General features: G+C 37.3%; 8 protein-coding genes across 23 annotated transcripts; 3 read left to right on the top strand and 5 right to left on the bottom strand.

Annotated features, from left to right (window-relative positions):
• Positions 1-3,111: 3,111 nt before the first annotated feature.
• Positions 3,112-5,004, bottom strand: LOC143861254 (embryo-specific protein ATS3B-like). Its single transcript, XM_077372198.1, has 3 exons — positions 4,836-5,004; positions 4,644-4,751; positions 3,112-3,514 (listed from the first exon to the last, which is right to left on the bottom strand). Exons 1-3 carry the CDS (start codon positions 4,950-4,952, stop codon positions 3,218-3,220), a joined length of 522 nt encoding a protein of 173 aa, XP_077228313.1. The 5' UTR covers positions 4,953-5,004; the 3' UTR covers positions 3,112-3,217.
• A 6,698-nt stretch (positions 5,005-11,702) lies between these two features.
• On the top strand, positions 11,703-16,247 carry LOC143861256 (uncharacterized). Of its 2 annotated transcripts, none has more exons than XM_077372200.1 (4): positions 11,703-11,815; positions 13,120-13,244; positions 15,036-15,299; positions 15,966-16,247. In XM_077372200.1, the coding sequence occupies exons 1-4, from the start codon at positions 11,798-11,800 to the stop codon at positions 16,024-16,026; spliced, it is 468 nt and encodes a 155-aa protein (XP_077228315.1). In that variant the 5' UTR covers positions 11,703-11,797; the 3' UTR covers positions 16,027-16,247. The 2 variants fall into 2 exon arrangements, with proteins under 2 accessions (XP_077228315.1, XP_077228316.1); XM_077372201.1 differs by lacking the exon at positions 15,966-16,247 and adding an exon at positions 15,835-15,903.
• A 16-nt stretch (positions 16,248-16,263) lies between these two features.
• On the bottom strand, positions 16,264-114,031 carry LOC143861245 (ALBINO3-like protein 2, chloroplastic). Of its 15 annotated transcripts, none has more exons than XM_077372175.1 (16): positions 113,865-114,031; positions 39,512-39,915; positions 39,161-39,267; positions 36,476-36,603; positions 34,723-34,794; positions 31,845-31,946; positions 30,540-30,599; positions 29,491-29,556; positions 28,650-28,745; positions 25,790-25,903; positions 25,423-25,536; positions 25,273-25,328; positions 17,348-17,465; positions 17,103-17,171; positions 16,839-16,948; positions 16,264-16,733 (listed from the first exon to the last, which is right to left on the bottom strand). In XM_077372175.1, the coding sequence occupies exons 1-16, from the start codon at positions 113,874-113,876 to the stop codon at positions 16,619-16,621; spliced, it is 1,743 nt and encodes a 580-aa protein (XP_077228290.1). In that variant the 5' UTR covers positions 113,877-114,031; the 3' UTR covers positions 16,264-16,618. The 15 variants fall into 15 exon arrangements, 14 of the variants coding, with proteins under 14 accessions (XP_077228290.1, XP_077228289.1, XP_077228294.1 ...); XM_077372174.1 differs by lacking the exon at positions 113,865-114,031 and having other exon boundaries at positions 16,264-16,476; positions 16,577-16,733; positions 39,512-40,003; XM_077372179.1 differs by lacking the exon at positions 113,865-114,031 and having other exon boundaries at positions 28,650-28,697; positions 39,512-40,003.
• Positions 58,306-61,391, bottom strand: LOC143861244 (rust resistance kinase Lr10-like). Its single transcript, XM_077372173.1, has 3 exons — positions 60,555-61,391; positions 59,621-59,650; positions 58,306-59,540 (listed from the first exon to the last, which is right to left on the bottom strand). The coding sequence occupies exons 1-3, from the start codon at positions 61,276-61,278 to the stop codon at positions 58,417-58,419; spliced, it is 1,878 nt and encodes a 625-aa protein (XP_077228288.1). The 5' UTR covers positions 61,279-61,391; the 3' UTR covers positions 58,306-58,416.
• On the bottom strand, positions 66,672-70,890 carry LOC143861242 (rust resistance kinase Lr10-like). The gene is made up of 3 exons (XM_077372172.1): positions 69,715-70,890; positions 68,090-68,119; positions 66,672-68,009 (listed from the first exon to the last, which is right to left on the bottom strand). The coding sequence occupies exons 1-3, from the start codon at positions 70,451-70,453 to the stop codon at positions 66,886-66,888; spliced, it is 1,893 nt and encodes a 630-aa protein (XP_077228287.1). The 5' UTR covers positions 70,454-70,890; the 3' UTR covers positions 66,672-66,885.
• LOC143861241 (LEAF RUST 10 DISEASE-RESISTANCE LOCUS RECEPTOR-LIKE PROTEIN KINASE-like 2.1) lies at positions 72,188-77,678 on the top strand. The gene is made up of 5 exons (XM_077372171.1): positions 72,188-73,033; positions 75,750-75,782; positions 75,895-75,915; positions 76,063-76,161; positions 76,290-77,678. Exons 1-5 carry the CDS (start codon positions 72,337-72,339, stop codon positions 77,453-77,455), a joined length of 2,016 nt encoding a protein of 671 aa, XP_077228286.1. The 5' UTR covers positions 72,188-72,336; the 3' UTR covers positions 77,456-77,678.
• On the bottom strand, positions 80,146-104,669 carry LOC143861252 (ALBINO3-like protein 3, mitochondrial). Its single transcript, XM_077372195.1, has 9 exons — positions 104,572-104,669; positions 88,695-88,796; positions 87,387-87,446; positions 86,372-86,419; positions 83,448-83,561; positions 83,080-83,193; positions 82,930-82,985; positions 82,123-82,210; positions 80,146-81,559 (listed from the first exon to the last, which is right to left on the bottom strand). Exons 1-9 carry the CDS (start codon positions 104,644-104,646, stop codon positions 81,527-81,529), a joined length of 690 nt encoding a protein of 229 aa, XP_077228310.1. The 5' UTR covers positions 104,647-104,669; the 3' UTR covers positions 80,146-81,526.
• On the top strand, positions 96,386-99,290 carry LOC143861249 (potassium transporter 5-like). The gene is made up of 4 exons (XM_077372193.1): positions 96,386-96,611; positions 97,301-97,523; positions 98,254-98,502; positions 98,873-99,290. The coding sequence occupies exons 1-4, from the start codon at positions 96,438-96,440 to the stop codon at positions 98,935-98,937; spliced, it is 711 nt and encodes a 236-aa protein (XP_077228308.1). The 5' UTR covers positions 96,386-96,437; the 3' UTR covers positions 98,938-99,290.
• Positions 114,032-124,914: the final 10,883 nt, after the last annotated feature.

The raw sequence follows: 124,914 nt of genomic DNA on the forward strand, positions 1-124,914 counted from the left end.
ACTCGAGATCCCAAATCATGTACACGATCTTTTTCTTGGTTTTTATATGTCTAGATTAATGCAAGGTTTCGTCGTATAATTATTATTTTTTATATTTTTTACTGGGTGTTAACTTTATTTTGTTGCTGAGTTCCACATTTTTAGCTTTTCTTGGCTTCCAATTTCTGATAAGAGCTCAGGGTTTTGTATACAATGTTCCTTAATTGTTGTGCTTGTTATCCTTTTTCATTTTTACTGCTCTATCTACCGAGTATTCAAAGAGTTAAATTCTCTTGCTTAATTTCTCATCCTGATTTGCAGGTGTGTGAGGTTTCTTAGCTTTAGATACGGTGAGTTGTTGATGTCTTAGTTTCTGGCATAACCTGGCATAACCTGGTTTCTTCATGATCTCTTTATTTCTAATCTTTGTTTTGATTTGATCGGTCATTTTTGCACCTTTTTTGGTCTTTGCTTCTTTAAGTTTTCCAATTAGTTTCTGTTGACTGTTTAGTGTTTTTGTACCCAAATTCCTGGGCGATCTCATGTTTTCTATGTTTTGTTGTTTAAAATTTCCATTTGATCTTGTTTAGGTGAGGTTCTTTTGAGTATTTACTATTATGTGCTCCAATGTTCCTATGTGGAAGTGTGAATAGAGGCCAAGAGCTACAATCGTAAGCGTCACAACCGGTGACCTATACCCTTTCTTATCTAAACTATATGGTAATTGAACTTTGAAACACTAAATAAAACTGTATGAACGTCTAGAAAGTAGCAAAGGAATTTTATCTTTCCTCTCAACTACTGCAATGGTTCGATCTAGTTATAGGTACCATCCATTATTAACCTTGCCTGTGTTTGTTCATCTGATTTTTCTAACGGTAGCCTGGTTGGTTGTTTATGCCTTGAATTTACTATATATTGGTTTGAATATATATGCGTTTTTTCTTTTAGTTTTGCTTGTGCTCTCTTGTTACGTGCGTGATGAAGCACTTGTCTAAGGTATATACTAGGAATGTTTCCTTTTTGCATTAGGATGGTTGTGCCCTTATATGGTGTAAGCCCTTATGATCCTGTATTTTTCAAAAAGCACTGTACGGACCCCACTATAGGATGATCCAAACTGTCCATGTGATGGGCCATAACATAAATAGGTTGTGCCCGAAAAATCATTTCTATAGGATGATCCCAACTCTCTGATCTATAGAGGAACTGCATATTATGGAAACCTCTATAGATCGGATGGCTGGGATATTCCTATAGAAATGATTTTTGAGGCGCAACCTATTTAGGTTGTGTTCCATCACGTGGACGGTTTGGATCATCCTATGATGTGGTCCGTATGGTACTTTTTGAATAATAGGGGACTATAAGGGCTTACACCATATAAAATCTCTCCTTTTTTAATGTTTCTCTTAAGCAGTAGAATTCTTTCCTTTTTAATGTTTTCCTTTAGCCATAGAATTGTTTCCTTTTTACTTGATCTTCAGCATAGTAGTTTAGGGTTTGATTTATTTTTCTATATCATCTTGCTTTTGTAATTCAAGATGGAAATAATATTGTTATTCTAGGTTGCATTCATGCAGAGGGACTCTCTCCTGAAGTGAGCATGGTTTTAGATTTCGACCGAAATCTTAAATTTTGGATTTCGGTGGAGACCGACACCAAAATCGACCAAAACCGAAACGGTTATTTATTGACCCAAAAAAACTGTTTTATATATATATTAATTTAATATTTTACCGAAATTTGACCGAAATTTAATATTAATTTAATAAGAGGGACCTAACAAATCTCCCCTTCACACCTTCGTAATCTTAGGTTCTGATTTTTTTGGCCTTTTTCCACTTAAATGGCAAAATTATCCTCCCATTCCATGTGGCATGAAGGATTTGTTCGTTGTACTCTCGGTCTCCTTAGCAGGCCACAGCTACGGTTTGTTTGATGTGTTCGATCCCTACTTGGGAAATGTTATCAGCACTACTGTATTTTGATGATGACACTCCTCACTTTATTAAAAGTAAACTATGGCTCCAAACTGTTCATTAGATGGACAACAGCCTACATAGGTTGTGCCCCAATAATTATTTCCATTTGTTGATCCTATCCCTCCTATCTATAAAGGGTTAGGATCAACCCTCTAACATTCAGATCGGAGGGTTAGGGTCAACCTATGAAAATGATTTTTGAGGCACAACCGATTTAGGCAGTAGCCCATCTAATGGACAGTTTGGATCATCCTACGGTGAGGGCCATACCGTACTTTTAATAAAGTGAGGAGTGCTATATTAGTGCTTAAGATTTCCCTGTTTTTTTTTGGTTTCCGGGTGATTGCGCGCATCCGTAGGGAAATAGTCCTACCCCCGATGGGGGTGGGGACACCCATCGTTACCAAAAAAAAAAAGATTTCCCTTTTTTTTATTAAAGGCCTACAAGACTGTACACTAAAAGTTTAACGGTTTGGATCATTCTACAAATGCCTCCCACCTGGCTCTATTTTAATTAAGGCCCTGTTTGGATTGCAAGAAATAATTTTCTGGAAAAGTTTGGAAAGGAAAATGTTTCTAAAATTTCCTACCTTCTTTTCCACTGGAAAAGCGATAAGTTGTACCAATTCTATTCAATTTTTACGTAGGGTGGAAAGAGATGGAAAAGAAACCATTTTGGGTTGGGTTGGGTTGCTCTGTTGGGATTAATCTCAGCCTTAGATGGCCTTTACAATAACCTATGGCTAGGATCAAAAGTGAAAAAGTAGCCCGACTGTTTGTTAAATCCAATTACATGATGGATTGGAAGTGGAAAAAGCGAACTAGATTTTACGGGAAATCGTGTGGAGAGGATTGGAAGTGGAAAAAGTTTTGGGAGATGATATTTTCACCCCCTCTGCAGTACGCATTCGCCCCCTAATACGTAGAGGAGTGAAAATATCATTGCCCAAAGTTTTTATCAAAAACATAATGTATTTCTAAAGGCAAAGGGTGTTTTTGGAAACACGCTTTCTCAACATTGAAAGGTTTCCCATAACATGCTCGGGAAAGCGATGCCTCGTTTATTGGCTTAATGGTTTTTGTTTTTAATACATAAAACTCCCACCATGATAGCATTCCAGAGTAAAAACAAAAGAAAGAGACAAGAGAAAGATAACACTGATCTCACCTAAGATCTTATTATAAAGGAGTCCATGTCCCATAGACATATCCCGACAAAGTATTAACATAAGAAGTTACACAAATCCCCTACACTACATATCTATGATTAGACCATTACCATTAGCATGATCAAACTCAGAAGAAACTTGATTGCAGAGATTAAACCCATACCAAACCCCATATGGAATGAATGTGCCATAGTTAAATGTGATTGCTTTCGAACTTGGCTTGCTTATCTTGACTGACTCCGGTTTCCAACCGTCTGATCCTTGCCTGTATAGATACAGATAACATATACTATAGGTACAAGGTCCATATATCTGAAACGTATCAGTAGAACATCGCTCAAAAGTCCCTGAGGATGGATCGTCAAGCCTTGGGGCGTATACCTGATAGAAATTTAGGGAAAATTTAAGGATCATTTTGTAAAGTTTTAGAAGAAAATCTAAATCTTAACTCCCCATAATTATTGATTTTACTATATATGAAGAGTTCCCTCTAAAGTTTCGCCCGCTATTAAATCCGTTGTCGCTCAAATATCTTATAATTTTATAGAAATTTAAGCAGGGAAATAATATCAGCACAACCATGTTTTAATAGTGGCACGCTCCAGCTTGCCTTTTCTTTTTTAATTAGCTTGCCTTTGATCTTTACTTAACACGAAAAGACGTACAAGAATTGTGAACCACGGGGGACACACTTTTGAAAAATTGTTATAGAGGGACGAAATGGGGGTTATCAACTCTCTAAAAGGGGGCTATCAACCCTCTGAATGGGGTTATCAAGCTCTCAAAAAGGGGTTATCAACCCTCCTTAACAATTTTTCAAAATTGTGTCCCCCGTTCACAATTCTTTGTATTTTGGTGTCTCCCATTGGCAAATTTTCCTTTCCCTTTTAACTTACAGGGCATGTTTGGCAACCACGAAGAATTATTCCATGGAATATTCGTTGGCCCAATTGTGAGATAGGATCTGAGATGAGGAATGAGAGGAGAGGCATGAAAGAAAAGGACTGGCCTAAGCATGTAAAAATAAAATCCCTAAAAAATAAATAGTGAAAAAAAAATACGCACGCTCTCTCAAGACTCTCTCATCCGTGGCAATCTCTCATAGCTGACGCCACTAATACTCCATGGAATATGTTTTCATGGCTCCCAAACATGGTAAAAGAAAATCCGAAATTTAACATCCCCTCTTCTGGATTTCGCTATGATGGGTTCCTTCTAAAATTTCATTCTCTCATATTTTGTATAATTTTATGGAAATTGAAGGATAGTTGTCGAAATTCCAAAAACATTTAAAGTGAAAACAAAGAACCCTCTTCGCCCTACATCCGTTTTTGTATTTTTCAACCACCCTTTTTATCTAGAATTCTGATTTGATCTGTAAGTTGTGTGGACAAATGAAATGTCTCCAAATTAAAAGAGATGGGTGGAAATACAAAACCCAGTGGGTTGGAAATCTATTTCCCAAACAACAGTAATTGATTGAAAAAGAAGAAGAAGAAGGATTGTATACCTCATTGTTATAGGCATCTCCGAATGCGAGGCTAATCGCGTCTCTTGTGATCGATATTGAAGAACAACTGGTCTTTATGCGCACTGTATACGAACATTCACTTGCGCTCTGCAAAATACATAAAAACATGAAAGTGAGATCTTTTGGGTTTTCAATGTTTTGCTTGTGAAGTTTCTTTTTTTTTTAACATACCTGGGCGTCTTGGATCTTGAAAGACCTCAACTCTTGGGGATGTGGATTTGTAGAATCGGCTGCTGTAAAGAGGAAGAGGGCGAGGGTAAAAAGGGTAGACAACAGATTTCCGACCATTTTTCTCTGCTTCAGAGAGAGAGGCCCTGTTCTCTTCCTAGGTCATCACATATAAGGAGTTCCTCTTTATTCTATAGGGTTAAATCGGTAATTTCCTAAGGCGACGACCATTCGGTTCCTCTTGTTTGTCAAAAAAAAGTATTGTACGTGCCACACCGAAGATCCAAACCGTCCTCCATTTGAGTAAATAGGTTGTGACCCAAAAATCATCTCGATGGGATAATCCCAACCCTCTGATCTGTAAAGGAATTTGCATATTATGGAACCTTCTATAGATCGGAGGGTTGCGATCATCCTATGGAAATGATTTTTGGGCCACAATCTATTTACCTTGTGGCTGATCAAATGGATGGTTTGGATCATCTATGGTGTAGCCTTTAAAGTAGTTTTACATTGTGGCCCATCAAATGGTTGGTTTGGATCATCCTATGGGGTAGCCCATAAAATAATGGACTATATGAGCTTACACCATATAAAATTAGGGGTGCAACTTAGGTCGGGCGGGTTGGGTTTTCCAAAACCATACCCTACAGGAGAATTAATTTGGGTATGGTCGAGTCTAATTTTTTACTGGAAAACCCAAGATTTGTATACCCGACCCTACCCAAGATAGTTTCTCGGGTTGGGCCGGGTCGGGTTTTCATTTTTTAGCGTAGGATAGTGACTAATTTTAAAGATTGTAGAAAAAAAGAATCAAATCTTCACACCAAAAATTTCTAAATTTATGTCATCAAGTGTATAAATTTAAGTAGGACACTATATTTTCACATAATGGACATGATCACCTCAATGAAAACAATAATATCAATATATTGGAAAATAATTTACTATATTATTCAGGAGATATTTAAGGGAAAATTCTCAAAAAAATGTGATTTTTATTTGAAAATCTCAAAAAAGGGTGAAGTTGGCTAATTTCTCAAAAAGGGGTGAAACGCAACCCAAGGAATGTTTTAGCACCAAAATGCCCTTGTGTTGGTTTTCCCCCCAAAAAAGTAAGCAACGGATCCTAATGCATTTCACCTAACATTTTGACTTTTTTACCTTCTTCTTCCCCACGCCAAAATAAAACTCCACTGTCTAGGAAATGTTGTAAAAATCCATTTAAATTTCACTGCAGAGAGGTGAAAGTCCCCTTTCCTAAAATCAAGATTTTATAGGATCTCTTTATTTTTCTTTGGGTATGAAATCTAAGCTTCTCTTCTAGGTCTATTGTGTTACATTTGCATAGTTTTACCATGTTCCTTACAATGCTATGGTGTATTGTCATGATCTTGTGTATTTGTTAAGGATTTGTTATGGTTTTGTTAGGCATTTGTTATTGTCATCATCTTCTTTACAATGTTATTGTGTATTGTCATAATCTCTCTATCTCTCTATTGCCCTCTATGTTTCTATTTAAAGTAAACCTGGATGAAAATCATGTCTATACAATTACAATCACTATTTAAATGTATAGAATCAATATTTTGTTCTCGGAACCACTATTGATAACTGGGAACCAATATTTAAACACTCAGAAGCACCAATTATACCTAAGAACTACTATTTACCACAATGTAGTGGTTCTGAGGTATAAGTAGGGGTTCCAAGGTATAGATAGTGGTGCTAGAGTAGAAATATTGCTTCACACAATCTAATTGTATTTCAGAAGGTGTCAAAGTTGCAATGAATGAACAATGGGTTAAATAGTTGTCTAAACAGTCATTTCTTATGGTGGTTCATAGTTTAGATAGCATTAATACTTGTTTCGAGAGTTTAAATTGTGAGATTGAAAAGTTATGAAGTCAAAACCACTACAAAAAGTGAGAATGACTGTATTTATAGGGTTTTAAACACTCAGAAGCACTCATTATACTTAGGAACCATTATTTATCACTATGTAGTGGTTCTGAGGTATAAATAGTGATTCCAGAGTAGAAATATTGCTTCACACAATCTAATAGTATTTCATTGGGTGTCAATCTTACAATGAATTATGTAGTGGTTCTTAGGAACCACTATTTACTATTAGGTAGTGGTTCTAAGGTATAAATAGTGGATCCACGGTATAAATAGTAGTTCCAAGGTTTAAATATTGCTTCACACAATCTAATAGTATTTCATTGGACATGAAAGTTGTCATGAATTTATGTACAGTTGTAAAATATTAACTTAAACCCTCAGATGTTATGGTGGAGGGGGGGTGAGTGGAGGGATTTAGGATTTGGGGAGGAATCGTATGGTTGTAATGGGGGGGCAGGTGTGGAAGTGGTTTCCACAAACGACGTTTGGTTTTAAAAAAAAGATCGCAAAAAATCGGTTGACCTTTACATATGTTTTAAAGCAATTTTTTTTTTTTGCATTCTTCTTTCCCATGATGATAATAACAAATGCCTAGAAAATATATAACAAATCCCTAGCAAATAAATAAGATGATGGCAATACACCATAACATTGTAAGGAACATGTTAAACCTATGCAAAATGTATCACAAATGGACCTACGTGAGAAGCTTTGGTTTGATAGCCAAAGAAAAATAAAGAGATCTAATAAAATCAAGATTTAAGGAGAGGGAAGTTTCACCTCTCTGCAATGGATTTTCAATGGATATTTACAACAGAGAATGGAGTTTCATTTTGGCATGGGAAAAAGAAGGTAAAAAAGTAAAAATGTTAGGTGAAATGCATTGGGATCCGTTGCTTACTTTCTTGGAGGGAAAACCAACAGAAGGGCATTTTTGTCCTCAAACACTCATTGGGATGCGTTTGACCCATTTTTGAGAAATTAGCCAACTCCACCCTTTTTTTGAGAATTTCAGATAAAAAACACAATTTTTTGAGAATTTTAAGAACAATAAAAGAAAAGTAACATCTCAGGTTCAGTAAAATTATAAGTGTTCCAATCAAACGAAAAAACAATGACTAAAGAATAAAAAAATGTCCACCAAATATAATCTACAAATTAAATGCCCTTGATCAGATGAAGTTGGCATCTGAAATCGACACCTCAACCAACCATCAATGTATGCCTCGTGAAAAACATGCGAACACGGCATGCTCTTAACCTTCACCCCTTTTAAAAACCGGTCGAAACAAACCACGCCGGAATCCTTCTCATCATAGACCTTCGTCTCTAATCACTCGATCGAAGATCTCGTTGCGGGAATGGTCAAAACAAACCACGCCACTAAGTTTCGAAATTTCCACCTGTGTCCAGAAGAAAAATTTGACCAAAATACCCTTGTGTAATTAGTTTGGGATATTTCATTTATTGCTTTGAGAATACATTATTGTGTGAAAATAGAGATGGGACCGATGATCTAATGGAGAATTTATATGATGGGTGGCCGTGAAAACACATGAAGTCTTGGAAAACAGGTATGGCCCACTTTTTTTTGATGATCCAAACCGTTCATCTGTTTGGCCACAACGTAGATAGGTTGTGCCCCAAAAATCATTTCCATAGGATGATCCTAACCCTCTGATCTGTAGAAGATTCCATAAATGGCTTTTGGAAATCTCCATATTCAGATCAGTTCAGATTGGAGGGTTAGGATCATCCAATGGAAATGATTTTTGGGGCACAACCTATTTATGTTGTGCCCAAACAGATGAACGGTTTGGATCATAAAAAAAAGTGGGCCATACCTATTTTCCAAGACTTCACGTGTTTTCACCGCCACCCATCATATAAATTCTCGATCTAATGTATCCTTTTGTTAGGCCATTCTACAAAAATCCTCCCCATTCGGATTATCATCCCAGCAGGCATTTTTTTGGTGCCAATTTCTGCGTTGAATCAGGACCTTGCCGCCTTAATAATCCATTTAATGGGTACACAATTAAAAAATAATATCCTATTGAATACCAAATTTTGGCTGATTTCGGTTGACATTTCAGGGAAATGGCTATATAATTAAAAAAGTTTGACATTTTTGGGTTGAATTTCTCAAAATTTCAGATGAAATTATAAACCCGAAATTTCAAAATTTCAGCCAAAATCTGGTACTGTTTCGGGTATTGGCAGACCGAAATCCGAAATCCAAAATTTAAAACCATGCGATCAAGTACACTGCCAAAAATCAGCTTATTCCGTCTTTAGTAAATGGCTGAGATTAATTTCAGTCATTTACGTGCTGATTTTAGTACGCACAGTGGCCCAAAGGTCCTCTGTCCAAACCTCCCCGATAGCAAAAATCCACATGCAATGGTCAAACCAAAAGATGGGCCACATGTACCACGTGTAGGCCAAACCCAAAAGAGGGGCCACACATGAGAGGGGAGTCTTAAAGAGCTAAAGCTTTTGGAATAACTGGTTGTTTCACAAAAACAGCCTTGCGATTAATATCTCTCTGATTGATTATGTCTTTTTTGTTGTGGTTTTTTGTGGCAGCGAACCAAAGGTAGTGACGTTGAAGACGGTGGGAGTGGATCCGAGCAAACCATGACCGCCATCAACTTCGAGTTTGATATGGGCACCCTTATTTCAAGTTAGTGTCCTCCTTTCTGTATATATAGATGTTGTTAGTTCTTAAGAGGAGATGCTGTGTATGGAATGTACAGTTTGTTTGGTTTTGTTGGTAGTGTGAAAGATTACACATAGTAGCATTTTGGAAATTCGAGTTTGGACTCTAGTTGTAGATAGGGAAGCTTACCTCTTAAGACCGTGGTTGTAAAAGAGGTCCTCGCTATCCTATTGGAGTTGAGTTGACCCAACTTCTATATTTTTCTTGTTACTCTCACTCACACCCTCTTAATTCTCTTCATCTCCTGCCCATCTTCAACAATGGCCTCACAAAAATGTGATGAAATAGTTGCCAAACATGGTCTCATTAAGTTGGTAACCAACTGCAAAACTCAAATCTAATTCCCTTTAATATTTTAAATACACTACCTAACTTAGAAAACAGGTTGGGTGTGGATCTACTAGGACTCTAGCTCTCTTTCGTTGCAATTTCTAACTTTAGTAAAAAAAAAATTTTATTAACAAAATTTAGCTGGACTAGGAATTTCATTTCCAATAAAACCTCTTTTAGCAACGAAATTCTATTTGCTTCAAGACTTTATTAAGAGAGAATATATTTTCACACCCCCTTCCCCTTCTGCATTACATGCACGCTCCCCTTTTAATTTGATTTGATGTGAAAAGTGGGCAACTTTATGTCAAATCACGTTTTAAGGGAGCGTGCAAGTAATGTAGGGGGTGAAAATATCATCACCCTTTATTAATCATGAGACTTAACTAATCAAAGGCTTACGAATGAAGGTGTTTTCATTAGAATTTGGCTTAATTGTGGTCTGTTAACTTACCAACTTCTCTAAAAGCTTAAGCTGTTGGAGAAAGACGTTATTTATCTTTTTATACTTTAACACACCCCCGCACGTGTAGCCCCACTTTGCAAACACGTGGCACATGTGGTCCCACTATGGATTGACCATCGCATGTGAATTTTTGCTATCCGGGAGCTTAAGCTGTTGGAGTGTTATTTATCTTTTATACCATGTTAACTTACCAACTTCTCCAAAAGCTTAAGCTGTTGGAGCGTTATTTATCTTTTATACTTTAACATGGTCACCATTCGCATCTACAGAATTGATTAGGCACATATAGGTACAACTGGGTTCTAATTAGTTTATGTTAGGGATAAGCCTAACATCGCCTCATTTAGCATTTTCCGTAAAAGAGTAGGAGTGCCATTATCAGAAAAATGAGTACAAAATACCATTTTTAAAACATTATAAATCTTCTTAGAGGTAACAATAAAAGAAGGCTACTGATATTGGCACTACCATGTTTTAAACATTGTACAAACATATCTTCACTTTTCAAGGAAAAGACAAGCTGATTTAGTGCAAGTGTGCAACTATAAAAACATGGCAGTGCCAATATCATTAGCCTAAAAGAAACACCACTGAAATAAGGGATTTGCTAGCTAGGGACCATTGCAAAAGGTATTTTGCAGATGGCTCGTAACATGTCAGAGCAGGCACCTTGTGAATGATTACAAATTCTGCTGAAAAGTAAGCCTATGTGGCCGGTCTTAATTAATAACCTCGCCTGCCGTCCCCGTTATTAATTAATTAAAAAAGGGAAATGATTTCTGCGCTCATGTGTTTTGATAAATACGTGCTCCACTTGTTTGTCGTATAGTATTTGAAGGGTTGTCAGAGGATATTACGGTTCTCAAAAAGCTCTTAAAACCCTTTAAATACTACACAACAAACAAATGAGGGCATGTTTATCAAAACATTGGAGCGCTGAAATCATTTCCCAAATTCTCAGATTTTTCAAATTGAATGCAAGTGGCTGAGACGGTTTCAAACCCTACTAAAAGGGAGTTTTCTGTTAGAACGAAAAACCAATGAACGTGGCTGAGACGGTTTCAAACCACCAAATAAACTACACCATCCCGCAACTGAGACTAACATTCCCAATTATATAGGGCGATGATAAATTCGCACCCCTTCAAAGGAGGGTAATGGCAGCCTTTTTAACGTCAATTCATGTTAAAGGTGTGCGAATTATCCTACAGAGGGTGCGAATTTATCATTGCCCGTTATATAAAGAAGAGATTTAGGGACTGCCCACGTAGTATGGTGGCCCTAGGTTGCATGTCTTTTCATCAAACGCGTCTGATACTAACTTTTCTTCATTTTACTCCTAGAAAGCCTTCAATTTGTAGGAGCGCTTCTTACTGCCTCTGTGTGGCCTCAGAGTTCGCCACGTGTTTCTCCACTTGGAGCTCCTCCTACGTAGCCTGGAAATATATGCTTTTCTCCTTCTTTGGTTTTCAGTTTTTATAACTTATTCTACTGCTCCATTTTTTACAACTTCAAGTTCCAGTCGATTACAGGGTTTCAATCATGGCTTTTAGACCGATGGTGAGTAATCACTTGCCATTGATTATAGTCCGGACGGTTTGGATCGTCTCGTAGATTGGGCCTAACAGTTCATTTCGAAAAAATACTGGATTATAAGGCCACACACCGTATAAAATCTCTATTCATATACTGTATTTACGTAGATGATATAGCCACCCTTTTTGGGATTTCTAATCTTTCTTCTATGAGATTTTTTATGGTGGTATTTGATCCAACGAGTTTTTATATGGTGTAAGCCCTTATAGTCCCGTATTTTTCAAAATGTACTGTACTGACCTCACTATAGGATGATCCGTACCGTCTATGTGATGGGTCACAACGTAAATAAGTTGTGCACAAAATCATTTCCATAGGATGATCCCAGCCCTCCAATCTATAGAGGAACTGCATATTATGAATACCTCTATAGATCGGACGGCTACTATCATCCTATGGAAATGACTTTTTGCGCACAACCTATTTATGTTGTGTTCCATGCGATGGACGGTTTGGATCATCCTATGATGTGGTCCGTACTGTGCTTCTCAAAAAAAGAAAAGAAAAGGGGGAGTATATGGGCTTACACTATATAAAATCTCTGATCCAACAGGAGCACACCTTTTAAGATGTTGCTACTGGATCAAGGGCAGTAATTCTATCGTACCACCGATACTGATCTACATATAAGCATTCACAATAGAATTTCTATTCTTTTATTACCTTGTATAAGTGTCTTTACAAGAATTTATATGGTGGACGGCCATGCATGCACATATAGTCCAAAAAAAAAAAAGTAAAGTGGGGGCCCAACTTGTTTGGGTGATCCAAACCATTCATTTGTTGGGCCACGACGTATAGTGCGCCCAGAAATACTTCTCGATGATCCTAAACCTCTGGTTTGTGGTGGTTTAAAATAGACAGCACAATATAAAAACCCTCAGTATCATAGAGTTAGGATTATCCTATGGAGAAGATTTTCTGGGCACACTATATCTACGCCGGCCCAACAAGTGAATGGTTTTGGATCACCTGAACAAGGTGGGTCCCACTTAAACTCTCGTTATGATCGTTTCAAGGCCTACTAGTAGCAGGGCCCAACAAGTTAACAGTTTGGATCATCTTACAAATCGAACCCACTTGTATTTTTTTACCCTAGTAGCGTATATCTTAAGAAAATTGTGTGGAATTAGCGCAATTCTCTATAGCTGATCTAAATTACATACAGGGGGTGTATCTATCATAAGAAGGGGGGGTGGGGGGTTACCAATATCAACTCTCTTTACATTATATGATTTACATTCAAATTGACTGAAAATTTTGATCAGAGTTATTTGAGAGCGATGGTGAACCGGGCCGGAGGGAACCGGTGTTTTGCGACCTCCTCCACACCCAAAGTGAAGTCTTTTGAATCGGCTTCTCACGAGACTCTCGACCCTAACAACAAGCGGAGGTCAGTTATCTTTAATTGCCTTCTAATTTGTGCAAATTATGAAAATGACACCCAAGTAAGGAAATTCAAAGCACATGTTTGTTGCCTCTTGATTTACATATTTTCTTGATTCACTAGCAACAAAGGTTCATAAAATCAATAAGATAATTATTTTAGGATATATGAGGGTCGATTTATCACTCCCCTTATTTTAATGATATATTTGGAGGGTGTGAAAGGTACATGCATTGTAAGTGTATATAAATAATACATTAAAACTCTTGTCAAAATTTTATATGTTCCTGTCTTATCCACCAAAATGTTATATGATAAGTTTATAGAACACATTTTTTCGGTGGAAACTTGAAAACATGTCAGTTTGATTTAGAAATTTAGGTAATTTTTTTATAAAATTAAAGGATTATAATAAATATAAAAACACAAGCAAATGATAGAAATTTAAGAAATAGAAGAGAATTATTTATTTTATTTTAAAAAAATTAATTTTATATTATAATAATAAATAAAGTTTTAAATTAATAAAAAAATAAAAAAAATAAAATTTATAAAAGAGGAAAGTGTTCCTAAGCTCTAGCTTATCTAAGCTATAGCTCAAAAACACATATGGCACCACATTTTTCGGGGGATCCATAGCATTCATTTTGAAAGCTCTTCCATGGATAGGGTGTGTACCAAAAAATCAGCCCTATAGGATCATCCTAACCCAATCAAAGGTTGAGTGGAAAATGGACAGACACTTGTTTTTGCCCATTTTTTCCCTCAACAAACAGCAGGGTTAGGATGATCCTATAGGGATGATTTATGGTACACACCCTATCCATGGAAGGGCCTTCCAAATGAATGCTTTGGATCCCCAAAAAATGTGGGGCCACATGTGTTTTTGAGCTATAGCTTAGGAAAACTTTCCTCTTTTAAAAAATAGTACAACTCATATTTTTTTTGTTTGTTTGTTTGTTTCATTTTATAATATTATATTTGATTTTTATATTTTTATTATAAGATAAAAACATTAAACTTTAAAATAATTAACAAAATAAAGGAGTATGTAGAGTAGTAATGTCTTGTTGTGCAAAAACTTGTACTATTTGTTTTCACTAATCTTTTTATTTTTTTAAATTTTGATAAAATCTTAAAATAAATTATTAATATTATTTTTGTTTGTCATTCAATTCAATATATTGTGTGAAATACTATACTAGTATGTGCTTTGTAATTATCTTTATATAAATTATATGCAAAATATTGTGTGTATGCATTGTATATAAGAGATTTTATATGGTGCCCGAACGTGAAGTCACCACCCTTGATATATTTGATCCAACAGCGGCCCACTTTTTAAGAGACTGCGGTTGGATCAAATATCAAGGGCGGTACTTTTGTCGTACCCTCTGCACCGGACTTCACACTGGAGCACCATAAAATCCCTCTGTATGGGAATATTTAAATGAATTATATGTGAAATGTGTAAATGGGAATGCACTAACATTTTCTAAAGTTTCATCATACATGCTCATCAGTTCCTATGTTTCTATATATTTTTATGATTTTTGGGCAATCTTACCAAAAATTTTAATAGAAATCAATGTGCTTAAATTTCCATGGTAACTGAAGCATGTACTGAATCAAAGCTAATTGAGTCCGATACGGATATCCCAATAGTTTCTTTGATCAGTGTGAGGACTAGATATCCTAAGGTTAGGATTAGTTGTGGGTGGGTCCCACCCTGTTGTTATGTGGACCCTCTAGATTTCTACCGTACAAATGCTCAGTGGTCTTAATCTTTTTCATCAGATTCATGAAAGCCGAATTCGCTCCGGTGGCTGTGGCATTGGGGTTGGTTGTGGTGGCAATATCACTTGCGATCCACACAGGTAAGCAAAAAATTATGCACTTGCCAGGGGTCTATGTCAAGAAGAAGAATAGGGAGACGATCCCAGAGGTGGTGGACCCCGATGACATGGCAATCGAGGGTGAAAAGTACGTCAACAAGTCCATCTTGAGGAAGGTGGCCCACATCCAGGACAAATCTCCAATGGTATCCAACCCCACCGACAGGTAAAAAAATTAAAATACAAAAAGGAATTGATCTAGGGAGACGGTAAATTCACACCCCCTGTAGGATAATTCGCACCACTGTACCATGAATTGGCGTCAAAATGGAGAGCATGTGGCAGACTTTAACACTTTTTGACGTCAATTCACATTATATGGGTGTGAATTATCCTATAAGGGGTGCGAATATATCATCGCCCTTGATCTATTTGCACCCCTCTTTGCTTTAGTACACTTTCCTAATTAGCTGTTACAGCTGTACAAATCCTTGGAAGAGAAGTCTGTTTGGATGCATGTTAAGTAGAAGGAAAGTAGAAGGACATCATTTCTCAAGTAAAAGGAAAGTAGAAATGACATCATTTTCAAAGTAAAGCAAAGTGGAAGTAAAAACTCTTATTTACTTTCACTTTCATCTTGATTTGGGAGCAAACTCAAAAGGTGATTATTTATTTAGAAAATCTACTACAGACAAGTAAAATGAAATAGGGATATTACTTTCCTTTCCTAGTGACATGCTATTTCCGTTGCACCCAACCAGACTCAAGGCTACCCAGTCCAATCATAGAAAGTGTCAATGAAAGCAAGGAGTGACAATATCAAAGCAAGGGTATGAAAATACTATTTTTTTTTCTTCTAATACTCAATTTATACTGAATGTTTTTGTTGCAGTTGCAGCGAACTAGAAGTGGTGACATTGAAAACCGTGGGAGTGGATACGAGCAGACATTGATTTCCCGGAACGTCGAATTTGATCTGGGCACCCCTTTTCCAAGTGACAATTCGTTTTTCTCTATTTTTTTTTAATGCAAGGAGGCTTTAGTTGGCTAGAGATGAAACTTCCAACTAAGGACCTATTCATTAAACCTTTCCAAACATCATTGTTGTAATAAGCATATTCTTCTCTATTTCCTTTCTTTTTGAATTATATTTTTTCTCTATTTTCTTATATAATTTTTTCCCAAAAATATACAAGAAAATGGTTGTAATCAATATCAATATTAAAATAACAATTAAAACACAGGTATGATAGCAATTTTGACAAAAATCTAGTTGAAAAAATGTGCCACATTATGCACATGATAATCTGGTTTTTTTTCTTTTCTGACAAGCTCTACAAATAAAGAATATCAAAACCTTAATGCCGCTCTGCCGATGACCCCAATGTGCCTCGATCTTGTACCTAAATGAATGTGTGAATTGTCGATGTTAAAATGCCATTTTCCTTCACCAAAATGCTCCATATGTAACGAGAAAACAATCACTAATACAGTCAACCGAACCTCAAAGAAATATCAGGAACACCGATGATTCATCAACATCTACTAATCCACTTCTCTTTCACATTCTTCTATGTACTTGTTAACAGCAGGGTCATAAGCTGCTGCTATGCGCAGATACTTCAAAGCTTCAGTCTTTTGACCGTCGTTAAATAAGGTGCTGGACATTAGTTTTTGTTCATTTAATCAATTGCGTCATTGAGAAAAAATATACTAGGTATGTACAGTTGTAATATTTCGACATTGAGTAATCCAATATGCATACCTTGCTAACATTATCAACCCCGAAAAATAGCAGACTTTGTCCTTAGGATCCTCTGGCTCCTTTAATTGGGCTATTCTTCTCAGGTGTTGTATTCCTTCTGAATTCCTTCCCTAGAAAAAAGTATATTTTGCAGAAAAAATCAATAAGAACATGATTTTAAAGCCAAGTTCATTTAAAACAGTTTAAGAAACTAATTACTTAATCTATTCAACACTATTGGCGATTGCAAAGTAAATAAAGATGAAAATATATTATGAATTTCACCTGAGAGACAAGTGAGACACCAGCCCCATATAATGCCATAACCAAATGGCTAACCTCTTCGTCCTTAATCTGTTGGCCAGCAAGGAAGAGCACATCAGATGTCATAAATAATAACTCGTGATAATGAGAACCAGTAAAAATTAATTGGCCACCTATGTTCCTGCTACGGATCAGATGACTATTCTAACCACTTGTATGAAAAAATTAAAGGGAAACCTTGAATTTGACACCAAAGAAATTTACACCTTAGAAATAGCACGTTCAAAATATTCAGTGGCCTCCATCGCAGATCCTTTTGATAGTAGAAAGAGACCTAAAGCAATCAAAGCTTTATCCATTTCAGGATCCTTCTCAGACGCCAGTCTGTATCAAAAGATTTTGACTGAATTAAGAATTCAGAAGAGACAAGAATAAAGATGGAAAGAACTTCACATTATCTTTCTACAAAAAAATATGTAACCAGAGCTCCATCCGTGTAAAACAGAAGTGCCAGCTGATTTCTATGATGTAGCTAAAGATTGCAAACCATGAGCTGGACTTTAAAAAGAGACTGCTTGCCAATATTTCGCATTGTATATTAAAGAGAACTCAATTATTCTAGCCAGAAAAATTGTATTCGAGTCGTCAAAATGCAGCCCACTCTCCTCTCCCCCAACTACCAAGGAAAGCAAAAATGGGTATTGCTTAGGCAGCATTTGTTCTGGATTCTCAGAAATGATTCTGAGTCCAAACCACATTCTCGGCCACAATCCACCAAAATGGGTGTTTGGTTTGCTCAATTTAAAGCCACATTTTTGCAGAGAATGTGATTTACATAAATTTTTACTCTTCCGAGAATCAACAAAATCTAGTGATTCTGGATTCTGAAAATGCAGTTTGAGTATTTCAGTGTGCATGTGAACAGTAATCCCATAAAAAATGGACGCCCTTACCCCTTATTATTACAACATTTGACATATGCATTTGAAAGTTAATGATAAATCCAGTGAAGAACAAAGAAAATTACATAATGTTACGAAGGACGCCTTCTCTAGCTAAAGTATCACAATTTCATTGGCTTCCCTCAAAACATGCGTAAATGAAATATCTCTCATTTACAAATATCAAAGATCATATTAACTACATGAACTATCCTCCATAGACCCGGACTCTGAAAAAGGGTTTGTGTGGATAGTGGCTACTTGTAATTTCCCCCTTATTTCGCTTTAGTACATTATATCACCCTAGCATGCTATTCACGTTACGAATGGAGATACATTTGCATGTTTTGGGTTCATTATCCTATTCTTCTCTCCATATTGTTGCAGATTTTATACACTATCCGAGCTTAGTTGAATCTTGATCTATTCATCCTCTTCTCTTCTAAAAGGTAAGCATCACACTCTTAAAAAGAAAATAAAAAAAACCCTGATTTTCATCTCCTCTCTAATCAAATACGTCAAATCCAAACCTCATCCTTTTTCTCTAATTCCAAAACCCTAAATATGCATTTCTCCCTTTCAAACAATCTACACTTTGAAAACCCTAATACATTGCTCCCCTCTTCTTCAAAAACCTAAATACTCAGTTCTTTACAAAAAATCTAAATCTCTAACCATCTTCTTTTTTGTAAAATCTAAGTAGCTCCTCTTTCCTTTGCAAATTCTAAACCTCCAAATCGTCCATTTGTAGTCCCAAAACCCCAACCCCTCACTTCGTAATCCCAAAACCCCATCTAGTCCCTTCACTAGAAATTCCTCCGTAAATATTGTTTCCCCACTTTGTGATAAACCTAGGATTCACAAGTCAGGTATGGGAACTTTGGAGTATTAATATGATTTTTAGTTCAATATGAGCATCCAATAATACGAACTTAATCAATCCAAGTAGGTTCCATACATTAGATCCATGAAAGAAAAGCAAACTAACTAATAAAAGAATCAAATATTAAATAACTGCAACATAATTAACAGATCAAAAAAGGTGGTTGAGCCTGTAGTTCAGTTGGTAAAGACAATGTTCTTTGACTCTGATGTCGGGGGTTGATCCCAGCTTACCTATCAACAAAAAATTACCTGATCAAAAAATAAATCGAACAAAACGATTAGAACAACACCTATAGGCGGCTAAGTGAATGGTAATAGGGTGAATGGATCGGGCCAGCGTGGTGATGTTAGCAAGGGTTATAAAAATGGTTGGGTGAAGTGGGTGTAAGTAGAAGGGAAAGATTTGAAGGAATAAAGGGGAAGGGAATCAATGGCGATAGGGAAATATGAAAGATATTAAAAAGAGAATAGGGAGGATAAATGTACATGACTGGCACATTGGGGGTCTCGTGCCTTGGTCATTCAACAAGAGAGAGAGAGAGAGAGAGAGAGAGAGAGAGAGAGAGAGAGAGAGAGAGAGAGGGGAAGCACCTATTGTCCGATGAGAAATTCGAAACGAAAAAAGAAAGAAATGAGCAAAGGAAGGAGGGGAAGAATAAGGGAGAAAGAGAAGGGGAGAGCTCTTTCTTTTCGTCTTTTATAATTAAGGATAAAGGGGGAGAGGAGATGGATTTTAAGTGGTGGCCCATCAAGGTTAGTTGGGTATTAAAATAGGAAAGACTTTGGGTTTTAAAAGGGGTCCTGTAGCCCATGGCTGTAAAGTGGAATTAGGTAAGGAGACTTTAAGGTCATAAGTAATAGGCCATAGATAGAGGAGTAAGGGAAGTGGGCCATGGTAGTGATGTGGACATCCTTCACATCTAGGACCAATCAAATATATGCAAAAAAAAACTAAAATAAAATGCCTGAATAAAATAAAACAAACTAATCCTAGGTTAAATCACATCATTTTGTGGCACAAATTCCAATCTAATCTCCCCCCCCCCCCCAACCCTATTTCCTTCGTTAGAAAATTCTTCCCATCCCATCTATTCTCTAAAATAGAATAGACCTATTTCTTATATGATGGTTTCATCTTGTATATTCTTCAAGTCCTCCTCTACTTCATTCCTATTCTTTCCCAATTTGTCACTATAAAGGTTACTCAGGACAATTGACAATTAGCTACTTTGGAAGGGTCGGATCATTATCATTGCTTACTCATGACAATTGACAATATCCATGTGAAGGACATACCAAGAACCTAAATGGGAGAAAAATCTGGAGCAAGAATCTTGGATGTCAGGGATTGGCTTAACATTGTTTGAATCAATTCCACTCTTCTCTAGAGGTTATTGCAGAAGTTCTACGCACCACCTCTATAAAAGAACTCTTCAAAGGGTCTAGACCAAGGAAGCAGGATTCTTCCCTGGGAGCTTTCGATTCCCGCTCTGGCAACCTTGGTCTAGACGACTACAACACATAGTAGCATGAAGCTAGTATCTTCCAACTTTAGGCTGAAATCCAAAAATGCCACAAAGGTAGCCTCACCATAGATGAGTTTTTGCTGATTTTTTTTTTTTTTTTGAACGGTTTATTTTGCTTTTCTTTCATGGATCTAATGTATGGAACCTACTTGGATTGATTAAGTTCGTATTATTGGATGAACTGAAAATAAAGAACATTTTTTTTATCAGTCTGCTTCAATCAGACCACCTCTTGTCAAACATTATAAAGTTCGTTACACTTTAATTCCACCGGAAAATGATTACAAGGTTTTCAAGGGTTCACTTGTCACATTGAAGGAGTATGTAACTGTTAAAGTGAAAGGAAAAAGACAAGTACTTGCAGCAGACAAGCCAAGTTGTGGAGTTAGGCATACAAAAGAAAGGAAGAAGATGGAAAGGGAGAAAAAGAGGAGGAAATTAGTGAGGTTTGAAGTACGACCCACGCCCTTTATAAACACTAACATTCAAATTACAGTGATGTCATTAGGGAACCTATTATGATCGTACAGGTGGTCGTGGCCAAGGTAGACCCTCAATCTAAGGTTATCATCTTCGACCTACAAAAGGGGTGCCTCAACATGACCACTTACATATGCCACCACACTCTGGTTAAGTTTTGTTGGTCCTCCACAAAGCTTTGGATCACTCAAATTGCATTCATTGTTCTGCCATCATCCATGGGATCTTACCACATGATTCAAAGTATCAACAATTCCCAACAACTAATGCATCAGATGAGATATCCAACTGTCATCTCCATCAGAAGTTCTTCAAGTGAATGATTCAGGTGCCAAGCATCATCTAATTGGTGATTCATGTAGAACGTGCCAAGATCACACGTTCTTTCCATATTGTCTTGGAAGACGTGTGATCTTTGCCGAACACCTATGTTAGCAGTGCTTTCATTCCAGCATCTCTCTCTCTCTCTCTATATATATATATATATATATATATGAGAAAACTGTTGGTGCGCTTAAGCGCACCAAAATATAGTGCGCTGAAGTGTTTAGTGATGTTTCTTATTGGTGCGTTTAGGGTGGGCCCAACATAAAACGAGAAACCCCATTTCGTATGTGAAAAAACCCAACGCATACTGTTTCGAGAAAACCTTCTCTCTTCCAAAAAAAAACCCAAAATGCTACTCTAGGGTTTGTACTCTGACAAAAGCCCTTCTTCCCTCCGACGGATTTCCTCCTTCGCCGACGGCATCCCTCATCCCAGGTTAGTACCATTTTAATTTTTTCTTTCCTTCAAACCTTTTTTTTTTCTCTTTCCTTCCATACAAGAAGAGAAGGAGAAAATTTGATTTTTTGATGAAATATTCATGAAAAAATTGAGGAAGGAGATGATGGTGAAATCAGATGGGGTTTTCTTGTGTGGGTTTCTTGGGTTTTTTTCTGTTTTGGGTTTTCATGGTAGAGGAAGGAGATGATGGTGTTTTCAGAAGGGGTTTTTCGTTTTACACATGTTTTTTTATTGATTTTTTAGGTGAAATATCCATGAAAAATCTGATTTCATATGTGAAGAAACCCAAAAGTGAATTTTGTACATAAGAATGGAGTTTTATCTAGGGTTGCTTCCTTTGGGATCTGTTGCTAATTTTAGAAATTCAGGTTCTTGTTTTTTCTCCTCCGTCCAGGTTAGTCCCATTTTTTTGTTTTTTTTTTCCTTCAAACCCAGAATAGAAATGAGGGTTAAGATCATCCTATGGATATGATTTATGGGTCACAACCTATTTACATTGTGGCTGAACAAATGGACGGTATGGATCATCTACAGTGAGCCACCCATCATATAATTTCTTATTTTTTTCCCTTCCATTTAGCAGGAGAAATGGTAGACGAAGAGTTTCTCTAATTTTATCTCTCCAAGAGTCTCTCTAACGTTTCTGCTACAGAGAGCCCTTTGTCAAGTTTGCAGAAGAATTTTCACACAGAAAAACCCTATTTTTCTGTGTGAAAATTCCACATTTTACCCAAAAAACCAGCTGTCTTATGGTTATTTATAATGCGGGTACATTCTTATTTGTCTCTTCTTTCAATTACTAGGAAAATGGAACCAACCTCTTCGCAATCGTGTGGGTTACGTATCGAGGATAATGACTGTGCACAGTTTGGTTTTGTTGATGATGCTTTCTCGCAAGCCTCCGGGTTAGGTATTGAAGAAGTTGACGCTCATGGTCTTATTGTGGTTGATGATGGGGGTGGTGATGGGGTTAATCTGATTGACGATAATATAGAATGGCCAGATACTGATATGAATGACGAAGATGAGGGTGGTAGTACGCCCAATAAGGCTGCTAGTGAGAATAGCAGTGTGAATAAGCCGTTTCTGAACCAAGTGTTTGATGATTTGGATGTCTGCCTTTGAATTCTACAATTCTTATGCACCGGCTACTGGTTTTGGATTACGGAAATCCAGTACAAATAGTTCTAAAAAAACAAATAATGTGAACTCAAGGAAATTTGTGTGTGATAGAGAAGGGATGAAAAAGTATAAGGCAAGGAAAGTGGATGATGGTAAGGAAATGAGCGAAAGACGAGCTGTCAGATTGAATTGCAAAGCTAAGATGATCATAAAACTAAGAGATGGGAAGTGGGTAGTGACCACCTTTGATGACATTCATTCTCATATTCTGACCTCCCCACTTAAGAGGCAAATGCACCGTTTCCATAATAGATTCAGTAAGAGTGATAGTGTTAAGACGTTGATTGACTGTCTCGATGAGACTCAGATGTCGGCTACGAGGATTGCAAAGGCCATTAATTCAACAAACGATGGAATAACAGGTGTGGTAACACCTGATCAAGTTGCTTCCCATTTGAGAAAAAAAAGAGTGAACAATATAGGCCAAGAAGCTGTCTTAATGGCCAACCATCTCCAAAACAAGCGATCAGAAGACCCGAATTTCTTTTTCTCGATAGAGTTGGATACGGATGGGACCTTCCGGTCTATGTTCTGGGCTGATGCTAAGGCTAGAGATGCTTACATGACACTCAGCGATGTCATTGTATTTGATGTCACTTACAAAACCAATAGGTTATCTCTGCAATTTGCACCATTTACGGGAGTGAACCATCATAGACAGTCGACCCTATTCGGATGTGTCCTGTTAGCTGATAAGATAGAGGAAACCTTCAGTTGGTTATTTGAACAGTGGTTGACATGCATGCATGGTAAAGCACCTGATGCAATAATAACTTATATGGATCCGGCCATGAAAAATGCAATTGGAAGAGTTTTTCTAGTCACCCGTCATAGATTTTTGCTTACAACCAACCCACAATCTGTTTGATCAAATGCCTATAAGAAGATCTTTGTATTTAACCTAAGTTCAATCACAAAAGGGAAAAGTTTAATCAAGACCCGAGAAGTGTACAGAAGTAATATATTTCGATGACATAACCAAAAACTCTATTGAGGCAATCAAAAGGAAGAAAATAAGTAAAATAAAATAAGGAGAAAAAACAAGAACCTGAATTTCTAAAATTAGCAACAGATCCCAAAGGAAGCAACCCTAGATAAAACTCCATTTTTAAGTACAAAATTCATTTTTGGGTTTTTTCACATACGAAATCAGATTTTTCATGGATATTTCACCTAAAAAATTAATAAAAAATGTGTAAAATGAAAAACCCCTTTCTGAAAACACCATCATCTCCTTCTTCTACCATGAAAACCCAAAACAGAAAAAAACCCAAGAAAACCACACAAGAAAACCCCATCTGATTTCACCATCATCTCCTTCCTCAAGTTTTCATGGATATTTCATCAAAAAATCAGATTTTCTCCTTCTCTTCTTGTATGGAAGGAAAGAGAAAAAAAAAGGTTTGAAGGGAAGAAAAAATTAAAATGGTACTAACCTGGGATGAGGGACGCCGTCGGCGAAGGAGGGAATCCGTCGGAGGGCTTTCGTCGGAGGGAAGAAGGGCTTTCGTCGGAGTACAAACCCTAGAGTAGCGTTTTGGGTTTTTTCACATACGAAATGGGGTTTCTCGTTTTATGTTGGGCCCACCCTAAATGCACCAATAAGAAACATCACTAACACTTCAGCGCACTATATTTTGGTGCGCTTAAGCGCACCGACAGATTTCTCTCTCTCTCTGTCTCTCTCTCTCTCTCTCTCTATATATATATATATATATATATATATATATATATATATATATATATATATATATATGGAATGACAAGTAATCGTGTAGATCACAAACAAAGAAACAATAAATTATTGAAAATATAATTTTATACAATAAACAATATAGTGAACTTCCTAAAACATAAGACCAAAGTTTTAAATCTCGGTTTCGGTTTCGGTACGAAATTTCGGACGAAATCTTGTAAAAATTTCACCGACATTTCGATGAAATTTCGGAAATTTCCGAAACGTTTCACCGAATTTTGTACTTCACCGAAACGTTTCACCGAAATTTCCGAAACGTTTCACCGCCGAAATTTCACCGAAATTTTACCGAAACGAAACGTTTCGGCCGAAATTTCCCAAACGTTTCGGCGAAGTTTGGTACTTTTCCGACTTACAGTGAATTTCGTATCGGTTTCCACCGAAACCGAAATATTTTGGCCGAAATTTAAAACCATGCATAAGACAAATTCTGCTATGCATTTCTTCTCTAAACATTTGTAGTATATTTTCCTGTTCAACAATGCATTTGTGAGTCATTTAGTATAATATTTGCTCATTTAGCATAATAGAAAAGTGCTTTTACAAGTCTAAGCAGCCGGTGGAACAATGCATTTGTAAGTCATGTATTTGTATGAGTTTTAAGCAACGGGTGGAAGTGAGAGAAATCATGTTACCGTAGCAAGGGAAGTGCCTCATCTTGATGTCCCATATCCAAGTGTTGAAGAGCGACCTGTAGAAAGTATCAGAAACAGATGAAAGTGGTATTTTACAATTTTATTTAGAATTCATGCTATAGAGAGTGCATTTTCATCTTCTTTACTCACAGCAAGGAGCTCATCAGGTGGAAGATTTTCTGTAGGAGCTTTATGCTCCAATGGAAGAGATGTTGCAGGCAGCCCCAACTTTTGAAGATTATAAGGATGCTTGAGAGATAGTGGCTACAAAATCCATTTCTTGAAAAAGTAATGAAAACAGTATTTGTGGAAAATCACAATTTTTATTTATGCCCCATTTGTTTGAGATTATGATAACCGATGGTGAGCCCCCAGACCGATTATTGGACTCAAAATTACATTAATTTTGAGTCCAATAATCAGTTTTGGGGCTCACCATCGGTTTCCATAATCTCAAACGAAAGGGCCTCAGCATTTTCACATGATAGATGATGGATTTTGATTTTTTACTACTCACATGAAGTGGCTTAGCAGGGAGAAGATTTTCTGTAGACATTTTATGCTCCTGTGGAACATTTCTTGCAGGTAACCCCAACTGCTTAAGAATGTAAGGATGCTTGAGAGACAGTTGCTGCAAAATCCATTGTGAGAAAATGTAGTTAGAAAAGGCTTTTAAATTTGGCGAAGCATCGTAGGAACTTCAATAAGCGTCGAGCAAAACATATGCGTAAGGCAGTAACCCAAGAGGAAATGACGCATAGATATCCTAATGGGTACATCATTGTAATCAAGGTTTTAAATGTCGATTTCGGCCGAAATCATGTAAAAATTTGACAAAAATTTCGGTTTTCTTAAAATTTCCACCGAAACAGTACAAAATTTCAGTGGAGATTTCAGCCATTTCGGTGGAAATTTTGGTAATTTCGGTGGAAATCTTTTACATTTCGGTAGAACTTTTGTAAATAAGGGTGAAAAACGAAATAACCGAAATTTCAGATTTCGGTGAAATTTTGGGGATTTCATGTAAAAATCCGATTCAATGTAATTTCGGTTTTGGTCCAAACCGAAACTGAAATATTTCGGCCGAAATTTAAAACTATGATTGTAATTCCATACTTGGACAGAAAACATGGAGGAAGCACAAATCGATCAAGGTGTATCAAAGCAACACATGTCAGCTTATATAAGCAGAGCTCACAAACATGGGGGGGGGGGGCACATTATTTGGATGGACCGAAACCGAAATATTTCAGCCGAAATTTCGGATTTCGGCTGAAATTTAAAACTATGATTGTAATTCCATACTTGCACAGAAAACATGGAGGAAGCACAAATCGATCAAGGTGCATCAAAGCAACACATGCTATGTTATGGCTCATGGGGTGCAGATATCAAAATATTTTTTGTGCACATCAGCCATAGAATCACCTAATTTGTGATGGTGTGCAAATTTTGGACATGTATGTGTTGCGAAGGGAACTCGATGTAATGATCATAACACTTTATGCTCCACTGTGGTTTTATTGTCTTATAGATGAGATTAAGTTATGGCTGAAGATATCATGGGCTTGGCCTACTATGGAGAGGTACACTTTGGCCAAATGGGAAACACCAAGTCATCATTGAATGAAGGTGAGTAAATGAGCTTGAGCAATTAAAGATGTCATTAAAACCATAGATTTTCAAACATTGCAATGACAGCATTCCAGACAACAAATAACAAACCAGAATACTAGAATAGAAGCCCCCATTACTTCCGGAGAATGTAATGGGGGCTGGGGATGGGTAGTGTCTACTGTTGGTTTTGTATCCCTCTGAAGTAATGTTCGCAGGCTGTTTGGGTCGTGCTCCGGCTGGGGACATCTTGCCACCTGCTCGGTTTTTATTTCATTAATAAATGTCATCATTCAAAAAGGGAAAAAAAGAAAATAGAAGCCATCTAAAAAAAAGCAATATATTGATTACAAATTAAAACAATCCTCTAGTGCCTTGTTTGAGAAGTTGAGCAGTATCGCTTTGAGGCTTGGATTTCAGATGAGTAACCCAACTTACCATATGAAAGGAGAAGAAAGAAATGTATCACAGTGTTGTTTGTGTGGACAATAATTGTGCAAGAAGGAAATGACTATCTCCATTCAGGAGGTGAAACACCCCTTGGGAATGGTTTTTGATAAAAATAAAAATAAAAGGACCATGAACCCTTAGATATTCTTTTGGCATTCATGTTGCCAAATCTCAAAGATGAATATCATTTGCATTTGAAGCATGCTCTTTTAACTTTTAGAAGAAACGGGTGAACTTGGATCAGAGCAGCTTGATGCACAATTGAACTAAACCACCATCTTACGCCAAAAGATGGAGAGCACTTGGAAGACCAAAGATAGTATCAGAAGCTTGTTGTAAAATTGATCAATCATAATATCAAGGCTAAAGCATGCTTGCAATTAGTGCATTCTCCCCAAACTACTCAAAGGTGTTCTAAAAAATTCCAAGATACTTGGCATTCTTACTCACCTCATGGTCATCCATGTATTTTAGCATTCCCTCAAGTGTCGATAGAACAGGATCTCCTGGTATAGAGGTTATGCTAGAGGGTAATATCTCTTTCTAGCTGGTAACCATTTTAAATGGAAAACTAAGAAGGGAAGTGAAGCGGTGCAGTAAGTGTCAAGGCTGAGCATAAAGCCATGGAATAAACTACAGAGAAGATGATGTGTTTGAAGAATCTGTTAAGGAAGATTAGGATTGCAATTCAAGTTCTTACATGTATGCATTGGCAACAATTAGCCAACCAAAGATATATTCCAGTTCAGTTTAATGTGAAAACAATCCACCAAAAAAATGAGAACAAAGCATGTAGAAGTTGACTGTCATTAATGTTCAAGAAAAAGTAACAAATAAAGAGAAGACAACTACATCCATCAAGTCAAAATTTCAATTCACTGTAATGTTCAAGAAGACTACTGGAGACAACAAATTGTGTATACTGAAGCAAGCTAGGAATGATTAATATCCATGTTCCATCTTGAGGAAGAGTTTCAGATACTGGGACAATTTTTTACATTTTTCATGTTTATTTATTTTCTTCCCTGTTTTATCTAATAAGTCTACTAATCAGCCATGCTACTTGTTTTTTGGGACATCATATTCTCATCAAGGAGGATTGCCTCATTGTCATCCACTAGGCAAGGAAAAAGTCAAGCCCTTTAAGATACTTCTTCCAATACTAGATGACAACTTAACTTCTAGTCAAAAGTCATGCTGGCTTCACTCACTCAAATACATTGGGACATACAGCGATAGAAAATGAATTCATAAAAGGGGGTACAACTAGCATCACGCATGATGCAGGTCTTCCCATGATTCTTTTATCTCACCATTGAAGTTTTGACTTGAAGCATATAAGCCAAAGTGTGAGAACAAACCTGAACCACATTCAATGAACTGTTTGTCAGCCAATAGACTAAACTCCCCTGAAAAAAAAAAGAATCAAGCATGTAAGTCTGTGGTCATACCCTTGGGGAAAAGAATTCCATGATGTTTGGATGAATCAGTAGCTTGAGAACAACAAAAAATAAGCTACTAACGCCATGCAAAACATATGAACCAAACCTTTAGTATTTTTATATTTCATCGTAAAAGTAACTTTTCCAGGGGTCTTTATCATTCATCTAATGCATCATCACCATCATCAAATATGTTTGCAAACAATTGAATAAATCCATTCAAGATTTTCCTTAATAAACTTTCCACAATATGTGTGGAAAGCAATGAAGCTGAAAGAAAACAGCAAAAGAAATGCAGGTAAGCATGGACAATTGGAACAAATCTCAAGGGACAAAGTACTAAGCCCTGAAATTGAACCTTAAGCAGACTAGCTATTTCATAATCACCAGGGATGATGAGTATAAGATATGAATGAAAACAGATGCATGCACTATGCAGGTTATATCGTAAAATGTTCACAACATCTATTTATCCATTTTTCTTTTTCTGTTTTTTTTAAAGGAGTATCCAACTTTGAAACCGAGCATTGCAAGTTTCCAACTCACTCGACACGCACATGACAAGGCTAAAAAGTTATCAGTGGATTTCTTTTGAGGGGCTTCATAAACTTGCTTATTGACTACACAGAAGAAAAACTTGAATAGAAGGCATGTGATCCAAAAGAATATGGTCTAACATTCGATAAACATGGAGAAGAAAGGGTTCACCAACCTGGGGAACACAAAACCCAATAAGAAAAATAGGGATGGTCAGGACATCCAAGTATAGCTTGTAGTACTGCAACAGAAATTACAAGTCATTTGAGTTGCGCACAAATTTTTAAGTGTAGAGAAAAAGTATATGCATAAAAAATTAAAAATAAAAGAAAGCATATAAGAAATGGGATCCACTGCTGAATTTCTGATTGGGATCTAGACAGGAAGCTAATTCAATGATTCATTCATAAAAGCGTAAAGGGAATGATAAACTCTATGATTTGTGGAGACGGACACGGGTGTCGCATGCCGACACGGATACGGAGTGTCAGACACGACGAACCCCCAAAATTTAGAAACGAGGACATGGCTAAAATAGAAAGTATATATATGATACAACAGTAAATATTAGATTAAAAAACAGAAAAAAAGTTTATAATAAAAAAAGAGTAAATAATAAAAGAGGTAAACACAATATGCAATAATAAAACAAAATGTCACACTTGACACGGCACAAAAACATGTCCACACACCCACATTAAAGTCTAACACTTATCGCAGTACATTGAAAAGTGTCCAAAGGAGTGTCGACACGGGTGGACACGTGTGTCGTGTCGGACACGGCTGGACACGTGTGTCAGCAATAAATTAGAATTGTTGGCTAAATCATAGGATAAACTGAAGGGCGCCCTTTCAAAATTCAGCAGCAAGGGCACCCCCATTTGATCCACATCATCAAGGTGCATTTATCATTCCTTTCCTTCTATGTTTTTCAGCGCCATTATAAATGCACTTTGGTGACATGGATCCAATGGGTCGCCCTTGTGGCTGATTCTTGCAAGGTTACCCTTCACTTTAACATTCCTCAAAGCATAAATCCACTATTTACAGGAACCTTAATTTAAACAAGGGATTTGCCAAGAAATTTTGTGGAAAGGAATTTCACGGCTGACTTTTGCATGAGAGACGCAAAAGTCAGCCGCAAAATGCCTTTTCGCAAAATGCCCTAGCAAAATGCCTTTAAACAATAGCAAGATCAGATTTATTAAAAGAATTAACACTCACTCTTGCTAATAAGCCAATCACTCCAGGAAAGCTTCCAAGTGAAGTATTCCTGAAAGAAATCTAGAGACAATAAAATTATGTTAAGCCATGTCTTCTCTAAGTGAAAATATCAAAGTGAATATAAATCAAATTACAATTCAAGACATCTTTCAAGTCTTGAGATGAATTAAACCAGTAAACATCAATAAAAACAAGATCGATATCATGCCACTACCATCAGTAGAATAGCAATCACTGAGAAAAGAAAACACAGATGTCATCAACATACTTTCTACATGCTCATCAGGTCAAAGGAGATGATGGTGGGGGTCTTGAATTAATCCAGGAAAAAGAACATATGACTAGAAAATTAGAATTGTGTTTTTTGTAAGGAAGTTGAAGGCTATGATTTCACGGACTTGGTAGCTACAAAGTTATTTCTGAGACAGAGATGGAGATGAGGTGGTGGCAACATAAAATGCCTAGAACAACTACTCTGTATATTTTAAATTTAGTCGGTAATTATCAACAATTGAAGTTTCCTCTCTCCAGTATAGCCTAGTATAATTAGTGAAGAAAAAGTTACGAAACTAGATTATCACATTTTATGATGTAACTGAAGAGAAATTTTACAACAAAGCAACCATAAATCTTGTTGGCTACACATGCCGAGAAATTCCCATAACACATAAATACCATGTACACTAGCCGAGAAATTCCCAAGAAGGGGAGTTATGAATATGTTTAGACGATAAACATGCTACTTTGAGTGTATAAATAACATTTCTCCTTAAAACAAACTTCTTTGGTGATCGTTTCAACTTTCAACTGCCAAAGGGAAAAGTTCAAAATAAAGGGGGGTGTATTAATCAAAAGAAGTTGTGTATATATCAGTTGCCTTGAAATATAGAAAGAAACTAATGTTCAAAAGAATATAAAGAACATAGAAATTCCCATATCAAATTGGTACATATCATTTATCGAGGTAACCTGTATGTTTTCCAATTTAAATGGCTTGATATGCATTCTAAATTGTATGAAGTCCAGAAAAAGAACATGGTGTCAGATCACATAAAACATAAATACCATGTATAATATCTTGCATATCCGTGTATATACGAATGTATGATATATAAAAACTGCAAATTTTCAAAGGTCATAATGTCACTACATATGAATTTTATTTGCCATGCCAAGATTGTTTAGTGGTGAGCACAGGTATCCAATCCAATATATACCGACACAATATGGCAATATTTTTGAAGGGTCGATAAAACATAGCTCAAGTTCAACTTTAAGGAAAAAAAGAGGTGAATACATAAATACCTGAACATTCATGAAATGCAGGCAAGCGATCAATATTGGAAAAATAGGACCTAAGACACCATGTGGGAATTCAGTTAAGTTTTGGAACCACAACATGCCACCCTGAAACAAAATTATTAGCAAGCCCGTAAAAATAAAGGGAGACAAAGCAATTAACTATTTTCCAATGCCAAGGTAACATATTCCTGACAGTTCCAAAGAGTTCAAAATGCTGTATTGTATGCTTCTCCTTCCAGAAAAGTATAGCAATACACACCATAATTCAGATTCTTGGGGAGAACAGAAGATGTGTATGCTTTCATTCCCTAGAAAATATATATTTATTACACTCAATTCTGGCAACGGAGCATTAGCAGACATTAGCAGTATATTTGTTCATAACATGTGCATGATCATTTCCATAAGTTTTCTAGTGTTATTAATTTTCCTACCAACCCCTGCAGTGTCCAAGATGATTTAGACCCACAATACAAAAGATGAAGCGGAGACAAGAGTGGAACAAGAACAGAGCAATATTTCAAAACACAAACTCAAAAAAGAAGCTACCCATATTATTTATGAGTTGATTTGGACAAGTAAAACTGGTCAATAAAAACCCTAATAGTGACAAAAGATAAAAAAATAAGTAAATTAAGAAATAAGGCACACATATATGTAGCCTCAAGGCACTTTTCTTTTAGCCATGATGAAATGAATGATGAATGATGGATGAACAAAGATTTTGAAAGTTTCTTCTCATGTGTGGATGTGATGTCTACTCCGTGTCAAGGTGAGATGCCTTAATCTTCGCTAAGCTGTGAGACCTTGTGTTCTGGTTAGTGAGATTCAAACCCTGCTACCTATCTCTTTCATGTTTCTTTTTATTTTGGTGGGTGGGTGGGGTTCATAAACCACCATTCTGGGAACTCCAAACCTCCATTAATCACACTCAAAACCTCTCCTGCATTATTTTCCAACTATCTTCTCAACAAAACCCCTGAAATAATCATTATAAAAAGTTTCCCTACCTTAGAAACAACATTCAAATCCATTCATACCCTATACCCTTTTTGTTTTGTCCGAAAACTAATTTTACACTTACCGGCATATCTCTGCAACTTCCCGACATACGTCTTCATCCCTTCAAACCTATCCTAAACCGAGTAGAAATATTTCTCCAATCATAAATAATTTTAGGAACCAAAACCCTGATTTCACCCATCCTCTTCAGTTTTCACCCATAACGTCCATTAAATAGATCCGTCCTACATTAAATTTGATATTAGAGCAAAGTAATAGTCCTTCATTCCATCGTCCTACAACCGATTTGGTATCAGAGTGAAGTATTAGTCATGCTTCTGGTCGTCCTGCATCAAGTTTGGTATCAGAGCAAAATACTAGTTCTTTCTTCGATCGTCCAGCATCAGATTTGGTATTAGAGTGAAATATTAGTTCTTCCTTCGATCGTCCTGCATCAATCATCCAATAAAATAAAGAGTGCTTCTCCTTTTTTATTTAGATCATTCTAATGTCTCGGGTCCTTCACTTATTACTTGTTTGTTTGGCCCGTACTTCTGCGTCATCTTCGTGGATGATTTCACTCAATTCACTTGGATTTTCTTTCTTAAACAAAGGCATGATGCCTTCTTTCGCTTCCATTGTACTCGCTGAACATTATAGCAGTCGTGTTAAACACCTGATAATCGGGTGGCAAATAAGACCTAAGTCCAATTATTCGCATGGCATAAGATAACAGTTGTCTTGGCCGCACAGTTAGTCTCATAATGAAGTTGTAAAGACAAAGCATCGACTTATTGTTGAGGCCAAGGTTTTAAGTTTCGGTTTCAGTCGGCACGGAAACATAAACATTTCGATTTCGGTGGAAATCTTGTAAAATCACAGAAATATATGGAAACATGTGAAAATGATGAAATTTTACGATGAAACTTTGGGAAATGTTAGAATAAGCACAAATACACACTTAGAAACCTTTACATAAGCAAGAAAGCCATCCATAATGGCTTAATCACATCGAACAACTAGTGACTTGCGTTGTTGGACATGTCTAGAACAGTAAAGTCAATAAAGAAGTGTCATTAAAAGAAAAGTCAATAAAGAAGTACAATGCAATGAAACATAAGAAACTACAATGACCGGTCTCCCCTCTAAGGAACCAACTCTATGTCAATATCGCATAGAGTTATGAGGTACTATTGGCTCCATGCCGATCTGACATCTCATGCATAAGATACGGTTACTTCGCTGTGCAGTTCAATGATGTACATTAATGAAATGAAATGCAAGTCATAACATCTTTCCTTTTTTTGTTGTTCCAACCATTTCAGTCTAATTTCAAGAATTTCAATCGTAAATTTAGGAATTTCGACAGAAATAATGATGTGGAAGACATTTCACATAAGCAGATACACCCTTATAAAACACTTATAAAACAGGAATTTCAATCGAGAACTAGAATAAGCACAAATACACACTTAAAAATAATCACATAAGCAAGGCAACGATCCATAATAGTTTAATAACACGAAACACTTCGTGACATGTGATATCACGCAAGTCTAATAATCTAATACATCCTATATTTCACATGAAATTTATGCATAACACATACATCACATTTTACATGCAATTCATATAAATATAATTATATAAAACATGTTGATATAGTGTACTACTAATGCAAAAATGATTTTGGCTTCAGTATGAGTTTCGATTTTGGTATCGTTTCAATGGGGATGGAAACAAAAACATTCAGTTCGTTATCTATTGGTTTCGGTGAAAATTTAAAACCATGTAGATAAGTAAGCAACATACAAAGACAAATTTCCTTTGAAAATGATCTAAATTCTATACAAAATGATATACATGTTCTCTGACTTACAAAATCAAACCCAGGATGATGGTCTAGTGACATCCTCCGAATGCTTGCCATCCATAATATAAAGCATGGGACCTGTGAATGAATCACAAGACAGTAAATCCGGGCCATCAGTACCAACCAGATAAATTAGCTCAGAAGTAGATTGGAAAAGATTGAACAAAAATCGATATCCATAATTTTTTTTATAAATTTTCTATAAGATATGGATTTTTATCAAATGTAAGATATTATGAACATAAGGTGTGTTGGAATTTATCACGGGTTCGAGTCACGGAAACAGCCTCTCTGCAAAGCAAGGGTAAGGCTGCGTATATCTAGCCCTCCCCAGACCCCGCAATGGCAGGAGCCTCGTGCATTGGACCGCCCTTTAAGGTACGTTGGAATTTAATAAAAATTGACAAATAAAGATTAAATGAACATAAGATATGTTGGAATTCAATAGAAATTGACAAAATACAAATTAGGACTTATGCAGCGGGAAAGAAAAAAGATAACCATCATTGAAGTCTAGCACGAGCCCTACATAATAGGAAGAACAATAACTTCTAAAACTAGTAAAGACCTTAGAAGCACAAAGCGGGTGCGGGTGCGGGAGTGGAGGCGGGAGCGGGAGCGGGGGCGGGGAAGCATGGGGTCTAGAAGAGTCTAAGTTTGGGAGCGCCATGGGAGCGTCTATGTAATATTTTCTTTATATATCTTTCAAAACTCAAGTACATAAAAAATAATAGTTTCTAACCATTTTCATATGTATCTTTCAAAATTTAAGTACATCTAAAAGCTAATTTCTAACCATCTTCACCATCTTCATTTGTGTGCACTCGTTCCCTGTGCCTTCTGAAGATGCACAAGCCTTTGTACTTGCTCCAATAAAGTACTTTGAAGAGTTGGAGGAGTTTGATATAAGAAAGTTGGTGATGGTGGGACTTATAGAGTAATGGAAGCAGGATGGGAGCGTCATTAGAGCGGTTCCCGTCTCTCTGAGGTCGCGCTCCTTGGAAGCTCCTTCCTAATGAGGGTCGAATCGAGGTTCCGAGGTGGGAGCGGCACTCCGAGAGGAGGTTCCTGCTTCTAAGGTAAAGACTCAAATGTGTTATTTTGTACGATGGACCAGGATATTAAAAGGAGAGATTTTAGTATCTTTTGTATCAAAACACACTTTACACAACTAAAAAGTCCAAAGTGCTCGGAAAAATGAAAACAAATTTTACTATTTTTCAATCCAAAGATTTAGAATTTTTCAATCCAAAGATTCAAAGTAATGCCAAACAAGAAAAACATGCAATGGTAAGTAGATGAAGCAGACAATGTTTTCTGTAGATCAAGATCGGGATGGTTATGGGGTAGCGGATAAGTTAGCTAAAGATGGGGTATCCAGAGAAAGTTTGGAGTGTTTTGATTATCTCCCCCCTTGATATTTCTTTTGTTTTCTTTTTCGATCTTGTATTATCTGTATTGACCATCTCTGTCTCCTTTCGCTATTATTAATACTCTCTACCATTCAAAAAAAAAAAGAAAGATCGGGATGCTTATAGACTTCAGTGGTCATATACCCATATATTATTTATCTGATAGATCAATATCAACTGTTAAATTCATATTCATGTTGTATCCGTTTCTGCTCTGTACCCATGCCACATTGGAGCAGCATAGGTTCTAGATACACTAGTAATGATTGTGCTCAACTTTATGGAAATCTGGATACAGAAGGGCATGAAAGTAACATGTTTATCGAGAGGTAAGGGATGAGAATTACCTGGATACAGAAGGGCACAAATAGCCACAAATTTGAGGGACAGCCAATTGCCCGTCTTTCCTTTCGAAACAGCATGAACTGTTCTCGGAAACTCCTTCCTGAGAACGGTGGTGGAAATGGAGGAGGCACTTTAAGAAATGTGTATGAATGTTAGAACTTAGAAAATAATCAAAATATAATATAATTTGTTGGCTTAAACTAAAAAGAAAGACTTTCTTGTAGAAGAATAATTAATATTAGGAGGATCAATAATGATATATCAGGGCTTAAAACAAAGAAGAAACAAATCACAGAAACACGCAGTCATGAACCAATTCAGATGGTGGACACATGATCCAGATATCAATTATGCTAGAGCTTGGCATTTTTATTTGTTCCTCTAAAAAATAAACAAGAAAACAAATTCAATAAAACCGCTTGACTTAGCATTAAATTTAGCATTGACCAAAATGTAGCCCATCAGCACTTAAATAATTTGTCCAGGAAATAAATATAAGGTTGAAAATCGAAATTTCCCAGGTACTTGCTTAAAAAAAGAAGTCAGTTGAGTAGCTAAAATAGTATGGTATTGCATTGGTTAATGGAGAAAAACATACAAAATGATTCATAATAGCACGGTCTTCAAATCACTTTCCTTTTTAATTTTCATTTTCTTTGTTTTTTTTTTTTTGAATGGTAAAAATTAAAAATGCCAGCCAACTTGCCAAAGTAGGGTCCACTTCATCACAAGGGTACTACTCCTAAGAAAAATCAATTTCTACTCATAACTTGGTATCAAAGCCTTGCTTAATATAGAACTTGTATAGAATGTTATCTGTTTTCTTACCCCTAATAAAGCATCAAGAAATAAGTTAAAAAAAAGAAAGGGCGGGGGTATGAGGCTCCCGAAATTGCGGACTCTGGGGAGGGCTAGATGTGCGCGGCCTTACCCCTGCTTTGCAGAGAGGTGACTCGAACCCGTGACCACCAGGTCACAAAGAAATAAGTAAACAAATAAAAAAATTAAAAAGGCAAGCCAACTTGCCAAAGTAGGGACCACTTCATCGCAGGCTTGCCAAAGTAGGGTCCACTTCATCACAGGGGTACTACTCCTAAGAGGGACATTATTTGATCATGGCTCCTGTTAGCAACTAAATTCCCCAGCGCTAAAGTTAAAGGAAACATAATTGTAAAAATTTGACTCATACTGGACCTACAGAAGCATTGCCCTTTGAGTTGACTGAAAAAGAAACCCTACGAGCTTATCAAACTATGATCACATTATTAATGTCATCACAAATCAATGGGATAAAACATCTCGAAAATGGTAAAGATCAAAAGAACATGCTAAAATTCATGAAAATATAGAAGAAGAAAGTAGAAGATTTAAAATACGGATTTAATCTGAAAGAAAACTAAATCTAAAATGTTTTGATGATGTTTTGGGAACTATTAGGTTGTTGTTGAGGAGTCATCATATACTAGACTACTAGAACTAGTTAGTTTAGTGACTATTGGGTAGATTTCACTTCTCAAAAAAAATTGGGCTGTAGATTTAAAATATGGATTAAATCTGAAAGAAAAGTAAATCCAACATATTGAGTCTATTCTCACTGGTTCAGTTGATGTAGTTGATGTCACTGTTATTCAGTCTATTCTCATTGGTTCAGTTGATGTGTCACTTCGACCACCATCACAATCAATTAATAATAGTTCATGATCTGCTTCTCAGTCTAATAGGAGAAAGACTACGCTTCAAAGTGAGTATACTTTCTAAATTTATAGAATATATAGACTAGCTCAGGTTTTATCTTTTTAGTTCAACTTTTAATTTATCATAAGCAAATGTTTTGAACGTTAATATAGGTAAAGCCAGAGATAAGGTTGTAGAGGACGCACATCATGTTAGCATAGACGAGGAAGATGAGTATGATGATGGTGATTATGAGGAAACCGGATAGGATAAGTAGATCCATTACATAGATGAAGAGGATGTGGATAATGCATTTGAGGACGAAGACATACATTGTTGATGAGCTTGATTCCTTCTTTATGCACCTTTTCAAATTTTTTTCTTTTTGTTTGTGACCATGTCTTTCTGATGTGGAAAAGTAATGCATACTCATTAAGCTCCCTAATATGTATTATTTGGTTGGTATCTTGGTAAATATTTGCAAATTCAAGGGCACTGAACCATGAATGCACTCTATGGGTCTTTCATATGTTTGTAATGTCTATTAGATGGAATTCAAACCTTATTCTTTTAGTATTAGGATATTGATGGCGGGATGATGAAATCTTCTTGGAAATGAAGTGTATTTTTCTAGATTTTGTAGTAAATTTTTTATGTTTCCTCACTTTTTCTTAATTTAAAGGAGTGGCTCATGCATCAAGACTTATGCCTCACCTCACACCACTAATAAATGTGTGTGTGTGTGTGTGTGTGTGTGTGTGTGTGTGTGTGTGTGTGTGTGTGTGTGTGTTGGTGACTTTTATGCAGGCATGAACAATCCAAGTGCAGCGAGGAGTACCAAAAGATAATACAAGATAACAACTATTAACCCAGTTAGTAAAAGTGCAAACTTTAAACAAAATTCAGGATATATTTCCAAAAGCAATGCTATGTGCAAAAGGGAAAAAAAGGGCAGGGCAGAAATGACCTGCAAAACCTAAAATAAAGACTACTAAGACCACTGCTATGCTCACATTTTGGCATTAACTCTGACATTTTGCCCAGCTTCTTAAGTTGCAAAATAAGCACTGGAAGCAGTGTCATTCTGAGAGCAAAAGTCGAGGAAACGATTATCGCCCACCTACATAATGTCATTCAAAAAATCAGTGAACTTCTACAAATAATATAAAGAACAAAAAAAAATCAGTGAGATGATCTCGTCTGTTTCACTTCCTAACACAATCTATATACAATTTTTTTTAATTTAATCATTTATACTTAAACAACAAACGTGTTCTTTCGATTTTCAATAAATATAATCATACTGAATTTTTTTTAAAAAAATGTAAAAATCCCCATCAGAATTCAACATTTAAAAAACTTACCAAGGAAGACCAGTGAGATCATGGTACCCATCAAGCAAAATGATAACCGCACGAACTGGAGAATACCATCCGTACTCACCAAGCCCTTCCTCCACCGATTCCAATCCATCAAACCCTAGATTTAAGAGCTCCGAATCAGTCTCAGGGCTTTCGATTTGATTCCCGTTGTTGTTCTCCGTATTTCTACTCGATGCATACCACGAAAAGGATCTGAAGGTATTACAATTCGAAAACGCAAGGAAATTAGTTTCCGACGGAAAATAATTTCTCCCGCCGGATCTCAAATTGTGGTAAGAGTTTGTAATAGAGTGGACATTAGGGTTTAAATTAGGGTTAGAGAAAGTTCCGAATGAAATACAGGTTGAGAAAGGTCGAAGACGACGAAGGTTGTGATAGAGGAGTAATTGTCTTCCCATTGAAAAGTCAGGGTTTATGAGAGTTCTCTAAATATCGTAAGACGCTCATTCTCGTTCAAAAGGAAACAGAGAAAGTGAGGACGTTACAGACACACAGCTTTCTTTCAAGCATTTTTGCTATGACTCTGTGGTGATCACGACCGTTGATATAATGGGCCCTTCCTAAAAGACACTTATTGGCCCTACTTGTGCCTATGGTATTCGATCAGATCCGTTGATCTGAATGTCCAAACATTAGTCCCGTAAAATGCTGTTCAGAATATTGTGATCAGATAATCCTAGACCTTTAATCCATCAAAGTTGCATTTTGGGCATTTGTTTTAGATTTTGAAAACTAATTTTGATTCGAAAAACGATTATTGTCTCCCTACCGCCCCCCTCGATACTTGGTAGGCTAGTATTTATTCCGTGAAAAAGATTTCATGGTTGCCAAACATGGCCTTAGCATTGAATGTCTAATACAGGGTCTTCTTGAAATTCTCTATTCTACTGGTTTGTAGACATCCTTCTTCCTAGTTGGAAGTATAAGACTCCATAAGGATTGTTCCCATTGGCTTTTTGTTTAACTTAAGCTAGAAAAAACTCAATAGACAGAGAAAAGGGGGTTACAAAATGTAGAACACTCCCCTAGCCGCCCCTAGGCTTTTCCTTTGTCACTAGTTTTGTTGCGGCTCCGTGCACTTTGCCAGTTTTATCCATGGATGGAGCTCCCAACCTCTTTAGTCTATGTTTGCATCTCTCAATTCCTCAAGTTCATATAATTATTTCTTGTTCAATAAAATGAAGTTCAAGTTTAATAAAAAATTCTTTCACACAAACAATTTATAGAGCTTACATGGATTTTACAATCCAGGATTGTAAAACCCTGAGCTTACAAGCCTAAACCTGATTTTATATGTTAAAACCTGAATTTTACAATCTAGGATCATAAAATCTAGGCTGTAGCTTATAAAATCCAGGTTTTAGCTGATAAAATCCACGTATCCAAGTGTCCATATATGTGTTTTTTTATTCAATCTCAATCTTCCCTACATAAGCTTATAACAAAACTAGAAGGCTGTTAAAAGAGTCTTTTTGAAACAAGTACTGTTTTTATTTTTGGTAGGGGAATGATATAAACCACCCCCCCACCCCCCCCCAAACGTTATTCGTTTAGTTTTAAAGGCAAAGATAACAAAACTAGAAGGCTATTAAAAGAGTCTTTTTGATTTATTTTTGGTAGGGGAATGATATAATATCCCCCCCCCCCTAACGTTATTCGTTTAGTTTTAAAGGCAAAGAAAAACGTTAAAGGGGGTGGATTTATCCTCAAAGCAGTGAACCATTCTCACAGAAACCGTTAAGGAGGGGATTTTATCCGTGTTTAGGGTTGGGGGGATATCATTTACCTTTTGATATGGTCATTGTATGGATTGGACCCACCACTATATGTACTGTGATCAGCCAGATAAGTCTTGTCAATAATAGTAAGACTGAATACTGCCTCTAGTCCCACCCTCATTGGATGATCTTGAATCCTAGATCAATGGTGATAAAAGATGTTCTTTAAAATATCTTTTGACAATTGATTACTTAATTTGCACACCTCAATCTTGCGAATGAGATCTTGTGAATGATTAACTCACATTTGCAGATTTCATCTCTTTAAGCTAGCAATCATGCTTTGTAACAAAGGTGACTTTCTTCATAACAGAGTTAACTTCCTACAAATTGGATGATACTAAGTAATGTAATTGGCCGTGTTTGGATAGTCGGAATCAGAATCAGCATCCTATTCCTATTTTCTTATAAAGGAAAATTTCTGACGAAAATGCAAAGATTTCAAAATATTGTGAAGTAAGGGTAGAGTTTTCAAAATTATAGGAAAGGGGCTGTCAGGGTACGAAATTTTGTCTTTAGGACATATATACCCCTTGGTTTTTCCCACCCTTTTGAGAAGCTCTTTTCCCTATGCTATTTCACCTACCACCTTCTCTTTTTCTTTCTTCTTCCCAAATGGAGTTCCAACGTGAAATACCACCATTGTTGGATACCTTGGTAGGTTGAGAACGTGAATAACAGACAGTCGTTTGGGAAGAAAACACCATTTTCCCTATGCTATTTCACCTACCACCTTCTCTTTTTCTTTCTTCTTCCCAAATGAAGTTCCAACGTGAAATACCACCATTGTTGGAAACCTTGGTAGCTCATCCAACGTGAATAACAGACAGTCGTTTGGGAAGAAAACACCATTATTTCTTCTTGGTTGATAATCAAACTCCAAGTATGGCCATTCTCCTCTAGTTGAAAAGGGTTTACATATTCTTTTGTTTTCATGTTTTCATATTTTCATGATTTCTTGGGTTTTCATTTTTTTCATGTTATTTGTGAGGTTTTTTCATGTTCTCATGGTCTAGCAGCTTATTTGTTTGGATATTACCATGTTTATCTCTCTCTCTCTCTCTCTCTCTCTCTCTCTCTCTGTGTGTGTGTGTAGAGAGAAGCCTGATTGGATTCGTATGTATAGTTGGACTCTTGGAACCAATAGTTAGGCTTCAGAACCACAATTTAGTGGTTCCTCGGACGTTAAATAGTGGTTTCATTACTGTAAATTATGGTTCCCAAGTGGTTGGTATATTGTATGAGTACTTTATTAGTTGTGAAAGGGATCATGACTGTATCATTAGTGTTTGGAACATATTGGAACCATTACGTAGGCCTTGGAACCACAATTTAGTGGTTCCCTAATGGTTTCGGGGTGAAAAATGTGGTTCCGTAATGGTTTCGGGGCGAAAAATGTGGTTCCGTAATGGTTCCGCCTTAGAAAATGTGCTTCCATAGTGGTTTGGGCTTATAAAATGTGGTTCCCTACTGGTTCCGGGCTGAAAAATGTGGTTCCCTAATGGGTTCGAGGTATAAAATGTGGTTCCCTAATGGGGTGAAAACTGTGGTTCCCTAATGGTTTCGGGGTGAAAAATGTATTTTTGTAATGGTTCCGACGTAGAAAATGTGGTTCCGTACTGGTTTTGGCTTATAAAATGTGGTTCCCTAGTGGTTCCGGGGTGAAAACTGTGGTTCCCTAATGGTTTCGGGTGAAAAATGTAGTTCTGTAATGGTTCCGACGTACAATATGTGGTTCCGTACTGGTTTCGGCTTATAAAATGTGGTTCCCTAGTGGTTCGGGGGTGAAAATGTGGTTCCCTAATGGTTTCGGGGGAAAAATGTAGTAATGTAATGGTTCCGACATAGTAAATGTGGTTTCGTATTGGTTTCGGCTTACAAAATGTGGTTCCCTACTGGTTCCGTTGTGAAACATGTGGTTCCCTAATGGTTTCGGGGTGAAAAATGTGGTTCCCTAGTGGTCTCGGGTTGAAAAATGTGGTTCCCTAATGGTTTCGAGGTATAAAATGTGGTTCCGTAATGGTTTCGCCATAGAAAATGTGGTTCCGTAGTGGTTTCGACTTATAAAATGTGCTTCCCTAGTGGTTGCGGGGTGAAAAATGTGGTTCCGTAATGGTTTCGGGGTGAAAAATGTGTTTCCGTAATGGTTCCGAGTTAGAAAATGTGGTTCCGTAGTGATTTCGGCTTATAAAATGAGCATCCCTACTGGTTCCGGGTTGAAAAATGTGGTTCCCTAATGGTTTCGAGGTATAAAATGTGGTTCCGTAATGGTTCCGCCATAGCAAATGTGGTTCCGTAGTGGTTTCGGCTTATAAAATGTGCTTCCCTAGTGGTTACGGGGTGAAAAATGTGGTTCCCTAATGGTTTCGGGGTGAAAAATGTGTTTCCGTAATGGTTCCGAGTTAGAAAATGTGGTTCGGTAGTGGTTTCGGCTTATAAAATGAGCATCCCTACTGGTTCCGGGTTGAAAAATATGGTTCCCTAATGGTTTCGAGGTATAAAATGTGGTTCCGTAATGGTTCCGCCATAGCAAATGTGGTTCCCTAGTGGTTTCGGCTTATAAAATGTGCTTCCCTAGTGGTTCCGTTGTGAAAAATGTGGTTCCCTAATGGTTTCGGGGTGAAAAATGTGTTTCCGTAATGGTTCCGAGTTAGAAAATGTGGTTCCGTAGTGGTTTCGGCTTATAAAATGGGCATCCCTACTGGTTCCGGGTTGAAAAATGTGGTTCCCTAATGGTTTCGAGGTATAAAATGTGGTTCCGTAATGGTTCCACCATAGAAAATGTGGTTCCGTAGTGGTTTCGGCTTATAAAATGTGGTTCCCTAGTGGTTGCGGGGTGAAAATGTGGTTCCCTAATGGTTTCAGAGTGAAAAATGTGGTTCCGTGATGGTTCCGACTTAGAAAATGTGGTTCCGTAGTGGTTTCGGCTTATAAAATGGGCATCCCTACTGGTTCCGGGTTGAAAAATGTGGTTTCCTAATGGTTTCGAGGTATAAAATGTGGTTCCGTAACGGTTCCGCCATAGAAATTGTGGTTCCGTAGTGGTTTCGGCTTATAAAATGTGCTTCCCTAATGGTTTCGGGGTGAAAAATGTGGTTCCGTGATGGTTCCGACTTAGAAAATGTGGTTCCGTAGTGGTTTCGGCTTATAAAATGGGCATCCCAACTGGTTCCGGGTTGAAAAATGTGGTTCCCTAATGGTTTCGAGGTATAAAATGTGGTTCCGTAATGGTCCGCCATAGAAAATGTGGTTCCGTAGTGGTTTCGGCTTATAAAATGTGCTTCCCTAATGGTTTCGGGGTGAAAAATGTGGTTCCGTGATGGTTCCGACTTAGAAAATGTGGTTCCGTAGTGGTTTCGGCTTATAAAATGGGCATCCCAACTGGTTCCGGGTTGAAAAATGTGGTTCCCTAATGGTTTCGAGGTATAAAATGTGGTTCCGTAATGGTTCCGCCATAGAAAATGTGGTTCCATAGTGGTTGCGGGGTGAAAAATGTGGTTCCCTAATGGTTTCGGGGTGAAAAATGTGGTTCCGTGATGGTTCCGACTTAGAAAATGTGGTTCCGTAGTGCTTTCGGCTTATTAAATGTGGTTCCCTACGGGTTCCGTTGTGAAAAATGTGGTTCCCTAATGGTTCCGTTGTGAAAAATGTGGTTCCGTACTGGTTTCGGCTTATAAAATGTATTTCGAAAAGTGTAATAGTTATGTTTTGGTCCAATTAATATGATAAGTGTACTAATAATGGTTCTGATCGAAACAAGGTGTGCAAAAATTGAAATGGAAAATAGGGCTTCTTTTATGTTACACGTTGATGGGTACTTGAAGGATGAAGTATCATTCGAATATATTGGCGGGACGAAAATGTGTTTAACTGTGAATCGCCATATAAATTTTCTGGAATTTCAGTCTCTAATTCACCAAAGGATTGGGACCACTGGATGTCGCATGTCATTATCTATAAAATGTCGATATGTCATGGATCCATATCAAATCGTGTTATGCGACATTTGAAATGATCATGACCTAGGTATGGTGATGATGGTTTTTGAGAATAGCCTCTTTAATTCTATCAGCCTGTACATACGTAAAGAGTACAGAGTTGGAGAAATTATATCTGCACCCATGAAGAGGTAAAATATTAACTCAGCTGGACTTTGGCATTCTTTAAATTCTCATTCCATTAGAATATTATCTGATATGGAAATTTTCATTGCTCAGAAATGTAGTTCAGATAAATGAACATTATGAAGCTTCTACTCCAATCGAACCTGCTTTGAGTCCCAAAAATAATTCCGTTCGTGCAGTGTCAGCAACACCTATTGCAGCTGAAGCTCCGAGCAAACGAAGACGACATGGCGAAGGACATACCAACAATAGGTACTATCCGTGTATTGAATTGTGATTCCATTGATGAATTTATGATTCCATTATTGTTACTCTAATGTTGATCGGGTTGGCAGATATTCAGTAGACTTGGATGAAGATTATGAGGATCCAATTTTTAATGAGACAGAGGAAGATACAACTGAACATAAGAGCACTTCCATGTAATAAATTAAAGAAATTAAATTTAGTTGGGAGGTAATATTTTTGTCTCATTGAATTTCATTCTAACCTAGTCCTTTCCTTACCATACAGGCACGATGCACGGTTCAGTAGGGATTTTCATAGTGATATGCATGTTAATGATGCCATTTGCAAGGATGGTAATGAGGACTTTGATGAGGACAATGAGGACTTTGATGAGGACGATGACAGTCAAGGTGTAGAGCAGGATGGTGTACAAAACAAACAATTATTAAAGAATGATGTGATTACAGTTGATTCTGAAAGGGCTATAGACAAGATATAGTGCATAAAGCTCTATTTTTAAATCAGTACTAACGGAAATCCAACCTACCTAACTGGAGATCCGAAGAAGTTCAATGGGAACAACAAGTTACTTGAACTGTTTGTTTTGTACCATGATGTTAGTGAATTAAATTCAACTAGGCTATCCATATGGCATGCCTGAGTACCACCTGTAAGGTGAGAATGATGAATTATTAAACTCTTAATATTATTTATAGCCGATTTTTCAGTGGGGTGTGCAATTGCAAGGTGATCTTGATAGATGCACCTATGTGAGTGGAAGTTTGATCGCTTCCTATGAGAATTGGGCTGATAGAACCTATTTGAAACAGTTTTAAGATAAACAGTTTTAAGATAAATGGTTTCGAGGTATAAAATGTGGTTCCGTAATGGTTCCGCCATAGAAAATGTGGTTCCCTAGTGGTTTCGGCTTATAAAATGTGGTTCCCTAGTGGTTCCGGCTTATAAAATGTGGTTCCCTAGTGGTTGCGGGGTGAAAAATGTGGTTCCCTAATGGTTTCGGGGTGAAAAATGTGTTTCCGTAATGGTTCCGACGTAGAAAATGTGGTTCCGTAGTGGTTTCGGGTTATAAAATAGGCATCCTTCGGGGTTCCGGGGTGAAAAAGGTGGTTCAGTAATGGTTTCGGGGTGAAAAATGTGGTTCCGTAATGGTTCTGACGTAGAAAATGTGGTTCCGTAGTGGTTTCGGCTTATAAAATAGGCATCCTTCGGGGTTCCGGGGTGAAAAAGGTGGTTCGGTAATGCTTTCGGGGTGAAAAATGTGGCTCCGTAATGGTTCCAACGTAGAAAATGTGGTTCCGTAGTGGTTTCGGCTTATAAAATGTGGTTCCCTAGTGGTTCCGGGGTGAAAACTGTGGTTCCCTAATGGTTTCGGGGTGAAAAATGTGGTTTTGTAATGGTTCCGACGTAGAAAATGTGGTTCCGTAGTGGTTTCGGCTTATAAAATGTGGTTCCCTACTGGTTCCGTTGTGAAAAATGTGGTTCCCTAATGGTTTCGGGGTGAAAAATGTGGTTCCGTAATGGTTCCGTCATAGAAAATGTGGTTCCGTAGTAGTTTCGGCTTATAAAATGTGGTTCCCTAGTGGTTCCGGGTTGAAAAATGTGGTTCCCTAATGGTTTCGAGGTATAAAATGTGGTTCCGTAATGGTTCCGCCATAGAAAATGTGGTTCCGTAGTGGTTTCGGCTTATAAAATGTGATTCCCTAGTGGTTGCGGGGTGAAAAATGTGGTTCCCTAATGCTCTGTTTGGTTCTCTTATTCTGAGAGAAATAGCAGCGAATGTAATTCTAGTAATTCGCCCGAGTGTGTTTGGTAGGATATTTAAACAAAATGGGGTGTTTGGATTTCTGTCGCTTGTCGGTGACGTGGCAGCCTCAAAACTCGCCAGAGAAATTTCTCCAATTTGAAGGAAAAAGGGGAGAAATTCTCGGCAAATTTAATTTGGGAAATGTTATCAGCACTACTGTATTTTGATGAGGGTACTCTCACTTTATTAAATGTACGGTGTGGCCCACGTCGCAGGATGATCCAAACCGTCCATTAGATGGACCACAGCCTAAATAGATTATACCCCAAAAGTTATTTATATAGGTTGATCCTAACCCTCCGATCTATAGAGGGTTAGGATCAACCCTCTAGCATTCAGATCAGAGGGTTAGGATCAACCTATGGAAATGAATTTTTGGGGCACAACCTATTTAGGCTGTAGCCCATCTAATGGACAGTTTGGATCATCCGCGGGACATACCGTACTTTTCATAAAGCGAGAGTGCCCATCAAAACACAAATACGGTAATGTTTTAATTTTTCTGTAATTGTCATAAGTTTATAACTTTTCATGAGTAGTTTTTTTTTGGTAATTGTCATATTTTGTTTGTAATTTTCCTTCTCTATTACCATTTTTCGGTAATTTTTCATTTAAAACTTACCACTCCTATAGCAGGTCTAATAAACCGTAATGATTACTATTGTTTTTTCTACTTTTGGTAGCCACCTTTTCACCCATTTACTTCTTCAAATCTTTGCATCAGGACGGGCCACAGGCCGAGCAAGTGGAATCGGCGAAGGTGGCTAGCAAATTCCTGTAAAAAGTACGTGTGAAATGATGGGTCAGTAAAAGTAAAACTAAAGAGGGGTATTTCAGTCTTTTAAAATTCTGACAACCCCTCTTTTACAAATTCGGCAACTCTACCCTTACTTAACAATATAACTATAACTTTGCATTTTCATAACAAATTTTCCTCTTATAAAAGGATTTAGTAAAAATTAATTTTATGATCTTGAATTCTAAAATTAAAAAAAATCAATTAAAAAAAAATAGTAAAAAATTCGACTAGGGCAGAATCAGAATACCACTTATTGGGACAAAAAATATATTCATTTTTATGAACTAAATGCCAGAATCTAGTGGAATTGGAATAGGATACTGATTCCGACGTCTGATTCTGGCATCCAAATGCACCCAAGTGTCAAGCCACCTTTTTATGTAAGTATTCTCGTAGGCGCTAAAGAATACTATGAACGTAACAAGCTTGAGCTAGTATCTTATGGTTTATTTGGGAATGTAATCCAATTACATTTCAAGTGCAATTCATGTGTAAACTACAAATCTACAACTCCTTTTTCATATTTCAGTTTATACACAAATTGGACCCAGAAATAAGTTGGGGTTGATTAAACCTTAGGGCACGTTCAATTATGCTGAAAAAATTAAAGCAAAATTGTTATCATGAAAATCGGATTTCTGACATCTGTAAACCCTTTTCTAAGGGAAAAGTTATTATTTTTTTCCAAGAATTTTATGTGTTGGAGAACCTTGAAAAGAGATTATAACTATGTTTTGTTTTGGGAAATGATTTCATCGCTCCAATGTTTTGATAAACATGCGCTCACTTGTTTGTCGTGTAGTATTTAAAGGGTTTTAAGAGCTTTTTGAGAACCGTATTATCCTCTGACATCCCTTTAAATACTGCACGACAAACAAGTGGAGCACATGTTTATCAAAACACTGGGCGCAGAAATCATTTCCCTTTGTTTTTCATTGGAAAATTTTTTACATAGACAAAAGCTCGGAAAATTTTTACATACACAAAATAAATCTCTCTCTCTCTCTCTCTCTCTCTCTCTCACACACACACACACACACACACACACACATTCATTAATTATTTGATTAGATAATGCTGCATGCTTAACCCAATCTCGCTTCTTAATTATATAACTAGCAAATTCAAAGACTAATCAAATGAATATGTAATCAGTGAAAGGTCACTCATAAGCTTGGATTTCATATTAAGTATTAACAAAAATAGCAAGCGAAAGCATGATTCATGTAAAATTATGTGATGTCATAGCTAATCATTCATAGGTAAGAACAAATCCTTTAATACTAAAAGGGAAAATCCCTGAAAAATCGTCTTCTTCTTTCCTGCTATTGCCTTATGTGTCCCACCTTAATTTCCGTAAAACTCCCACTTATGTCCTTTTTCACTACTTCTTTTTCGTCATTTCCCCTTCTCATATGCCCTTGCACATGAGTTAAAAAAAGAGCCAGCTGTCTCCTTTTATGCCTTTTTTGTTCCGTAATTGTCATAGTTTTGACCGTAATTGTCATATTTTAGTACCTTCGTTCGGTATTTTCTTCGTAATTTTTCTGCTTTGCTTCCATGTTCCCGTAATTTTTCATTTAAAAGTTAGTACCCACACATGATTATTATTTATTGCTATTATGCATTGCTAGCCACCTTTGCACAAATCGCACTTCTACCAATCTTTGCAGCAAAGGATGGGCGACAAGCAGAAAAGTATGCTCAGCGAAGGTTGCTAGCAAATCCCTATACAAAAAAAAGGGAAATGTTATCCGCACTACTGTATTTTGATGAGGGCACTCTTCACTTTATTAAAAGTACAGTATGGCCATACGTCAAAAATCCATTTGACCTGCGGGCCGACCCGACCCTCATGGGGCGGGTGTGGGTCCAAGCCCAATGACCTGTAAAATTTTCCGCGTCACTTGGACCCGGCCCGCTTGACCCATTTCCCCATGATTTTAGAGGGAAATGATGTGATTATGAGAGTTTTTATATATAGTGTAAGTCCTTATAGTGAGTATTGTTTTTCAAAAAGTACTGCATTTGATGGGCCACAATGTAAGTAGGTTGAGTGCCAAAATTCATTTCCATACGATAATTACAACCCTCCAATCAATAAATGTTTCCTAAATATGCCGTTCCTCTATAGACTGCAGGGCTAGGATCATCGCATCGAAATGTGTTTTTTCAGAACATCCTATTTACGATGTGGCCCATCAATTGGACGGTTTGGATCATCCTATGGTGTAAGTTAAACAGTTCTTTTTTTTAATAGGGAGTGTAAGAAATATGTTTTTGGTTTGCAAGCTTTGTCACAAAATTCTTGTTACAATATATATGGTGTAAGCCCATGTAGTGAACTATTTTTTATTAAGCCGGTAGGGGTCCTCACAAAACCTCAACTTACCTATCAAAAATTGGAGTGAATATTTTACGGCCTACACCATAGGATGATCCAAACCATCCATTTGATCATTCCCAAAGGAGGATCGCATCCCTACAATCTATAGATAAATGACATATTTTGGAAACCCCGTAACTGTTGGGATCATCCTATGGAAATGATTTTTGGCATACAACCTATGGTGTAAGTCCGTACAATCAAGTATTTTTCAAAAGAATCGTACGCCCTGTATCATAGGATGATCCAAACCGTCCATTTAATGGGCCACAATATAAATTGATTGTTTCCACAAAATAATGTACATATGATAATTCCATCCCCTTCTTTTAGAAAAACTTCCTACTGTATCCTATTAACTGGGGGCATTTACGTCATTTTGATGCTAGAAGTTTGTCTGAATAAGAAATGATTTGAGGGTACAATCGTCAATTGCATACAAAAAGTACCGCCATATGGTACCTGTCTATGACAATTACGGAAAAAACTACGAAAAAGAGGTATAGACATATGACAATGACGAAAAAACTACGTTATATGACACATTCGAGACAAGTTACAAAATATTGACGGATGCCGAGCACCTGAAGAGGAACAACAATTATGGAAACCTCTATCGGTTGGAGGGCTACGATCAGCCTATGGAAATGATTTTACAAGCACAACCGATTGATGTTGTGTTCCATCACATGGACGATTTGGATCGACCTATAACCCTCTATAGATTGGAGGGTTAGGATCAACCTATGAAAATTATTTTTAGGGCACAACCTATTTAGGCAGTGACCTATCTAATGGACGGTTTGGATCATCCTATGGTACGGGCCATACCGTACATTTTAATAAAGTGAGGAGTGCGATCATCCAAATATGGTGAGTAGTGCCATTATAAAATATGGCAGTGAGGACATTAGCACTATATATAATTTGAAACCATCGTTGTTACTTGGATGTTCCCACGCGGGTCGGGTTCAACCCGAATTTGGGTTGGGTTGGGTTAAGATTTTTCGCAAATCGGGTTGGGTTGGGTTGGGAAAAATCAACCCGAATTGGAAATCGGGTTGGGTCGGGTTGGGGTGTCGGGCAACCCGACCCGACCTGAAACCCGAATTTGGGTTCCATATGAAGAAGTTCTGTATATGTATTTTTCTTTTTCAACATTGAAATAGTCTCCACAGTCTACAATGGACGGTTTGGATAATCTTATGGTGCGGGCTATACCGTACTTTAATCAAGTGAGGACTGCGGTCATCAAAAGATAGTAGTGCGGATAACATTTCCCTTTGTTAATTATTAGTCCCTGTTTGTTTTGGATTTTGAGAACCGATTGTGAGTTAAAAACTGATTATTGGTGACTCACTATTGGTTCCCAAAATCCAAAACAACTCGGCTTGAGTTGAGGTAGTTAACAATTGGTACCATATCAAATTGGGTCAACCTGACCCAACCCGACCCAACCCAGCCCGAATTGGAAATCGGGTTGGTTCGAGTTGAGGAAATTGCAAATCGGGTTGGGTTAGGTTGAACCCAGCCGGGTTGAACCCAGCCAGGTTGGACATCGTGTTGGGTCGTGTTGGGTTGGAAAAATAGGTTCCTTGGGTTGGGTCGGGTTGGCCTCAACCCGACCCAACCCGACCCGAGTTACACCCCTAACGATGACGAAAAAATTACTTTTCATTATTCACTATGTGAGGGTCAAATTACAAAAAGTTTGATATTACGAAAGACACTTTTTTTTCCAAACAACGAAAAAAACTGGTCATAAAAGTAATGGAATAGAGTAGGTCAGCCCTTACGAAACAACGAAAGACACTTAGGAACCAAGAGGATTGATCTTCCCTCTAAGAAGATCAATCACGTTAGACAATGTCTGAAACCATTTATAATCCCACATGCATACGATACCACAAAAAATAATTATTACTCACCACTTGACATTTCATAAGGGATGAACTACTCTATTCCATTACTTTTCATGGAGGAGTTAGAAGGACAAAAAAAATGAATTGCCAAAGTGCCCGTCGAATAGAAAATAGATTCCGAAGTTTTTGTACAAACTTCTTGTTTTACCTTAAAATTCACAACCATCTCTGCTATTCTGGACAAGTAGATTCAATCCCCTATAGTTGAAAGCTTTGAAGACTATGTGGCTCTCCACCTTGTGATTTGTTTTCTGTATTCGGACCATCTCGTCCCCTTTTATTTTGCAATAAAGTTGGCTACCATTTTAAAAAAAAATGAATTGCCAAAGTGCTCGTCGAATAGAAATGGATTCCAAAGTCTTTGTACAAACTTCTTGTTAATACGTTGAAATAAACAAATTGAAATAAACAACGAAAGACACTTTTTTTTCATGAAAAGGTCAAATTACTTTTTCTTATTCACTGTGCTTTTTTTAACCAAACTGATCATAAAAAACTTTTATCTTTTTACCTTTTCTTTCCACGCAAAATTGTACGTAAAACAAATTTTATGCCCATTTTTAAGGTTTGTAAAACAAATTTTATGCTCATTTTATTTTAACGCCCATTTTAGGGAGTCTGGCTTTTAGTCATTGGTCTTCTACCACTTCATCAATCAATTGATATGCAACTACGCATTTGTGGTACCTCATGCTCGGAGCATCTTCATCTTGCTTTTCTTTCTGTCTTCCTTTTCAGAAGTTGCCAAGTGGGCTCCATAGCGATTGTTATGTTAGCATAGTATGAATTAAAATTCATATGCAATATTATCTTGTTTGCTAAGACTCTTAGTTGCACGTGCAAATGCACGTGCCTTTTTTACTAGTAGGTTATAAAAATGAGTTTACTATTTGGGATATCCCATATAGCACATGCTTGTGAATTGTGATCATGGTTATTACTCTTGTGTGAGACCCCGTGAGGTGATCCACATGGTCATATTCTCATGGCACATGTTGCTCTATATGTAAGATTAAAGCCTACACAAAATTCGTTGAATTTGATAATATACAAGTGATATGCATGGGCCTAGAGATATCTTTTGTGTGTGTCTGGTGCGCGTGTAGTGCTAGCACGCATATGTGTGTTGGAGGGAGCGAGATTCCTTAGGCCTAGATGTCTCTCTTTCATCATTCTTTTTTCTGTCAACTTATACAATTAAGTTAGGGAAATGATATCAGCACAACTATGTTTTTAGAATTGCACAAACTCGGCTTGTCTTTCTTTTTCTAATTGGCTTGTCAGATGTTTTTTGGAAATGTAATAGCATATGACAACTCTTTAAATTATAAAAGACAAGAAGAGTTAGTGCAATTATAAAAATATAGTTGTGCTGATATCATTTCCCTTAAGTAAGAAACCTAACTCTTCCTCTTTCTCTATGATGATCGTACTAGGAACCGTATAATCAGAAGGGAGAGTCCCTTCTTCCTAAGTATTTAGGAAACAAGACACCTAACACAACAATTGGTTCAATGTAATTATTTGTCATGTTAATTAGGTATTTACTAGCTATAGAGAAATTTATGTTCATAAGATTTTAAATATCCTCCAGACATGGCATGACTAGGGCTGCAACTCGAGCCGGGTTTTACCCGACCCGCATCGACCCGACCCGAAAATAGCCTGGGTTGGGTTCAGGTTTCATGGGTTTCGGGTCGAGCTGGGTTGAGCATTCAAAAGCCCGCATGAATCTCGGGTCGAGCCGGGTTTGAAGGGGCCCGACCCGACCCGACCCGACCCGAGTTACATAAGTTATAGTATGTACATTTTTTTCTATTGTTAGTTAAAAGTTAAAAGTGAAAACCCACGCACCCACTGTTATTGTATGTGAGTGTAATTTCTGCTTCTATGAGTTGAGTTGATTCAAGTGTTTGATTCAGCATTGTTTGATTGTAATTACAACATTGTTTGATTACAACATTGTTTGATTCAAGTGTAATGTGAGTGTAATTACATCATTGTTTGATTCAAGTGTAATGTGAGTGTAATTTCTACTTCTATGAGTTGAGTTGCCTTGCCAAACAAGAATTTTCCTTAAAAAATTGCGTCAACGTGAAAAAACCGGACCCGACCCGAGATTTATCATGGGTAGGGCCGGGTTTGGGAATTGGGGTTTTCCGAAAAAAACCCGACCCGACCCGACCCGAGATATTTCTCGGGTAGGGTTGGGTTCTCCAAAACCCGACCAGCCCGACCCGAGTTGCAGCCCTAGGCATGACAACCCAACTTCGGATGGTTTCTAGAAATTGTGAAACACATTGAACGCACTTTGTCATATTTGGGTACTGAAGGTCCTATAATGTTTGTGAAGGTACACTGCCCGCACCAACCTTGTTAGTGTATCAAAGCTTGCATCCAACATACTTGAAGGATCAAGAAAAACTTTCTTTCCTCTAATAATGCTGGGAGTCAAATTTCACATCCAAAGAAGGAAAATATCAAAAGAAGTAACCTTGCAAATCACATATACACGTGATATCTTTTGTCAGTCGCCGAGTTGGAAATTCAAGGATTTGATCGGGATCCAAATGTCAACGATAAAAAGAAGGGCTGCAAATGTGAGAATTCCAAATCAAAATCTTCTCGGCATCCAAACGGGCCCTTATAGAAAAAGCAAGGAAAGAAAAAACCCCACTAAGACCTACAATTTTGGTTTTCAAGAAAACTAAAGTCCACATTTATCTGTTTTAGATTTCCAATGGGATTTTGCGCATATCTGTTTCATCTCTACTTCCTTTATCTACAACGGCCATGCTTCTCTTCTCTCTCTGCAATCCCTTTTTTGAGTGCTTCTCTTTTCGGAAACCTTGAATCCAAGTCCACAATACATGGCCCTGCCGCGAAAAATGCAAGCCTCCGAGCGAGTTAGTAAGGGTTCTAACTTTTATTGGTGTTACTTTAGATGAAAGATTAAGATTAATTGTTTAGGTAAGTAGTATTTATGGTTTCTATTTTTGAGTTTTGGCGTCTATATAATGTAACGATATGAGGAAGAAAGATTTAGATTTGAATAAAGAAGATTTTTGGAATATCTTTTGTGAAGAGCCTTAGTTCATTCACGTGGGTGAAGGAGCTTGGCTCCTTTCACATATTATATTGGAGCTTTTCTCCAAACCGTGGCATGGGCTTTCAAACCCCAATGAGTTATTTTAGTTGCTTCTTGTGTTGATCGATCTTTTATCTTAGTGTTGTTGTTTGATGCTTCCCTACACACAAAGGCCAAGCAAAACCTCTAAGCCATCTCAGCTTTTGCGCAATCAAACACATCCAGTAATCAAGAGCGCTACTCCTCTTCCATCGTGAAGCCGATACTCCCATCCATCAAGTGATGACAAATACTTTGACACCTGCAGCAGCTGTGACTGCAATTTTCAACGTTTTTAACACCTCCCTTATATCTTGAAGAGGGCAAATCATATGGACTTTCTCAATGAAGGGGAAAGGAAAGCGAGAAAGGTGTAAAAACAGGGAAAATCATAAACATTTTATGAAGAAAGCTGATGAATGGACTGCTCCGTTCAGAAACCGGAAGAGTATAACAACTTACGAACAATCCTAGCACCGTAATGCATCCTTTTAGTAAATCGCCCATAACCTTGCTAAATCATGTCCAAATCGCATGATCTTGGGCTCGGTAGATAGCTAATCGAAAACCTTTCTAAAGATACCAAAATCATGCCAAAAGACCAAGATTCCTACAAAATATGCAACAAATAAAATGACGAAAATAGAAAATAAAAAACTTATTCAACGCCACACATTCTTCATCACTTTGGGTGTCAAGTACGTGAAACTCCTTGTTTGATTGCCAATATAGCATTGAAATCCTTGAAGACCCCAAGGTATGTCGCCTAGTTAATCTTTAACCATTGCATGTCTGCTGATGTGTCACCTTGTCCCTCTCTATGATATCCAAGCCCAAAACCATAAACAGGTTGAATTTTGCTTAGATTTCTTTGGAAGGATGCTTTTTCCTTCTCTCACTTTCTCTGTCATCTTTCTCTATATTGGTAATGACATCCCTTACCGATACTCTACGAGGTTGACAACCAAACACTACTTACGATTATTCTTAGAGGTAAGTTCCAAGCAAATCCAATGCTTGTCTCCTCCATGTTGGCAACTAATCCCACTACTCTCTGAGTCTATGCCGCACAACCAAATAGACTCGAGAGAGCCATGGTATTGGGATTTGTTTTCTGTTTCCTTCGGTCAATTTTTTTTGTAAGATGGGCGCAAAGAGGAATCTGGCATTGATCATAAACATATGAAATGTAGAGAGAAATTACCCAACACACCATGTCAAGCAATGGGTAATCTTCATGAAGAATCTAAGTATGGAAAAGGAGAAAATCTAAAAAAAGAAAATGAGTCTTCTTGATGTGAACCAAATGGTAGAAAATGAAAATCTAGAAAAACAACCCATTAAAAAGTTTCCCAGGAAAATTATATTTTTCATAGTTTTCTTTTCCCTTGATCTAAACATTCCCTTCATTCCCTTCTGAGCATATCCCTTTATCACCAAACAGGCTTTGTATCTTTCAAAAATAGAGTTTTAGTCCTTTAACTGGTAGATGTTAGGTTTGGGGTATGAAAATAAGTTCAAATAGTGCAAAGTAAATTAATTTTTTTACCGAATCCATCTGCCATCCTTTCTTTTTCTTGCTCCTACTTGACCGGATATGGTGTTCTATTCTCTCGTGATTTCTTAGTAGGTAAAAACCTTTCAAAGAACTTCACAAAGAATTTGAATGGATAAAAAAAATTTAGTTCAGAGAGGGTCAACTCGAGGTTTCCATGAGGGTTTCTTTCGTTAGCAATGTATGCAACATGTGATAAAATTAAGAGAATTTCTATTAATCTTGGATAAATTACAAAGATTTGGTCAGTGCTTATATAGAGTATCTACATGATAAACATAGAATAAAATCTAGACCAATGCCTAAGCTCTCTCTATAGTTAACATTATTAATGAGACCAATGCCCATCATCGTCTTTTTTTGGCTCTGCAGTAAGACTTACAATAAATTGGGCGGAATCGACTCCTTGGTCATAGTTAACATTATTAATGAGACCAATGCCCAAGCTCTCTCTATACACATTCAAATCAAGTTTGCTATGAACTAATTCATTCATCGGAAGGCCACTTACACTTGGAAAGAAGAAACTGCTTCTATTGGTTTTTTCTCCAAAGAAGATTGTCCCTTCAAGGGGGTCGCTATCTCCCTTCTTATGACCTCTGATTTTTTCTTTCTTTCTGTATTGGTATTGTTTTGAGGGCTGTGATTTTCTTTTCCTCCTCTTTTAATAAATCTGGTTCCACCTAGCCCCAACTTATCTACCAAAAAAAGAGTACTTAATGAAATAAGAAGTGTCACTATCAAATGATAAGTATTGTTATGGTTGATAATAAGCACTGAATCATGCCTGACATGGTGCAACATGAATGGTCATCAAATATAGCTGATGTGGTTCACCTCTCTTTGGTATACGGGGAGGAGGAAATCAGGTTGGATAAGTCCAAAAGGAAAAAGACACCACGTCTCTCTTTTAAGCAGTTGATAAGCAATAAATGAAAAATCCTCCACCTTTATTTTCTTAAGTAGTCTCGTCCTTATGAGAATATGATCATATATAGGAGTAGTAGCTTTGATAACTAGTATCAATTATAGTGGTACCTCAAAGAAAAATATGCCCATATGATGATGAGAAAATGTATACAACTATAGGTTACACAATCATATCATAAACTTTTGAAAAAAAAGAGTACAACTCCTTGATACTTATTCTATTTCATGGATGGTTGTCAATTTTGTACCGTGAGTTTCTTCAGGTAATGCTACATTAGTATCTTGTGGACCTGAAGAAGCAAACGGGCATGGTGGCATCATCAAGCTATCCGTACTTCCTTCCAACATTTGGACTACACTTTTCATAGAAGGGCGATCCACAGGGTGAGACTGTATGCACCAGAGGGCCACTTTAGTTAGTTTTTTTGCAATCTCAGCATCTCCATCTTCCTCAATCCTGAGTCTCAATCCATCTCCTTGATTGAGTTTATTATATACCCATTCTGGAAAGTAAACTTCACTAGTGTTTTCTACTGTTGCATCAATATTCTTCCTACCTCCAACCATATCTAGCAACAACATTCCAAAACTATAAACATCTGATTTGTAGGAAACATTTCCAAAGTTCCGAGAGAACACTTCGGGTGCAATATAACCAATGGTCCCTCTAGCATCTTTCATGGATACAATGCTTTGCTCCTTTGGACATAATTTTGCCAGTCCAAAATCAGATATCTTTGGATTAAAGTTATGGTCTAGCAAAATATTGTGAGGCTTGATATCGAAATGGAGAATGCGTTGTTCACAACCCTGGTGTAGACATTCGATTCCTTTGGCAACACCAACTGCAATATCTTGAAGCTTTTCCCAACCAAGCACTGGGTCTTTAGCATCAGCTGAGAAGATGAATTTCTCTAGGGATTCATTCGGCATGAATTCATAAATAAGTGCTCTTCTGAATCTATCAACACAAAATCCTAGAAGGCGAACCACATTGACATGATGAATTCTACCAATGGTACCCACTTCGTTAATGAAATCTTCGCCATTACCACCAGCGTTTTGGAGGAGCTTTACAGCAACAGTGACTTCACCGGGAAGCTTCCCTTTGAACACAGAGCCGTAACCTCCTTGACCCAACTTTTCCTTGAATTGATCTGTCATCTTTTTCAAATCAGCATAAGAATATCTCGTGGGCTTCATTGATTTATAATCTTCCAAGAACTTTTCAACATTGAGTTGGTTTTCTATTTCCTTTCTATCTGTTTTCCACCAGATGTAGACCTTAATGCTGATCAATGTTGCTATTAAGAGAACAAAGATGCCTATGCTGACACCTGAACATATAATAAGATTGAAGATCATTAAGTAATTAAGGTACATTTATCTAGTCTCTAAACATGGCAGAGAGCTCTACCTATTATTATGTACTTTTTATCACTTGATCCTGCAAAAAATAATAGTAGAAAGTTAGAATCATTACACGTATGGTCTTCATTCATTTCAAGCAATCCAATCCATCAATTGTTCATGTAACCAAAAAGAAACACAGAAATTCTTAAAGAAGAAAAAAAGTAAATGATTAAGAAGAAAAAAAGGTAAGAATTTCTGTGTCAAGCAGTGTTGCCTTCTCTCTCACTTTTATAGAGAGAAAATATGACCGTTGGGAGGAAAAAACGCCCATTAAGATGGAAAAATGTTTCTCTCCCAATAGCCACCTTTGCGACTGTGGGAGAAGATGAAACGGTTTATATTAATGGGTGTAATTATAAAAATGTTTTGGAAAAAAATAATTTTTCCCGGATTTAATGGAAAAAATTAAATCCGGCGATCGTGTGTGTTTCTATGAACTTGGGTTCATGCAGGGTCACCCAACAAATTCCAGCGCGCCCCCCCCCCAGCTCAAGCCTTTCCTCCAATCTGCCTCTTATAATGAAGTGAAATTTTTTTTAAAGTTCCAATGTGGAACTAAACACTCTTGCATTGGAGCACACCAGCTTTTGAAAACAAGTGGAAATTTCAAGTTTGAATCTTCCTTCCAAGATTTTGTGTTCAAGAAGTAACTTTTGACTAAAAAATTTCAACGCGGTGTTATACTCGTCATCCAGAAAAGCCTAAATCCCGGCACATTGGTTTTCACGGCAAGGTGGATGTAGGGAAAAAGAATTTCAGATTTTTTCTATGGAAAAAGAATTTCAGATTTTTTCTTTGAAAAAGAGAGATGTGTAGAGCGCTGAAGTAGGGGGTACAGAGAAGACTCCCCAGACGAGAAAAGAGAGATGAGCAGCAGCAGCAGCAGCAGTATGTGTAATGCGGAATTAAGAAGGAACGGAAATAGAAGAGGGGAATACCTGGAATGCAAGTGATTTCTTCACCGGTTATGTTCTTGAATCCGCATCTCCCTCCTCTTGTTTCACAATCACCGCATCCAGGCACGTCCCACCTCAGCTGATGATCTCTTCTTTCGAACCAATATTCCAATGGACATTTGACGGTCTTGATTGGCTCGCAAGAGAATGGCAATCCCTCCACGCCCTCATCCCCATCATAAAGAAAAACATGGTATTGAGAGCCGCTCAGGCATTTGATAGGAGGACCACCATAGAAGTTATTAATAGAAACATCTGACGAACAATTGAGAAATGTGCAGTTGCGGTCTGGATAATCCTTGTAGAATTCAGGCCAAAGGTGGAAAAGAGAAGCGGAGAGATTAAGTTTGAGGTTGAAGAGGAGGCCCTCGATGCAATTCTGAGGGTCGGCGGATATGCTTAGTGTCTGAGACTTATAATTGATATCTGTCACGAAAACCTCGGCTGAAGATGGGAGGTTGAGGACTGTGTTGGTGCCATTGCAGGAGAGATCAAAGCCAGGATAGGCGCGGCAGCGCTGATGCTGCTGGTCTTCTTTTTCTTCTTTCAATCCAAAAGGAAATCTAATTTCAGGGCCATGGCGATTGCACTTCTTGAAAGGTGGGCATGGATCTGGTTGACAAACTCCATTGTCTAATAATAAAATTATGAGGAAGAGGGTGACGGAGAGCAAGTGCAAGATGGCCTCTGCAACTGGCTTATCCATACTATCTCAAATTTCGTAATTTGTGCTAGTGAAAGTGTGAAACTCTCGTTTTGGCACATTTATTTATTTTAGCATTACCTCAACGAAGACTTGATCGAGATTTTTTTGGGCGGCTGATCAAATCCCAGTTTTCCACGTGGCATCAAAAAATCTAACAACGAAACTTTCTAGTAGCTTCGGATGAGGTCGAGCCAGTTGGACTTTTTGAAGCTTTAGTAAAGGGCGCTCATAAATTCACCCCCCTTACACTGACGCCTTTATAACCGTTCAATTGATTTTACGCCTACGTAGCCTGTTTCCAAAAGATCAATCAGGAAATTAGTGTGCAAGTGATGAGATCAACTTATTCCTGATTTTAGCCACATCTTACGCTCAGCTCAATCATGCCCTCTCAAAACCCTCTCCTCCCACTGCCCTACGCCTTTCTCACAACTCGGAAACAGCTACTTATCCTTAAAAAAAAAAAAATTCCCAGCTGCCAGATATGGCCTAACAAAGCTTCTCTTTCCTATTTTAGTTTTCCCACAGAAACAAGAAATCCTATTTAACATGTGGGAAAACGAGACATGTCTCAACAGGCTAAAAAAAAATCCCAAAATATGAGAAAGACATAGATCTAAACCTTAAATCCCACGAATCTAAAATTTAGATCTAAAAAATAACCTCTAAAATTCCACATCTAAAATATTTTTACAATTATTAACCTTAATTTTAAGATAAAGTGAAACCCACTAAAATTTTCCAATATTTTAAAACAATTAGATCATCATAACATCAACATGAAACAATGATTAAGTGGGATTTCGTTTGGAAAATAATGGCGAAAGTGGAATTGACCAACGATTTGGTCATTTCCATTTTCCAGCATACTTTTTGGATTTCAGGTCACTTCCTTATCTTCCTGCGTGTGTGTCACGGCACGAGAATTTCATCTTTATTTTCCTGTTTTGCTAGCAGACCTCATTATGTTTGTAGGCATCTTTTATGGTTGCAATGGGTCCCATGGTTCCCATCTGCATCCCTCAACGAAGACTTGATCGATATTTTTTTGGGCGGCTGATCAAATCCCAGTTTTCCACGTGGCATCAAAAAATCTAACAACGAAACTTTCTAGTAGCTTCGGATGAGGTCGAGCCAGTAGGACTTTTTGAGGCTTAAGTAAAGGGCGCTCATAAATTCACCCCCCTTACACTGACGCCTTTATAACCGTTCAATTAATTTTACGCCTACGTAGCCTGTTTCCAAAAGAGATCTCCTCTTAGCCTCCCACTTAGTCGTTAGGTTTTGAAGACTTCTCAGTTTTCACTACATTGGTTTTCAAAGGGCATGTTTGGCTACCATGAATTTTTTTTTTTAATGATAAATTGGTATCTCCAAGTTGAGATGAGGGTGAATTGGTTAATAATCAGGAAATTAGTGTGCAAGTGATGAGAAGTGGGGCAAGAAAAAACTCTACTCAAAATAGGATCAACTTATTCCTGATTTTAGCCACATCTTACGCTCAGCTCAATCGTGCTTTCTCAAAACCCTCTCCTCCCACTGCCCTACCCCTCTCTCATAACTCGGAAACAGCTGCTTATCCTAAAAAAAAAAAAATTCCCAGCTGCCAGATATGGCCTAACAGAGCTTCTCTTTCCTATTTTGGTTTTCCCACAGAAATGTTATCAGCACTACTGTACTTTGATGAGGGCACTCCTCACTTTATTAACAGTACGGTATGGACCGCACCATAGGATGATCCAAACCGTCCATTAGATGGGCCACAGCCTAAATAGGTTGTGCCCCAAAAATCATTTCAATAGGTTGAGCCTAGACCTCCGATCTGAATGTTAGAGGGTTGATCCTAACCCTCTATAGATCGGGGGGTTAGGATCAATCTATTGAAATGATTTTCGGGGCCCATCTAATTGACGGTTTGGATCATCGTATGGTGCGGGCCATACCATACTTTTAATAAAGTGAGGAGTGCCCTCATCAAAATACAGTAGTGCTGATAACATTTCCCTTTATATAATAACAAAAACTTACCGTGTCTTTTACTATTTTACCAGCTGGGTATGCCCCGACCAAATAGTGGTCCACTTTGTACATTTGCTGAGCAGAGTCCGATTTTGCTGCTCCAACCACCATAAAACTAATACCCGTTGTAGCTTATTGACTTGAATCCTATAGTTCTTGCTCCAGCATTCGATTTTCCATTTCAGAACCCTAACGAAATAATACAAAAGAGTTTATTGATGAAGTAATCGGGACCGATAGTGGAATCTAGCAAATAGTCTCTTAACATGTTCGAGATCTTTCCCTTGATTTTTGGCTTTTTTTCTCCATGAAAATGGAAAAACTACCCCTCCATGCAATGTGGCATGAGGGAATTTGTTAGGTTATAGTATAGGTTCCACTCTCAGTCCCTAAAGCAGCACTCCAAAAGCTATTACAATTCCCAAAAAGCTGTGTCATAAAGGACAAAACAAGTCGACTTTGTGCCATTATCAAAATATGGTAGTTCAAATATCAATACCCTACGATTTAGTCACTTTCACCGTCTTTGTTTTAGCTTAGCTGAGGATTCGATCCCTCTGCCTTGCTTTTTAACCCATGTTTGAGAACTAGGGGTAGACATGGTTCGGGTCCAACCCGAGGAACCGAACCGAACCGGTCACTTTGGTTCGGTTCGGTTTGGTTCCAATTTTAAATGGTTTGGTTCCGGTTCAAATTTTTGGGAACCGATTATATATGGTTCGGTTATGGGTTTGGGTTCCAGGAACCAAGAACCGATTATATGTGCAGGTTGAGGAATTGGTTTGATTTGATTTTTGCATTGGATATTAGGGGGGTTTAGACATTGTACTGTTGTGTTAACCTCTAAGTCTTGTACAATTAGCCGGAAAATTCTTCCACTTTTACAAGTTTAGGAATACTTGCTCGGTGTCCTGACCAAAATTGGAGCAACTCCACCTTTCCCAAGAACCCTTGATAATTTGCACCCTCTAAATGTCCCATACATCATCTGGATTCGATCTTCTCCCACGCAAAAATTTGAAAAGCTGCGATTTGTTCGTAAGTTCTTTTTGGTGAAAAAATTGTGAATTATTGTAAAATTGTTGAAATTTTCAAATAAGCCAAAAATTCTTAATCACATTTGTGATGAATAATTTACATTTTTTATGATAATTTGAATACATTCCTAACAGAGGCCGCTTGTTGGGAGTTAAAACCATATCTTTAGGAACACATGAATTTTTCGATAAGTTTTTTTCCATGAAAAATCGTAAATGATTGTAAAATTATTGAATTTTTCAAATGAGCCAGAAATTCTTAATCACAATTTTAACGAATAATTGACATTTTTATGATAATTTGAATACATTCCTAAAAGACAGTAGTCTTCACAAACCTCTCATAAGATGTATTTATTGGCTTTCTTAAGAAGCCCTAATTAATCCCAATTTTCCAAAGACAAAAATGCCCCTCTTTTAAAGAAGGGGATGGATTTCAATAAGGGGATATTTTGGGTATCTTACATCCCTAAAACTAAATTTTAGATCTTAAAAATGACCTAAAATTCCAAATCTAAAATATATTTACAACTATTAACCTTTATTTATTTTAAGATCAATTAAAACCCACTAAAATTCTCCAATATTTAAAGGGGGGTGATATATCCGCCCCTTTTGATTACTTTGGACACCCAGCATCAGTGTACATGGCAATCAACCACATTGAAACCTTTTGACGTGAAGTACATCAGCCCCTCTGCAGTCATTGATACACTGTTGTTGGGTGTCCCTAGTAATCAAAAGGGGCGGATATATCACTTCCCTATTAAAAAACAATTAAATCATCAATGGCCCTGTACAGTTGGAGGCTCTCAGTATGTTCGTAGGCATCTTTTACAGTTGCATCCTCATCAAATAGACATGACATGACTTGTTAGCGTGTGGAAAATATAATGCAGAGTACATAAAAGTCTGTACAGACAAAATCACACCTAGTGGGAAACAACGTGCCAAAAAATTCTAACAAGTCATAAAACCTAAAACATAGTTCCAAAATCCAAACCTCACATCCCAAAAATCTAAAATTTAGATCGAAAAAAATGACCTAACAGGGCCCATGGTTCCCATCTGCAACCTTTAACCTTTCTCGGTAGTTTCTCCATCAAATAGCGACGACTTGAGTCGTTACCGTGTGGAAAATATAATGCAGAGTACAAAAAAGTCTCAGTCTTTTCGTCAGTACAGACAAAATCACACTCTGTGGGAAACACGGCAACTCCCAACGTGCCAAAAAAATTCTAAAAAAGTCATAAAACCTGATCCAAACCTCATATCCCAAAAATCTAAAATTCCAAATCTAAATTATATTTACAAATATTAACCTTTTGTTTTTAAGATAAAATGAAACCCACTAAGATCCTGTGGATTTCCTCAGGAATCCACTTCACTTTCTTTTCTTCTCCTTGTCTTCTTGGGCATGTGTCATTTTCTCGGTAGTTTTTCTCATCAAAGACCGCGTTAGTTTGTCATAGCCACCTGTAAGTGGGTGGAAATGTATGATGCAGAGAATATTATAAGTTTTCTTTTGCAGATACAAAATTACACCTTCTTTTCTTAATTTCTTCGTCCTCAACTCTGGTGTCATGAAGAGGAGCAGATCCCTTTCCGTCGCAGTGTTAGCCTCTCTTCTTTCCTTCTTCTTTTTTCTAGGTGGCTGCAACGCTTGGAGAAGTGATTGCCATTCTTCCTGTGGAACTCTCCAAAACATCACCTACCCATTTCGCTTAACCACCGACCCGAAGGACTGCGGCGCAGACTATTTAATTGTCGATGCTCAGCTCTCTTACCAGCTCTCTTACCAGCTAGCTTGTGTTGACAATCGAACCGTTTTGAATTTAAGGTCCGGAGAATATTACGTCGAAGAAATTTCGTACGAGAAACAGGTCATCCAATTGGTCGATTCCGATCTACAAAAAAGGCAATTGTTCTTCTCCCCCTCAGTACAATTCGTCTATTATGACGGATTTTGACAACTGGATATATAGCGGTCTTAACTACACATACACTATTTATCTTTCTGTATTGGTATGGTGTTTTGAGGGCTGTGATTTTCTTTTCCTCCTCTTTTAATAAATCTGGTTCCACCTAGCCCCAACTTATCTACCAAAAAAAAGAGTACTAAATGAAATAAGAAGTGTCAATATCAAATGATAAGTATTGTTATGGTTGATAATAAGCAATGAATCATGCCTGACATGGTGCAACATGAATGGTCATCAAATATAGCTGATGTGGTTCACCTCTCTTTGGTATACGGGGAGGAGGAAATCAGGTTGGATAAGTCCAAAAGGAAAAAGACACCACGTCTCTCTTTTAAGCAGTTGATAAGTCAATAAATGAAAAAATCCTCCACCTTTATTTTCTTAAGTAGTCTAGTCCTTGTGAGAATATGATCATATATAGGAGTAGTAGCTTTGATAACTAGTATCAATTATAGTGGTGCCTCAAAGAAAAATATTCCCATATGATGTTGAGAAAATGTATACAACTATAGGTTACAGAATCATATCATAAACTTCTGAAAAAAGAGAAGAGTACAACTCCTTGATACTTATTCTATTTCATGGATGGTTGTCAATTTTGTACCGTGAGTTTCTTCAGGTAATGCTACATTAGTATCTTGTGGACCTGAAGAAGCAAACGGGCATGGTGGCATCATCAAGCTATCCATACTTCCTTCCAACATTTGGACTACACTTTTCATACAAGGGCGATCCACAGGATGAGACTGTATGCACCAGAGGGCCACTTTAGTTAGTTTTTTTGCAATCTCAGCATCTCCATCTTCCTCAATCCTGAGTCTCAATCCATCTCCTTGATTGAGTTTATTATATACCCATTCTGGAAAGTAAACTTCACTAGTGTTTTCTACTGTAGCATCAATATTCTTCCTACCTCCAACCATTTCTAGCAACAACATTCCAAAACTATAAACATCTGATTTGTAGGAAACATTTCCAAAGTTCCGAGAGAACACTTCGGGTGCAATATAACCCATGGTCCCTCTAGCATCTTTCATGGATACAATGCTTTGCTCCTTTGGACATAATTTTGCCAGTCCAAAATCAGATATCTTTGGATTAAAGTTATGGTCTAGCAAAATATTGTGAGGCTTGATATCGAAATGGAGAATGCGTTGTTCACAACCCTGGTGTAGATATTCAATTCCTTTAGCAACACCAACTGCAATATCTTGAAGCTTTTCCCAACCAAGCACTGGGTCTTTAGCATCAGCTGAGAAGATGAATTTCTCTAGGGATTCATTCGGCATGAATTCATAAATAAGTGCTCTTCTGAATCTATCAACACAAAATCCTAGAAGGCGAACCACATTGACATGATGAATTCTACCAATGGTACCCACTTCGTTAATGAAATCTTCGCCATTACCACCAGAGTTTTGGAGGAGCTTTACGGCAACAGTGACTTCACTGGGAAGCTTCCCTTTGAACACAGAGCCGTAACCTCCTTGACCCAACTTTTCCTTGAATTGATCTGTCATCTTTCTCAAATCAGCATAAGAATATCTCGTGGGCTTCATTGATTTGTAATCTTCCAAGAACTTTTCAACTTTGAGTTGGTTTTCTATTTCCTTTCTATCTATTTTCCACCAAATGTAGACCTTAATGCTGATCAATGTTGCTAATATGAGAACAAAGATGCCTATGCTGACACCTGAACATATAATAAGATTGAAGATCATTAAGTAATTAAGGTACATTTATCTAATCTCTAAACATGGAAGAGAGCTCTACCTATTATTATGTACTTTTCATCACTTGATCCTGCAAAAAATAATAGTAGAAAGTTAGAATCATTACACATATGGTCTTCATTCATTTCAAGCAATCCAATCCATCAATTGTTCATGTAACCAAGAAGAAACACTGAAATTCTTTAGTTTTAACTTTACATTTTCTTTAAAAAAAAAGATCGAAACAACAAATTCAATTGTAGGGATAAAAAAGTAATGATTAAGAAGAAAAAAAGGTAAGAAGCTGGGACCTCTTTTAGTCACCTACATATGCGTCGGGTAACCATAGTGCTACTACACACATACACACATACACCTACATATGCATGCGGTAACCATAGGTACCTACATATGCATGTGGTAAGAACTTCTGTGTCAAACAATGTTGCCTTCTCTCTCTTTTATAGAGAGAAAATATGACTGTTGGGAGGAAAAAATGCCCATTAAGATGGCAAAATGTTTCTCTCCCAATAGTCACTTTTGCAATTGTTAGAGAAGATGAAACGGTTTGCATTAATGGGTGTGATTATAAAAATGTTTTGGAAAAAAATAAAAAATTGTTTTGGAATTAATGGAAAAATTTAAAACAGTTTTTACCAAATAATTTATTTCAGTTTAAGTCCTGATATATTAACTGGTTCTATCGGTTGTTTAATTCTTGTCTGGAGAGAAATTATATTTCACGGCAAGTTGGATGTAGGGAAAAAGAATTTCAGAGTCATTAAACAAATTTTCTATGATTTGTTTTTCAAAAAGGAAAAAAAAAATTAAGCTGTAAACCTACTAGAGCATAGAATTTTTTCAAGGAATATTTTTTCTCTGTGAAGAGTGGATTTCACCTCCGGGCACCAGTAAATCAGCCCATGAGGAAGGGGAAACACCTCTCTTGTAAGTGGCCGAAATTAAAATGCATGGATTTCAGTGAGATTAATCACTGCCTTTCACTTTCTTGTGGCCGAAATATTCATTTTCTTTTCCCTACATCCAAAACAACAGGCTTGGACTTATTTTGTTGACAGAAAAACCATTCCTGCAACATGACAAACTTGTCTGCGTGAAATTAATGGCTTGATGGCAGAGCATCAATAAGAATATGCGTGAACATGGTATCTTACCATATTAAAACTCCCAACTACGAATAATATGGAGACCATCAGTAAGAATATGCAAGAATAAGTTCATTTGAATCCCATCTATGGTATTTCAATCAACGTTCATTCCAATTCAGACCATCCTAGAGTAAGCCCCTGCTCGTTTTGGATTTTGAGAATTGATTATTGTACTCAAAATTAAACATAATTTTGAGTCTGATATTCAGTTTTAGACTGAAAACATCAATTCTCAAATCCGAAACGAACAGGGCCTAAATAAATGTTGTGGACAACAAGGAAGGCACCTTGTTGACACAGAGGGAGGGCCCAAGGGGGTGAAGAGGGACTATCTCGTTCCTCCTTCTCTCCTCCTCTATCTTCTTCTTTGAAAAAGAGAGGGAGAGATGTAGAGCGCTGAAGTAGGGGTTTGAAAACAGAGGGAGACTCCCCAGACCAGAAAAGAGAGATGAGCAGCAGCAGCAGCAGTATGTGTAGTGCGGAATTAAAAAGGAATGGAAATAGAAGAGGGGAATACCTTTAGTTTTAGTTGGTGGAATGAAGAAACAAGTGATTTCGTCACCGGTTATGTTCTTGAATCCGCATCGCTCTCCTTTTGTTTCACATTCACTGCATCGAGGCACGTCCCACGTCAGATATTGATGTAGCCGGGTGTAAAATTCCAATGGACATTCGACGGTCTTGATTGGCCGGCAAAAGAATGGCAATTCAGTCACCCTCTCATATCCATCCTTAAGAAAAACATTGTACTGAGAGCCGCTCAGGCATTCGATAGGAACATCATAGACGTAATCACTAGAAACATCTGACGAACAATTGAGAAATGTGCAGTTGTGGTGTGTATCATAAGTGTAGTATTCAGACCAAGGTTGGAAAAGAGAACCAGAGAGATTAAGTTTGAGGTTGAAGAGGAGGCCCTCGATGCAATTCTGAGGGTCGGCAGATATGCTTAGTGTCTGAGACGTATAATTGATATCTGTCACGAAAACCTCGGCTGAAGATGGGAGGTTGAGGACTGTGTTGGTGCCATTGCAGGAGAGATCAAAGCCAGGATAGGCGCGGCAGTGCTGATGCTGCTGGTCTTCTTCTTCTTCTTTCAATCCAAAAGGAAATCTAATTTCAGGGCCATGGGGATCGCACTGCTTGCAAGGTGGGCATGGTTCTGGTCCACAAACTCCATTGTCTAATAATAAAATTATGAGGAAGAGGGTGACGGAGAGCAAGTGCAAGATGGCCTCTGCCACAGGCTTACCCATACTATCTCAAATTTCGTAATTTGTGCTAGTGAAAGTGTGAAACTCTCGTTTTGGCACATTTATTTATTTTAGCATGACCTCAACGAAGACTTGATCGAGATTTTGACTCTGATTTTTTGGGCGGCTTCTCAAATCCCAGTTCGCCACGTGGCATCTAAAATTCTAACGACGAACTTTCTGATAAAGAGTGATAGCTTCGGATGAGGTCGACGCAGTTGGACTTTTTGAAGCTCTGATAAATGCCAAACTTGGAACATTTGGTCGTGTCCTTAATTTCTCTTTATTTTAAGCTACTGAAATTTGCAATATCACGTTTTTTTATAGGGAAATGTTATCAGCACTACTATATTTTGATGAGGGCACTCCTCACTTTATTAATAGTACGGTATGGACCGCACCGTAGGATGATCCAAACCGTCCATTAGATGGGCCACAGCCTAAATAGGTTGTGCCCCAAAAATCATTTCAATTGGTTGAGCCTAGCCTTCCGATCTGAATGTTAGAGGGTTGATCCTAACCCTCTATAGATTAAGAGGTTAGGATCAACCTATTGAAATGATTTTCGGGGCACAACCTATATAGGTTGTGGCCCATCTAATTGACGGTTTGGATCATCGTATGGGGCGGGCCATACCTTACTTTAATAAAGTGAGGAGTGCCCTCATCAAAATACAGTAGTCTTCACAAACCTCTCATAAGATGTATTTATTGGCTTTCTTAACAAGCCCTAATTAATCCCAATTTTCTAAAGACAAAAACGCTCCTCTTTTGAAGAAGGGGATGGATTTCAATAAGGGGGTATTTTGGGTATCTTATATCCCTAAATCTAAATTTTTGATCTTAAAAATGACCTCTCAAATTCCAAATCTAAAATATATTTCAACTATGAGCCTTTTTTAAGATCAATTAAAACCTTCTAAAATTCTCCAATATTAAAAGAAAAGTGATATATCCGCCCCTTTTGATTACTTGGGACACCCAGCAGCAGTGTACATGGCAATCAACCCCATTGAAGCCTTCTGACGTGAAGTACATCAGCCCCTCTGCAGTCATTGATACACTGTTGCTGGGTGTTCCTAGTAATCAAAAGGGGCGGATATATCACTTCCCTATTAAAAAACAATTAAATCATCAATGGCCCTGTACAGTTGGAAGCTCTCGGTATGTTCAGGCATCTTTTACAGTTGCATCCTCATCAAATAGACATGACATGACTTGTTAGCGTGTGGAAAATATAATGCAGAGTACATAAAAGTCAAGGCTTTTAGTCTGTACAGACAAAATCACACCCAGTGGGAAACAAGGCCACTCCCAACGTGCCAAAAAATTCTAACAAGTCATAAAACCTAAAACATAGTTCCAAACCTCATAGTTCCCATCTGCATCCTTTAACCTTTCTCGGTAGTTTCTCCATCAAATAGCGACCGTGTGGAAAATATAATGCAGAGTACAAAAAAGTCTCAGTCTTTTCGTCAGTACAGACAAAATCACACTCTGTGGGAAACACGGCAACTCCCAACGTGCCAAAAAATTCTAAAAGAGTCATAAAACCTGATCCAAACCTCATATCCCAAAAATCTAAAATTCCAAATCTAAATTATATTTACAAATATTAACCTTTTGTTTTTAAGATAAAATGAAACCCACTAAGATCCTGTGGATTTCCTCAGGAATCCACTTCACTTTCTTTTCTTCTCCTTGTCTTCTTGGGCATGTGTCATTTTCTCGGTAGTTTCTCTCATCAAAGACCGCGTTAGTTTTTCCATAGCCACTTGTAAGTGGGTTGAAATGTATGATGCAGACAATATTATAAGTTTCTTTTCTTTTGCAGATACAAAATTACACCCTCTTTTCTTAATTTCTTCGTCCTCAACTCTGGTGTCATGAAGAGGAGCAGATCCCTCTCCGTCGCAGTGTTAGCCTCTCTTCTTTCCTTCTTTTTTCTAGGTGGCTGCAACGCTTGGGGTGGGAGACATGATTGCCATTCTTCCTGTGGAACTCTCCAAAACATCACCTACCCATTTCGCTTAAACACCGACTCGAAGGACTGCAGCCCAGACTTTAACAATCTCGATTACCAGCTAGCTTGTGATGACAATCGAGCCGTTTTGAATTTCAGGTCCGGAAAATATTACGTCGAAGAAATTTCGTACGAGAAACAGGTCATCCGATTGGTTGATTCCGATCTACAAAAAGGCAATTGTTCTTCACCCCCCCAGTACAATTCGTCTATTATGATGGATTTTAACAGCTGGATATATAGCGGTCTTAATTACTCCACATACACTATTATTGTATTCGTGAAATGTTCAGTTCCAATCAGCAATCCTGAGTATAAACCTACCACTCCTTGCTCTTCTCCTGACTATTTGTATTTCGTCAACGGTAACACCATGTCAATCTCTGACCTCAACGAATCCTGCATGTCGGTAGCAAAGACCGCTATTGATATGACAGCAGCTGGGGAAGTTGACATATCTAATTTTACTCAAATTCAAAATCTGTTGCCCTTGGGTTTTGAGCTCTCTTGGGGAAGTTATTACACATACTCACCATGCTATTGGCGATCATCCCGTCGATGTGAGTACTCAAATCTTATTTAAGGCCTTTAACCGCTTAATATAGCATGTTCTATTACTATATTTGTTCATGTTCGAAATTCCTTCATTGTTGATTCGTGCAAAACGGAGAGAAAGAAGAGCAAAAGTGGGGTGAGCAAAAATGGAAACTCACTCTCATTTTAAACCACGATGAAGCGATTTTCACCGGAGCTATCGTGGGAGGGTGCGATTAACCCCTTAAAATTGGGAAATTTTCGGTCATAGGTTTGGGGAGATAATATTAACTAATAACGTTATCTCCTAGGTTTATTCGAAAATTTTCCCTAATAACCCCAACATTATGGCATTTTTGCAATCGATATTCTCTCTCTTTAATAGAGTATTATAGCATTTTTGCAATCGATCTTAACTCTCTCTCTCTCTCCCTCTGACTCAAGTTTCCATTTCAACATACGACAAAAAAACTGGGTAAAGGGCTATGGTACTGTTATAGAAATTTGAGGGCCAAAAGCAGATATAGAAGGAAGGAGATTTTATAAGGTGTGTGGCCGTTTTAAAAAAGGGCTGTACCCCATTTCGATCCAAATCGTTCATTTGTTGGGCCATAATGTAGTTAGTTTGTGCCCCCAAGATCATTTTCATAGGATGATCCTAACCCTCCAACATAAAAGGGAGAATCTCTATGGATCGGAGGGTTGGGATCATCGCATGGAAATGAGTTTTGGGCCACAACATAGGGCTGTACAGTCCTTTTTTGTAAAATGATGGACTATACGTCTCAACACCATATAAAAACTCATAACTGAGATAGGTAATTAGGAATTTGCTAGAGACCACCGCAGAAGGCATTACGTGGATGGGCTGTTGCATGTGAGAGCAGTCACGCGGGCTCAGATTTTGTCGTTTTCATTTAATTCAATCGAGGTGGCTGCTCTCACATGCAACAACCCATTCATGAAATGCCTTCTGCGATGATCCCTCGCCGCGTAATTAAGAGATTTTATATGTCGTTTGCACGTTAAGTCCTGTGTTTTTCAAAAACTACTGTGGGGCCCACTTCATAGGACATTTCAAACTGCTCATTTGTTGGGCCACAATGTAAATAGGTTGCACTTCTTAAATCATATTCATAGGATGAGACTAACCCTCTGATATACAATGTGATTGCCCGTTAGGATCATCCTATGGAGATGATTTATGTGGTGCAGCCCATTTATGTTGTGGCCCAATAAATGAATGGTTTGGATCATCCTATGAAGTGGCCTCACAGTACTTTTTGAAAAACAGTGGACTACACATGCGCACAACATATAAAATTTGGAGAATTATTTGGATTTCAAAGTAAAAGTGATCATTATTTATTTGTGTGTGTGTGTGTGTGTGGGGGGGGGGGGGGGGGGGGGGTGCATTCTCTGCCCTTGTGGAGTAGGGGTACATCTCGGGTTGAGGCCAACCCTAACGCAACCCGAGATAAGATTCCCTCAACCCTACAGGTTTCTCCAAATCCTAACCCAACGCGAAATTAGATCGGGTTGGCTTTTCCTAACCCAACCCAAGAAAATGCCAACCCAACCCGAGCCAAAATTGGGTTGAACCCGTCGACCCAAGTTGCATCTCTACCGTGGAGCAAATTCCTCGCTCCGTCCCGGTATATCAGATATCTTTTACATTCCATTATCAACCCATTTAATCTTGAAGAAAAAACAGACTCCGTCCCTATATACCGGTTATCTTTTACATTCTGTTTTCAACCCATTTAATCTCGAAGAAAAAACAGAAAACAACAGTGTTCTGTTGTCCATAATGATAAAGGAGAAGACCTAATCTTCAAGTCGATGCAATTAATGTCTTGCTTCCTCATACTCATCTTCTTCCTAACCTCTTTGAATTCTCCCGAATCTCCCTTTCTGTGGGGGACGGGGTGACGCATGACCGTCCTACGAGATCTTGAATGAAATTCTCCACTGCCTCTGCGGAGCTGTTAATCAAGGCTACTGTGTGAGAGGGAAAGAGAAGAAGATCTACGGTTTCTCTACTAGCAGTCACCGTTTTCCAGTGAGGCATTCATGTTACGTCCTCTCGCTTTAGCACCTATGGTGTAATGTTGAAGAAGAGAATAATCACGTTGGTTCAATTCGAGAATTCGGTTGAAGGGCCAGAATGCGCACCGTGCTGGAGGATGGTGGAGCCAATGGGGGATTGTTAGGGTGAAGCAATCCATCCACCATCCCTTATTTATCTACGTCCAATTGAGGGGTAGATGTAGTAGATCCTCTTCCTACATGTCCTTGCCATTTTATGATTATAATATCTCAAGATGGTACATGATGCTCTAAAGAATCTCTTTTCGCTAAGCATCCTATTCTGGTCATAATCTCTTTTGAGCCAGTTGAATTGGACTCCTTACTAAGGCATCCAAGGATGGTAGGAAGCGCATGGCTGTCTATTTTTTTTTTTCCGAATGGCAAAGAATTGAATTAAAAAAGAGAAAAGAAACACTGGGAGAACCTCAGCAATCGAGATGATCAAGAGAAACAAAGGAATGGTTCATTAGCTCGTACAGCTCAACGAGGATTGTAAGAGTCAGTAGAAAATTCTAAAATCTACAAAGGGTGGAAAGGTCAAAGTATCATCCCTTGTTAGTATCTAAGCAACGATACAAGTGGAATCCTTAGCTTAGAGTTTGGTGTTTTGGATTCTTTTTCTTATATTAATTATGTCTTCGATATATGCAGGTTTCTTCAAATCTATGCGGCATCTCATTTCTGGTAAAGCTTTCAAAAAGGCCTTCTCTTTCTTTCGTAATTTTCAATGGAAAGTGTGAAGCTTTATTCATGTATACTCAACCGTATAACTTTGTTTTTCTCGTCTCTTTTTTAGGTCTCAGGCAGTGTATGTTAAGTAAGTGATCTTACTTGACAATTTAAATTTCAATTAAAATAGGGCAGTGATATTTTGCCCCTCTCTGATGGATATTTCCCCCCCTTTAACAGAAAATCACTGCCCTTAAAGTAGTGCTGACTTTGTTTTCTCTGTTTCTTTTTCTAGTTATCCACGGCTTTCTCCATGCCTGTAAATGTTCCATCGACGCCTGTATGTTTAATATTGTAAACCTGTATTATTTCTGTCGTTGGCATCCGATGATACGTAAGTGATCTTACTATGCAATTTAAATTTCAATTAAAATAGTGATCTTTTTATTTGGAATGATGAGATTAAAAGTGCTTTTATTACCAAATCTAATGCATGGTATGCATGTGGTTCTCTATGTGAAGTTGTTTTGCTAGCAAGAACATTTATAGGTGTACTCTGCCTGGCTATCTTCTTGGCATATAAGTTACGAATCAGACATATTTGGATGGATGCCACAGTTGAAGAGTTCTTGACTAAGCACGGAAGTCGGACGCCAACAAGATACTCTTACTCAGATATTAAGAAGATGACCCATGGTTTCAAAGAAAAATTAGGCAAGGGAGGCTTTGGCACCGTCTTTAAAGGAAAACTCCGAAGCCGTCGTCCGGTCGCCGTAAAGATGTTGGCCAATTCTAAAGCTAACGGGCAAGATTTCATCAATGAAATTGCTACCATAGGAAGAATTCATCATGTTAATGTGGTTCAACTCATCGGATTCTGCTCAGAGGGTTCAAAAAGGGCTCTTATTTATGACTACATGCCTAATGGGTCTTTGGAGAAATACATTTTTCCTCAACAAGAAAGCATTGGCCATTTGAGTTGGGAAAAAACGTACAAGATCGCATTAGGAATTGCACGAGGGATCGAATATCTGCATCGAGGTTGTGACATGAGAATTCTACATTTCGATATCAAGCCTCACAACATCCTTCTTGATGAGAATTTTATCCCAAAAGTTTCTGATTTTGGACTAGCTAAGTTTTATCCCACGGAAAAAAGCATTGTGTCCGTCACGGCCATAAGAGGAACCCCCGGATATATTGCCCCTGAACTATTTTTGCAAAATCTCGGGGGCGTCTCTTACAAGTCCGATGTCTACAGTTTTGGGATGCTTCTAATGGAGATGGCAGGGAGGAGGAGCAATTTTAACCATGAGGCGGAGAATTCGAGCCAAATTTTCTTTCCGTTATGGATTTATGACCAGGTTAGTCAAGGAGATGATATTGAATTAGAGAATGCTAGTGATGATGAAAAAGAAGTAGCAAAAAAGTTGATTATAGTGGCGTTATGGTGCATACAAATGAAGCCTGCAGATCGTCCTTCAATGGGCAAAGTGTTAGAGATGGTAGAGGGAAGTGTGGAGCTTCTACAAATACCACCCAAGCCTTCCCTATCTTCTCCAACACGGGTGATTTATGAAGATGATGCAACACAAATGGATACCATGGGATCATCAACTAGTTCTGAAATTGAGTTAGTTTCGCAAGGTGACGAAGAAGCAAGTCTCTTATCTGTGATAGTAGATTAATTAGTGATTGTTATAATGAGAACATGTAATGTACAATGGCGTTGAGCCTCTTGAGGCTTTGGCTTTCAACCTTGAGGTTGGAAGTTTAATCCCAGCTTACCTATAAAGAAAAAATGTAATATACAGGGATAATACTTGGCATATGAACTGCTATATGTATTATGGTAAATGACAGTATGGCTACATGGACACTTCGGATAGTGATAGAGATGAAGTTTTTCATGATCCTGAGACTCATGTGGTACTAGCACATGCGTCTAGCAAGATTTCAACTATGGGTCTAGTAAGCTCGTCTTTCAATAATGCATAATCCAAATCTATGGAGCCTAGTACTATTGGATGTTTTCCTTCTACTTGCTAAAATCAACCTATTCAGATACTCTATCCTAGACGGGTATTTAGAAATAGAACTGAGGTTAATGGTGTAGATATAGTTTATAGTCATTTATATGGTCACTCCTAATAACACATATTAATCTATAATAGAGGTTTAAATTAGTTCAAGGTTTTATATAATCTAACTATTAGAAAAGACTAATTAGATTGGACTCAAGGTTTGAGGATTTTATAGACTCCCTCACATAGAGATTTTATAGACTAATTTCGAAATCACTATATATATATATATATATGAGAACATTTCCTATACACTTGTGTAGGTAAGTTACCTACGCACTACCTTAAAATACAGTGGGGGCCCACATTGTTTGGGTGATCCAAACAATTCATTTGAATGGTCCTCACACAGATAGGGTGTCCACAAAAAATCAGATCCATAGGATCATCCCAACCCTACGATTTGTGGAGGTAAAATGGACGTGTATAAACCTTCACAAATTAGTCCATTTTTTGCCTCCATAGTTTGAATGGTTAGGATGATCCTATGGATCTGATTTTTTGTGGACACCCTATCTATGTGAGGACCATTCAAATGAATTGTTTGGGTGATCCAAACAATTCATTTGAATGGTCCTCACACAGATAGGGTGTCCACAAAAAATCAGATCCATAGGATCATCCCAACCCTACGATTTGTGGAGGTAAAATGGACGTGTATAAACCTTCACAAATTAGTCCATTTTTTGCCTCCATAGTTTGAATGGTTAGGATGATCCTATGGATCTGATTTTTTGTGGACACCCTATCTATGTGAGGACCATTCAAATGAATTGTTTGGATCACCCAAACAATGTGGGCCCCCACTGTATTTTATATATATATGAGAGAACATTTCCTACACACTTGTGTAGGTAAGTTACCTACGCACTAGCTTAAAATACAGTGGGGGCCCACATTGTTTGGGTGATCCAAACAATTCATTTGAATGGTCCTCACACAGATAGGGTGTCCACAAAAAATCAGATCCATAGGATCATCCCAACCCTACGATTTGTGGAGGTAAAATGGACGTGTATAAACCTTCACAAATTAGTCCATTTTTTGCCTCCATAGTTTGAATGGTTAGGATGATCCTATGGATCTGATTTTTTGTGGACACCCTATCTATGTGAGGACCATTCAAATGAATGGTTTGGATCACCCAAACAACGTGGGCCCCCACTGTATTTTAAGCTAGTGTGTAGGTAACTTACCTACACAAGTGTGTAGGAAATATTCTCTCTCTCTATATATATATATATATATATATATATATATATATATATATATATATATATATATATATATATATATATATATATATATATATATATATATGAGAAAACTGTTGGTGCGCTTAAGCGCACCAAAATATAGTGCGCTGAAGTGTTTAGTGATGTTTCTTATTGGTGCGTTTAGGGTGGGCCCAACATAAAACGAAAAACCCCATTTCGTATGTGAAAAAACCCAACGCATACTGTTTCGAGAAAACCTTCTCTCTTTCAAAAAAAACCCAAAATGCTACTCTAGGGTTTGTACTCTGACGAAAGCCCTTCTTCCCTCCGACGGATTCCCTCCTTCGCCGACGGCGTCCCACATCCCAGGTTAGTACCATTTTAATTTTTTCTTCCCTTCAAACCTTTTTTTTTTCTCTTTCCTTCCATACAAGAAGAGAAGGAGAAAATCTGATTTTTTGATGAAATATCCATAAAAAAATTGAGGAAGGAGATGATGGTGAAATCAGATGGGGTTTCCTTGTGTGGTTTTCTTGGGTTTTTTTCTGTTTTGGGTTTTCATGGTAGAGGAAGGAGATGATGGTGTTTTCAGAAGGGGTTTTTCGTTTTACACATGTTTTTTTATTGATTTTTAGGTGAAATATCCATGAAAAATCTGATTTCATATGTGAAGAAACCCAAAAATGAATTTTGTAAATAAGAATGGAGTTTTATCTAGGGTTGCTTCCTTTGGGATCTGTTGCTAATTTTAGAAATTCAGGTTCTTGTTTTTCTCCTCCGTCCAGGTTAGTCCGATTTTTTTGTTTTTTTTCCTTCATACCCAGAATAGAAATGAGGGTTAAGATCATCCTATGGATATGATTTATGGGTCACAACCTATTTACATTGAGGCTGAACAAATGGACGGGTATCGATCATCTACAGTGACCCACCCATCATATAATTTCTTATTTTTTTCCCTTTCATTTAGCAGGAGAAATGGTGGACGAAGAGTCTCTCTAGTATCTCTAACGTTTCTGCTACAAAGAGCCCTTTGTCAAGTTTGCAGAAGAATTTTCACACAGAAAAACAGTCAAGTTTGCAGAAGAATTTTCACACAGAAAAACCCTATTTTTCTGTGTGAAAATTCCATATTTTACCCAAAAAACCAGCTGTCTTATCGTTATTTATAATGCGGGTACATTCTTATTTTTCTCTTCTTTCAATTACTAGGAAAATGGAACCAACATCTTCGTAACCGTGTGGATTACGTATCGAGGATAATGACCGTGCACAGTCTGGTTTTGTTGATGATGCTTTCTCGCAAGCCTCCGGGTTAGGTATTGAAGAAGTTGACGCCCATGGTCTTATTGTGGTTGATGACAGGGGTGGTGATGGGGTTAATCTGATTGACGATAATATAGAATGGCCAGATACTGATATGAATGACGAAGATGAGGGTGGTAGTACGCCCAATAAGGCTGCTAGTGAGAATAGCAGTGTGAATAAGCCGTTTCTGAACCAAGAGTTTGATGATTGGATGTCTATCTTTGAATTCTACAATTCTTATGCACTGGCTACTGGTTTTGGATTACGGAAATCCAGTACAAATAGTTCTAAAAAAACAAATAATGTGAACTCAAGGAAATTTGTGTGTGATAGAGAAGGGATGAAAAAGTATAAGGTAAGGAAAGTGGATGATGGTAAGGAAAGGAGCGAACGACGAGCTGTCAGATTGAATTGCAGAGTTAAGATGATCATAAAACTAAGAGATGGGAAGTGGGTAGTGACCACCTTTGATGACATTCATTCTCATATTCTGACCTCCCCACTTAAGAGGCAAATGCACCGTTTCCATAATAGATTCAGTAAGAGTGACAGTGTTAAGACGTTGATTGACCGTCTCGATGAGACTCAGATGCCGGCTGCGAGGATTGCAAAGGCCATTAATTCAACAAACGATGGAATATCAGGTGTGGTAACACCTGATCAAGTTGCTTCTCATTTGAGAAAAAAAAGGGTGGACAATATAAGCCAAGAAGCTGTCTTAGTGGCCAACCATCTCCAAAATAAGCGATCAGAAGACCCGAATTTCTTTTTATCGATAGAGTTGGATACGGATGGGACCTTCCGATCTATGTTCTGGGCTGATGCTAAGGCTAGAGATGCTTACATGACACTCAGCGATGTCATTGTATTTGATGTCACTTACAAAACCAATAGGTTATCTCTGCCATTTGCACCATTTACGGGAGTGAACCATCATAGACAGTCGACCCTATTCGGATGTGCCCTGTTAGCTGATGAGATAGAGGAAACCTTCAGTTGGTTATTTGAACAGTGGTTGACATGCATGCATGGTAAAGCAGCTGCTGCAATAATAACTTATATGGATCCGGCCATGACAAATGCAATTGGAAGAGTTTTTCTAGTCACCCGTCATAGATTTTTGCGTACAACCAACCCACAGTCTGTTTGATCAAATGCCTATAAGAAGATCTTTGTATTTAACCTAAGTTCAATCACAAAAGGGAAAAGTTTAATCAAGACCCGAGAAGTGTACAGAAGTAATATATTTCGATGACATAACCAAAAACTCTATTGAGGCAATCAGAAGGAAGAATATAAGTAAAATAAAATAAGGAGAAAAAACAAGAACCTGAATTTCTAAAATTAGCAACAGATCCCAAAGGAAGCAACCCTAGATAAAACTCCATTTTTAAGTACAAAATTCATTTTTGGGTTTTTTCACATACGAAATCAGATTTTTCATAGATATTTCACCTAAAAAATTAATAAAAAACATGTGTAAAACGAAAAACCCCTTTCTGAAAACACCATCATCTCCTTCTTCTACCATGAAAACCCAAAACAGAAAAAAACCCAAGAAAACCACACAAGAAAACCCCATCTGATTTCACCATCATCTCCTTCCTCAATTTTTTCATGGATATTTCATCAAAAAATCAGATTTTCTCCTTCTCTTCTTGTATGGAAGGAAAGAGAAAAAAAAAAGGTTTGAAGGGAAGAAAAAAAAAAGGTTTGAAGGGAAGAAAAAATTAAAATGGTACTAACCTGGGATGAGGGACGCCGTCGGCGAAGGAGGGAATCCGTCGGAGGGCTTTCGTCGGAGGGAAGAAGGGCTTTCGTCGGACTACAAACCCTAGAGTAGCGTTTTGGGTTTTTCACATACGAAATGGGGTTTCTCGTTTTATGTTGGGCCCACCCTAAATGCACCAATAAGAAACATCACTAACACTTCAGCGCACTATATTAGATTTCTCTCTCTCTCTCTCTCTCTCTCTCTATATATATATATATATATATAGAGAGAGAGAGAGAGATCATCATCGTCATGCAATGTTATTCACATTCACATTACGAATGGAGATACACACCATGTTTCTAAGTTCCTTACGCTCATCTTCTCTCAATATTAGTACCCCTCAACCCATATGTTGGGGGATTCGACTAAATACTTGAGCTTGACCTTGTCACAAATCCTCATACCATATAGAACTTTACTGAATTCAAATCCAAAATAAAAAACATGATACCATGGACATGATGGAATGACAAGTAATCGTGTAGATCACAAACAAAGAAACAATAAATAATTGAAAATATAATTTTATACAATAAACAATATAGTTAACTTCCTAAAACATATGACAAATTCTGCTATGCATTTCTTCTCTAAACATTTGTAGTATATTTTCCTGTTCAACAATGCATTTGTGAGTCATTTAGTATAATATTGCTCATTTAGCATAATAGAAAAGTGCTTTTACAAGTCTAAGCAGCCGGTGGAACAATGCATTTGTAAGTCATGTATTTGTATGAGTTTTAAGCAACGGGTGGAAGTGAGAGAAATCATGTTACCGTAGCAAGGGAAGTGCCTCATCTTGATGCCCCATATCCAAGTGTTGAAGAGCAACCTGTAGAAAGTATCAAAAACAGATGAAAGTGGTATTTTACAATTTTATTTAGAATTCATGCTATAGAGAGTGCATTTTCATCTTCTTTACTCACAGCAAGGAGCTCATCAGGTGGAAGATTTTCTGTAGGAGCTTTATGCTCCAATGGAAGAGATGTTGCAGGCAGCCCCAACTTTTGAAGATTATAAGGATGCTTGAGAGATAGTGGCTACAAAATCCATTTCTTGAAAAAGTAATGAAAACAGTATTTGTGGGAAATCACAATTTTTATTTATGCCCCATTTGTTTGAGATTATGATAACCGATGGTGAGCCCCCAGACCGATTATTGGACTCAAAATTACATTAATTTTGAGTCCAATAATCAGTTTTGGGGCTCACCATCGGTTTCCATAATCTCAAACGAACAGGGCCTCAGCATTTTCACATGATAGATGATGGGTTTTGATTTTTTACTACTCACATGAAATGGCTTAGCAGGGGGAAGATTTTCTGTAGACATTTTATGCTCCTGTGGAACATTTCTTGCAGGTAACCCCAACTGCTTAAGAATGTAAGGATGCTTGAGAGACAGTTGCTGCAAAATCCATTGTGTGAAAATGTAGTTAGAAAATGCTTTTAAATTTGGCGAAGCATCGTAGGAACTTCAATAAGCGTCGAGCAAAAGATATGCGTAAGGCAGTAACCCAAGAGGAAATGACGCATAGATATCCTAATGGGTGCATCATTGTAATCAAGGTTTTAAATGTCAATTTCGGCCACCACCGGTGGAGATTTCGGCCGAAATCATGTAAAAATTTGACAAAAATTTCGGTTTTCTTAATTTCCACCGAAAAGTACAAAATTTCGGTGGAGATTTCGGCCATTTCGGTGGAAATTTTGGTAATTTCGGTGGAAATCTTTTACATTTCGGTAGAACTTTTGTAAATAAGGGGTGAAAAACGAAAATTTCGGTTGAAATTTCAGATTTCGGCGAAAATTTGGGGATTTCATGTAAAAATCCGATTCAATGTAATTTCAGTTTCGGTCCAAACCGAAACCGAAATATTTCGGCCGAAATTTAAAACTATGATTGTAATTCCATACATGGACAGAAAACATGGAGGAAGCACAAATCGATCAAGGTGTATCAAAGCAACACATGTCAGCTTATATAAGCAGAGTTCACAAACATGGGGGGCCACATTATTTGGATGGACCGAAACTGAAATATTTCAGCCGAAATTTCGGATTTCGGCTGAAATTTAAAACTATGATTGTAATTCCATACTTGGACAGAAAACATGGAGGAAGCACAAATCAATCAAGGTGCATCAAAGCAACACATGCTATGTTATGGCTCATGGGGTGCAGATATCAAAATATTTTTTGTGCACATCAGCCATGGAATCACCTAATTTGTGATGGTGTGCAAATTTTGGACATGTATGTGTTGCGAAGGGAACTCGATGTAATGATCATAACACTTTATGCTCCACTGTGGTTTTATTGTCTTATAGATGAGATTAAGTCATGGCTGAAGATATCATGGGCTTGGCCTACTATGGAGAGGTACACTTTGGCCAAATGGGAAACACCAAGTCATCATTGAATGAAGGTGAGTAAATGAGCTTGAGCAATTAAAGATGTCATTAAAACCATAGATTTTCAAACATTGCAATGACAGCATTCCAGACAACAAATAACAAACCAGAATACTAGAATAGAAGCCCCCATTACTTCCGGAGAATGTAATGGGGGCTGGGGATGGGTAGTGTCTACTGTTGGTTTTGTATCCCTCTGAAGCAATGGTCGCAGGCTGTTTGGGCCGTGCTCCGGCTGGGGACATCTTGCCCCCTGCTCGGTTTTTATTTCATTAATAAATGTCATCTTTCAAAAAGGGAAAAAAAGAGAATAGAAGCCATCTAAAAAAAAGCAATATATTGATTACAAATTAAAACAATCCTCTAGTGCCTTGTTTGAGAAGTTGAGCAGTATCGTTTTGAGGCTTGGATTTCAGATGAGTAACCCAACTTACCATATGAAAGGAGAAGAAATAAATGTATCACAGTGTTGTTTGTGTGGACAATAATTGTGCAAGTAGAAATGACTATCTCCATTCAGGAGGTGAAACACCCCTTGGGAATGGTTTTTGATTAAAAAAAATAAAAGGACCATGAACCCTTAGATATTCTTTTGGCATTCATGTTGCCAAATCTCAAAGATGAATATCATTTGCATTTGAAGTATGCTCTTTTAACTTTTAGAAGAAACGGGTGAACTTGGATCAGAGCAGCTTGATGCACAATTGAACTAAACCACCAACTTACGCCAAAAGATGGAGAGCACTTGGAAGACCAAAGATAGTATCAGAAGCTTGTTGTAAAATTGATCAATCATAATATCAAGGCTAAAGCATGCTTGCAATTAGTGCATTCTCCCCAAACTACTCAAAGGTGTTCTACAAAATTCCAAGATACTTGGCATTCTTACTCACCTCATGGTCATCCATGTATTTTAGCATTCCCTCAAGTGTCGATAGAACAGGATCTCCTGGTATAGAGGTTATGCTAGAGGGTAATATCTCTTTCTAGCTGGTAACCATTTTAAATGGAAAACTAAGAAGGGAAGTGAAGCGGTGCAGTAAGTGTCAAGGCTGAGCATAAAGCCATGGAATAAACTACAGAGAAGATGATGTGTTTGAAGAATCTGTTAAGGAAGATTAGGATTGCAATTCAAGTTCTTACATGTATGCATTGGCAACAATTAGCCAACCAAAGATATATTCCAGTTCAGTTTAATGTGAAAACAATCCACCAAAAAAATGAGAACAAAGCATGTAGAAGTTGACTGTCATTAATGTTCAAGAAAAAGTAACAAATAAAGAGAAGACAACTACATCCATCAAGTCAAAATTTCAATTCACTGTAATGTTCAAGAAGACTACTGGAGACAACAAATTGTGTATACTGAAGCAAGCTAGGAATGATTAATATCCATGCCCCATCTTGAGGAAGAATTTCAGATATTGGGACAATTTTTTACATTTTTCATGTTTATTTATTTTCTTCCCTGTTTTATCTAATAAGTCTACTAATCAGCCATGCTACTTGTTTTTTGGGACATCATATTCTCATCAAGGAGGATTGCCTCATTGTCATCCACTAGGCAAGGAAAAAGTCAAGCCCTTTAAGATACTTCTTCCAATACTAGATGACAACTTAACTTCTAGTCAAAAGTCATGCTGGCTTCACTCACTCAAATACATTGGGACATACAGCGATAGAAAATGAATTCATAAAAGGGGGTACAACTAGCATCACGCATGATGCAGGTCTTCCCATGATTCTTTTATCTCACCATTGAAGTTTTGACTTGAAGCATATAAGCCAAAGTGTGAGAACAAACCTGAACCACATTCAATGAACTGTTTGTCAGCCAATAGACTAAACTCCCCTGAAAAAAAAAAAGAATCAAGCATGTAAGTCTGTGGTCATACCCTTGGGGAAAAGAATTCCATGATGTTTGGATGAATCAGTAGCTTGAGAACAACAAAAAATAAGCTACTAACGCCAAGCAAAACATATGAACCAAACCTTTAGTATTTTTATATTTCATCGTAAAAGTAACTTTTCCAGGGGTCTTTATCATTCATCTAATGCATCATCACCATCATCAAATATGTTTGCAAACAATTGAATAAATCCATTCAAGATTTTCCTTAATAAACTTTCCACAATATGTGTGGAAAGCAATGAAGCTGAAAGAAAACAGCAAAAGAAATGCAGGTAAGCATGGAGAATTGGAGTTAATAATAAAAGAGGTAAACACAATATGCAATAATAAAACAAAATGTCACACTCGACACGGCACAAAAACATGTCCACACACCCACATTAAAGTCTAACACTTATCGCAATACATTGAAAAGTGTCCAAAGGAGTGTCGACACGGGTGGACACGCGTGTCGTGTCGGACACGGCTGGACACGTGTGTCAGCAATAAATTAGAAGTGTCGGCTAAATCATAGGATAAACTGAAGGGCGCCCTTTCAAAATTCAGCAGCAAGGGCACCCCCATTTGATCCACATCATCAAGGTGCATTTATCATTCCTTTTCTTCTATGTTTTTCAGCGCCATTATAAATGCACTTTGGTGACATGGATCCAATGGGTCGCCCTTGTGGCTGATTCTTGCAAGGTTACCCTTCACTTTAACATTCCTCAAAGCATAAATCCACTATTTACAGGAACCTTAATTTAAACAAGGGATTTGCTAGGAAATTTTGTGGAAAGGAATTTCGCGGCTGACTTTTGCATGAGAGATGCAAAAGTCAGCCGCAAAATGCCTTTTCGCAAAATGCCCTAGCAAAATGCCTTTAAACAATAGGAAGATCAGATTTATTAAAAGAATTAACACTCACTCTTGCTAATAAGCCAATCACTCCAGGAAAGCTTCCAAGTGAAGTATTCCTGAAAGAAATCTAGAGACAATAAAATTAAGTTAAGCCATGTCTTCTCTAAGTGAAAATATCAAAGTGAATATAAATCAAATTACAATTCAAGACATCTTTCAAGTCTTGAGATGAATTAAACCAGTAAACATCAATAAAAACAATATCGATATCATGCCACTACCATCAGTAGAATAGCAATCACTGAGAAAAGAAAACACAGATGTCATCAACATACTTTCTACATGCTCATCAGGTCAAAGGAGATGATGGTGGGGGTCTTGAATTAATCCAGGAAAAAGAACATATGACTAGAAAATTAGAATTGTGTTTTTTGTAAGGAAGTTGAAGGCTAAGATTGCAAGGACTTGGTAGCTACAAAGTTATTTCTGAGACAGAGATGGAGATGAGGTGGTGGCAACCTAAAATGCCTAGAACAACTACTCTGTATATTTTAAATTTAGTCGGTAATTATCAACAATTGAAGTTCCCTCTCTCCAGTACAACCTAGTATAATTAGTGAAGAAAAAGTTACGAAACTAGATTATCACATTTTATGATGTAACTGAAGAGAAATTTTACAACAAAGCAACCATAAATCTTGTTGGCTACACATGCCGAGAAATTCCCATAACGCATAAATACCATGTACACTAGCCGAGAAATTCCCAAGAAGGGGATTTATGAATATGTTTAGACGATAAACATGCTACTTTGAGTGTATAGATAACATTTCTCCTTAAAACAAACTTCTTTGGTGATCGTTTCAACTTTCAACTGCCAAAGGGAAAACTTCAAAATAAAGGGGGGTGTTGTATTAATCAAAACAAGTTGTGTATATATCAGTTGCCTTGAAATATAGAAAGAAACTAATGTTCAAAAGAATATAAAGGACACAGAAATTCCCATATCAAATTGGTACATATCATTTATCGAGGTAACCTGTATGTTTTCCAATTTAAATGGCTTGATATGCATTCTAAATTGTATGAAGTCCAGAAAAAGAACATGGTGTCAGATCACATAAAACATAAATACCATGTATAATATCTTGCTTATCCGTGTATATACGAATGTATGATATATAAAAACTGCAAATTTTCAAAGGTCATAATGTCACTACATATGAATTTTATTTGCCATGCCAAGATCGTTTAGTGGTGAGCACAGGTATCCAATCCAATATATACCGACACAATATGGCAATATTTTTGAAGGGTCGATAAAACATAGCTCAAGTTCAACTTTAAGGAAAAAAAGAGGTGAATATATAAATACCTGAACATTCATGAAATGTAGGCAAGCGATCAATATTGGAAAAATAGGACCTAAGACACCATGTGGGAATTCAGTTAAGTTTTGGAACCACAACATGCCACCCTGAAACAAAATTATTAGCAAGCCCGTAAAAATAAAGGGAGACAAAGCAATTAACTATTTTCCAATGCCAAGGTAACATATTCCTGACAGTTCCAAAGAGTTCAAAATGCTGTATTGTATGCTTCTCCTTCCAGAATTGTACCCGTGACTTTATGCCAAAGAGCCAACGCCCCGTGACTTGAGCATGAATTGTACTATGATTATTTTTAGATTTTTATTATCTTTTGGGAAAATTTACTATAAATGGTCAAGTCTAAACTTTTAGGAGTCTGTAATATATATAACATTGTAACCCAAAATGAAATCATATCAACTCTTTCTCATTGAACGCGATATGCGTTTTCCTATTTCCCTTGTGGATTCAAGACTTTTATCTAAGGAAGAAGACATCAACTTCATTCTCTGGTTTTTTTTGCAATTTTCACTATGCAGACATCAAAGCAGTTTTTAAATTTGATTTTTAGATTAAGAGTTAGATTTCTATAAAGTCACAAGGTCGGTGGCATGTAGCGATGTGGATCTAACCCGACGAAAAGGTCATTATTTAAGCTTATTTAGATTTATAGGGGATTTGCTAGGGACCATCGCAGAAAGGCATTTCACGGCTGGCTGTTGCATGTGAGAGCAGCCACACAGGCTCACCTTTCAGCAGATTTTGTCTTATTTTTTTTAATTCATCTGAGCTAGCTGCTCTCACATGCAACAGCCAGCCGGAAAATGCCTTTATGTGCTGGTTCCTATCAAATCCCATATTATAGATGTATTTAAACCATTTTATTAGGATAAGTTGCCAATTTTATTTTGCTAATACTTGTATTATTTGTTAATATTATTTTGCTAATTGTTTATTTATTTTAAGAATCGAGCACCAATATATATTCTCGACAAATTAACGACAAATGTATTTAAATAAAAAAATACTTAAAGGAAAAGATCCGTAGAATCTTTAGAGATCTTGGGTCACCTTGCAATACAATTTTTAATATAGGGAAGTGTTATATTTGCTCCCTTTTCTTTTACTTGGGACAGCCACCTCTAGTGTACTTATGACTTAGTAGAGGGGCTGTCCTAAGTAAAAAAAGGGCAAATATATCATTTCCCTTTACTATAATAGAAAGTCTTGCCAAGGTCTCTCTCATGAGATCCATATGATTGCCGTTTGGAACCTTCCTACTTCTTTTTCTAAAGTCTCTTTTCACTTTCTTTGCCTAAAAAAAAAAACTGTTTTAGCCTTTGATCATTATTTTAACTTGGGAAAATTGTTAAAAAAAATGCAAAGTTTAGGTGATATTGTCAAAAGAGGGTAGTTTGTTTTTTTCTAAGAGATGGGCTGTCAGGTACGGTGGAGGAGAGATATACCCCTCCTGATTAGGACTAAAATACCCCTCCTACCTCTTTTTTCCCTCCATTTTCTTGCACTTATCCCTATGCACCACCTACCCCCTTCTTCTTCTTCCCTAAGCCTTCCACAAGCCTTCCAGCCTGAAACTCCATTGGCAACGTTTCCAAGCTCCATTGCCATTGTAGTTTTGAAAAAAAACTCAATTGCCAACATTTCCAAGCTCTATTGCCATCGCAGTGCTGAAAAAAACTACATTTACAAGGTGATAAAGCTCCATTGCCATTGTAGTTTTGAAAAAAAAAACTTAATTGCCAACGAGATAAAGCTCTCGTTCTACTGGTTTCCGTCGGATTTCTGACGTTTGTTTCAGACTTCCGAGTCGGAAGTTCGAACCAACCTTCGGATTTCCAACGGAAACCAGTAGATTTGCCATTTCTACTGGCTTCCATTCGGAAATCCGAAGATTTGTTCGGAAGTCCGAACCAAAATGTGGTTCCCTAGTGGTTCCGAGGTATAAAATGTGGTTCCATAGTGGTTCCGGGGTATAAATGTGGTTCCCTAATGGTTCCGGGTTATAAAATGTGGCTCCCTAGTGGTTCCGGGGTATAAAATGTGGTTCCCTAGTAGTTCCAGGTTAGAAAATATGGTTCTCTAGTGGTTCCGGGGTATAAAATGTGGTTCCCTAGTGGTTCTGTGGTATCAGATGTTGTTTCCTGGTGGTTCCGGGGTATAAAATGTGGTTCCCTAGTGGTTCTAGGATATAAAATGTGGTTCCCTAGCGGTTCCGTGGTATAAGATGTGATTCCCTAGTGGTTCTGTGGTATAAGATGTGATTTCCTAGTGGTTCCAGGGTATAATATGTAGTTCCCTAGTGGTTCCGGGGTAGAAAATGTGGTTCCCTAGTGGTTCTGTGGTATAAGATGTGGTTCCGTTGTATAAAATGTGATTCCCTAGTGTTCCGGGGTAGAAAATGTGGTTCCCTGGTGGTTTCGGGGTAGAAAATGTGGTTCCCTAGTGGTTCCGTGGTATAAGATGTGATTCCCTAGTGGTTCTGGGGTATAAAATTCGGTTCCCTAGTGGTTCCGGGGTATAAAATGTTGTTCCCTAGTGGTTCCGGGGTAGAAAATGTGGTTCCCTAGTGGTTCCGGGGTAAAAATGTGGTTCCTTAGTGGTTCCGTAGTATAAGATGTTGTTCCCAAGTGGTTCCGAGGTATAAAATGTGGTTCCCCAGTGGTTCCGGGGTATAAAATGTGGTTCCCTAGTGGTTCTGTGGTATAAAATGTGGTTCCCTAGTGGTTCCGGGGTATAAAATGTGGTTCCCTAGTAGTTCCGAGGTATAAAATGTGGTTCTCTAGTGGTTCTGGGGTATAAAATGTGGTTCCCTAGTAGTCCCGTGGTATAATATGTGGTTCCCTAGTGGTTCCGTGGTATAACATGTGGTTCCCTAGTGGTTTTGGGGTAGAAAATGTGGTTCCCTAGTGGTTCCGGGGTAGAAAATGTGATTCCTTAGTGGTTCCGGGGTGAATGTGGTTCCCTAGTGGTTCCAGTGTATTAAAATGTGGCTCCCTAGTGGTTCCAGTGTATTAAAATGTGGCTCCCTAGTGGTTCCAGCGTATAAAATGTGGTTCCCTAGCGGTTTCGTAGTATAAGATGTGGTTCCCTAGTGGTTCCGGAGTATAAAATGTGGTTTCCTAGTGGTTCCGGGGTATAAAATATGGTTCCCTAGCGGTTCCGGGGTAGAAAATGTGGTTCCCTAGTGGTTCTGGGGTATAAAATGTGGTTTCCTAGTGGTTCCATGTTATAAGATGTTGTTCCCTAGTGGTTCCAGGGTATAAAATGTGGTTCCCTAGTGGTTCCGTGGTATAAGATGTGGTTCCCTAATGGTTCCGGGGTATAATATGTGGTTCCCTGTTGGTTCTGGGGTAGAAAATGTGGTTCCTTAGTGGTTTCGTGGTATAAGATGTGGTTTCGTGGTATAAAATGTGGTTCCCTGGTGGTTTTGGGGTAGAAAGTGTGGTTCCCTGGTGGTTCCAGGGTAGAAAATGTGGTTCCCTAGTGGTTCCGTGGTATAAGATGTGGTTCCCTAGTAGTTCCGGAGTATAAAATTTGGTTCCCTCGTGGTTCCGAAGTATAAAATGTGGGTCCTTAGTGATTCCGGGGTATAAAATGTGGTTTCCTAGTGGTTCCGGGGAATAATATGTGGTTCCCTAGTGGCTCTGGGGTATAAAATGTGGCTCCCTAGTGGTTCCGGGGCATAAAATGTGGTTTCCTAGTGGTTCCGTGGTATAATATGTGGTTCCCTAGTGGCTCCGGGGTATAAAATGTGGCTCCCTAGTGGTTCCGGGGTATAAAATGTGGTTCCCTAGTGGTTCCGTGGTATACAATGTGGTTCTCTAGTGGTTCCGGGGTATAAAATGCGGTTCCTTAGTGGTTCCGAGGTATAAAATGTGATTCCCTAGTAGTATAAATGGCAACCTTAAAAAACCTTGGATAGAGTTCCCACGTTTTTTAAGCCTTGAGGAAGAGAAAGTTGTTAGTTAATGGCAAGCATCAAAAACCTTACATGGCGTTTCCCACTTTTTTGAAGCCTTGGAAGATGAAGGTAGTAGGTTAATGGCAACCTTCAAAAACCTTCCATGCCATGATGTTTTCCAAGTTTCATAAGCCTTGAGGGAGGAAGAAGAAGGGGGTACGTAGTGCATAGGGATAAGTGCAAGAAAGTGGAGGGAAAAAAGAGGTAGAGGAGTATTTTAGTCCAAATCTCTCCTCCACCGTAACTGACAACCCCTGAATTAGAAAAAAAACAAACGTACCATATTTTGACAATATCACCTAAACTTTGCATTTTTTTAACAATTTTTCCTTTTAACTATTATCCACAGACCACAGTATAAATTTTTTCACACTGGATCATCGCATCACATAGCTGGTAAATTTATGATCTTCACACGAGGCCTCCATTTATCCCTCCCCATCATTGATAAATCCGCCATAGATGGTCAGAATGACGAACTGTGACAATTAGAAAAATAGTAAACCCTTATCAACTATGCATGTTTTTATTATTCCCGTTATTTGTTTGTTTATAAATTTTATTCCCATTTATTTGATTTTAGTATTAATCATTCTATAAATATTTCCTTATTATTAATCATGTTTAGTCAATAATGTGTTAAAATTTAACTTTTGATTTTATATTATCACATTACTGATTTGAGAGGCCTTATTTTACATGCAAAGAATGAAGACAAAAACTGCTGAAAAGTGAGCCTGTGCGGCTGCCCTCACATGCAACAGCCCATCCGCGAAATGCCTGGATGCTAGCAAATCCCACTTTTTGTTTAGGTAAGTAAAACTTCTTTACTTTTACTTTAGAATCAAAAGCATTCACCTTCTGTTAAATTGAGATGCACACTTCTTTGCTTTCTTAATTGTATTATTCTGTTACTTTTTCTCATTCTCTAAATTCCCACTGAATATTTCATTTTACTACATAATTCTCATCCACATAGTTTGGTCAACATTACTTGCATTTAGTATTTTAGAAGATTAGACAACTCCATCTCCAACAGCTTAAGCTTTTGGAGAAATTGATTGTTTCACATGGTATCCGAGCAAAGATCCTGAGTTCAAAACTGCTTGATATTAAAAATATAAATATAAATTTTAAATTAAAGTTATTTTTTCAAAATTTTCAATCTATAATAATGTTTACTAGACATTATCTCCATTATTACTTAATTATTTTAATTAATTACTTAATTGACTAATTCTATCGGTTTTTATTATTTACTTAATATGATTCATTCTTTTGTTGTTTTCAACCAATTAGGAAAGAAACAAAAAAAGAATTAAATAAAATATTATTGATATATAACTTTTATACCACATTATATAGCAATACAACTCTAATTAATAATAAGATGTTTCACAAAATACAAGCATTTTATAGACGCCATTTTCTGATGATAAATTACTAAATACCCAATAGATATTTCAGTGACTGCGACAAACCACAATAAAAACAAAAAAGAATTCAATAAAAGAAGCCCGAGAAAGCGATCTTATGTAAGGGTGTCAATTTTGGCAAGGGTGTCAATTTTGGCTCGGGCTCGAAAGCTCGCTCGAGCTCGGCTCGAATCCTTAACGAGCCGAGCCCGATTTAGGCCAGGCTCGGCTCGTTAAGGCTCGTTAAGAATTTAATATATTTAAATATATATATATATATATATATATATATATATATATATATATATATATATATATATTATATTAATATATACACTAAAAGGGTTATCCAGGGAGTGAAAGGGGGAGGCAAAATATGTCACTTCATTTTTGGAACCCCATTTGTTACTTGGACCACCCCCTATAGTGTAAAAAAAGTAGTCAAATTACACTAGATAGGGCTGTCCAGGGAAGATGAGGGGTGTGAACTTAATATAACCCGAGCTCGGTAAGGCTCGCGAGCCTGGCCGAGCCCGAGCCGAGCTTTTGAGCTTAACGAGCCGAGCCTGGCCAAGCTCGGCTCGGCTCGGCTCGTTTACACCCCTAATCTTATGCTAAGAAATAATAAGAAATTGAATTATTAATGAAAAATACACATAGGGGACAATAAAAAGTCTACAGAAATTTCTCATTAAAATAGGAGTACTATTGGTATCTTTAGAAAAATAAGTGCAGAATATTAAAATATGGGTATTGATTTCCACACTATGATATTTTGGTATTGTCACCGCTCACTCTGTGTTACATAGCTTTTAACTGCTGTTAATAATCAGGATACTATCAACATCCAATCAGAAGAGCGTACAACAAAGTGAGTAGTGACATTATCAAAATATGGTACTGCGGATTTCAGTACACTAAAATATTATTATATGATAATGCCATAAGCCTAAGATTATAATAGAATAGGTGTTGTAATTTATCAAGCTAGCCAATATAAACCATTCATGTAATAGACGTCACCTTGGATGGCCTGCTGTTTAGGTACCTGGGATCATTAAATGTTTGTTTAAGATTCATAAAAAAAGGAGGGGAAATGATATTTCCACCCCTTTTCCAGCATTCCACGCCTTTTGATTGTCTTGGCCGGGTATCATTTATGAATGAGGGGAAATGATATTTCCACCCGTTTTCCAGCATTCCACCCCTTTTGATTGTCTTGGGTATCAATGAATCTTCTTCTGATCGGATTCACCTATGTCTTAGTCATGATCTATTCAAATTCCTTATCAGTCTAATCCTTATCAATGCTTTTAGGATCTTATTTTTTGAGGCCGGGTCACAATCCATTCCAAATTGGACCATCCCTTGAGTGTCCTACTTGTATTCAGATCTAGGACTCTCCGTCGGATTTTGTGGCTACGTCTGGGTCATGATCCAAAGTAATTTCGGATCTTAGTATATGGATCCAACAGTTGTGCACAAGTCCTATTCATTAAAGTTCGGACCCATTGGGCTATCCATTGTGCACCCATCTCTCCTTGTCATTACAAAACATAGATCGGTTTATATTCGGATCTAGGACGCCCCATCCTCATAATGGGTTAGGATCCAAAACAATTTCAAACCCTAGGATACGAATCTCGGATCCGGATATTCGGATCAAATATATTAAAGTTCATATCCTTTGGATTTAATGAAGTATTTGAGTCCCCCCTGACACCCCTATCTTTAGAGGTCAATATTGGATAGCCAAAAAAGACCATTCAGTGCATGATTAAAATGTTTAATTTTTGGGCTACGTTATAGGTAGGAGGTCCCCTATCAGAAATTCCGAATGTTTCTTCTCAATGCACCCTCCCCACTTAATTCTAGCCCTTGGGTTATGAAAACAACCTCCTTTTGAAAATCTCTATGAGCCGTTGATCTTTGTACTTACGTTCACTTATTCCTTGATACAGTGAAACTTTTGACTCTAGATTCACGAAAATGGTCATGACCCCGTGACTCCCGTTTGATTTATTATGGTCTGAGAAGAAGCATAATACGTAAATGGAGAGGGCACTTCGATTACAAATACGAGTCACAGAATGTGGATTTGCCTTAACCCCGTTTTTTGTTTCCTTATTCTCTGTTTTACTTCTGTTAATTCTTCTCTAACTCAAAACCTTGTTTTCCGGATCAGGCTTAATTTTACGCGGTGTTAGTTGTTCTGGCCACCACCCTAACACACGTGGCATTATTTTAAGTATAGTTCAGCTGGGTTCTCTGGTTTTCTTACTATAAAATTAGAAGCTGATAGAGAGACAGAAAGCCAAGGCATAGAAACCGAAGACTTGGAAGTTGGAATAATGGCTGATTTAGTTCAAGCAAATGAGGCAGAAAAAGATGAAGGAATAGAGAGCTTAGAGCCACAGAAAACTCTCAAAGATAGGAAATTCTCATGGGGGAAGCTTCGTGTAGACTCGTTCAATCTCGAGGCAGGACGAGTTTCAAATGTTCAGACCCATGGTCATGGTGCAAAGGTTTGAGACCTTACCCATGGTTGCTCTTTCTTTCTTTATGTTCTTTTTTTTTTTTTTTTGTAAAAACAAAAACCCAAAGATCGAGTAGATGGTTTCAGAAGAGAATTAGGCGAATATCTTTGATTCCTTGCAAAAGAACCATACAAAAAAACATTGTTTTAGTCTCCCATTTATCTCATTAATGGGCAAAGGTTTGAGAGCTTACCCATGGTTGTTTTTCTTGTCTTCCTTTGTTTCATTAGAGAATTAGGTGAATAACTTTGATTCCTTACAAAAGAACCATACAGAATTGCTTGTCTAATTGATCTTTGTAAAAAAAAACTACCTCTTATTAAGCTCCCATTTATCTCAGAAGTGTGCAAAAAAAAAAAAAAAAAAAAAACTCTCTTTAATGTTGCACTGATACCAATATTCTGAGTAATTTCTGAAAGGGCGCTGATATCCATACTCTCATAATTTGATACTGGCACTCCTTTCTTTTGTACTTTTACACTTACCTCATTCCTGTTGCAATTCCCAACAAGCTAGCAATAACCCAATACATGAAATTATATATAAGAGGAGAGGTGCTACTATAGAAATAAGGGGGTGCTGATATCAGCTCCCTTGCTTAAAATTTTCCTGTTCATTTCACAGAATTTTGTTTTGGGTATCTAATTTGTTGAAATTACTTTTTGTTTGTGAAACAGTTGAGTTGGGGAACCACATTAAGTTTGGCATTTCAGAGCATTGGAGTGGTTTATGGGGACATAGGGACATCTCCACTCTATGTGTATGCAAGTACTTTCCCTCACGGGATCAAAGACAAAGAGGACATATTAGGGGTCTTATCTCTCATTATCTACACCCTTATTCTCAGTCCCTTATTAAAATATGTCTTTATTGTTCTGTGGGCTAATGACAATGGCAATGGTAAGTTCATTCCTCCAACAACTGCCTCTATTTGCTCACTCGAGCTTTTTTTTATTACACTAGCTTGGAATGGAATTATTGTAGCCAATTTGGAGTATTTTTTCTCTAATAAAAGAGAAACTATTTGCATTTTTTTAAATGCTATTTTTTTTTTAATTAAATAAGAATTTTCTGATTTAAACCCAATTTTCTTTTCTAATTTCACGCAAAAAAATCCAATATCCAGCATGAAATCATTTGTCTGTTAAAACCCAGATGGGATTGATAATTGTATTTTAGGCCTAAAATAAATTGCACGCCTATTTTTCGACTTAAAGATGGCCATAAAATTTGCTTTACGCCCATTTTACGTCGAAAGAAACAGAGGTTCAATTGACAATGTATCCAAATTTAGAATATCTTTTAAATTTTTAATAGAAAACACACTAATTTTATTTAATTTTTCCGTTTATTTTAGTATTTGCCTGGCCGAATTATTCCATAATCTTAATGGAACTATGACTGGAACTGATCAGCTCAGGAAGCCATTTGTACTCTATTGAGAAATCCAATCGACGACTGAGGAATGAGAAATCTTATTGACATTGCGGAAATTTCATCAAGTTTTTTTTTTTTTGTGTATGGTTATCGAATTTTGCAAGCCCTTGATTGAAGTTTTGGGCTAATTGATTGAATTTCTAAAATTTGTAGTAATTTAGGCTGGCATGGATTGAGAAGCATTCTCTTGTAGGTGGGACATTCGCTCTCTATTCCTTAGTATGTCGTTATGCAAAGGTGAGCTTGATTCCAAATCAGCAAAGGGAGGACCTGGAACTCTCCAACTACAAACTGGACACACCATCAAAGCAAAACAAGAGGGCACAAAAGATAAAAGAAATTCTAGAACACAGCAAAGTGGTTAAAGTTATGCTTCTGCTTATCACTATCCTAGGGACTTCGAATGTCATGGGAGATGGGATTCTTACTCCATGCATCTCTGGTGAGTTCAAATCAAACCTTTCTTAGTTCATTGAGACAGTAATACCAATCAATGATTTTTCTTATTGGGTTGTGGATTTCCCCTACTTTGATCATTCTTTCATCATATCTATTGTTGTTTCATCTCTTCTTGATCCATTGAGACAATAAGAGTAGTCACAATATCTTCTTATTGGGCTTTGGTTTTTACCCTTTTCTTATAATCTTTTGATCGAATTTATTGTCTTTTTATCTCTAGTAATTTTTGTGAAGATAAAAGCAGTTTTTGACCGATTGAGACAATAATATTAGTCACAAAATTTCCTTATTGGGCTTTGAAATTTACCGTTGTCATCATATATGATCAAATTTATTTCATTTTACATGTGCAGGATTATTCACTTCTACTGCAAGCTTTCTGATAAAATCTTGTGTCTCTATAGCATTTATTTTGTGAAGATCAAAACATTCTTGATCCATTGAGACAAAAGTCAAAAAATCTTCTTATTGGGATTGATCGAGTTTATTGTCGTTTTATCTCTCTAGCAATTGTTTTGAAGATTAGGGGAAATGATATATTCACCCTCTTTTTTTTCATTGGACCACCTCCTTGTAGTGTAAAAAGAGTAGTAATCAATACACTAGAGTAGGGGGGAAGAAAAGGGGTGAACATATCACTTGCCTAATATTAGTCACAAAATTTTCTTACTGGACTCTGAAAGTTTTACCTTCTTTTCTCATCTTTTGATCAAATTTGTTGTATTTCATTTCTGTAGAATATTCATTTCTACTGCAAGTTTTCTACTCTGTCGAGTGCCTAGTAATTTAGTCATTGTAATTAAAAAATATTCATGTTGGGTTAGTTTCAGCATCGATGACTTCATGTCAATGACTTATTTGTAGAGGTGTAGTTGGGTATTGAAATTTGAGAATATTTGGCCAGTAAGAATCACTAAATGAACTGTTTGCCATGCAGTGCTTTCTGCTTTGAGTCCACTGGTTCCTTGAGTCAAGGTACTTTCTCACATAAAATAAAGGAAATGCACCAAACATTCACCCCTTTTTGTTTTAATAAGTTAAATAATAATAAAGATGCCCAAACCAGTCTCAAAAGAACTGCGGGCACTAAGAAAAACGCAAGAAAACAATTGGAAAGGGCTTTGTTTTTCAAGATTTTCAACCCCTTCTGTTTGTCACTTCCAAAAAAAAATGGCTTTATTTTCAGGGATAGTCAAACATAAGGGTTGAAAAACGAAGCCACGTTTTTTGGAAAAGAAAGGCCAAAGGAGTGGATATGCTTGGAAAGGAGGTGGAAATATCATTTGTTTACATATGTATAGGAAAATGATAGTTTCACTCCTTTTGCTTGTCTTTTCCTTAGAATGGTTCCATCTCAACTCTCCTTATTTTGATCACGTCCTAAAATGGATTTATTTTCAGGAAAAGTCAGACAAAAGGGTTGGGATCTGCCATTTATCTTTTTATTAAAGACAAACAACATAAGTGGAAATATCATTTGCTTACATATGTATAGGAAAATGATATTTCCATTCCTTTTGCCTGTCTTTTCCTTAAAATGATTGCATCTCAACTCCCTTTTGTTTGACTAGAGGGTTGATATAATTAATGAATGGCCATCTTTTTTATTTCAGTAGTATTTATGATTGTTTTGATGATTACATGGTCTGATTACAAAGTCGAACCTTGTCACATACCGAATCCAGAATTCGAGGTAAGGCGCACGTGACAGCCGCTGCATCCCCATAGGGTCGCCCCTACAAGCATGCAAGGCTCCTTTACAATCAACTATTCTCAACATTCAGAGCGACTAATAATTGCGGAAATTTTAGTCTCAATTAAGGCTCAAAGGAAATACATATATAGGTCTATAAATCTAAATCCAACAATACTCATTCGATAACAGTCACCTTAATAAAATAACAAAAGTCTCTAACTGGATTAATGAAATAAAGCAAGAATCTCCTAAGCTCCAATCCAAGTGCCTGATCTCAGCAAGTCTACTGCCGCCCTTCTGAATCTGAAAATTGTTAAACCACATAATGAGCTAACAGCCCAGCCGGTTTTCCAAATCCAAGCCAGCTAATAGGAAAACGAAAACAATGTAGGTGCGGGAAAAGAAGTAACATGCTATAGAAATTTAGCCAATGCAGAAATTGATAGGAAGCAAGAAAATCATTTCTACATAAGCTACATAAGAAAAATACATTCTTTTACAAAAAAAGGTTCCAACCACTCGGTTATGTAGTTTTCCGCCTTGAAATCAATGACTAAGAATATATATTTCTAAACACTTGGTTTTGCAGTTTTTCCACTTAGAAATCAAATACTTAACAGTCTTCTCTGTGGCCAATTTCTAACCTTATTGGCAAGTAGCGTAACCCAAGGCGAACACTCGTTCGCAAGACTCACAGGTCCAAAAGTGCGCAATGTAATATTATCAATAGCCAGAGGACTCCCTACTGGCCGCCCAATATCAACCTTACGGGCAGATAAAATTTGACCGGTCTACGTGATCACGTCCAGTGTACTCACCCACTGGTAGGTTGGGCACTAGATCCCCACCAGAAATCAACCTTACTGGCGGAATCCATTCCATATCAAGACTGTATACAATTATAGAGAGAAGCAATTTAATGTTTGCAATACCGTGCCATAAATTTTGTAAAAGCTTCAAGCCATAGGGGACTCCCCCCATTCCAATCTATGAAAACCATATCGTAAACAAAGTGCTTTTCAAATTGTTTGCTTCATGAATTCTAGTTTTCAAAATCATGTTCTTCATAAATCTTTTTATGTATAGGAATGAAAACATTTCAAGACTAAAGGATACCATGCATAATGACATTCAACTATTTAGAATGACATGCTAAAAAACGGCCAGTGAGAATCTTCTCCAAAACAAGTTCCAAGTGAGTAGATATGCAAAAATTGTAATAGAAAGCTTTCAACTTAGCTAATGTAAATATTTGATAATATACTGACATAGCGTAGGATCACCTACCTTAAGCGCTACTCTAAGAATTTCCTTTAGCGAAGCACCCAGTTGAAACTTGTGGCTGTTATTTTGGGCGAGATCCATGGTAACAGAAAACTTCAGTCAATTAGTGAACATCCATTATCAAGAATATTGCTTTTATAATCTGTTTGCAGGTTGCCGAAATCCGAAATGATGAAGGACAACAAGGGCTTCAATTGGATCAGAGGGATGTCTTCTTGGAATAAAGAACTACTGGGTGAATTTCAGCAGCTTATAAATCTTAGAAGAAATCAACAAGTGGCAAGGAATTCCATTGCAAAGGCTGGGTTAGAAGGGGAAAATTATAAGGTTTCTAGCCTTAAAAAACTCACGACCACTTATTTCCAATGTAGAGGTTTTCAATGGTTGCATTCCATCTATAAAGGCACTCTTATTTCTAGAAGGTAATCCAAAATGAGTCAGCCACTACCAACAGATTTCTTCTCTTCCTCTAATAAGAATGGAATCCCATCTAACTATGGAAGCAAGGACCTCCAATAAGCCTATGAAGCAGCTCTTTTCTATAGATACGATAACCCAAAATTTCCCCCATAGGAACTGTCCAAAACGATGTGGCTCACATGAAAATCTATAGGAGGAAACCTACCAAGATTGCATCTTGAAATGATAGAGCTTCCTAATACATCCTACCCACTAGTGGAAGATTCTATTCAAGGTCAAATTTAACTTTAGTGAAGGTGTTATATTCGGTCAATTGCTTTCCAAAATGAGCAGCCTTGTAAAAAGTGTTTAATTGGACTTTACTCCATTGATGATAATAGCACCCTTTACCATTTTCAATGTCTCCTGCCTAAACATAATGCTTCAATTTGAAAAAGACACCCACTTCCAAGTAATTATTCCTAAACTTGACATTGGTAATGGCACTCATTCCAATAAAATTAATCTTAAGTCCATTTGATAATAACACCCATTACAGGTAGTTAAAACATGTTCAAGCATTGGGGCTGGGTGTTACAAACCTTGTCAAAGAATACAAAATTCTTGGAGGCTAATCAAGATTTTATCTAGAGACAAAATAGACATGTGATCATGGGAAAATATTTGCAAGTAAAATAGACATCCAAACCCTGCCATTTGTGGAGGGAAAAAATGGGTAGAAACAGTGTCTATCCATTTTCCTCCTCCAACTTTGATTGGGTTAGGATGATCCTATAGGGCTGATGTTTGGTACACGCCTATCCATGGAAGGGCCTTCCAAATGAATACTTTGGATCCCCCAAAAATGCGGGCCCCACTATGGTATATGCAGCCATGCACAGATAGCTTATCTGTGCAGCTGCACATACTCCATTTCCTCAAATTATAAAAGAGGATGAATGGCAAAAAGAGAGTGGAAATATCGTGTATATGTAGGGATAGAGAAATGATATTTCCACCTCCATTTGTTCAAACAAAAGGGTTGGGATCTGCCATTTATTTTTGTATTAAAGACAAACAACATAAGTGGAAATGTTTGGAAAGGGGGTGGGAATACCATTTTCCAACGTATGTATAGGAAAATGATATTTCCAATCCTTTTGCCTGTCTTTTCCTTAAAATGATTGCATCTCAACCCCCTTTTGTTTGACTAGAGGGTTGAAATAATTAATGAATGGCCATCCTTTTATTTCTGTACTATTTGTGATTGTTTTGATGATTACGTGGTCTGATTACAAAGTCGAACCTGGTCAAAGAATACAAATTTTTTGGAGGCTAATCAAGTTTTTATCTAGAGACAAAATAGACTTGTGATCATGAGAAAATATTAGCAAGTAAAATAGACGTGATCATAAGCATGGTTTCAAATTTCAGTATGAGAATGGTTTCGGTGACCAAAACCAAATAAATTCAGGCATTTTGTCTCATATCAGCTTCCCTTCTTTGATTTCTTTACTCTTAAGGATCAATTACTGATGGGGGACAAAAATTAGGTGGAATTATCAACCGGACCCATGCTTTTCAGAAATTATCAACGAGGGACAAAAGAGGTCTTGTCACTAAAAGCTAGACGAAAATGCCCTTTTCTTAACCAACACGTTTTGCTTTTCCACTTTTCCCTTCTTTTTTTTTTTTACTCTTTCATTTTCAACTTTGTTTTTTTTTTTACCTTACCAGTCATCTTCATCATTTAGCCACCATTGGAGGTGGGAAAACTCGAAAATCTGAAACGTGAGTTCATTCCCATCTATCTTTCATTATCTAGGTTTTGTTTTTCATTTGTTTTAGGATTTTGCATTTCTCCTTCTCCCTTTCAATGGAGGATGAAGAAGATGAATCGTACGGTAGAAAGAAAAAAACGTAAAAATGAACGAGTGAAAAAAAAAACAGGAAGTAAAAACGTGTTCATAAGGGACTTGATAAGCCCATTCGGAATTTGGTAACCCTATTTTGATACTGGATAACCCCAACCCCAGAGAATTCAAAACCCCCTTCCAAAACTTTAGTACCCTTGGGCAATTTTAAGTGACTTGATAAGCCCATTCGTAAATTGGTAACCCCATTTTGATACTAGATAAATGAAAACAAATTTTACTATTTTTCAATCCAAAGATTCAAAGTAATGCCAAACAAGAAAAACATGCAATGGTAAGTGGATGAAGCAGATAATGTTTTTTGTAGTTCAAGATCGGGATGGTTATGGGGTAGCGGATAAGTTAGCTAAAGATGGGGTATCCAGAGAAAGTTTGGAGTGTTTTGATTATCTCCCCCCTTGATATTTCTTTTGTTTTCTTTTTCGATCTTGTATTATCTGTATTGACCATCTCGGTCTCCTTTCGCTATTATTAATACTCTCTACCATTCAAAAAAAAAAAGATCGGGATGCTTATAGACTTCAGTGGTCATATACCCATATATTATTTATCTGATAGATCAATGTCAACTGTTAAATTCATATTCATGTTGTATCCGTTTCTGCTCTGTACCCATGCCACATTGGAGCAGCATAGGTTCTAGATACACTAGTAATGATTGTGCTCAACTTTATGGAAATCTGGACACAGAAGGGCACAAAAGTAACATGTTTATCGAGAGGTAAGGGATGAGAATTACCTGGATACAGAAGGGCACAAATAGCCACAAATTTGAGGGACAGCCAATTGCCCGTCTTTCCTTTCGAAACAGCATGAACTGTTCTCAGAAACTCCTTCCTGAGAACGGTGGTGGAAATGGAGGCACTTTAAGAAATGTGTATGAATGCTAGAACTTCGAAAATAATCAAAATATAATATAATTTGTTGGATTAAACTAAAAAGAAAGACTTTCTTGTAGAAGAATAATTACTATTAGGAGGATCAATAATGACATATCAGGGCTTAAAACAAAGAAGAAACAAATCACAGAAACACGCAGTCATGAACCAATTCAGATGGTGGACACATGATCCAGATATCAATTATGCTAAGAGCTTCGCATTTTTATTTGTTCCTCTAAAAAATAAACAAGAAAACAAATTCAATAAAACCGCTTGACTTAGCATTAAATTTAGCATTGACCAAAATGTAGCCCATCAGCAGTTAAATAAGCTGTCCAGGAAATAAATATAAGGATGAAAATCGAAATTTCCCAGGTACTTGCTTAAACAAATAAGTCAGGTAGCATACAGCATCTGTTGAGTAGCTAAAATAGTATGGTATTGCATTGGTTAATGGAGAAAAACATACAAAAAGATTCATAATAACACGGTCTTCAAATCACTTTCCTTTTTAATTTTCATCTTCTTTGTTTTTTTTTTTTTTTGAATGGTAAAAATTAAAAACGCCAGTCAACTTGCCAAAGTAGGGTCCACTTCATCACAAGGGTACTACTCCTAAGAAAAATCACTTTCTACTCATATCTTGGTATCAAAGCCTTGCTTAATATAGAACTTGTATAGAATGTTATCTGTTTTCTTACCCCTAATAAAGCATCAAGAAATAAGTAAAAAAAAAAAAAAGAAACGGGGGGTTGGGGGGTGGGGTGTATGAGGCTCCTGCAATTGCGGACTCTGGGGAGGGCTAGATGTGCGCGGCCTTACCCCTGCTTTGCAGAGAGGTGACTCGAACCCGTGACCACCAGGTCACAAAGAAATAAGTAAACAAATAAAAAAATTAAAAAGGCAAGCCAACTTGCCAAAGTAGGGACCACTTCATCGCAGGCTTGCCAAAGTAGGGTCCACTTCATCGCAGGGGTACTACTCCTAAGAGGGACATTATTTGATCATGGCTCATGTTAGCAACTAAATTCCCCAGCGCTAAAGTTAAAGGAAACATAATTGTAAAAATTTGACTCATACTGGACCTACAGAAGCATTGCCCTATGAGTTGACTCAAAAAGAAACCCTACGAGTGCATCAAACTATGATCACATTATTAATGTCATCACAAATCAATGGGATAAAACATCTCGAGAATGGTAAAGATCAAAAGAACATGCTAAAACTCATGAAAATATTGAAGAAGAAAGTAGAAGATTTAAAATACGGATTTAATCTGAAAGAAAACTAAATCTAAAATGCTTTGATGATGTTTTGGGAACTATTAGGTTGTTGTTGAGGATTCATCATATATTAGACTACTAGAATTAGTTAGTTTAGTGACTATTGGGTAGATTTCACTTCTCAAAAAATATTGGGCTGTAGATTCAAAATATGGATTAAATCTGAAAGAAAAGTAAATCCAACATATTGAGTCTATTCTCATTGGTTCAGTAAATCCAACACAAGGTCTCACAGTTTATTACACTAAATTCTGGCAACGGAGCATTAGCAGACATTAGCAGTATATTTGTTCATAACATGTGCATGATCATTTCCATAAGTTTTCTAGTGTTATTAATTTTCCTACTGACCCCTGCAGCGTCCAAGATGATTTAGACCCACAATACAAAAGATGAAGCAGAGACAAGAGTGGAACAAGAACAGAGCAATATTTCAAAACACAAACTCAAAAAAGAAGCCACCCATATTATTTATGAGTTGATTTGGACAAGTAAAACTGGTCAATAAAAACCCTAATAGTGAGAAAAGATAAAAAAATAAGTAAATTATGAAATAAGGCACACATATATGTAGCCTCAAGGCACTTTTCTTTTAGCCATGATGAAATGAATGATGAATGATGGATGAACAAAGATTTTGAAAGTTTCTTCTCATGTGTGGATGTGATGTCTACTCCTTGTCAAGGTGAGATGCCTTAATCTTCGCTAAGCTGTGAGACCTTGTGTTCTGGTTAGTGAGATTCAAACCCTGCTACCTATCTCTTTCATGTTTCTTTTTATTTTGGTGGGTGGGTGGGGTTCATAAACCACCATTCTGGGAACTCCAAACCTCCATTAATCACACTCAAAACCTCTCCTGCATTATTTTCCACCTATCTTCTCAACAAAACCCCTGAAATAATCATTATAAAAAGTTTCCCTACCTTAGAAACAACATTCAAATCCATTCATACCCTATACCCTTTTTGTTTTGTCCGAAAACTAATTTTACACTTACCGGCATATCTCTGCAACTTCCCGACATACGTCTTCATCCCTTCAAACCTATCCTAAACCGAGTAGAAATATTTCTCCAATCATAAATAATTTTAGGAACCAAAACCCTGATTTCACCCATCCTCTTCAGTTTTCACCCATAACGTCCATTAAATAGATCCGTCCTACATTAAATTTGATAGTAGAGCAAAGTAATAGTCCTTCATTCCATCGTCCTACAACCGATTTGGTATTAGAGTGAAGTATTAGTCATGCTTCTGGTCGTCCTGCATCAAGTTTGGTATCAGAGCAAAATACTAGTTCTTCCTTCGATCGTCCAGCATCAGATTTGGTATTAGAGCGAAATATTAGTTCTTCCTTCGATCGTCCTGCATCAATCATCCAATAAAATAAATAGTGCTTCTCCTTTTTTATTTAGATCATTCTAATGTGTCGGGTCCTTCACTTATTACTTGTTTGTTTGGCCCGTACTTCTGCGTCATCTTCGTCGATGATTTCACTCAATTCACTTGGATTTTCTTTCTTAAACAAAGGCATGATGCCTTCTTTCGCTTCCATTGTACTCGCTGAACATTATAGCAGTCGTGTTAAACACCTGATAACTAAGAAGTGATCGGGTGGCAAATAAGACCTAAGTCCAATCATTCGCATGGCATAAGATAACAGTTCTCTTGGCCGCACAGTTAGTCTCATAATGAAGTTGTAGAGACAAAGCATCGACTTATTGTTGAGGCCAAGGTTTTAAATTTTGGTTTCAGTTTCGGTTTCAGTCGGCACGGAAACATAAACATTTCGATTTCGGTGGAAATCGTGTAAAATCACAGAAATATATGGAAACATGTGAAAATGATGAAATTTTACGATGAAACTTTGGGAAATGCTAGAATAAGCACAAATACACACTTAGAAACCTTTACATATGCAAGAAAGCCATCCATAATGGCTTAATCACATCGAACAGCTAGTGACTTGTGTTGTTGGACATGTCTAGAACAGTAAAGTCAATAAAGAAGTGTCATTAAAAGAAAAGTCAATAAAGAAGTACAATGCAATGAAACATAAGAAACTACAATGACCGGTCTCCCCTCTAAGGAACCAACTCTATGTCAATATCGCATAGAGTTACGAGGTACTATTGGCTCCATGCCGATCTGACATCTCATGCATAAGATACGGTCACTTCGCTGTGCAGTTCAATGATGTACATTAATGAAATGAAATGCAAGTCATACCATCTTTCCATTTTTTTGTTGTTCCGACCATTTCAGTCGAATTTCAAGAAATTTCAATCGTAAATTTAGGAATTTCGACAGAAATAATGATGTGGAAGGCATTTCACATAAGCAGATACACACTTATAAAACAGGAATTTCAATCGAAAACTAGAATAAGCACAAATACACCCTTATAAATAATCACATAAGCAAGGCAACGATCCATAATAGTTTAATAACACCAAACACTTCGTGACATCACATGTCACGCAAGTCTAATAATCTAATACATCCTATATTTCACATGAAATTTATATAAAATTTATGCATAACACATACATCACATTTTACATGCAATTCATATAAATATAATTATATAAAACATGCTGAAATGATTTTGGTTTCGGTATGCGTTTCGATTTTGGTATCATTTCAATGGGGATGGAAACAAAAACATTCAGTTCGTTATCTATTGGTTTCGGTGAAAATTTAAAACCATGTAGATAAGTAAGCAACATACAGAGACAAATTTCCTTTGAAAATGATCTAAATTCTATACGAAATGATATACATGTTCTCTGACTTACAAAATCAAACCCAAGATGATGGTCTAGTGACATCCTCCGAATGCTTGCCATCCATAAAATAAAGCATGGGACCTGTGAATGAATCACAAGACAGTAAATCCGTGCCATCAGTACCAACCAGATAAGTTAGCTCAGAAGTAGATTGGAAAAGATTGAACAAAAATCGATATCCATAATTTTTTTTATAAATTTTCTATAAGATAAGGATTTTTATCAAATGTAAGATTATATGAACATAAGTTGTGTTGGAATTTATCACGGGTTCGAGTCACCGTGTATCTAGCCCTCCCCAGACCCTGCAATGGCAGGAGCCTCGTGCACTGGACCACCCTTTAAGGTACGTTGGAATTTAATAAAAATTGACAAATAAAGATTAAATGAACATAAGATATGTTGGAATTCAATAGAAATTGACAAAATACAAATTAGGACTTATGCAGCGGGAAAGAAAAAAGATAACCATCATTGAAGTCTAGCACGAGCCCTACAAAATAGGAAGAACAATAACTTCTAAAACTAGTAAAGACCTTAGAAGCACGAAGCGGGTGCGGGGGCGGGAGTAGAGGCGGGAGCGGGGGCGAAGAAGCATGGGGTCTAGAAGAGTCTAAGTTTGGGAGCGTCTATGTAATATTTTCTTTATATATCTTTCAAAATTCAAGTACATAAAAAATAATAGTTTCTAACCATTTTCATATGTATCTTTCAAAATTTAAGTACATCTAAAAGCTAATTTCTAACCATCTTCACCATCTTCATTTGTGTGCACTCGTTCCCTGTGCCTTCTGAAGATGCACAAGTCTTTGTGCTTGCTCCAATGAAGTACTTTGAAGAGTTGGGGGAGTTTGATATAAGGAAGTTGGTGATGGTGGGACTTATAGAGTAATGGAAGCAGGATGGGAGCGTCATTAGAGCGGTTCCCGTCTCTCTGAGGTCGCGCTCCCTGGAAGCTCCTTCCTAATGAGGGTCGAATCGAGGTTCCGAGGTGGGAGTGGCACTCCGAGAGGAGGTTCCTGCTTCTAAGGTAAAGACTCAAATGTGTTATTTTGTAGGATGAACCAGGATATTAAAAGGAGAGATTTTAGTATCTTTTGTATCAAAACACACTTTACACAACAAAAAAGTCCAAAGTGCTCGGAAAAATGAAAACAAATTTTACTATTTTTCAATCCAAAGATTTAGAATTTTTCAATCCAAAGATTCAAAGTAATGCCAAACAAGAAAAACATGCAGTGGTAAGTGGATGAAGCAGACAATGTTTTCTGTAGTTCAAGATCGGGATGGTTATGGGGTAGCGGATAAGTTAGCTAAAGATGGGGTATCCAGAGAAAGTTTGGAGTGTTTTGATTATCTCCCCCCTTGATATTTCTTTTGTTTTCTTTTCCGATCTTGTATTATCTGTATTGACCATCTCGGTCTCCTTTCGCAATTATTAATATTCTCTACCATTCAAAAAAAAAAAAAGATCGGGATGCTTATAGACTTCAGTGGTCATATACCCATATATTATTTATCCAATAGATCAATATCAACTGTTAAATTCATATTCATGTTGTATCCGTTTCTGCTCTGTACCCATGCCACATTGGAGCAGCATAGGTTCTAGATACACTATTAATGATTGTGCTCAACTTTATGGAAATCTGGATACAGAAGGGCACAAAACTAACATGTTTATCGAGAGGTAAGGGATGAGAATTACATGGATACAGAAGGGCACAAATAGCCACAAATTTGAGGGACAGCCAATTGCTCGTCTTTCCTTTCGAAACAGCATGAACTGTTCTTAGAAACTCCTTCCTGAGAACAGTGGTGGAAATGGAGGAGGCACTTTAAGAAATGTGTATGAATGTTAGAACTTAGAAAATAATCAAAATATAATATAATTTGTTGGATTAAACTAAAAAGAAAGACTTTCTTGTAGAAGAATAATTACTATTAGGAGGATCAATAATGATATATCAGGGCTTAAAACAAAGAAGAAACAAATCACAGAAACACGCAGTCATGAACCAATTCAGATGGTGGACACATGATCCAGATATCAATTATGCTAGAGCTTGGCATTTTTATTTGTTCGTCTTAAAAATAAACAAGAAAACAAATTCAATAAAACCGCTTGACTTAGCATTAAATTTAGCATTCACCAAAATGTAGCCCATCAGCAGTTAAATAAGTTGTCCAGGAAATAAATATACGGTTGAAAATCGAAATTTCCCAGGTACTTGCTTAAAAAAATAAGTCAGGTAGCATACAGCATCTGTTGAGTAGCTAAAATAGTATGGTATTGCCCAACTTGCCAAAGTAGGGTCCACTTCATCACAAGGGTACTACCCCTAAGAAAAATCACTTTCTACTCATATCTTGGTATCAAAGCCTTGCTTAATATAGAACTTGTATAGAATGTTATCTGTTTTCTTACCTCTAATAAAGCATCAAGAAATAACTAAAAAAAAAAAGACGGGGGGAGGGGGGGGGGGGGGGGGGGGGGGGGGTGGAGGGTATGAGGCTCCCGCAATTGCGGACTCTGGGGAGGACTAGATGTGCGCGGCCTTACCCCTGCTTTGCAAAGAGGTGACTCGAACCCGTGACCACCACATCACAAAGAAATAAGTAAACAAATAAAAAAAAATTAAAAAGGCAAGCCAACTTGCCAAAGTAGGGACCACTTCATTGAGGCTTGCCAAAGTAGGGTCCACTTCATCACAGGGGTACTACTCCTAAGAGGGACATTATTTGATCATGGCTCCTGTTAGCAACTAAATTCCCCAGTGCTAAAGTTAAAGGAAACATAATTGTAAAAATTTGACTCATACTGGACCTACAGAAGCATTGCCCTATGAGTTGACTAAAAAAGAAACCCTATGAGTGCATCAAACTATGATCACATTATTAATGTCATCACAAATCAATGGGATAAAACATCTCGAGAATGGTAAAGATGAAAAGAACATGCTAAAATTCATGAAACTATAGAAGAAGAAAGTAGAAGATTTAAAATACGGATTTAATCTGAAAGAAAACTAAATCTAAAATGTTTTGATGATGTTTTGGGAACTATTAGGTTGTTGTTGAGGACTCATCATATGCTAGACTACCAGAATTAGTTAGTTTAGTGACTATTGGGTAGATTTCACTTCTCAAAAAAAATTGGGCTGTAGATTTAAAATATGGATTAAATCTGAAAGAAAAGTAAATCCAACATATTGAGTCTATTCTCATTGGTTCAGTTGATGTAGTTGATGTCACTGTTATGCAGTCTATTCTCATTGGTTCAGTTGATGTAGTTGATGTCACTGTTATGCAGTCTATTCTCATTGGTTCAGTTGATGTGTCACTTCGACCACCATCACAATCAATTAATAATAGTTCATGATCTGCTTCTCAGCCTAATAGGAGAAAGACTACGCTTCAAAGTGAGTATACATTCTAAATTTATAGAATATATAGACTAGCTCAGGTTTTATCCTTTTAGTTCAACTTTTAATTTATCATAAGCAAATGTTTTGAACGTTAATATAGGTAAAGCCAGAGATAAGGTCGTAGAGGACGCACATCGTGTTAGCATAGACGAGGAAGATGAGTATGATGATGGTGAGTATGAGGAAACCGGATAGGATAAGTAGATCCATTACACAGATGAAGAGGATGTGGATAATGCATTTGAGGACGAAGACATACATTGTTGATGAGCTTGATTCCTTATTTATGCACCTTTTCAAAAAAATTTCTTTTTGTTTGTGACCGTGTCTTTCTGATGTGGAAAAGTAATGCAAACTCATTAAGCTCCCTAATATATATTATTTGGATGGTATCTTGGTAAATATTTACAAATTCAAGGGCACTGAACCATGAATGCACTGTATGGGTCTTTCATATTGTTGTAATGTCTATTAGATGGAATTCAAACCCTATTCTTTTAGTATTAGGATATTGATGGCGGGATGATGAAATCTTCTTGGAAATGAAGTGTATTTTCCTAGATTTTGTAGTAAATTTTTTATGTTTTCCTCACTTTTTCTTAATTTAAAGGAGTGCCTCATGCATCAAGACTTATGCCTCACCTCACACCACTGATAAATGTGTGTGTGTGTTGGTGACTTTTATGCAGGCATGAACAATCCAAGTGCAGCAAGGAGTACCAAAAGATAATACAAGATAACAACTATTAACCCAGTTAGTAAAAGTGCAAACTTTAAACAAAATTCAGGTTATATTTCCAAAAGCAATGCTATGTGCAAAAGGGAAAAAAAGGGCAGGGCAGAAATGACCTGCAAAACCTAAAATAAAGACTACTAAGACTACTGCTATGCTCACATTTTGGCATTAACTCTGACATTTTGCCCAGCTTCTTAAGTTGCAAAATAAGCACTGGAAGCAGTGTCATTCTGAGAGCAAAAGTCGAGGAAACGATTATCGCCCACCTATATAATGTCATTCAAAAAATCAGTGAACTTCTACAAATAATATAATGAACTTCTACAAATAATATAAAGAAGAAGAAAAAATCAGTGAGATGATCTCGTCTGTTTCACTTCCTAACAGAATCTATATACAATTTTTTTTAATTTAATCATTTATACTTAAACAACAAATTATTTCTTTCGATTTTCAATAAATATAATCATACTGAATTTTTTTAAAAATGTAAAAATCCCCATCAGAATTCAACATTTAAAAAACTTACCAAGGAAGACCAGTGAGATCATGGTACCCATCAGGCAAAATGATAACCGCACGAACTGGAGAATACCATCCGTACTCACCAAGCCCTTCCTCCACCGATTCCAATCCATCAAACCCTAGATTTAAGAGCTCCGAATCAGTCTCAGGGCTTTCGATTTGATTCTCGTTGTTGTTCTCCGTATTTCTACTCGATGCATACCACGAAAAGGATCTGAAGGTATTACAATTCGAAAACGCAAGGAAATTAGTTTCCGACGGAAAATAATTTCTCCCGCCGGCTCTCAAATTGTGGTAAGAGTTTTTAATAGAGTGGGCATTAGGGTTTAAATTAGGGTTAGAGAAAGTTCCGAACGAAATACAGGTTGAGAAAGGTCGAAGACGACGAAGGTTGTCCTCCCATTGAAAAGTTAGGGTTTATGAGAGTTCTGTAAATATCGCGGTAACATTAATAAGACGCTCATTCTCGTTCGAAAGGAAACAGAGAAAGTGAGGATGCTACAGACACACAGCTTTCTTTCAAGCATTTTTGCTATGACTCTGTGGTGATCACGACCGTTGATATAATGGGCCCTTCCTAAAAGACACTCATTGGCCCTACTTGTGCCTATGGTATTCGATCAGATCCGTTGATCTGAATGTCCAAACATTAGTCCCTGGTAAAATGCTGTTCAGAACGTTGTGATCAGATAATCCTAGACCTTTAATCCATCAAAGTTGCATTTTGGGCATTTGTTTTAGGAGCGATGATAGATACAAGGGAGCCCTTGCATAAAGAGCCGCAAAAGGGCTTTTCATTGGATCTACGTCATTTTCAATTATATTTTTAAATCGGTTGAAAAAGTAAATTCAGTTGCATTTGATGACGTGGATCCAATCAAGAGTCCTTTTTGGCTCTTTATGCAAGTTTGAATTAAGTATAGCGCTCCTAGTTAGTGTAGCCTAGGTGTCTTTCTTGGTTGATGGATGGGGTGTAACTGGGCTTAGAGGAATGAACTCTCTGATCAGCCCAAGAGACATAACTAGCACTCCGGCCTATGAACTTACTTCACTTGCCATTGTAACCGCTCCTAGTAAGTTAGTTTGGTTGAAAAAATAAGGAAAAGAAAAGCTCTAATCAAAATATAATTTTATTTTTCCTTTTTTCTGCCACTTTGTTTCGTATCCTCACTCAATTGTCTCCCTACCGCCCCCCTCGATACTTGGTAGGCTAATATTCCGTGAAAAAGATTTCATGGTTGCCAAACATGGCCTTAGCATTGAATTTCTAATACAGGGTCTTCTTGAAATTCTCTATTCTACTGGTTTGTAGACATCCTTCTTCCTTAGTTGGAAGTATAAGACTCCATAAGGATTGTTCCCATTGGCTTTTTGTTTAACTTAAGCTAGAAAAAACTCAATAGACAAAAAAAAGGGGGTTACAAAATGTAGAACACTCCCCTAGCCGCCCCTAGGCTTTTCCTTTGTCACTAGTTTTATTGCGGCTCCCTGCACTTTGCCAGTTTTATCCATGGATGGAGCTCCGAACCTCTTTAGTCTATGTTTGCATCTCTCAATTCCTCAAGTTCATATTGTTGACTCTTTATGTGAAAACAGGACATAGCACATGGCCGAAAAGTGCGATACCGTATGAACTTGCTTATGCCTTCTGTGTTGTGTGTGTGGTATGTTGTCTCAGTTTATTACTAAAAGTGCTTGGTTCAAGACATATGTTCACCGAGTACTTGATAAACTCAATATACCTACACTAAGTAAAGGTTCAAGTCCAAAAGACACCTCTACTGACGCATAACACATCTTGCCTTGATCAAATCTATTTACATTTATGATTTATTTATTTCTTGTAGTTTTGAATTAGTGGGGGATTGTTGACTCTTTATGTTATCTATAGCTGACTAGCTGATTGTCAGTGGGGTGCGTAGTTACAGGGCACTCCTGATAGATACACCTATATGAGTGTGGAAGTGTGGCCGCTTCCTATGAGAATGGGCTAATTTCTCTAAAGCGCTCATGAAAACAGGACATAGCACATGGCCGAAAAGTGCGACACCGTATGAACTTGCTTATGCCTCTGTGTTGTGTGTGTGGTACGTTGTCTCAGTTTATTACTAAAAGTGCTTGGTTCAAGACGTATGTTCACCGAGTACTTGATAAACTCGATATACCTACACTAAGTAAAGGTTCAAGTCCAAAAGACACCTCTACTGACGCATAACACATCTTGTCTTGATCAAATCTATTTACATTTATGATTTATTTATTTCTTGTAATTTTGAATTAGTGGGGGATTGTTGACTCTTTATGTGAAAAGAAGTCTTTTTTGTAATTCAAACTTACAATGGGGTGTTTTTAGTAATTTTATGTATGCTTTTGGGCTTCCCTCCAAAAAGACTAAAGTCATGAGAAAACTTTAGTCCTAGATGGGAAGTGTGAGAGAATGAAAGTGGCCATATATATACTTTCACTCTCTTAACCTTGTAAATGAGCAAGAGGTTATGGGGATCCTACACGCACGGATCGCCCACTTGGGTCCGGTGGGCTTTTGATCTTACCACACACGCGCGCGCCGCCCTGCCCGGCGCGGCTCGGCCGGCCGCGCGCGTGGACCTAAGGCTTTTCTTTTTCTATTATTTATTTTTCCTTTTAACGGTCAAGAATCTATTTATTTTGTTTTAATTCTTTTTTTACCGTTTGAGATTCCTTAATCGTGGTTTAATGACCGTTTGGAAAACATCTCTCACGCACTAAAAGAGTGAGACGTTTCATCATAACGGATCGATTACCTTTCTATATAAATCGGTTTTAGAGAAAACAGAAGATCATCCTTGACGGATTCTTCTTCTGCTCTTTCTCTTCTCTGGCTTTCTCTCTGGTTTTCTGCTCAAGGCTTTTGGCAAATATAAGCGAGTTCTTAAGCATCCGGGCTGCGTGAGTGCACACCCCTGGAGCGAGAGTTGTTGTATCCTGGAGGCATACGCCGAGACGCCCATCTGCACCGTTGATTCGTCATAGTGGGGGCGAGATTTGCCTTAAGGACAGCGAAGATTCTTCGTGCCTCAACTCGATAAGTGATCTAACGATTTCTTTTTCCTTCACAGATTATTATTGCAGAAAATAGTATTAGTAATCTCTGTCTTCAAGTTGTGAGATTAATTTCTTATAAGGTATTTTTCGAATCCTAAATTACAGATTTGCACATCAATTTTTCTAACACATATAATTTTTTCTTGTACAATAAAATGAAGTTCAAGTTTAATAAAAAATTCTTTCACACAAACAATTTATAGAGCTTACATGGATTTTACAATCCAGGATTGTAAAACCCTGAGCTTACAAGCCCAAACCTGATTTTATATGTTAAAACCTGAATTTTACAATCTAGGATCATAAAATCCAGCCTGTAGCTTATAAAATCCAGGTTTTAGCTGATTAAATCCTTGTATCCAAGTGTCTATACATGTGTTTTTTATTCAATCTCAATCTTCCCTGCATATGCTTATAACAAAACTAGAAGGCTGTTAAAAGAGTCTTTTTGGAAACAAGTACTGTTTTTACTTTTGATAGGGGAATGATATAATCCCCCCCCCCCCCCCCCCTTCCTTGAACGCTATTCGTTTAGTTTTAAAGGCAAAGAAAAATATTAAAGGGGGTGAATTTATCCTCAAAGCAGTGAACCATTCTCACAGAAACCGTTAAAGGGGGGGATTTTATCCGTTTAGGGTTGGGGGGATATCATTCACCTTTTGATATGGTCATTGTATGGATTGGACCCACCACTATATGTACTTTGATCAGCCAGATAAGTCTTGTCAATTATAGTAAGACTGAATACTGCCTCTAGTCCCACCCTCATTGGATGATCTTGAATCCTAGATCAATGGTGATAAAAGATGTTCTTTAAAATATCTTTTGACAATTGATTACTTAATTTGCACACCTCAATCTTGCGAATGAGATCTTGTGAATGATTAACTCACATTTGCAGATTTCATCTCTTTAAGCTAGCAATCATGCTTTGTAACAAAGGTGACTTTCTTCATAACAGAGTTAACTTCCTTCAAGCAACAAATTGGATGATACTAAGTCATGTAATTGGCCGTGTTTGGATAGTCGGAATCAGAATCAGCATCCTATTCCTATTTTCTTATAAAAGGATTTAGTAAAAATTAATTTTATGATCTTGAATTCTAAAATTAAATCAATTAAAAAAATAGTAAAAAATTCGACTAGGGCAGAATCAGAATACCACTTATTGGGACATAAAATATATTCATTTTTATGAACTAAATGCCAGAATCCAGTGGAATTGGAATAGGATACTGATTCCGACGTCTGATTCTGGCATCCAAATGCACCCAAGTGTCAAGCCACCTTTTTATGTAAGTATTCTCGTAGGCGCTAAAGAATACTATGAATGTAACAAGCTTGAGCTAGTATCTTATGGTTTATTTGGGAATGTAATCCAATTACATTTCAAGTGCAATTTATGTGTAAACTACAAATCTACAACTCCTTTTTCATATTTCAGTTTATACACAAATTGGACCCAGAATTAAGTTGGGGTTGATTAAACCTTAGGGCACGTTCAATTATGCTGAAAAAATTAAAGCAAAATTGTTATCATGAAAATCGGATTTCTGACATCTGTAAACCCTTTTCTAAGGGAAAAGTTATTATTTTTTTCCAAGAATTTTATGTGTTGAAGAACCTTGAAAAGAGATTATAACTATGTTTTGTTTTGGGAAATGATTTCAGCGCTCCAATGTTTTGATAAACATGCGCTCACTTGTTTGTCGTCTAGTATTTAAAGGGTTTTAAGAGTTTTTTGAGAACCGTATTATCCTCTGACATCCCTTTAAATACTACACGACAAACAAGTGGAGTGCATGTTTATCAAAACACTGGGCGCAGAAATCATTTCCCTTTGTTTTTCATGGGAAAATTTTTACATACACAAAATCTCTCTCTCTCTCTCTCTCTCATTCATTATTTGATTAGATAATGCTGCATGCTTAACCCAATCTCGCTACTTAATTATATAACTAGAAAAGTCAAAGACTAATCAAATGAATATGTAATGAGTGAAAGGTCACTCATAAGATTGGATTTCATATTAAGTATTAACAAAAATAGCAAGCGAAAGCATGATTCATGTAAAATTATGTGATGTCATAGCTAATCATTCACAGGTAAGAACAAATAGGTTACAAAAATGAGTTCACTATTTGGGATATCCCATATAGCACATGCTTGTGATCACGGTTATTACTCTTGTGTGAGACCCCGTGAGGTGATCCACATGGTCATATTCTCATGGCACATGTTGCTCTATATGTAAGATTAAAGCCTACACAAAATTCGTTGAATTTGATAATATACAAGTGATATGCATGGGCCTAGAGATGTCTTTTGTGCGTGTCTGGTGCGTGTGTAGTGCTAGCACGCATATGTGTGTTGGAGGGAGCGAGATTCCTTAGGCCTAGATTTCTCTGTTTCATCATTCTTTTTTCTGTCAGATTATACAATTAAGTTAGGGAAATGATATCAGCACAACTATGTTTTTAGAATTGCACGAACTCAGCTTGTCTTTCTTTTTCTAATTGGCTAGTCAGAGGCTTTTTTGGAAATGTAATAGCATATGACAGCTCTTTAAATTATAAAAGACAAGAAGAGTTAGTGCAATTATAAAAACATGGTGTGCTGATATCATTTCCCATAAGTAAGAAACCTAACTCTTCCTCTTTCTCTATCACAAGACACTGTTCAATGCAATTATTTGTCATGTTAATTAGGTATTTCCTAGCTATGGAGAAATTTATGTTCAAAAGATTTTAAATATCCTCCAGACATGGCATGACAACCCAACTTCGGATGGTTTCTAGAAATTGTGAAACACATTGAATGCACTTTGTCATATTTGGGTACTGAAGGTCCTATAATGTTTGTCTAGGTCAAAATAAGAAATTAAAGCAAGTTGAGAACCTTGAACGACAAAAGCTATCGATATTGGTGGACCCTACTACTCCACTCCAATAAAGAAGCCTATACTTTCTTATGTGAAATGAGCCTCACAAGATCACTTCAATTTCTTATGTGAAGGTACACTGCCCGCACCAACCTTGTTACTGCATCCAATATACTTAAGGGTCAAGATAACATTTCCTCTAACAGTAAACTAATAATGCTGGGAGTCAAACTTCACATCCAAAGATGGAAAATATCAGAAGAAGTCACCCACTTGCAAATCACATATTTCAATGCTTCTTTAAGCTCTTAAACAAAGTTATCTTCCCTAATATTTTGATAAATTTAAACAAATTAAGAAATGCTTAACCTGAGATTGACTAAGTAGAGAATAACAAATTTTATGACCCGCGAGATTCACTAAGTAGAGAATAACAAATTTTATGACCCGAGGTGCCTGCCTGCACACTTGGCCTAACATAGTTTAAATTTAAAAAATTTCATGATAAATTCAGCATATTGGACCCCTTTCAATATCGATATTTCTCGATACCAGTTGACGTTTAAGGTTGGCTGATTATCGACACAAAATAAGCATCACTTAATAATATATTTTAGTAGAAATTTCTATATTAATAGCACGACACACAGGTGGTCTAACACACATGCAGGGCCCGACACACATGCAGGGCCCGACCCGTCTATAAGGGCTCATTGGACACATGGCATGTAGATGTAGTGATCAGACCCGTTTATCTTCACGAGATTGTTCCACATTCATTTTTCCAATGGCAAAAGAGAGGATCCCGTCCCAACCATAAAAAAAAAGGGAGATTTCTTAGGTATTTCAAGTAATTAGTGGAGCATACCTGATCAACCCATGTTGCAGGGTTCATCCAGTTTGCTTGATTCCATTTTATTTTATTTTAACTCACTTGATTCAGATTTGGTTTTGCTACTAGAAACTTCTATATGAACTCGGTTTGATTAGGTGGGCTTGTCTGGTTTACTTTAGCTAAAGTTTAGTACGTACATTCTCACACAACGAGATTAGATGTACAAGTCTCTTGTCGCCGTTAATATAATGCCCCGTAGGATAATTCTCACTTCTGCTTCATTAGAATCCTCGACTTCAATAAGCCTAGAAAAGGGCTATTTGGTCTTAGCCATTCTCGTTCCTTAGAATGCCTCCCATGCCCACTGGACCCGGATTGTGAAAACTAGATCGTCGAAATTTAACTTCAACTCGCTAAGGCCGGGGTCCATTGTAGGAGCAATGACCTCTTCGTGGTCCTTACACTTGCAATTAGCTAGTTTTGGCGCATTATTGCATATTATTGTGAGCATACCAATTCGCAATATGATATGGTCCTTGACCAAACCAAGTGGCACAATACAAGTGGCACTGCATATCCTCGTGGTGGCCCACAAGCTGAGGAACCCACACGCATGCAAATGCAATACCCAAACGTAATTGAAACCCTAGATTTACTAGTTTCCATCATCATCCAAGCCCCAAAAAGTCAAAGAAAGATATTTAAGTTGCCGACTTAGAACACACTGCATTAAGACGAAGAGGGAGGAACTTTCTCTATTTTTCTAAGTTGGACGATTCTCAACTCTTCCTTCAAGAAAGGGAAGTTCAGTCACGTGTAGCAATATAAAACTCAATTATTGATGTCCAATGTTAATGATAATGTTATATATGGGTTAAACTATACAATATTAAAAATAATGCAATTAAAAAAACCAATGTTGAAGGTAAACGATGCATTTAAGTCAACTCCGTCATATGGATTGCATCCAGATAAGACATATTTCTCTCTCGTATACACCTGATGTTTCTAAAGATTAAAAAAAGGGCAGGATAGTTTAGATGGTCGATCATAACTTTTGATTTGATCTCATGGATTGAGGCTCATATTATACCGTTAGATTCCTCTGGACAAGATCTATGACCAATAGAATTTCTATGCCAGATCGAGTGTTGTATCGTTGTGAAAAGAGCCCGGGAAGATGTAAATGTCTTAATTTTAATTCATTTTACTATTTTTAGTAAATTTTGTTCTTAGCTGATTTGGAGGATTTTGAATACTTTCCTTTTTCGGAAAGTATTTAAGCATTCAGAATCAAACAAAATACAGCGCCGACTGTGATAATTGATGTTGTTGGTAGCTGCATTTAATATAAGATATTAGAGAGTCAAATATGTGTTGTTGATCCCCCCCGCCCAATAAACTTTTTTTTTTTTGATGACGTAGGATGTTCCCACCTCTTCGGGAGTAGGACTAGTTCCTACGGATACACGCAACGACCCACTCACCACGTGTATCAGGCAAGTCGGGGGCGGGATTTGAACACTCGTCAGCAGGGAGCAAACCCGTCACTTTATGCCAAAGAGCCAACGCCTCGGTGGGTTCCCGCCCCCCCCCCCCCCCCCCCCCAACTTTCCTTTTTTTTTTTAATCTCCCCCATAAACTTGGCTCTTGGTATGAGCAATAAGAAATAAGAGATTATAAATTTATTGAGAATGAATTGTACTATGATTATTTTTAGATTTTTATTATCTTTTGGGAAAATTTACTATAAATGGTCAAGTCTAAACTTTTAGGAGTCTGTAATATATATAACATTGTAACCCAAAATGAAATCATATCAACACTTTCTTATTGAACGCGATATGCGTTTTCCTATTTCCCTTGTGGATTCAAGACTTTTATCTAAGGAAGAAGACATCAACTTCATTCTCTGGTTTTTTTGCAATTTTCACTATGCTGACATCAAAGCAGTTTGTAAATTTGATTTTTAGATTAAGAGTTTGATTTCTATAAAGTCACAAGGTCGGTGGCGATGTGGATCTAACCCGACGAAAAGGTAATTATTTAAGCTTATTTATCTTGTCACCTATATATTATAGGGGATTTGCTAGGGACCATCGCAGAAAGGCATTTCACGGCTGGCTGTTGCATGTGAGAGCAGCCACACAGGCTCACCTTTCAGCAGATTTTGTCTTATTTTTTTAATTCATCTGAGCTGGCTGCTCTCTCATGCAACAGCCAGCCGGAAAATGCCTTTCTGTGCTGGTTCCTATCAAATCCCATATTATAGATGTATTTAAACCATTTTATTAGGATAAGTTGCCAATTTTATTTTGCTACTACTTGTATTAATTGCTACTACTTGTATTATTTGTTAATATTATTTTGCTAATTGTTTATTTATTTTAAGAATCGAACACCAATATATATTCTCGACAAATTAACGACAAATGTATTTAAATAAAAAAAATACTCAAAGGAAAAGATCCCTAGAATCTTTAGAGATCTTGGGTAACCTTGGAATACAATTTTTAATATAGGGAAGTGTTATATTTGCTCCCTTTTCTTTTACTTGGGACAGCCACCTCTAGTGTACTTATGACTTAGTAGAGGGGCTGTCCTAAGTAAAAAAACGGTGAATATAGCATTTCCCTTTACTATAATAGAAAGTCTTGCCAAGGTCTCTCTCATGAGATCCATATGATTGCCGTTTGGGACCTTCCTACTTCTTTTTCTAAAGTCTCTTTTCACTATCTTTGCCTGGAAAAAAAAATGTTTTAGCCTTTCATCATTATTTTAAGGGAAAATCATTAAAAAATGTAAAGTTTATGCGAAATTGTGAACAAATGGTATTGATTTGAAATTTATAAAAAATGTGTTGTCAGTTGAGAGAAGATGGCTTTTAGGACAAATATACCCCTCATACCTCTTTTTTCTCTCCACCTTTTTGCACCTATCCCTATGCACTTATTACCTTCTCACCTACCACCTTCTTCTTCCTCAAGACTTTTCTAATGTGGAAAACTCCATGGAAGGGTTTTGAAGGTTGCCATTTACAACAAGGTTTGGTAATCATGAGGGTTTATTCATGATAAACTTATTGAAGCAGTGTTACAAAATGCAAAGAAAATGAATTTTGAGCTTAAAACTGAATTTTGTTGTTTTCCCAATTTTCAAGATAAATCCATTTTCTTTGCATTTTTTTATTCTAAAACATCAAAATCAAGCTTAAATTTATGGTTACCTGCATGACACTAAGATCACAATGTATATTCCTATTATCCTTCGAATTTTTACTCAATTTGAAAATAAAAATCTTTGGAATTATCCCTATTCTACTGGCTTCCATCGGAAGTCCGAACAAAACTTTAGACTTCCGAACAAACGTTCAGACTTCCGACGGAAGACAGTCAAACTTTGTAGTTCGGTAATTTTCATATGTTAGTACATCATTTTGGTTTTTTTTTCGTAATTTTAATACTTTGCTTCCATTTTTTTTGTAATTTTTCATTTAAAACTTAGCAATTCAGCCACAAATCCGTAATGATTACTATTCTTTGCAAGTGATTACTATTTTTTACAATTATGCTTTTGCTAGCCACCTTTGCACCCATATTACTTCTGCCAATCTTTGCATCAAAGGATTGGCCACAAGCCGAGAAGTTGCCTCGGCAAAAGGTGGCTAGCAAATTCCCATACAAAAAAAGGAAAATGTTATCCACACTACTGTATTTTGATGAGGGCACTCCTCATTTAATTAAAAGTACGGTATGGCCCCCCATAGGATGATCCAAAGCGTCAATTAGATGGGCCACAACCTAAATTGGTTGTGTCCCAAAAATCATTTCCATAGGTTGATCCTAACCCTCCGATCTATAGAGGGTTAGGACCAACCCTCTAACATTCTGATCAGAGGGTTAGGATAAACCTACGGAAATGCTTTTTGGGGCACAACTTATTTAGGCTGTGGCCCATCTAATGGACGGTTTGGATCAGCCTTTGGTGGGGGCCATACCGTACTTTTAATAAAGTGAGAGTGTCCTCATCAAAATACGGTAGTGCGGTTAACATTTCCCAAAAACGTCTTAAAAAATACGGCAAAAATCCAGGTGACACGCGGGTCAACCCGGCCCGTACGGGCCCGGCGTGGGAACCACATTTTCTACCCCGGAACCACTAGGGAACCACATTTTATACCCCGGAACCACTAGGGAACCACATTTTCTACCCCGGAACCACTACGGAACCACATTTTCTACCTCGGAACCACTACGGAACCACATTTTATACCCCGGAACTATTAGGAGGGGTATATTTGTCCTAAAAGCCATCTTCTCTCACCTGACAACACATTTTTTATAATTTTCAAATCACTACCCTTTGTTCACAATTTCACATAAACTTTGCATTTTTTTAATGATTTTCCCTTATTTTAACTATTATCCACAGACCACGGTATAAATTTTTTCACACCGGATCATCGCATCACATAGCTGGTAAATTTATGATCTTCACACGAGGCCTCCATTTATTCATCCCCATCATTGATAAATCCACCATAGATGGTCAGAATGACGAATTGTGACAATTAGAAAAATAGTAAACCCTTATCAACTATTCATGTTTTTATTATTCCCGTTATTTGTTTGTTTATAAATT

Source organism: Tasmannia lanceolata, unplaced genomic scaffold, assembly GCF_043159265.1.
Source record: "Tasmannia lanceolata isolate RefF3 unplaced genomic scaffold, GAP_Taslan_0.1 ptg000037l, whole genome shotgun sequence".
NCBI classification, from domain to species: Eukaryota; Viridiplantae; Streptophyta; class Magnoliopsida; order Canellales; family Winteraceae; genus Tasmannia; species Tasmannia lanceolata.

Coding starts and splice junctions, on each gene's coding strand:
- LOC143861254 (XM_077372198.1), bottom strand. CDS start 4,952: ATGGTCGGAAATCTGTTGTCTACCCTTTTTACCCTCGCCCTCTTCCTC. Junction 4,752..4,835: donor TCAAGATCCAAGACGCCCAG/GTATGTTAAAAA, acceptor TGTATTTTGCAG/AGCGCAAGTGAATGTTCGTA. Junction 3,515..4,643: donor GAGATGCCTATAACAATGAG/GTATACAATCCT, acceptor AATTTCTATCAG/GTATACGCCCCAAGGCTTGA.
- LOC143861256 (XM_077372200.1), top strand. Junction 13,245..15,035: donor GACCCTAACAACAAGCGGAG/GTCAGTTATCTT, acceptor CTTTTTCATCAG/ATTCATGAAAGCCGAATTCG. Junction 15,300..15,965: donor GTATCCAACCCCACCGACAG/GTAAAAAAATTA, acceptor TTTTTGTTGCAG/TTGCAGCGAACTAGAAGTGG.
- LOC143861244 (XM_077372173.1), bottom strand. CDS start 61,278: ATGGATAAGCCAGTTGCAGAGGCCATCTTGCACTTGCTCTCCGTCACC. Junction 59,651..60,554: donor AGAAATCACTTGCATTCCAG/GTATTCCCCTCT, acceptor TATTTTTTGCAG/GATCAAGTGATAAAAAGTAC. Junction 59,541..59,620: donor TAAAAAGTACATAATAATAG/GTAGAGCTCTCT, acceptor TTATATGTTCAG/GTGTCAGCATAGGCATCTTT.
- LOC143861242 (XM_077372172.1), bottom strand. CDS start 70,453: ATGGGTAAGCCTGTGGCAGAGGCCATCTTGCACTTGCTCTCCGTCACC. Junction 68,120..69,714: donor TCCACCAACTAAAACTAAAG/GTATTCCCCTCT, acceptor TATTTTTTGCAG/GATCAAGTGATGAAAAGTAC. Junction 68,010..68,089: donor TGAAAAGTACATAATAATAG/GTAGAGCTCTCT, acceptor TTATATGTTCAG/GTGTCAGCATAGGCATCTTT.
- LOC143861241 (XM_077372171.1), top strand. CDS start 72,337: ATGAAGAGGAGCAGATCCCTCTCCGTCGCAGTGTTAGCCTCTCTTCTT. Junction 73,034..75,749: donor TTGGCGATCATCCCGTCGAT/GTGAGTACTCAA, acceptor CGATATATGCAG/GTTTCTTCAAATCTATGCGG. Junction 76,162..76,289: donor TCGTTGGCATCCGATGATAC/GTAAGTGATCTT, acceptor CTCTATGTGAAG/TTGTTTTGCTAGCAAGAACA.
- LOC143861249 (XM_077372193.1), top strand. CDS start 96,438: ATGGCTGATTTAGTTCAAGCAAATGAGGCAGAAAAAGATGAAGGAATA. Junction 96,612..97,300: donor CCCATGGTCATGGTGCAAAG/GTTTGAGACCTT, acceptor TTTGTGAAACAG/TTGAGTTGGGGAACCACATT. Junction 97,524..98,253: donor GGCTAATGACAATGGCAATG/GTAAGTTCATTC, acceptor ATTCTCTTGTAG/GTGGGACATTCGCTCTCTAT.
- LOC143861252 (XM_077372195.1), bottom strand. CDS start 104,646: ATGCTGTTTCGAAAGGAAAGACGGGCAATTGGCTGTCCCTCAAATTTG. Junction 86,420..87,386: donor TGATTGGCTTATTAGCAAGA/GTGAGTGTTAAT, acceptor TTTTTTTTTCAG/GGGAGTTTAGTCTATTGGCT. Junction 82,211..82,929: donor GAGGCACTTCCCTTGCTACG/GTAACATGATTT, acceptor ACGCTACTCTAG/GGTTTGTAGTCCGACGAAAG.
- LOC143861245 (XM_077372175.1), bottom strand. Junction 17,466..25,272: donor GAGGCACTTCCCTTGCTACG/GTAACATGATTT, acceptor CTTTTGATACAG/ACTGGCGTCTGAGAAGGATC. Junction 17,172..17,347: donor TTGAACGTGCTATTTCTAAG/GTGTAAATTTCT, acceptor GCTGGCCAACAG/ATTAAGGACGAAGAGGTTAG.